The following is a 144,179-nucleotide window of genomic DNA, read 5'->3' as shown; positions in this document are numbered from 1 at the left end:
GTGTTATACTTTCATTATTTTGAAGACATCATTCCATTGCCTATGGCCTTCATGATTTCGCATAAGAAGTCAACTGTATTTGTGGCATTATGTTTCTGTACATAATATATGATTTTTTGTGGCTGCTTTTTATATTCTCTTTTTAACTCTGGACTCATGCATTTGATATGATGTTATACAGTACTGATTATATTTATTCTGCTTGGTGTTTACTGGGCTTCCTGCATCTATAAATTGAACTTTCTAAGTAATTTGGGAAATTTTTGATCATTATATTTTTCTCTGCTCCGTTCTCTCTTTGACTTACTTTTGGAGTTCCAATTATATGTATATTACATTGCTTGATATTGTCTCAAAGGTCACTAAAGCTTTGTTAATTTTGATTTAAAAATCTTCCTCTCTGTTCTTTAGTTTGGATAATTTCCATTCATCTTTCTTTGAGTTTACTGTTTCTTTCCTCTGACATTTTTATTTATTTATTAGTTTAACATTTTTATTGGAGTATAATTGCTTTAAAATGGTGTGTTAGTTTCTGCTTTATAACAAAGTGAATCAGTTATACATATACATATATCCCCTTATCTCTTCCCTCTTGCGTCTCCCTCCCTCTCACCCTCCCTATCCCACACTTCTAGCTGGTCACAAAGCACTGAGCTGATCTCCCTGTGCTATGCGACTGTTTCCAACTAGCTAGCTATTTTACATTTGGTAGTGTATATATGTCCATATATACACTACCATTCTCTCACTTTGTCCCAGCTTACCCTTCCCCCTCACCGTGTCCTCAAGTCCATTCTCCAGTAGGTCTGCGTCTTTATTCCCGTCTTACCCCTAGGTTCTTCATGACTTTTTTATTTTTAGATTCCATATATATGTGTTAGCATACGGTACTTGATTTTCTCTTTCTGACTTACTTCACTCTGTATGACGGACTCTAGGTCCATCCACCTCACCACAAATAACTCAATTTCATTTCTTTTTATGGCTGAGTAATATTCCATTGTATATATGTGCCACGTCTTCTTTATCCATTCATCTGTCGATGGACACTTAGGTTGCTTCCATGTCCTGGCTATTGTAAATAGAGCTTCATTGAACATTGTGGTACATGACTCTTTTTGAATTATGGTTTTCTCAGGGTATATGCCCAGTAGTGGGATTGCTGGGTCGTATGATATTTCTATTTTTAGTTTTGTAAGGAACCTCCATACTGTTCTTCATAGTGGCTGTCTCAATTTACATTCCTACCAACAGTGTATGAGGGTTCCCTTTTATCCACACCCTCTCCGGCATTTATTGTTTGTAGATTTTTTGATCATGGCCATTCTGACCGGTGTGAGATGATATCTCATTGTAGTTTTGATTTGCATTTCTCTAATGATTAGTAATGTTGAGCGTTCTTTCATGTGTTTGCTGACAATCTGTATATATTCTCCGGAGAAATGTCTATTTAGGTCTTCTGCCCAGTTTTGGATTGGGTTGTTTGTTTTTTTGTTATTGAGCTACATGAGCTGCTTGTATATTTTGGAGATTAATCCTTTGTCAGTTGCTTCATTGGCAAATATTTTTGCCCATTCTGAGGGTTGTCTTTTCGTCTTGTTTATGGTTTCCTTTGCTGTGCAAAAGCTTTTGAGTTTCATTAGGTCCCATTTGTTTATTTTTGTTTTTATATCCATTTCTCCAGGAGGTGGATCAAAAAGGTTCTTGCTGTGAATTATGTCATACATTGTTCTGCCTATGTTTTCCTCTAAGAGTTTTATACGGTCTGGCCTTACGTTGAGATCTTTAATCCATTTTGAGTTTATTTTTGTGTATGGTGTTAAGGAGTGTTCTAATTTCACTCTATTACATGTGGCTGTCCAGTTGTCCCAGCACCACTTATTGAAGAGGTTGTCTTTTCTCCATTGTATATTCTTGCCTCCTTTATCAAAAATAAGGTGACCATATGTGCGTGGGTTTATCTCTGGGCTTTCTATCCTATTCCGTTGATCTGTATTTCTGTTTTTTGTGACAGTACCATAGTGTCTTGATTACTGTAGCTTTGTTGTACAGCCTGAAGTCTGGAAGCCTGATTCCTCCAGCTCCGTTTTCCTTTGTCAAAATTCCTTTGGCTATTCAGGGTCTTTTGTGTTTCCATACAAATTGTGAAATTTTTTGTTCTAGTTCTGTGAGGATAGCCAGTGGTAGTTTGATAGGGATTGCATTGAATCTGTAGATTGCTTTGGATAATATAGTCATTTTCACAATGTTGATTCTTCCAATTCAAGAATATGGTATATCTCTCCATCTATTTGTATCATCTTTAATTTCTTTCATCAGTGTCTTATACTTTTCTGCATACAGGTCTTTTGTCTCTTTAGGTAGGTTTATTCCTAGGTATTTTATTCTTTTTGTTGTGGTGGTAAATGGGAGTGTTTTCTTAATTTCACTTTCAGTTTTTTCATCATTAGTGCATAAGAATGCCAGAGATTTCTGTGCATTAATTTTGTATCCTGCTACTTTACCAAATTCATTGATTAGCTCTAGTAGTTTTCTGGTGGCATCTTTAGGATTCTCTATGTATAGTATCATGTCATCTGCAAACAGTGACAGCTTTACCCTTCTTTTCTGATTTGGATTCCTTTTATTTCCTTTTCTTCTCTGATTGCTGTGGCTAAAATTTCCAAAACTATGTAGAATAATAGGGGTGAGAGTGGGCAACCTTGCCTTGTTCCTGATCTTAGTGGAAATGGTTTCAGTTTTTCACCATTGAGGATGATGTTGGCTGTGGGTTTGTCATATATGGCCTTTTTTTGTTGAGGTAAGTTCCCTCTATGCCTACTTTCTGGAGGGTTTTTATCATAAATGGGTGTTGAAAACTTTCTCTTCATTTACTGAGATGATCATATGGTTTTTCTCTTTTAATTTGTTAATATGGTGTATCACATTGATTGATTTTCGTATATTGAAGAATCCTTGCATTCCTGGGATAAACCCCACTTAATCATGGTGTATGATCCTTTTAATGTGCTGTTGGATTCTGTTTGCTAGTATTTTGTTGAGGATTTTTGCATCTATGTTCATCAGTGATATTAGCCTGTAGTTTTCTTTCTTTGTGGCATCTTTGTCTGGTTTGGTATCAGAGTGATGGTGGCCTCATAGAATGAGTTTGGGAGTGTTCCTCCGTCTGCTATATTTTGGAAGAGTTTGAGAAGGATAGGTGTTAGCTCTTCTCTAAATGTTTGATAGAATTTGCCTGTGAAGCCATATGGTCCTGAGCTTTTGTTTGTTGGAAGATTTTTAATCACAGTTTCAATTTCAGTGCTTGTGATTGGTCTGTTCATATTTTCTATTTCTTCCTGGATCAGTCTCAGACGGTTGTGCATTTCTAAGAATTTGTCCATTTCTTCCAGGTTGTCCATTTTATTGGCCTATAGTTGCTTGTAGTAATCTCTCATGATCCTTTGTATTTCTGCAGTGTCAGTTGTTACTTCCCCTTTTTCATTCCTATTTCTATTGATTTGAGTCTTCTCCCTTTTTTTCTTGATGCGTCTGGCTAATGGTTTATCAATTTTGTTTATCTTTTCAAAGAACCTGCTTTTAGTTTTATTGAGCTTTGCTATCATTTCCTTCATTTCTTTTTCATTTATTTTGGATCTGATCTTTTTGGTTTCTTTCCTTCAGCTAACTTTGTAGGTTCTTTTGTTCTTCTTTCTCTAATTGCTTTATGTGTAAGGTTAGGTTGTTTATTTGAGATGTTTCTGTTTCTTAAGATAGGATTGTATTGCTATAAACTTCCCTCTTAGAACTGCTTTTGCTGCATCCCATAGGTTTTGGGTCGTCGTGTTTTCATTGTCATTTGTTACTAGGTATTTTTTTATTTCCTCTTTGATTTCTTCAGTGATCTCTGAGTTATTAAGTAGTGTATTGTTTAGCCTTCATGTGTTTGTATTTTTTATAGATTTTTTCCTGTAATTGATATGTAGTCTCATATCTCATAGCGTTGTGGTCAGAAAAGATACTTGATATGATTGCAATTTTTAAAAATTTACCAAGACTTGACTTGTGACCCAAGATATGATCTATACTGGAGAATGTTCCATAAGCACTTGAGAAGAAAGTGTGTTCTGTTTTTTTATAGGTTGGAATGTCCTATAAATATCAATTAAGTCCATCTTGTTTAATGTATCATTTAAAGCTTGTGATCCCTTATTTATTTTCTTTTTGGATGGTCTGTCCATTGGTGAAAGTGGGGTGTTAAAGTCCCCTACTATGATTGTGTTACTGTCGATTTCCCCTTTTATGGCTGTTAGTATTTGCCATATGTATTGAGTTGCTCCTATGTTGGTTGCTTGAATACTTACAATTGTTATATCTTCTTCTTGGATTGATCCATTAGTCATTTTGTAGTGTCCTTCTTTGTCCCTAGTAATAGTCTGTGTTTTAAAGTCCATTTTGTCTTTTATGAGAATTGCTACTCCAGCTTTCTTTTGATTTCCATTTGCATGGAATATCTTTTTCCATCCCCTCACTTTCAGTCTGTATGTGTCCCTAGGTCTGAAGTGGGTGTCTTGTAGACATCATATTTATGGGTCTTGTTTTTGTATCCATTTAGCCAGTCTATGTCTTTTGGTTGGAGCATTTAATCCATTTACATTTAAGGTAATTATCGATATGTATGTTCCTATTACCATTTTCTTAATTGTTTTGGGTTTGTTATTGTAGGTCTTTTCCTTCTCTTGTGTTTCCTGCCTAGAGAAGTTCCTTTAGCATTTGTTGTAAAGCTGGCTTGGTTCTGCTTAATTCTGTTAGCTTTTGTTTGTAGAGATTTTAATTTCTCCATCAAATCTGAATGATATCCTTGCTGGATAGAGTAATCTTGGCTGTAGGTTTTTCCCTTTCATCACTTTAAATATGTCCTGCCACTCCCTTCTGGCTTGCAGACTTTCTGCTGAAAGATCAGCTGTTAACCTCATGGGGATTCCCTTGTATGTTATTTGTTATTTTTCCCTTGCTGCTTTTAATAGTTTTTCTTTGTATTTAATTTTTGATAGTTTGATTAATATGTGTCTTGGCGTGTTTCTCGTTGGATTTATTGTCTGTGGGACTCTCTGTGCTTCCTGAACTTGATTAACTATTTCCTTTCCCATATTAGGGAAGTTTTCAACTATAGTCTCTTCAAATATTTTCTCAGTCCCTTTCTTTTTCTCTTCTTCCTGGACCCCTATAATTCAAATGTTGGTACGTTTAAGTTTGTCCCCGTGGTCTCTGAGACTGTCCTCGATTCTTTCCATTCTTTTTTCTTTATTCTGCTCTGCAGTAGTTACTTCCACTATTTTATCTTCCAGGTCACTTATCTGTTCTTCTCTCTCAGTTATTCTGCTATTGATCCCTTCTAGAGAATATTTAATTTCATTTATTGTGTTGTTCATGACTTTTTGTTTGCTCTTTAGTTCTTATCAGTCCTTGTTAAATGTTCTTGTATTTTCTCCATTCTATTTCCAAGATTTTGGATCATCTTTACTATCATTATTCTGAATTCTTTTTCCAGTAGACTGCCTATATCCTCTTCATTTGTTAGCTCTGCTGGGTTTTTGCCTTGCTCCTTCATCTGCTGTGTGTTTCTCTGTCTTCTCATTTTGCTTAACTTACTGTGTTTGGGTCTCCTTTTCACAGCCTGCATGGTTTAGGTCCTGTTGTTTTTGGTGTCTTCCCACAGTGGCTTAGGTTGGTTCAGTGGTTTGTTTAGGCTTCCTGGTGGAGGGGACTAGTGCCTGTGTTCTGGTGGATGGATGAAGCTGGATCTTGTCTTTCTGGTGGGCAGGTCCACGTCTGGTTGTGTGTTTTGGGGTGCCTGTGGCCTTATTATGATTTTAGGCAGCCTCTCTTCTAATGGGTGGGGTTGTGTTCCTGTCTTGCTAGTTGTTTGGCATAGGGTGTCCAGCACTGTAGCTTGCTGGTCGTTGAGTGGAGCTGGGTCTTGGTGTTGAGGTTGAGATTGAGATCTCTGGGAGCTTTTTGCCATTTGATATTACATGGAGCTGGGAGGTCTCTGTTGGACCAATGTCCTGAACTTGGCTCTCCCACCTCAGAGGTACTGCCCTGATGCCTGGCTGGAGCACCAAAAGCCTGTCATCCACACGGCTCAGAATAAAGGGGAGAAAAGAAACAAAGAAAGAAAGAAAAAGATTTTTTTTTAAGTTATTAAAATAAAAATCATAAAATAATTATTAAAAATATTTTTAAGTAATTGAATAAAAAAGAAAAAGAGAACAACCAAACCCAAAAACAAATTCACCAATGATAATAAGCACTGAAAACTATACTAAAAAACCAAACAAACAAAAGAAAAAACCAACAGACAGAACCCTAGGACAAATAGTAAAAGCAAAGCTATACAGACAGAATCACACACAGAAGCATACACATACCCACTCACAATAGAGAAAAAGGGGGAAAACATATATATATATATATATATATCATTGCTCCCAAAGTCCGCCTCCTCAATTTGGGATGATTCATTGTCTATTCAGGTATCCCACAGATGCAGGGTACATCCAGTTGACTGTGGAGATTTAATCCACTGCTCCTGAGGCTGCTGGGAGAGATTTTCCTTTCTCTTCTTTGTTCGCACAGCTCCTGGGGTTCAGCTTTGGATTTGGCCCCGCCTCTGTGTGTAGGTCTCCTAAGGGCGTCTGTTCTTCGCTCAGACAGAATGGGGTTAAAGGAGCAGCTGATTAGGGGTCTCTGGCTCACTCAGGCTGCGAGGGGGCGGGGGTGAGGGAGGGGTACAGAGTGTGGGGCAAGCTTGCGTCAGGAGAGGCCAGCGTGATATTGCACCAGCCTGAGGCGCACCGTGCGTTCTCCCTGGGAAGTTGTCCCCGGATCATGGGACCCTGCCAGTGGCGGGCTGCACAGGCTCCCAGAGGGGAGGTCTGGATATGACCTGTGCTTGCACACAGGCTTCTGGGTGGCTGCAGCAGCAGCAGCCTTGGCATCTCATGCCTGTCTCTGGGGTCCACGCTGATAGCCGCGGCTCACGCCCGTCTCTGAAGCTCCTTTAAGCAGCGCTCTTAATCCCCTCTCCTCGCGCACCAGGAAACAAAGAAGCAAGAAAAAGTCTCTTGCCTCTTTGCATTTCCAGACCTTTTCCTGGACTCCCTCCTGGCTAGCCGTGGCGCACTAGCCCCTTTCAGGCCGTGTTCATGCAGCCAACCCCAGGTCTCTCCCTGGGATCTGACCTCCGAAGCCTGAGCCTCAGCTCCCAGCCCCACCCGTCCCGGTTGGAGAGCAGACAAGCCTCTCGGGCTGGTGAGTGCTGGTCGGCACAGATCCTCTGTGTGGGGATCTCTCCGCTTTGCCCTCTGCACCCCTGTTTCTGCGCTCTCCTCCATGGCTCCGAAGCTTCCCCCCTCTGCCCTGAGAAGGGGCTTCCTAGTGTGTGGAAACCTTTCCTCCTTCACGGCCCCCTCCCACTGGTGCAGGTGCTGTCCCTATTCTTTTGTCTCCATTTTTTCTTTTTTCTTTTGCCCGACCCAGGTGCATGGGGCATTTCTTGCCTTTGGGGAGGTCTTAGGTCTTCTGCCAGCGTTCAGTAGGTGTTCTGTAGGAGTTGTTCCACATATAGAGGTATTTCTGATGTATTTGTGGGAAGGAAGGTGATCTCTGTGTCTTACTCTTCCGCCATCTTGAAACTCCTGACATTTTTAATATTGTTTTGTGCTTTAAATTTGCTTTTTTAAAGCTCTAAAATTTGCTTTTTTAAAAATAGTTGCTATTATTTGCTGATATCCCTTGTTCTTAACTCACTGACATATTTTCTTAGAAGTTATTGAACATACTGCTTATCTGTGAAGTACAGGTTATAGATTCTTATTTCTTCGAATGTCTAGTAATTTTTTAATTATATGTGGACAGTTTGGAAGGTATATTGTAGAGACTGTGGATTTTGTTATCTTCTTTGGAAGAGTGTTTACATTTGTTTAATTAACTGGCTGAAATTAAACTCCAAACTGTGTCTTCTCTGGGGAGGAAATAATCAGTGCAGTTATTTCAGCTTTCAGGTTCTGTATTCTTCCTTCTTCAGCAGTCAACCAATACTTTTAGCAGAATCTATTTGCAGATTTTTGCTCTCACTGCCTCTGTTGCTGCCTCCTTTCCAGGATCTTTCCCCCACCCTAAACGTACATACACACACACACACACACACACACACACACACACACACACACTTTTCAGTAGTTTTGCCAGCTCAAAACTCCATTCTTTGACACCTCAAGATAGCAGGACTGTAGTTTTCTACCATTCTGAGTTACAGGAATTGGAATATGCCCTCAGGTAAAAAGCTGCTAATTCACAAATCTCACCAGTGCATTTCCTTTCTAGCAAAGATTGATCTCCCATTCAGTTTCTGCCACTTTGTGGTACTCTCCAATGCTCTTAAAAAATATTTTGTACACATTTTTTTATTGTTATCTGTAGAAGAGTTAGTCTGGCCAAGCTACTTTGCCATTACTGAAATCTGGAACTTCCTTAAATTCACTTTGCCTTTCAGAATTTTAACAGACTCTTTGAGAAGTCAGTTATAAATAACTATAATATATAACATTATATTGTGCTTCAGTTTATGAAGAATTTTGAAATATATTTTCTTTTTTAGACCTTGACTCAATCTAGTTAGAAAGATATTTTTACTATTCCCATTTTACAGATAAAAAAATGGAAGTTCAGAGACACTATCTTAAGCAAGGTCATGTATCTAATAAATGGAATTGAGTTTTGAACTCAGTTCTGCTGATTCTAAGCTCTGTGTTTTTCTCACAATAGCAAAGCTGTCTCCAAAGGGAATCTTTGCCTATAGCTGAGGCCTGGATAGCTTTGATGAACTGCTCATAGGATATTTGTGGCTGGATGTGACTGACTGGAGACTGGAGAGGGCAAGTCTTCTCTGAGGGCTGGGCATGCAACACTGAGCAGGTTCTGCCAATTCCCACCGATATTCAGCATATGGAATTCTCAGGATCTGCATATTTGTTCCCCTGCCATGAACTGCTCCCCTAAATGCTGATGGACCAATGCCAGATTAATGCAGTCTCCCCAGAACATCACTCTAAGGGTCTTATCTGCAGATTTAGACTCAGAGAAGGCATGAAAGTGGGGTGGGCCTGGCGTGAGATAAAGACCATTGAGGAAACTGTCCTGGCTACAGAGCTGGGCTCTGGAGGTACAGCCAAGCATGAAGGCACAGAGCCCAGAGAGTTTGGCAATCTCAACATGTACCAGGCCTGGCTGAGCACAAGGGTATGGGGCACGGGGGTGAAAGGCACTAGGAGTCCCATAGTCTTGGGAAAAGGAGCTTTAACCCAGGCGGGACCCCAGGAGGAGCAAGACCTTGCCATAAAGACCCCACTGACAACCTTGGGGGGGTTGGAATGCCTGGCAGAGTTAGGTATGGTGCTTCCATTCAACTCATTGCTCAATGCCAAGCACTATGCCAGGCGTATGTCGATACTTTTTTTTATTATTATTAAGCAGGAACACATCCCTAATAATGGAGCCAACTCAGGGAATGAGCCCAGCATAGAGGAGACACTTGCGGGTTTCCCCAGGGGCCCTGGGCAACCAAGTGGGGACTAATATTGGAGCTTAATCATAACACATGAAAAGCCTGCCAAAGTTCCTATCCTAGGCATTCAGTGACCATATGTAACTGAAGCCCAGATATATGTCCATTTGAATGATTCTCTTCTTCTCTGGCCTCTTTGCTTACGCATGTCCCAAGAGCTGATTTTTTGGCTCTTCTGGGTTATTGGCACCTGGAGAAAGCGTGGGCCACTCTTCTGCTTGACAGGCGCTGTCTGTGCGGAGCTGGATCAAAGCTCTCTCACAGACTGCCAGTGTGACTTAGAGGGGGCTTGATGAATTCACCATCCAGAGAGTGCCCCTAGCGAGCTTGTTCCTGGAGACTGGGGTTTGCTCCAGAGCAGCAATTCTGACAAATCGGCAGGGCAACGGGAGATCATTAGACTGCCAAGAGCCTCCGCAGGCAGACAGGAGGATACTAGACCCATTTACCACCTTTCCATAGAGGTCCTGGGTGTAACATTCATGTCCAAATGGACCCACTGGGACCCAGTTGCCACATTACTCTGCACAGATGGCCAGATCACTAAAATCTGGACACGGGAACTCCTGTGAGTGGCTCATCACTGAATGTCTATTTGTTCCCACATGCGCTCTGAATGGCTCAGAAAGCCTTATACCATGTATTTTGTGTGCTAAACTCACTCCTGATTTCATTTTTTTTCTCTATTACTATTAAAATTTCTCTTTGTCCCACTTTTCTCACCTACTTATTTTAAATTCAATTTTATCTACTTATATTGAATGTATTTAAGTAATCCACCTTAAATCCTTTATTGAAAAAAAGAAGGTATAAATAAATAAACAGACAAATAAGCAAACATAATCTCTGTGAGAGATAGACTTGAGATCCTTATGATGGTAAGAATTTTTCTCCATAGCTCTAGGTAGCAGAGAAAACTACAAGTAAAATTTAATCATGGATTAAAATTGGATTTTAATGGTTGGATTTTCTTGAGTTCCTACTGTGGTTCATTTTGAGGGATGATGGTTCATTTTGAGGGACAGAAATTCCAGTCATGTGTTTTGTCCCAGCTCATGAGAGAGAATTTTGTCAAATATAAGGGAATTTTGCCAGTTGGTTGGTTTCACTTGGGTAGTTTAAAATCAGCCATGGTAGAAAGATTTATCCAGAAATTGTCCAAAGTTATAAATTCAATTTTTTTTTTTTTTGAGAATTGGTTTACCAGCACACCCCTCGGGTGCTACCCTCCTTACTCTTCCAAAAATTTGGTCTTGAGGTCATAAAATTGTCTTTTGAGACGTAAAGCATAGATTATTAGATTATGGATCCCCAAAAGAGGATGGTAAAATTCTCCTGCTTCCAAGTGCCTCTTGGAGAGAGATGTAGAGAACATAATCCGTCCTCCGGAAGGCCAAGTTTTCCGATGCCAGCTTTAGCGAGTGCATGTATGTTGCTGCTCAACCGATGATATTGAATGGTTCATTTGCTGTTGAGGTGACCCTGCTGTTATTGCAGGGTGTGTGTGTGAGTGTGCTTGCGTGCGAGTGTTGCCTTGGCCTGTGGTCACCAGAAATCACATGACCCCTAAGTTCCTGATGGTTCCCAGAGGGGGAAGGACCTCATTTACTTACTGTTAAACTTAGAGGAGGATGCTTCGTTCCGTGTGTGGCCTGACTTTTCAGCAGGCCACGCTTTAGATTCACTTGTACGGTAACTTCCCTAGGAGCCCCGTCTCCCTCCGGAGGTCTGGGGAGGACCGGTTCTGGGATCTGCCTCACCTAAGTCCATGACCATTTCCTACTGGAGAATGATTGACACTTTTTCTCCAGGTAACAGAGATCCAAAGCAACAGTGTATTCATCGGAGCAGGGCATGGTCAGTCACGGAAGTGTAGGTAAAGGGGTCACAGAGGCGGATGTGGGCAGTGCCCGTCAGAGTTCTCCCCAGGGAACGGCCACTGGACTTGGAGACTTATTGTACGTTCCAGGAGGGTAGGAGCTGTCTATCCTGTTGATATGAATTTCCTGATAAATGACATGGGCAGATTGTCAAGGCCCTCTCTGTTGTGGCAGTGGATACTGTGGGCTCTCAGAGTCTGATGCTATTCAACATTTAAACACATAAGGTCTTCCGTCTCTAGTCCTTCCACATTTCCCTCTGATTCTATCAGGCTTCTGTATGAAGGACTGTGTGAGTCCTGCTGACAAGATTGTTCTGGTCCATGTGGCAGTTCCATTTCTCATCAGAATTTTTAAATGGACATTATGATTTATTTTTTTTAATCTTGCTAGTTTAGAATCAGTGAGTCTACTTCCTAGAGTTTAAATCAGCTCAGGACCACAGATAAGGATGAATTTCTGGACCAACTTGACCATAGACCAACCCTAGAGTGTGTTGCTGCCTCCAGGGTGCCGTTGCTCTGTGAGACCCCTCTGAACTCATCAACCCCGCCCTGGGTGCAGCCAACTCTCAATGTGGCTCCATCAGCTAGAGTCCACCCAGGAAGGAAAGCATTCTAGGCATTAAAAACAGAGGGAAATTAATGTAGCGAATTGCTTACATAGGTAAAAGAAAAGCTGCAAAGCCAAGCTGGGGACAGCAAATCAACCCACCTAACATCAAAGGAAATGTCTTCCATCTGTAGACGGAAGTGACAAAGGATGGAAGCCAGAGTTCAGGGTGTGGGGTCACCAGGTGGCAGGTGGAGCCATGGAAAGGACATCAATGATTTCAGAGATTCCTCCCTGAGCAGAGAGAGAAATGGGGAAGTACCGTGGTGTGTCCGTTCCTCCTCCTTCATTTCCTGCCAGGGCCTCCCACTGGCCCACTGCAGCTCACATTGGCGCTGGGGAAATGCAGGCTCCAGGGCCAGCCCCCCCACCACAGCCCTGCCTTAGGGAGCAGAGCAGGTAAGTCAAGGGGCAGATCCCGCTGGCCCACTTGGCCCCTCTCTCAGCAAGATTGCTGGGGATGTATACAGCCTAGATGAAATCAGTGTTACTTTGAACAGTCCCTGAGTTCCCCTTAGGGCTGTGGTTCTCAATCAGTGTTAAGGGAACTCCTGGTGAGCTAATAAGATGTCTGAGCAGGCGTCAAGGATTACAGAGCAAGAAAGTGCTCGCCCTCAATTCTTAGGTTGACTGTTGCAGAGATTGCGCATCTGAGACCTTCTGCTGCTTTAGGAGCAACTGTGGAGAACCTGGACTTTCCCCCCGAGCCAGTGTCTTTAATGTGCTGCTCCTCAATGGGATTACTGCAGTGTTCAACTTCTAATGGAATTCTTATGTTTAATTTTCTTTCTAAAGTAACAGGAACAGTATTTTCTTCCGTTTTAACACCCTTAAATGGTAAAGGGCCTCATGAACATTTCCTGCCTGTCTTTTCTCTAAATCTCACAATAACACTATGGCATAGATATGAATGTCCCCAATTTACAGATGATGTTCTGAGCCTCACAGGGGGGAAAATAATGAGTTCAAAGTCTTATGGTTATTACTATATATTTGTGTATTTGTACCCTGGCTTATTCTACACCACAACCAGTAAGAGATGGAATTGAAATTAAAACATGGGTCTGGGGCTTCCCTGGTGGCGCAGTGGTTGAGAGTCCACCTGCCGATGCAGGGGACATGGGTTCGTGCCCCGGTCCGGGAAGATCCCACATGCCGCGGAGCGGCTGGGCCTGTGAGCCATGGCCGCTGAGCCTGCGCGTCTGGAGCCTGTGCTCCGCAACGGGAGAGGCCACAACAGTGAGAGGCCCGCATACCGCAAAAAAAAGAAAAGAAAAGAAAAAACATGGGTCTGTGCTCTTATCCCTGCAATGGATGCTTTCCTGCTCTATAATATCAAAATATGAGGCCACATAAAATCCCAGACATTGAAGACCCCTGATTTCTCCTCCTTTGTCTGTGAGCCTATTTACTGAATATACTTGAGGCCTTTATTTCAGGTGTAGAACTGTGGGTCCTATAATCAAAAGGCCTTGAAGAGATCAGATGATCTTGGAAACTAAACAATCCTCCGTTCCTCCATTTGGAATCTGAGACCTAGAAAGGTTAAGGGACACATCCCAAACCACACCTGGTGCCATCATTGCTGTGGGATATTTTCTAGTTGTAAGTTGAACGGAATTCTTGGCTTGTCAAAAATTTGGGACCCAAATTATCTCTGTTGGTGTACCTCCAATCTGGTTTTGACCCATGAAGAAAGCATGGAAAGCAAGATGGAAATTTTTTTTATGCAAAGCACCCACTTCACAGTCAGGCTGGATTTGGATGATTGTGTGATGATGTGTATCCCAGCTCACATTTCCCGTGTTCTTCTGAGTGGGCTTCCTTCGGGTGGGCACATCTGATGGGATGAATTTTACAACTGAAGCCATAGGAGAAGACTGCCCATTATTCTCAGACTCCTGGCTCTCCATTTCAACAGCTTCCCAGCCCTATCAATTCTAAAAGCAGAATGCCTTCATCTTATTTGGTAGCCTGAGTTTTCACAGTGATCACCAAAGCTGCCCGTGACATGCTTGTACTCCACACCTCTGAACTCAGCTCCCACCACTCACACCTTTGTTCATTTCCTCCAGCCATTCCAGCCTCTGCACTTCACTGAGAATGCACTTCCCTTTCTGCTCTCTGCCAGGAAGGCGTCACCCCAAGATACATGCTTGATTCTTTTCCTCTCTTCTTTCAGATCTGTGCTCAAATACCTCCTTCTCAGAGAGACCTTCCCCAATGTCCCATTGAAATAGTCCTCTGTGCACATCCGTCACTCTCTAGGCATCTTTCCCCACTCCACTTTTTTCCAGAGATCTTATCACTCCTAACACATTATATACTTATTTCTTTATTGCCTCCCTATACCCATTAGACTATAAGTCCTGAAGGAGGGTTAGAATATCAGCCATGGGCTTGCCCATATCCCTGACACCTACAGCAGTGCCTGGTGCATAGCAGACACTCAAAAATAATTTCTTGAATGAACAAATGAATGAATGACTGCTCTTATCTCTTCTCATTACACTGCTCTCCCTGAGGCCTCATCACTTCTTGCCTAAACCATTCCAGCAGCTTCCTAACTGATTTTCCTGACCTGCTCCCTGTAATTTCTCCTTCACACAACTGCCACAATGGTCATTCTTACATGCAGATCTGATCCTGTAACTCTCTTCTCTAAAAACTTCAGTGGCGCCCTATTGCCCTTCATGGCTAGACTTTTGCCTGCCTGCCAAGCCTCATCTCCTACTTTCTCCTTTGTGGACGTTGTGTCATAAAAAATACAATCAAACTTCCACCCTTCTACCATGTGATTTCTCCCGTATTAGTTTTCCATTTGCTGCGGTGACAAAACACCACCAACTCAGTGGCTTCAGACAGCACACATTTATTATCCTTCAGTTCTAGAGGTCAGAAGTCCAATATAGGTCTCCCTGGGCTAATCAAAACATTGGCATGGCTGTGTTTCTTCCTGGAGGCTCTAGGAGAGAATCTAGTCCTTGCCTTTTATAGCTTTTAGAGGCTACCCTCATTCCTTGACTCATGACCATATCCCTTCCATCCTCAAAGCCATAAATATAGCATCTCTACAACTTTGCTTCTATTTTCACATCGCCTCTGATTCTCTCCTTCTGCCTCCCTCTTCCACCTTTAAGAAGGACCTTACTGGGCCCACCTAGATAACCCAGGATCATCTCCCTACTTTAAAGTCACTCTATTAGCAGCCTGAATTCCATCCTCAACCTTAATTCCGCTCTGCCGTGTAACCTAACATTGTCATAGGTTCTGGGGCATTAGAAGGCTGTGGACATCCTTGGGTGGGGGGCATTATTCTGCAGAGCACAGAACTTTTGGCAGGTTCCTTTCCCCTTTGTTTTATATGCCTATATCCTATCCATTCATTTCATCCATCCTTGAAGGCTCATCTTCAGTTAAAAGTAACCTGATCCTTCATTTTACCCCCACTACATATTTTTCCAAACTTCTCCTAAGACCAGTAATGCCTTTCATCTTGTATTATATATTCTTATGTACACGTCTTATTACACAAATCAGAGTGCTAGTTCATGGATGGCAATAGTTGACCACAATTCATCTCTGTAAGTAGACTGCTTCCACGTGTATGTGATGTTTAATAAGAATCTACTGTTGAAGAATGAATTAGAGGAAAAGTAAATAAGCAAAGAAAAAAGAACAGAGGAAATCAAGAAAGGAAATGGAAATGAGAGGAGAGGAAGGAAGAAAGGAAAGGAAGAATGGAGAATGTGTGCAGATAATGTACTTTCTCTGCAGACAGGCAAAAGAGAGGATGGCTAAACCTTCGGGCTACATTGTATCTATTCTATAGTTATTGCTTGGGCAGACAAGTCTGCTTTGATTTAATCACTTAGGTGCCATTTTGTATGCATCTCAGATGCTGTTGAGGTGATCTGGGTGAAGGCCTGGAATAACTAAGGCATATGTATGCCCACAAACTCCTGCCCCTTCTGCATTTACTGTCTCATAAATTGTACCACCACCCAGAAATCCAACAACTGGAGAACCTGAGTCCTCCGTACCCTAAAGATCCAAAGGCTTTACCCAGCAGCTCCCTAAAGTTTCTACGATCTGAATAGATTAACCATCCCTAAATTAAATTACGGGAAAACACAAGTTTGGCATCAGTTTCAAACCCAAGTCATCACATAGTAGCTCTATGACTCTGGGCAAGTTATTTGCTATTTCAGAATCTCAGATATCACTTTTCTAATAGGGAGCTGATATCATTGACCTCACAAGGGTGTTGTGGGGGTCAAAGGAAATTATACATATAAAGTGTCCGTAGTACCCATACAGTAGGTGTTCAGAACTGGTTTCTTCTTTGAGCTTCTGCCCACAAATAAGGAGATGTTACCATATATGGGACAGCTATTCAGACCTGACAGTGGAGTAAAATTGCATTTCAGAATCACGTATATTCCTGAGTGGCATTGACTCCATGCAATAATCAAAACCTCCAGATTAGGAAGGTATAAACACCCTCCAGTCACAAGGCATTACTGATGGATCAAAGGCAACACCTGATAGAGGAGGAACAGCTGTGGCTCAAAACTGCCGCTGCACCTGGCTAATGACAGTGGCCAAGGGCAGGACATGGAACTTTACCAGCTGAGTGAGTTACAAAGATCAGCACAGGGGTTTCCCTGGTGGCGCAGTGGTTGAGAGTCCGCCTGCCGATGCAGGGGACACGGGTTCGTGCCCCGGTCCGGGAAGATCCCACATGCCGCGGAGCGGCTGGGCCCATGAGCCATGGCCACTGAGCCTGCACGTCCAGAGCCTGTGCTCCCAGGAGAGGCCATAACAGTGAGAGGCCCACGTAGCGCAAAAAAAAAAAAAAAAAATCAGCACAATAACACAAGAGAAGTTCCTTTACCTGGACCCAGCTCCTGCATCTTCTCATAGATAAATCCCAGCCATCCAAAGGATGGTTGTCATTGTCATTTCTCTCTCAACTGTAAGTTAAGAAGAATCTAAACCCAAGCTAACAATGAATGTATTGACCAACAGATAACCACCCTCTACTTTGAAGTGTCAGGCACCATAGAAACATAGAGTTTTATTTTAACTGGTCTTACACCAGGTGTGCTCAGCCACCAAGAGTTATATTATCACGATGGAAGCCGGAGGTGGGGATGCAGTTAGGGAAAAGAGGACAGCCATCATTCCTTGAGGCCTTTTTAAAGGCTTGCCTCATTTACACTAACTGAAGCCAAGGCCAGGAATGGAGAAATTATTGAGCCCCTCACTTGAAAAAGTGAGGAACTGTGAGACATAGTGTCGGGCAACAGAGCATATTTGAAGAAAAGATTCTATAAAGGTTTATGATGAATTGTAGCAACTCAAATCTTCCCTTGATAAGGAAAAGTATTGCTCAGGGCTGGATATGAGTTATCTTGTGAGCAGTCACTCTCTCCTGGTTCTTTTACATCTTTGGGGCAGTAGCTTTTCAGTAGGAGACACATCCTCTCTGAGAGTATCACTTGTTTAGATTCTGGACATGGTAGCATATGCGTATATTCTGGCCAACAGTCATGGGCTTGCAGATCTAGAACAGTGACATGGTTCATAGGCACAAAAAGCCAACTGATCTATAAAAAGAAATAGCAGCTTTTGAGAACTAGGAATGAAACTACTCCTTGCTTTGCTCTTTTGGGCATGCCTGAGTGCACCTGCTCTGCTAAATCCTGCGTGGCTAAATCTCCCCTTTGCACAGGGTTTTCACTTGCAAAGTTGCTAGCTAATGAGCATTTGCAATAAGGCAGAGCCACTAGCTGAACTTTTGGACATGCCTTTGCTGATTTAAGTATGATGACTGGTGAGGGTTTTAAAGGCTAAGTAGGAATTAGTTATGAGTGTGAAGGTATGCTACGTAGATGTACTGTGTACCCTCCGTTCTCCACTCCTACATCTTTCAAAAAAAAAAAAGAAAAAAAACTTGCAGAGTAGCTGGAATTTAAGTTGCTTGGAAAGGGATTGGTGGAAGATGAAGAAGGAAAGGCTAAAAGTGCCTTGGTACCAAGTTAGGGATGTACTCCTCTTTCAGAGGGGAGACATGGATGCTTTTTGGACAGGTGACTTTCATTATCATATGTCTGTTTCAAAGAGTAAAGCCTGGTCACAGGGTTTTGGCTGGTGGGTGTTGCCTAGTGGTGGGGAAGGCAGGTTGCCAATGTTGCAATCCAGACTGGAGACCAGGGCCACGTCCAGTTGTAGTATTGTAGGCTGTTTACTAACCTGGGGACTCAAATACAGAGTTCAAAGCAGAAGCCCAAATATCTGCCCTCAGGCATGAAGCAACAGCAGATTAGCAGCCAGGATATCATATCTCAGGCTTGGAGTTGGTTGATCCTGTGGTCTTTTTATCCTTCATGACTATGGTGAAATATACAAGTGAATGACTCAGATCTGAAAAATTATAGTCTGGCTATAATTATGTTATTAAGTTATGGTGACTGCTTAAAAAGAAGGTCAGACAAAAACTCCAAGACCTATGGAAGGGAGTGAGCACATTGTACTTGGGTATTTGGGAAAGATTCATGGAAAAGAGGACCCTTGTTTATTTGAATTTGAAAGCTTAATGGAGGAGGGGAAAGGACAGGGAGGCCAAAGCCCAAAATAGGATTGGGAGGGGAATCCATGGCAAGGACCACATAGTCTAGTTAGGTCACTGTCAGAAGGAAAATTACAAAAGGAATAATCTTTTTGGTTTTTTTAAATTTATTTTTATACAATTTTTAAAGGTTAAAATAACTTTCCATTTACTGTTACAGTTATTACAAAATATTGGCTATATTCCTCATGCTGTACAATACGTCCTTGAGCCTATCTTACACCCAGTAGACAAAAGGAATAATCTTAGAATTCTTAGTGATTGTGACTTCTCGATTCATTGAGTCTTTAAATAATCTAGGAAGATCTTGTTTATTCAACATGTTTTAAGTATTGACTAAGATATAAACATTCTATTAGTTGCTGGGGATATAGATAATAACAATAATAGAAAACATTTGTATAGTGATTCCTATGTATTGGACATTGTTCTAAGATTTTTAACATAGTATTTCACATAATATCTGCAACAATTCTCTGAAACAGGTAGTTTATATTTTCCTCATTTGGTATATGAGGAAACTGAGGTGCTGAAAGGCTAAGGCACCTGCCCAAGTAGTTGACTGTGGAGCTGAGATTCAGATTCAGGCATTTGGCTTTAGAGTTTGGGTTCTGGATTGCTGTGCTCTGCTGTCCCTTCAGAATGAGTCATGGGTCTTGCCCTCATGGAGCATCACCTAGAGACATTAACTCATGAACCCAATTATACCACAATAAAGTTGATTTAAAAATAACCAGCCCGGGCTTCCCTGGTGGCGCAGTGGTTGAGAGTCCGCCTGCCAATGCAGGGGACACGGGTTCGTGCCCCGGTCCGGGAAGATCCCACATGCCGCGGAGCGGCTGGGCCCGTGAGCCATGGCCGCTGAGCCTGCATGTCCGGAGCCTGTGCTCTGCAACGCGAGAGGCCACAACAGTGAGAGCCCTGCGTACCACAAAAAAAAAAAATTAAAAAATAAAAATAACCAGCCCCACCAAATGAAAGTGAAATAAAGGCATTTTCAGATAGACAAAAGCTGAGAGAATGTGTTGCCAACAGACTCGTTCAATAAGAAATGCTAAAAAGACTTCTTCAGACTGAGGATAAATGACAACTCATGAAAATTCAGATTTATAGGAAGAAACGAGGAACATTAGAAATGCTGAATTTGTGGGCAAATATGAAGAATTTTCCCCCCTTCTGGATGGCGTGATTGTATGGCTCTGCAATATTCCTAAATGATAAAAATGAAACAGTGTGTCATAAATCCAAGTTTCTCTAGGGAAAGACAACCTGAATATGTCATGTGTCCATGTTTCACATACAATTTGCCAGTGGAGACTTTCCCTGTGAAAAACTGGGAAAGATTTGGTCCAGTTAAGTTTGTAAAGGTACTTGGGATTTTCTCTGATAGCATCCCAAAGCTCCAGTTATGACTAGAAAGTCTAAATGGGCAGCGTGCCAGTCCCACCTGCTCTGAACTTCCTTGTAAGATGGCAGAGTTGAGTGGTGAAAGGATTAGTATGCAGTCTGGGAATTCATCACAGTTGGAAGAGGACTCAGGACCTCTTCTCTCCAATCTCTCCTCTTCTCTCCAATCACACAGATGTGCTGGGACATGGTGTGTAATTTAATGACAGTACCTGATCATATCATTATGTTAAGGGCCAGTCAAGGATGCTCATGATTTTGGAAAGTGCCTCAAGCTTACACGAGCCACTTGAATATGGGGGAGATCCTACATGCATAGTCTTGAAAAATGACTGTAATAAGTTGCTTATGATCCAATGAATACTAGGTGCAATTATAGGATCAGAACATTTTGAATGACTCATAGATGCTATATCTTCATTTGGGACTCATCTTAGATCAGGTTCCCTAAGAGACAGAACCTAAGACAGAAATTTGCGTACCCAAGATTTATGTTCAGTATTTGCATATACATATTTTTTCATGTTTTTACTTTAAACATATCTGTGTCTTAGCACTGATAGCTTGTTTCTTGTAAACAGTATATTCTTATATCTTACATTTTTATCCAGTCTGACAAACTCTGCCTTTTAATTGAAATGTTTTATCCATTTATAGTTAATGAAATTACTGAAATGTTTATGTTTAGGCCTATCACTTGTGATTTTTTTTCTATTTGCTCACTGTTTTGTGGGTTTTGCTCTTGTTTTCCTGCCTTATTTTGGTTAATTGTATTTTTTCTAACATATCACTTTAATTCCTCTAATAAATTTTTAGCCATACTTCTTTGTATTATGTTTTTAGTGGTAACCCTAGGGTTTTCATATGTATCCTTAACTTATCACAGTGTACTTTAAGTTAATATTGTGCCACCCACATAAAATATAAGAACCATTTAAAATAATTCCATTTACGACTACAAATTGTGCTGTTTTGTCATCTATTTCAGTTATGTATGTTATAAACCTGACAATACAATGTTACATTGTTACTTTAAATAATCAGTTGTCTTTTAAGGAAATTAAGAAAAAATATAATATTTTATATTTAGTCACATATTTAGCATTTCTAATGCTCTCCATTCCTTCTTCTACATTTAAGTTTCATCTGATATCTTTTACCTTCAGTCTTCCTTCAGGAAATTCTTTTATTAATTCTTTTAGTGCAGATTTCTTGGTGACATAATCTCTTCATTTTTGCTTGTTTGAAACTACCTGTATTTCACCTTCATCTATTTAGTAGTGTTAGCTTTTTTAAAAAACAACTTACTGAAATACAATTTATTTACATTAAAATGCACCCATTTTAGGGAGTGAATAAGGACCACACCCTAACATCATCACATCAAACATGTTTACTGTGAAACATAGATCAGGGACAAGGCAAAGATGTCTACTGTCACTTCTATTCAACATTATACTGAAGGTCCTCGTCAATTCAGAAAGACCAGAGAAATAAAAGACATGCAGGCTTGAAAGGAAGACATAAAGCTGTCTTTATCTGCAAATGACATAATTGTGCACGTAGAAAATCATTTAAAAATCTCCAAACTCTAATAATGAATATGATCACAGAGAGCAGTAGTGAGGGACAGAGAGGATGAGACATGGAAGAAGGAAGACCCCATAGTAGGATGTGTTATTGTTTTGACCACCACTATGAGTAACTGATTTATCGATGCTGCAGATTTTTCTGATAAATCTTATTGAATCCCTCAAGAACCGTCTATGCAGGGGAAGAAAGGGAGGAACACTTGTCCATCATTCCCATCCCTATTGGTTGAGGACTGCTCATACTTGTGGTTTGTACATTCATGAGTGCCAAGTTGGTTCTCGTGAGTCTCAGAACACTGCAAGGCAGTAAGTAAGAGGGGCAAGGTGCTGTCAGGTTCCACCTGGGGGAAACTGGTTGATAAAGTAGTTGCTGGAAATAGAGGTGAGGCACAGAGAATCTGAAGTGCTGCGTCAGAGGGATCCAATATAGTACATTTGCTCACTGCATCTCCAAGCGTTTCTGAGGGCAGAAAGAGCAGCTGTTGACTAAGATTAAAGTTCCCCTAGTTAAAAAAAACCCATAAGTCAAACAGGCCATAAAAACTACAAGCAATGGGAACAACACCTAGATCAGAAATAGCTTCCCCCTCCCCTTCCTTACACAAGTACTGGATCAAGGACAACCAGTTCATCAACCCAGGACTACCTCCCTAAAATGAGAGCGGCAGAGTTAACATAAGTATCTAGGCATGTTACCTATACAAGTGATGGTAAATCAATACTTCCATCAGGTCAATGGAGAATTGCCAAAAGAGAAAATTAGACATTACAGATTGTGATCCTTTTTCTACTAGGCATTAAAAATACTTCGTTCTATTATAAAAATAACATATAATGTCACAGGCAATTTTAAATATGCAAAAAAGTGAAAAGAAAATATTGCAACCATAATTGATCAGCTGGAAACAATCATTTTAAAGATTTTGGTATTCAAAAAAGTTATATATATGTCAAAAATCATCTTTTTCAGTGGTTGCATACTATTCCATGCGGTTTATTTAAATAGTCTAACCAGGGCAGAGTCAAGATGCCATACTAGGAGAACGTGGAATTCGCATTTCCTCACAACTAGGGCACCTACCAGGCACTGGAGGGGGACCACAGACACCTAAGGAGATGGGAGGAACCCCCATAGACCGGGTAGGAAGGAGGAGGAGAAGTGGAGGCGGGATGGGACTGGTGCCCCTGAGGGGTGTTTGGGGGAGGGAAGGAGTTCTTACACCCAGCAGGACCACCTACGGTTAGGGGTCCAGCGGGGACTGAGGAGACCCTGGGGAGATGGTGGGGGAGGGGCACTAAGGAACGGAAGGGAACGGGGCCAGTGCTTTCCCTGAGCATTTAGGCACTGGGGAGCCTGTTGGGCTCCCGGGCCTAAACCTCTGCCCTCGGAGCCTCCCTCCTGCTGTGCAGAGCCCAAGCCCCACCCTTAACACCCCCACCCAGGGCCCCACCTCTACACTCAGAGACCACCTCTGAGACCCCCTCCAACTCGCTGGGCCTAAATCCCACCCACACACCCTCCCTCACTCAGGGCCCTACCTCCAGATTCTGGAACCCCACACACCAGAGGGCCCCCTTTCCATGTGTGGCATCTCCACTTCGGCACAGGTCCTAAGCAGAGGCCCGGCCCCACACTTGAACTCACCCTGCCTGGGCCCCACCCCATGCTCAAACATCACCCCCCTACCCCGCTAGGTCCTGCCCCCCCAAAACCCAACCCTGCCTAAGTTCCAGCCCCACCTAAACTCTACCCCCATAGTCAAGGCTTAATTTTTTTTTCTTTTTTCCTCTTTTATTTTTACGTTTTGTCTTTTTATTTTTTTAACATCTTTATTGGAGTATAATTGCTTTACAATGGTGTGTTAGTTTCTGCTTTACAACAAAGTGAATCAGTTATACATATACATATGTTCCCATGTCTCTTCCCTCTTCTGTCACCCTCCCTCCTACCCCTCTAGGTGGTCACAAACCACCTAGCTGATCTCCCTGTGCCATGCAGCTGCTTCCCACTAGCTATCTATTTTACATTTGGCAGTGTATATATGTCCATGCCACTCTCTCACTTCGTCACAGCTTACCCTTCCCCCTCCCCATATGCTCAAGTCCATGCTCTAGTAGGTCTGTGTCTTTATTCCCATCTTACCCTTAGGCACTTCATGACAGTTTTTTTCTTAGATTCCATACATATGTGTGAGCATACGTTATTTCTTTTTCTCCTTCTGACTTACTTCACTTTGTATGATAGACTCCAGGTCCATCCACCTCACTACAAATAACTCAATTTTGTTTATTTTTATGGCTGAGTAATATTCCATTGTATATATAATGTGCCACATCTTCTTTATCCATTAATCCGATGATGGACACTTAGGTTGTTTCCATATCTGGGCTATTGTAAATAGAGCTGCAATGAACATTTTGGTACATGACTCTTTTAGAATTATGGTTTTCTCAGAGTATATGCCCAGTAGTGGGATTGCTGGGTCGTATGCTAGTTCTGTTTGTAGTTTTTTAAGAAACCTCCGTACTGTTCTCCATAGTGGCTGTATCAATTTACATTCCCACCAACAGTGCAAAAGTGTTCCCTTTACTCCACACCCTCTCCAGCATTTATTCTTTCTAGATTTTTTGACGATGGCCATTCTGACCGGTGTGAGATGATATCTCATTGTAGTTTTGATTTGCATTTCTCTAATGATTAATGATGTTGAGCATTCTTTCATGTGTTTGTTGGCAATCTGTATATCTTCTTTGGAGAAATGTCTATTTAGGTCTTCTGCCCATTTTTGGATCGGGTTGTTTATTTTTTTGTTATTGAGCTGCATGAGCTGCTTATAAATTTTGGAGATTAATCCTTTGTCAGTTGCTTCATTTGAAAATATATTCTCCCATTCTGAGGGCTGTCTTTTGGTCTTGGTTATGGTTTCCTTTGCTGTGCAAAAGCTTTGAAGTTTCATTAGGTCCCATTTGTTTATTTTTGTTTCTATTTCCATTTCTCTAGGAGGTGGGTCAAAAAGGATCTTGCTGTGATTTATGTCATAGAGTATTCGGCCTGTGTTTTCCTTTAACAGTTTTATAGTGTCTGGCCTTACATTTAGGTCTTTAATCATTTTGAGTTTATTTCTGTGTATGGTGTTAGGGAGTGTTCTAATTTCATACTTTTACATGTACCTGTCAAGTTTTCCCAGCACCACTTATTGAAGAGGCTGTCTTTTCTCCACTGTATATTCTTGCCTCCTTTATCAGAGATAAGGTGACCATATGTGTGTGGGTTCCTCTCTGGGCTTTCTATCCTTTTCCATTGATCTGTATTTCTGTTTTTGTGCCAGTACCATACTGTCTTGATTACTGTAGCTTTGTAGTATAGTGAAGTCAGGGAACCTGATTCCTCTAGCTCCATTTTTCATTCTCAAGATTGCTTTGGCTATTCGGGGTCTTTTGTGTTTCCATACAAATTGTGAAATTTTTTGTTCTAGTTCTGTAAAAAATGCCAGTGGTAGTTTGATAGGGATTGCATTGAATCTGTAGATTGCTTTGTGTAGTAGAGTCATTTTCACAATGTTGATTCTTCCAATCCAAGAACATGGTATATCTCTCCATCTATTTGTGTCATCTTTAACTTCTTTCATCAGTGTCATAATTTTCTGCATAAAGGTCTTTTGTCTCCTTAGGTAGGTTTATTCCTAGATGTTTTATTCTTTTGGTTGCAATGGTAAATGGGAGTGTTTTCTTAATTTCTCCTTCAGATTTTTCATCATTAGTGTATAAGAGCGCCAGAGATTTCTGTGCATTAATTTTATATCCTGCTACTTTACCAAATTCATTGATAAGCTCTAGTAGTTTTCTGGTAGCATCTTTAGGATTCTCTATGTATAGTATCATGTCATCTGCAAACAGTGACAGCTTTACTTCTTCTTTTCTGGTTTGGATTCCTTTTATTACCTTTTCTTCGCTGATTGCTGTGGCTAGAACTTCCAAGACTATGTTGAATAAGAGTGGTGGGAATGGGAAATCTTGTCTTGTTCCTGATCTTAGTGGAAATGCTTTCAGTTTTTCACCATTGAGGACGATGTTGGCTGTGGGTTTGCCATATATGGCCTTTATTATGTTGCGGAAAGTTCCCTCTATGCCTACTTTCTGCAGGGTTTTTATCATAAATGGGTGTTGAATTTTGTCGAAAGCTTTCTCTGCAACTATTGAGATGATCATATGGTTTTTCTCCTTCAGTTTGTTAATATGGTGTATCACGTTGTTTGATTTGCGTATATTGAAGAATCCTTGCATTCCTGGAATAAACCCCACCTGATCGTGGTGTATGATCCTTTTAATGTGCCGTTGGATTCTGTTTGCTAGTATTATGTTGAGGATATTTGCATCTATGTTCATCAGTGATATGGCCTGTACTTTTCTTTCTTTGTGACATCTTTGTCTGGTTTTGGTATCAGAGTGATGGTGGCCTCATAGTTTGGGAGTGTTCCTCCCTCTGCTATATTTTGGAAGAGTTTGAGAAGTATAGGTGTTAGCTCTTCTCTAAGTGTTTGATAGAATTCGCCTGTGAAGCCATCTGTTCCTGGGCTTTTGTTTGTTGTAAGATTTTTAATCACAGTCTCAATTTCAGTGCTTGTGACTGGGCTGTTCATATTTTCTATTTCTTCCTGATTCAGTCTTGGCAGGTTGTGCCGTTCTAAGAATTTGACCATTTTTTCCAGGTTGTCCATTTTATTGGCATAGAGCTGCTTGTAGTAATCTCTCATGATCTTTTGTATTTCTGCAGTGTCAGTTGTTACTTCCCCTTTTTCATTTCTTATTCTGTTGATTTGAGTCTTCTCCCTTTTTTTCTTGATGAGTCTGGCTAATGGTTTATCAATTTTGTTTGTCTTCTCAAAGAACAGCTTTTAGTTTTATTGATCTTTGTTGTCGTTTCCTTCATTTCTTTTTCATTTATTTCTGCTGTGATCTTTATGATTTCTTTCCTACTGCTAAATTTGGGGGTTTTTTGTTCTTCTTTCTCTAATTGCTTTACGTGCAAGGTTAGGTTGTTTATTTGAGATGTTTCCTGTTTCTTAAGGTAGGGTTGTATTGCTATAAACTTCCCTCTTAGAACTGCTTTTGCTGCGTCCCATAGGTTTTCGGTCATCGTGTCTCCATTGTCATTTGTTTCTCGGTATATTTTGCTTTCTTCACTGATCACTTTGTATTCAGTAGTGTATTGTTTAGCCCCCATGTGTTTGTACTTTTTACAGATCTTTTCCTGTAATTGCTATCTAGTCTCATAGCGTTGTGGTCAGAAAAGATACTTGCTACGATTTCAATTTTCTTAAATTTATCAAGGCTAGATTTCTGACCCAAGATATGATCTCTATCCTGGAGAATGTTCCATAAGCACTTGAGAAAAATGTGTATTCTGTTTTTTTTTGGATGGAATGTCCTATAAATATCAATTAAGTCCCTCTTGTTTAATGTATCATTTAAATCTTGTGTTTCCTTATTTATTTTCCTTTTGGATGATCTGTCCATTGGTGAAAGTAGGGTGTTAAAGTACCCTTATATGACTGTGTTACTGTCGATTTCCACTTTTATGGCTGTTAGTATTTGCCATATGTATTGAGTTGCTCCTATGTTGGGTGCATAAATATTTACAATTGTTACATCTTCTTGGATTGATCCATTGATCATTTTGTAGTGTCCTTCTTTGTCTCTTGTCATAGGCTGTGTTTTAAAGTCTATTTTGTCTGATATGAGAATTGCTACTCCAGCTTTCTTCTGATTTCCATTTGCATGGAATATCTTTTTCTATCCCCTCACTTTCAGTCTGTATGTGTCCCTAGGTCTGAAGTCAGTCTCTTGTAGACAGCATACATATGGGTCTTGTTTTTGTATCCATTCAGCCTGTCTATGTCTTTTGGTGGGAGCATTTAATCATTTACATTTAACATAATTATCGATATGTATGTTCCTATTTCCATTTACTTAATTGTTTTGGGTTTGTTATTGTAGGTCTCTTCCTTCTCTTGTGTTTCTCGCCTAGAGAAATTCCTTTAGCATTTGTTGTAAAGCTGGTTTTGTGATGCTGAACTCCCTCAGCTTTTGCTTGTCTGTAAAGGTTTTTATTTCTCCATCAAATGTGAATGAGATCCTTGCTGGGTAGAGTACTCTTGGTTGTAGGTTTTCCTCCTTCATCACTTTAAATATGTCCTGCCACTCCCTTCTGGCTTGCAGAGTTTCTGCTGAAATATCAGCTGTTAATCTTATGTGGATTCCCTTGTGTGTTATTTGTTGTTTTTCCCTTGCTGCTTTTAATATGTTTTCTTTGTATTTAATTTTTTTTTTTTTTTTTTTTTTTTTTGCTGTGTTGGGTCTTCGTTTCTGTGTGAGGGCTTTCTCTAGTTGTGGCATGCGGGGACCACTCTTCATCATGGTGCATGGGCCTCTCACTATTGCGGCCTCTCTTGTTGTGGAGCACAGGCTCCAGACACGCAGGCTCAGTAGTTGTGGCTCACGGGTTTAGTTGCTCCGTGGCATGTGGGATCCTCCCAGACCAGGGCTCGAACCCGTGTCCCCTGCATTAGCAGGCAGATTCTCAATCACTACGCCACCAGGGAAGCCCCTGTGTTTAATTTTTGATAGTTTGTTTAATATGTTTCTTGGCGTGTTTCTTCTTGGATTTATCCTGTATGGGACTCTCTGTGCTTCCTGGACTTGATTAACCATTTCCTTTCCCATATTAAGGAAGTTTTCAACTATAACCTCTTCAGATATTTTCTCAGTCCCATTCTTTTTTGTTTTTTGGGGTTTTTTTGTGGTACGCGGGCCTCTCACTGTTTTGGCCTCTCCCTTTGCAGAGGAGAGGCTCCGAACGCGCAGGCTCAGTGGCCATGGCTCACGGGCCCAGCTGCTCTGCAGCATGTTGGATCTTCCTGGACCGGGGAACGAACCCATATCCCCTGCACTGGAAGGTGGACCCTCAACCACCACGCTACCAGGGAAGCCCTCTCAGTCCCTTTCTTTTTCTCTTCTCTTTCTGGGAACCCTATAATTTGAATGTTGGTGAATTTAATATTGTCCCAGAGGTCTCTGAGACTGTCCTCAGTTCTTTTCATTCTTTTTTCTTTATTCTGCTCTGCAGTAGTTATTTCCAGTATTTTATCTTCCAGGTCACTTATCCGTTCTTCTGCCTCAGTTATTCTGCTATTGATTACTTCTAGAGTATTTTTAATTTCATTTATTGTGTTGTGCATCATTGTTTGTTTCCTCTTTAGTTCTTCTATGTCCTTGTTAAATGTTTCTTGAATTTTTTTCTATTCTATTTCCAAGATTTTGGATCATCTTTACTATCATTATTTTGAATTCTTTTTCAGGTAGACTGCCTATTTCCTCTTCATTTGTTAGGTCTGGTGGGTTTTTACCTTGCTCCTTCATCTGCTGTGTGTTTTTCTGTCTTTTCATTTTGCTTATCTTACTGTGTTTGGGGTCTGCTTTTCGCAGGCTGCAGGTTCATAGTTCCTGTTCTTTTTAGTGTCTGTCCCCAGTGCTTAAGGTTGGTTCAGTGGGTTGTGTAGGTTTCCTGGTGGAGGGGACTAGTGCCTGTGTTCTGGTGGATGAGGCTGGATCTTGTCTTTCTGGTGGGCACATCCACATCTGGTGGTGTGTTTTGGGGTGCCTGTGGCCTTATTAAGATTTTAGGCAGCCTCTCTGCTAATGGGTGGGGCTGTGTTCTTGTCTTGCTAGTTGTTTGGCATAGGGTGTCCAGCACTGTAGCTTGCTCGTCGTTGAGTGAAGCTGGGTGTGGTGTTGAGATGGAGATCTCTGGGAGATTTTCGCCATTTGATATGATGTGGAGCTGGGAAGTCTCTTGTGGACCAGTGTCCTGAAGTTGGCTCTCCCACCTCAGAGGCACAGCACTGACTCCTGGCTGGAGCACCAAGAGCCTTTCCTCCACACGGCTCAGAATAAAAGGGAGAAAAAATAGAAGGAAAGAAAGAGGATAAAATGAAGTAGGATAAAATAAAAGTTATTAAAATAAAAAATAATTATTAAGAAAAAAAATTTTTAAGTAAAAGAAAAGAAGAAAAAAATGGACGGTCAGAACCCTATGACAAATGGTGAAAGCAAAGCTATACAGACAAAATCTCACACGGAAGCATACACATACACACTCAGAAAAACAGGGAAAGGGGAAAAAATTATATATCTTGCTCCCAAAGTCCACCTCCTCAATTTGGGATGATTCGTTGCCTGTTCAGGTATTCCTCAGATGCAGGTACATCACGTTGATTGTGGAGCTTTAATCTGCTCCTCCTGAGGCTGCTTGGAGAAATTTCCCTTTCTCTTCTTTGTTCCCACAGCTCCCGGAGTTCAGCTTTGGATTTGGACCCGCCTCTGTGTTAGGTCGCCTGAGGGCATCTGTTCTTCACTCAGATAGGACAGGGTTAAAGGAGCATCTGATTCGGGGGCTCTGGCTCTCAGGCCGGTGGGAGGGAGGGGTACAGATGCAGGGCGAGCCTGCGGTGGCAGAGGCTGGCATGAAGTTGCACCAGCCAGAGGCACGCCGTGTGTTCTCCCGGGGAAGTTGTCCCTGGATCCCGGGACTCCGGAAGTGGCAGGCTGCACAGGCTCCTGGGAGGGGAGGTGTGGATAGTGACCTGTGCTTGCACACAGGCTTCTTGGTGGCTGCAGCAGCAGCCTTCGTGTCTCATGCCCATCTCTGGGGTCCGCTCTGATAGCTGCGGCTCACGCCCATCTCTGGAGCTCCTTTAAGCAGCGCTCTTAATCCCCTCTCCTTGCGCACCAGGAAACAAAGAGGGAAGAAAAAGTCTCTTGCCTCTTCGGCAGCTCCAGACTTTTTCCCGGACTCCCTCCCAGCTAGCCGTGGTGCACTAACCCCCTGCAGGCTGTGATCAGGCAGCCAACCCCAGTCCTCTCCCTGTGCTCCGCCCAAAGCGAGCCTCAGCTCCCAGCCCCGCCCACCCCGGCGGGTTAGCAGACAAGCCTCTCGGGCTGGTGAGTGCGGGTCGGCACGGATCCTCTGTGCGGGACTCTCTCCACTTTGCCCTCCGCACCCCTGTTGCTGCGCTCTCCTCCGCGGCTCGGAAGCTTTCTTCCTCCGCCACCCGCGAAGGGTCTTCCTAGTGTGTGGAAACCTTTCCTCCTTCACAGCTCCGTCCTACTGGCGCAGGTCCCGTCCCTATTCTTTGTTCTGTTTTTTCTGTTTTTCTTTTGCCCTACCCAGGTACGTGGGGAGTTCCTTGCCTTTGGGGAGGTCTGAGGTCTTCTGCCAGCGATCAGTGGGTGTTATATAGGAGCGGTTCCACACGTAGATGTATTTCTGATGTATCTGTGTGGAGGAAGGTGAACTCCATGTCTTACTCTTCTGCCATCTTCTCCAGAAAGCCTTTTCCTCTTTTAGATTGGGTTTCTGTTTTACCTTGTTGATTCATTGTTGTTGATTCTTTTATATTTTTATTTTTCCTAAAAAATATTTCATTTTTCTAATTTTATTTTATTCCTTAGAATTTGGTATTGTTCTCTCCTTTTGGCTTGTCCCCCACCCCCCTTTTTTTTCTTTTTTTCTGTTCTGGTTTTATTTTACCTTGTTGCAGTTGTTTCAGTTATAGTTTTATTTTTGCTAATATAATTTTTATCTTTCTAATTCTATTTTGTTTTTTATTGTTTGATCTTGTACTGCTCCTTTTTTTCTCTTTCTTTCTTTTTTTTTTTTTTTTTGTGTCACAAAGCTTGTGGGATCTTGGTTCCCAGGCCGGAAGTTGGACCTGAACTCCTTTGGTGGGATCTCCAATTCCAAACTGCTGGTCTACGGATGAACCTCATACCCCAAGGAATATCAGTTGGAGTGAGGCCTCCTGTAGGCCCTCATCTCAGCACCAAGACCCAGCTCTATCCAACTGCTTGCAAACTCCAGTACTGGACTTCTCAGGCCAAACAACCAGTAAGACAGGAATACAGCACTACCCATCAAAAAAAAAAAATTAAAAAACAAAAAATATGTTACAGACAAAGGAGCAAGGTAAAAGCCTACAACACCAAATAAATGAAGATGAAATAGGCAACATACCTGAAAAAGAATTCCGATTAATGGTACTAAATATGATCCAAAATCTTGGAAATATAATGGAGAAAATGCAAGAAATATTTAACAAGGATCTATAAGAACTAAAGAGCAAACAAACAATGATGAACAACACAATAAATGAAATTTAAAATACTCTAGAAGGAATCAATAACAGAATAACTGAGGCAGAAGAACGGATAAGGGACCTGGAAGGTTAAATGGTGGGAAAAACTGCCAGGGAGAAGAATAAAGAAAAAAGAATGAAAAGAATTGAGGACAGTCTCAGAGACCTCTGGAACAACATTAAACACACCAACATTCGAATTATAGGGGTCCGAGAAAAGAAGAGAAAAAGAAAGAGTCTGAAAAAATATTTGAAGAGATTATAGTCAAAAACTTACCTAATATGGTAAAGGAAATAGTCAATCAATTCCAAGAACCACAGGGAGTACTATACAGGATAAACCCAAAGAGAAACATGCCAAGACACATATTAATCAAACTATCAAAATATAATACAAAGAAAAAATATTAAAAGCAGAAAGAGAAAAGAAACAAATAACATATAATGTAATCCCCATAAGGTTAACAGCTGATTTTTCAGCAGAAGCTCTGGAGGCCAGAAGGGAGTGGCAGGACATATTTAAAGTAATGAAAGGGAAAAACTTACAACCAAGATTACACTAGCCAGCAAGGATCACATTCAGATTCAATGGAGAAATTAAACACTTTACAGATAAGCAAAAGCTAAGAGAATTCAGCACCACCATACCAGCTTTACAGCAAATGCTAAAGGAACTGCTCTAGGCAGGAAACACAAGGGAAGGAAAAGACTTACAATAACAAAGCCAAGACACTTAAGAAAATGATAATAGGAACATACATATCAGTAATTACCTTAAGTGTAAACGGATTAAATGCTCCAACCAAAAGACATAGATTGGCTTAATGGATACAAAAACAAGACCTGTATATATACTGTCTACAAGGGACCCACTTCAGATCTAGGGACACATACAGACTGAAAGTGAGGGGATGGAAAAAGATATTCCATGCAAATGGAAATCAGAAGAAAGCTGGAGTAGCAATTCTCATACCAGACAAAATAGACTTTAAAATAAAGATTATTATAAGAGACAAAGAAGGGCACTACATAATGATCAAGGTATCAATCTAAGGAGAAGATATAACAATTGGAAGTATTTATGCACCCAGCATAGGAGCACCTCAATACATAAGGCAAATGCTAACAGCCAAAAAACGGGAAATCAACAGTAATGTAGTAATAGTAGGGGAGTTTAACACCCCACTTTCACTAACTGAGAGATCATCCAAAATGAAAATAAATAAGGAAACACAAGCTTTAAATGACACATTAAACAAGATGGTCTTGATTGATATTTATAGGGTATTCTATCCAAAAACAACAGAATACACTTTCTTCTCAAGTGCTCATGGAGCATTCTCCAGGATAGATCATACCTTGGGTCACAAATCTAGCCTTGGTAAACTTAAGGTAATTGAAATTATATCAAGTATCTTTTCCGACATCAATGCTATGAGACTAGATATCAGTTACAGGAAAAAAAAATTTTAAAACACAGAAACGTGGGGGCTAAACAATCCGCTACTAAATAAGAGGACACTGAAGAAATCAAAGAGGAAATAAAAAAAATACCTAGAAATAAATGACAATGAAAACTCGACCACCCAAAACCTATGGGATGCAGCAAAAGCATTTCTAAGAGGGAAGTTTATAGCAATACAATCCTACCTCAAGAAACAAGAAACATCTCAAATAAACAACCTAACCTTACACCTAAAGCAATTAGAGAAAGAACAAAAAACCCCAAAGTTAGCTGAAGGAAAGAAATCATAAAGATCAGATCAGAAATAAATGAAAACGTAATGAAGGAAACAGTAGCAAAGATCAATAAAACTAAAAGCTGGTTCTTTGAGAAGATAAAAAAATTGATAAACCATTAGCCACACTCATTCAAGAAGAAAAGGGAGAAGGCTCAAATCAACAGAATTACAAATGAAAAAGAGAAGAAACAATTGACACTGCAGAAATACAAAGGATCATGAGAGATTAGTACAAGCAACCATATGCCAATAAAATGGACAACCTGGAAGAAACAGACAAATTGTTAGAAAAGTACAACCCTCCAGGACTGAACCAGGAAGAAATAGAAGATATGAACAGCCCAGTCACAAGCACTGAAATTGAAATTGTGATTAAAAATCTTCAAACAAACAAAAGCCCAGGACCAGATGGCTTCACAGGCGAATTCTATCAAACATTTAGAGAAGAGCTAACACCTATGCTTCTCGAACCCTTCCAAAATATAGCAGAGGGAGGAACACACCCAAACTCATTCTACAAGGCCCCCATTACCCTGATATCAAAACCAGACAAAATGTCACAAAAAGAAAACTACAGGCCAATAACACTGATGAACATAGATGCAAAAATCCTCCACAAAATACTAGCAAACAGAATCCAACAACACATTAAAAGGATCATACACCATGATCAGGTGGCGTTTATCCCAGGAATGCAAGGATTCTTCAATATATGCAAATCAATCAGTGTGATATATACCATATTAACAAATTGAAGGAGTAAAAGCATATGATCATCTCAATAGATGCAGAAAAAGCTTTTGACAAATTCACCACCCATTTATGATAAAAACTCTACAGAAAGTAGGCATAGAGGGAACTTACCTCCACATAATAAAGGCCATATATGACAAACCCACAGCCAACATCCTTCTCAATGGTGAGCGAGTGAAAGCATTTCCTCTAAGATCAGGAACAAGACAGGCTTGCCCATTCTCACCACTCTTATTCAACGTAGTTTTAAAAGTTTTAGCCACAGCAATCAGAGAAGAAAAAGAAATAAAAGGAAACCAAATCATAAAAGAAGAAATAAAACTGTCACTGTTTGCAGATGACATGACAATATACACAGATAATCTTAAAGATGCTACCAGAACACTACTAGAGCTAATCAATGAATTTGGTAAAGTAGCAGGATAGAAAATTAATGCACAGAAATCTCTAGCATCCCTATACACTAATGATGAAAAATCTTAGAGAGAAATTGAGGAAACACTCCCATTTACCACTGCAACATAAAGAATAAAATTCCTAGGAATAAACCTACCTAAGGAGACAAAATACCTGTATGCAGAAAACTATAAGACACTGATGAAAGAAATTAAAGGTGATACAAACAGATGGAGAGATGTATTATGTTCTTGGATTGGAAGAATCAACATTGTGAAAATGACTATACTACCCAAAGCAATCTACAGATTCAATGAAATCCCTATCAAACTGCCAATGGCATTTTTCACAGAACTAGAGCAAAAAATTTCACAATTTGTATGGAAACACAAAAGACCCCGAATAGCCAAAGCAACCTTGAGAAAAAAAAATGGAGCTGGAGGAATCATGCTCCCTGACTTCAGACTATACTACAAAGCTACAGTAATCAAGACAGTATGGTACTGGCACAAAAACAGACATATAGATCAATGGAACAGTATAGAAACCCCAGAGATAAACCCATACACGTATTGTCACCTTATCTTTGATAAAGGAGGCCAGAAAATACAATGGAGAAAAGACAGCCTCTTCAATAAGTGGTGCCGGGACAACTGGAGAGCTATATGTAAAAGAATGAAATTAGAACACTCCCTAGCCCCATACACAAAAATAAAATGGATTAAAGACCTAAATGTAAGGAAGACACTATAAAACTCTTAGAGGAAAACAGGAAGAACACTGTGTGACATGAATCACAGCAAGATCCTTTTTGACCCACCTCCTAGTGAAATGGAAATAAAAACAAAAATAAACAAATGGGACCTAATGAAACTTCAAAGCTTACGCACAGCAAAGGAAACCATAAAAAAGACGAAAAGACAACCCTCAGAGAAAATATTTGCAAACAAAGCAACTGACAAAGGATTAATCTCCAAAATATACAAGTAGCTCATGCAACTCAATATCAGAAAAGCAAACAGCCCAATCCATAATGGGCAGAAGACCTAAATAGACATTTCTCCAAAGAACATACACACATTGCCAACAAACACATGAAAAGACGCTAAACATCACTAATCATTAGAGAAATGCAAATGAAAACTACAATGAGTTTATCATCTCACACCGGTCAGAATGGCCATCATCAAAACAATCTACAAACAATATATACTGGAGAGTGTGTGGAGAAAAGGAAACCTTCTTGTACTGTTGGTGGGAATGTAAACTGATACAGCCACTATGGAGAACAGTATGGAGTTTCCTTATGAAATGAAAAATATAGTTACCATCTGATCCTGCACTCCCACTCCTGAGCATATACGCTGAGAAATCCATAATTCAAAAAGAGTCATATACCACCGTGTTCATTGCAGCACTATTTACAATAGCCAGGACATGGAAGCAACCTAAGTGTCCATCTACAGATGAATGGATAAAGAAGATGTGGCACATATATACAATGGAATATTACTCAGCCACAAAAAGAAACGAAATTGAGTTATTTGTGGTGAGTTGGATGGACCTAGAGTCTGTCATACAGAGTGAAGTAAGTCAGAAGGAGAAAAAGAAATACTGTATGCTAACACATATATATGGAATCAAAAAAAAAAAAGGTTCTGATGAACCTAAGGGCAGGACAGTAATAAAGACACAGATGTAGAGAATGGACTTAAGGACACGGGGAGGGGGAATGTAAGGTGGGACGAAGTGAGAGAGTGGCATGGACATATATACACTACCAAATGTAAAATAGATAGCTAGTAGGAAGAAGCTGCATAGCACGGGGAGATCAGCTTGGTGCTTTGCAACCACCTAGAGGGGTGGGATAAGGTGGGTGGGAAGGAGACACAAGAGAGAGGGGATATGGTTATATACGTATGCATATAGCTGATTCACTTTGTTATACAGCAGAAACTAACACAACACTGTAAAGCAAGTATACTCCAATAAAGATGTTTAAAAAAAGTCTAACCAGTTGCTGGCACTTCTCTTTTGCTATTATAAATAATACTGCTATATTATTTAGCCACATGTCTTTTTCTATATTTAGATGGTCAATTATGCAACATTGAAAAGGGTTGAGTTTGTGGAAATACTTATATTTTATGTTTCAAGCAAAGAAATGAAATGGCTTAGGGACAAACCATTAATTAGAAGACCGTCATAAGTAAGTGGATTCCGATGAAAGCCAGGTGATGGAATTCCAGGGAGATATTGGGAGTGAATATATTTTAACATAGTTGAGAATAGTGGGGAAATATTCATACACAAGAGAACATTAAAGCTGAACATTGAAAGATATATTTATTTTACAAGGCAGAGAGGACAAGAAAGGACACTTTAAGAATAAAAAGGCATGGAGTTGTAAACGAGTTGGACTCATTAAGAAAATGGGCTATTTAATGGAATATATGGTGCATGGAGGGGTGAAAAAGGCAGATGTTGAATTAGGATAAAGATAGCTGCGATCGGATAGGTTAAGGCTTTGATTTCCTGCTGTGTCATTTGAACTTTATTGCATAAATTATGGGGAGTCATGGAAGCTCTTTGAGCAGGGGCCATTGATGTATACCCGTCCTATCCTATCCTTTAAGATGGAAACATAGTTTTTATTCAGTCCCCCGTGGGGGAATGAATCAAAGCCAGCCTCACCCAAGCACCCTTGTCTCAGATGCCCCTCCAGAACTGCTTGACTGTGCATTTGTCTTACTCACTGCTTCCTATCCTCAAATCCACGGTTTTCTGAACTCTCTGGAATGTGTTGTAGCCCTTTGATTCTTCAAACACATTTGGATACCCTTTCCTCACTCAGTGACTTCAGTTTCCTGCTTAGCTATCAGTTGCTAGATTTTAGTGTCATTTGCAGGTTGAAATAACAAATACTTCCTCTCCAAGCCTCATCACCATAGACTCCTCCCCATTTTGTTCATTCCTTTAGCAATCCCAGCCAGAAAGCAGCTGTCAAGAAGGGCCCTACACGGCAGAGTTGAATCATTGTGACAGACCATGTGACCCTCAAAGCCTAAAATATTTACTGTCTTGCCTCTTACAGAAAACATTTGCTGATGTCTGCCCTAGATCAAAGCAAATGAATGGTTATCAGGCCGTTAATGAAAAGCAACTAATCTGTAGGCACATTCTTGAAATGTTTTAAAATTTCAAGTAAAGAAAATAAATGCCACAAATATTTATGCAAAATAAAAGGTCATCCGAAAAGGAATAAATTCCAGGTTGTCTTAACACTTTGTGTCTTATAACAATAGAGGAACATCTATATAACTATGGAAGAAAAGTTTGTGGCCTAGCCAGTTTATGACACTGATGTGAAAGCTGTAGAAAGACATTATCAAATAGGCAAGGACATGAGATATATTTTTTCCATTTATCTTTCTTGAAAAATTACTTGGAGACCGATCCCTGATATCTCTGAGATGAATCAAAATAAAGAAGTTACTAAAAGAGAAGTCACAGAATGAATGAATGAACTGGTAGCTTAAATGAAAATAATTTAAACATAAAATTATATTAAATCACAGCTAGACATATGGTGGAAAGGAAAACTCTAAGGTAAATATCTTAAATGATTCTTGGAAAGGGTAAATACACAGAGTAAAAATAATAACATAATGATAGTAAGATAACAATAGTAGTCTAAGAGAAAACTTCTGTATACTACCTAAAAATAGGATTTGATAAGTAAGAAAATATCATGCTGATTTCTTCATCATTTACAGAGTACGTATGCCTGTGTATATGTGCGTAATCTGTATTTTATTCTTTTTTTTATTAAGGTATAGTTAATTTACAATGTTGTGTTACTTTCAAGTGTACAGCAAAGTGATCCAGTTATACATGAATATATATCTATTCTCTTTCAGATTCTTTTCCATTATAGATTATTACAAGATATTGAGTATAGTTTGCTCTGCTATACAGTAGGTCCTTATTGTTTATCTATTTTATGTATAGTAGTGTATATATGTTAATCCCAAACTCCTAATTTATCTCCCCCACCCACCACCGCTGTCCCCTTTGGTTTCTATGTCTGTGAGTTTATTTCTGTTTTGTAAATAAGTTCATTTGTATCTTTTTTTATCTTTTATCTTTTATCTTTTTTTCCCACAAACAAGTGATATCATATGATATTTGTCTTTCTCTGTCTGATTTACTTCACTTAATATGATAATCTCTGAGTCCATCCATGTTGCTACAGATGGCATTATCTCATTCTTTTTATGGTTGAGTAATATTCCATTGTATATATATATATATATATATATATACACACACCACATCTTTATCCATTCATCTGTCAATGGAAATTTAGGTTCCTTCCATGTCTTGGCTATTGTAAATAGAGCTTCAGTGAACATTGGGGTGCATGTATCTTTTCAAATTAAAGTTTTCTCTGGGTATATGCCCAGGAGTGGGATTGCAGGATCAGATGGTAACTCTATCTTTAGTTTTTTAAGGAACCTCCATACTGTTCCCCATAGTGGCTGCATCAATTTACCTTCCCACCAACAGTGTAGGAGAGTCCCCTTTTCTCACACTCTCTCCAGCATTTAGTATTTGTAGACTTTTTAATGATGGCCATTCTGACTGATATAATACCTCATTATAGTTTTGATTTGCCTTTCTCTAATAATTAGTGATGTTGAGCATCTTTTCATGTGCCTGTTGGCCATCTGTATGTATTCTTTGGAGAAATGTCTATTTAAGTCTTCTACCCATCTTTTTACCAGGTATTTTGTTTCCTTTTGTTTTGTTTTGTTTTGATATTGAACTGTATGAACTGTTTATGTATTTTGGAGTTTAATTCCTTGTCAGTAGCATGGTTTAAAAATATTTTCTCCCAGTCCATAAGTTGTCTTTTTTTATGGTTTCCTTTGCTGTGCAAAAGCTTTTAAGTTTAATTAGGTCCCATTTGTTTATTTTTGTTTTTATTTCCGTTACTCAGGAGATGGATTCAAAAAAATATTGCTGCGATTTAGGTCAAAAAGTGTTCTGCCTATGTTTTCGGTCTTATAGTGTCCGGTCTTACATTTAGGTCTTTAATCCATTTTGAGTTTATTTTCATATCTGGTGTTAGAGAATATTCTAATTTCATTCTTTTACGTGTAGCTGTCCAGTTTTCCCAGCACCATTATTGAAGAGACTGTCTTTTCTCCATTGTATCTTCTTGCCTCCTTTGTCATAGATTGACGTAAGTGCATGGATTTATTTCTTGGCTTTCTATCCTGTTCCATTGATCTATATGTCTGTTTTTGTGCCAGTACCATACTGTTTTTATTACTGTAGCTTTGTATTATAGTCTGAAGTCAAGGAGCGTGATTCCTCCAGCTTCGTTCTTCTTTCACAAGATTGCTTTGGCTATTCAGGGTCTTCTGTATTTTCCATACAAATTTTTTGTTCTAGTTCTGTGAAAAATGTCATTGGTTTTTTTTTTTTTTTTTTTTTTTTTGCGGTACGTCGGCCTCTCACTGTTGTGGCCTCTCCCGTTGCGGAGTACAGGCTCTGGACGCGCAGGCTCAGCGGCCATGGCTCACGGGCCGAGCCACTCCACGGCATGTGGGATCTTCCCGGGCCGGGGCACAAACCCATGTCCCCTGCATCGGCAGGCAGACTCTTAACCACTGTGCCACCAGGGAAGTCCTGTCATTGGTAATTTGATAGGGATTGCATTGAATCTGTAGATTGCCTTGAGTAGTATGGTAATTTTGATGATATTGAGTCTTCCAATCCAAGAATGCAGTATATCTTTCCATCTGTGTCATATTCAATTTCTTTCCTCAGCGTCTTATAGTTTTTGGAGTACAGGTCTTTTGCCTCCTTAGGTAGGTTTATTCCTAGATATTTTATTCTTTTTGATGCAGTGCAAAATGTATTTTATTCTTAATACTTAAAATTAGAGCAATAGCAGTAAAACATATTTTTATGAAAGTTAAAAATAACCACTGGTATAGCTTAAAATTCAATGTTCATCTTCCAAGTAATAGGAGAAAAAAAGAAAATAGAACAAAGTATATGGCAAAAAAACTTGTGAGAAAGGTTACTGTTTTTTTGTTGCTGTCTGACTGCCGTATTATAAGGGAAACTTTGAGAAACTAGGGGGTATGCTTTCAAGGAAAAGCAACCTGGGTCAGTATTTTATGGAGAAATGGCAAAATGTGATTGTTAAGAGCCATTGAATATTGTATTTATTCATTCATTAACAAGTACTTATTGAATATCTTACTATGTGCCAGGCACTATTCTAGGAACAAGGGATAAAGTGCTAAACAAGACAAGTAATATTCCTGCTCTTATTTAACGTACATCCTAGTTGGGAAGAGGGAAAGGAAAGTTAAAAAAACAAAGCAAAACTAAGTAAATGAATGAACAAGATCATTTGAAAGATTATTAACTTTTACGTAGGCAATTGAGAGTGATTGTGAGCACTTTCTGTAGAGTGTGTTGTATAGAGTTTCAGTGACCTCCCTGAAGAGACACTTGAACTAAGACTTGAATGATCTGAAGGATCCAGCAATGCAAATATCTGGGGACAGAGTATTTCAGGTAGAGAGAAGACCAACCAGTGCCAAGGCTGTGCTTGTTGTATTTGAGGAACAGAGAGAAGGTGTGTGTGCTATAGTGTAGTGAACCTGGGGGAGAGGAATTCCAGATGAGGTTGGAGAGAAAGACAGGAAGAGATTCTGTAGTGCCTCACTGACCTTTGTAATACATTTGGATTTAAAGTTTAATGGAAAGTCCTTGAGGTCGTTAACCATGGCAGTGATATGATCCAATCATTCATGGCAGGGAAAGGTCACCCACGCTATTGTGTAGAGAGAAGATGCAGGGGGCAAAATGAATGTATGGAGGTCCAGTTAGGAGGTTACTGCAGTTGTATAAGAGACAGTGGAGGGGGCTTCCCTGGTGGTGCAGTGGTTAAGAATCTGCCTGCCAATGCAGGGGACACGGGTTCGAGCCCTGGTCTGGAAAGATCCCACATGCTGTGGAACAACTGGGCCCGTGAGCTACACTACTGAGCCTGTACGTCTGGAGCCTCTGCTCTGCAACAAGAGAGGCCGCGATAGTGAGTGGCCCGCTCGCCGCAACTAGAGAAAGCCCTCGCACAGAAACGAAGACCCAACACAGCCAAAAATAAATAAATAAATTTATAAAAAAAAAAAAAGAGAGAGAGAGACAGCGGAAACTTCAGTCCCGATTGTAGCAGATTGAAGCTTCAGATCAAAAAAAACGCAAACAGATTTTGGGTATATTTTTGAGGTAAAGGAGAAGAGATTTGCTTATAGACTGGATGTGGTGTGGGGAGGCAAGTAAAGGGATATCTCTAGGATTTAGTCTTGAGGAATTGGGTAGAGAGGCATGTTTTGTGGAGGGAATCAAGAATGTTGTATAAGCCATGTTAATTTAAATTCAAGAAGTACATTCTAGACCAAAATGGACTTGGCAAGCAGGCAATTGAACATAAGTGTCTGGCACTCAGTGGCAAGGTATTGCTAGATGCTTAGGCTTGAGTTCTAGCTGGATTACTTAATGGCTGTGTGACCTTCAATAAGACTTACCTGTCTACACTTTGGCCTCCAAATCTGAAGAAAATGTGGACAATAATGGTACTACTTCATATGGATGTAAAATGCTGAAAATATATACTATAAATAACTATTTATTATGGTGGCTGCCACATGGTAAGTTTATGTGGTCTGCTACGTATGCTGTGAGTTAGATTACTTTTGTCTGCAAGTTACAAAACCTCAACTGCTTAAAAAAATAAACTAATAGATATAATAGGAAACCATTAAGTAAGATGGTTCTAAAATTGGTCAATTCAGTGGCTCAAGAAGTCCAGGACTCATTTTTTCGTTTTGTTTTGTTCGTTTGTTTTTAGCTGTTCTCTTCTCAATTTATCAGTATATCCTCCTGATTATGGCAACTAAGGAATAACATAGAGTGGAAGAAGTAGGACTGTTTGTTCTCATTCATCTCTCTTTTCTTTCATATAGTTTTTCTTTTGAAAATTTTCAAGCATATAGGAAAATTGAAAGAACAGTCCTTCTGGCCAAACCTTTTGAAATTAAGTTGCAGATATCATAACACTTCATTCTACATTCTTCAGCATGCATCTCCTAAGAATAAGGCTAATATCCTGTTTAAGAATAGTATAATCGTCAGACTTAAGGTTTACAAAACTTCCGTAATATTATTTCAAATCGAATGCATATTCAAATTCTCCATTGGCTCCCAAATATCCTTTATATCTGTTTCCACCCCCACCACCCCCAATCTAGGACCAATGATTATGTGCCCATTGCATTTGTTTATGAGTCTTTAGTCTTTCTTGATCTACAACAGTCCCCATACCTTTTAATTTTTTGTGACACTGATGTTTTGAAAAGTTCAGGTCTTGTAATAAGTACCACATTCTAGATTTTTGTGATTGTTTCCTAATGGTATCATTTAAGTTTTTCTCAGTTAACTGTACACACAGACATCAGGTCTAGAGCCTTGAGTAGATTTAGGTTACTTTAGGCAAGACAACTTCATGGATGATGCCATGTACAACACATTGCAGCATAACAGGCACAATGTCAGGATGTCCTACTATTGGTGATATTAAGTTTGATTACCTGGTTAAAGTGGTGACAGTCATATCTCTCCATAACAAAGGTATATATTCCCTGCAGAGTTCAGCAGTTAATCTGGGGTCAGGGGGTGATACTTTGCCATCTTGTCCTTTCTCAGCTAATGATTTCAGGATCCATTGAATTGCTTACTGCATCGCAGGTTATAAAATAGCAATATTCTATCATTCCTTTCACATTTATCAGTTTGTATTTTTTCTGTAGAGAAAAGCACCCCTTCTTTTACTTAAATTTGCTATGGAGTCATACATTTATTTTTAATGTTATAATCAGTTACAGTGATTACTATCTCTGATGCTTAAATTGTCCCAAATTTTGCCAGTTGGAACCCCTTCAAGTTGGCTCCTCTGTGCTTTTGACATTATCCCTTTAGTCTTCGAATGTTCCTTTGCTTTCTGGCACAACAAGGTATCTAATATTAACCTTGTACTTTTCTGTCCCAGACATAGATTAGCCATTTCTATAAGCTGTTGTTACCTTAGGTGGGGACTGGCATTTAGAAACCAGGATATGTTGTCGGGGTATTTATTGATGGTGGTTTATTATTCCTTCTGTCTTCTTGTAGTGGAAAGAGCTAGGAGAAACATATATATATATATATATATATATATATATATTCACACACATATATAATCTGTATAATCATAAGTTTATATTGATATCTGCAATTCAAATTTAACATTACACTGTCTTATTTTACTTTATGTTTGCCTTTTTTCCCCTTAAAGTGCATATCTTTATTTCTAATAACAGATTATATATCTATATCTATCTGTATAATATAACAGTTAATATATAATATATAAACATAATAGATTATATATAATTATTATATATATTACAATACAAATAAAATAACAGAATTATAACACTGACATCACTATGATAAAAAAAAAACCTACTGAGTAAATTTTAAGATTTCTTTGTAGTTCTTTTTGTTTTTAGAGCATATGCCACTAAGGATACATAGTCAGAGAAGTATATTCAAAGTTACATGATCTAATGATTGTGGTTATGCTATCATTTTGTTATAGAGTATCCAGTTGTGTTCAGTTGTTTCATCTGCCTTTTTTAGGAGCAAAGAAACCCTTCCTAGAAGCTCTGGGGGCCCCTTCCTGAGTCTCATTGGCAATGAAATGAGGTTTTCAAGATTGTCTTTGACTAATAAGTGTTTATTTCTGAGTGACATGGAGGAAAGATGGAAATGAGGACAAAATCTGGGCTTTTTACAAGGAAGAGAGGGAAGGGCTATTTGACTGGCACCATCACTGTCTGTTACACTTATTATTATAACAATTGTTACACATTTCTAGTGTAACATTACACTAAATACATGCACATGTGCCACTCTCTACCTTTTACATTAATGTTTAAAAAATGCAAATCCCTGGTGTTGGCATGGCTGTGGTGATGATGATATTTTCATATGTTACCGATGAACGTGTAAATGGGAACTATCATTGCGAAAATCAGTTTGACAAGATGTAAAGAACCATACTTATATAGTTTGGTTTAAAAATTTAACTCCTTTGAACTTGTCATGTGGAAATAACCCAAATAATTCAAACAACTTAAATGTCTGTGTAGTGAAATGGTTAATTAAGTCATAATGTAGTTGCTTAATGGAGGTGTGGCTTCATCATAAATGATAATTATGAAAACCATGTGGTAACTGTGTAGTAGGAAAAGTGTTTATAAAGCTGAATGGGGGAAAAACCCAGAATGCAAGAGTATGCCTATGCAGTAATTGTAATTTTAAAAATTATGTCTTTATATGAGCGAAGGCTAGAAAAGAACCTGGTAAAAGGAAGTCAGTTTGATAGGGATGAATGGATGGTGGACTGTAGATAAATTCTTAATTCTATTTAGAATTTTGTTAGTGTTTTTCAACTAAAACAAAAACAAAGGCAACTGAGGGGAAAAATCCCTTCCATGTTCTGAAGTCAACCAGAGATTTAGCTGAGCTCTTAAGCAGATTTAAATCTTTTAAAGAAAATTTTGATTGTATCTGCAAGCACTTTCATACCCTGCCTTGCCCCTTCAACTGGAAAAGTATGTCAGATTCCACAATTACCCTAACAGAATGTCAATTGTGCCAGTGGAATGTCTCATATCAAAAGCCGATGGAATTTGCTTCGTTCAGCCACACAGAGGAACTGCACCTTCAGTGCTGCCAGAAAGCTCAGTCTGGAATTGATTGCTTGAGTTCTCTCCCAGAGCACAGTTGAAGTGATTGCTTTCTGAGAAATTCTCGAAGGGATTTGCTGACCAGGTGCCTACTGGGCTGCCTGTGTCCCTGGCTAAAGCAGAACCTGAAGAAGGAAGATCCTGGGCTCATCAAGTGGAAGGGTGTTTGGGGGAGGAGATCCATTCTGAGAAATGCAGTGCCAAGAGTTGAAATGGTGAGCTTGGAAAATATGATAAAGAGAAGGAGCTGGAAGGAACCATGTGGACATCCAAACTAAAAGGCCAGGTAATGGAAACATAAAACCCAGCTGAAAATGAGATTCTCAAAGCATGTATGTGAGGACATTTCTTTTATATCATCTGGCCAGAGCAGGGTTAGCCTCTCCAAAGTTCTAACTGTCTGGACCAGTAAAGAAGCCCATTCCTCACTTTTTCTGGGCTCTGTTCTTATGTGAATGCTTGCAAATTACACTGGCTTTGCTGATTTTAGAATTGCCTTCACTGAGTAGCAATTTAGTATTTTCCCCTTTGCTTTAATAAAGAATCTCTACAAGAAATAGCTGTGGGAAGACTGTTGTTTTATCTTCTGTAAAGCCACTTTGAAGGCATCATCTGTTGTTTTACTCAACATCTAAGTGATGATTTCTTCTTACAGCTATGTGATAAATGCTTTTGAGAATTCTTTTTAGAATGCAGTGCCAGGAAAACATTTCTCTCTTCTCAGGAACTGGTTAGTTTCCTTTTATCCTATGGCAGGAGCTTTGAAACTGTAGTTTTACTTCTCTTTTTGCCTTGAGTGCCAGGAAGCTCACAGCTAAATGAAATACTTGAACATAAGTTAAAACTTCTCTTGCAGTTGTTGTCAGGCATAATTATCTTCCTTCCTTGAAAATATTCTGGTTTTGACTCATAGATACAGAGAACAAGCCGGAGGTTGTCAGAGGGGAGGCGGGTGGGAAGTTGGTTGAAACAGGTGAAAGGGACCAAGAGGTACAAACTTCCAGTTATAAATAAATAAGTCATGAGGATGTAATATAAAGCATAGGGAATATAGTCAATAACAGTGCAATAACTTTGTACGGTAACAGATGGTTATTAGACTTATTGTGCTGATCAGTTCGTGGTGTATATAAATGTCGAATCACTATGTTGTACACCTGAAACTAATACAATATTGTATGTCAACTATACTTCAATAAATTTTTTTTTAAAATATGCTGTTCTTGTCATCCTTTTGTTGAAATATATTTATTTTTCACTAACCAATTTACTTTAGTGTTCTCCTCTGCATCACTTAAAAATTTAGAAGGGGAAAGAGATTATCTGTAAATAAATGTCCAATGGGAAAGTGAAAGCAGCAATTTGTGATACAAAGAATAGGGGTTTGGGTAGCACGCAGGACTGAGTTCAAATTCTTGCTTCTCTGCTTGTGAGCCTTATAAGCTTGGGCTTTGCTGACCTTGATTAACACTCAGTGTCTTCATTTACAAAGTGGATAGAATAGGCCAGATAAAAATATACAGTAAATTTACTGTGTGGATGCTAGCCTGGAAAAGAAAAGACCGAAGGGAGATACAAAGGTTGTCAGAAAATATAGGAAGAGCTTCCTACCTCAGGTAGTGAGCAGACTCTAGTTGAACAGATTTGAGGTTCCTGATGGAACCAACCCTGGATGGAACATTGTCCTAAGTGCCATAGAAAGTTCTGCGCAGCTCTTATTGATCTTATTATACCACCCTTACCCTCTGTAAGCTTGTTCTTACCAGCCAAACTGATCATATCACACCACAGTCTGACCAGGCATCCCCCCCCACAACCCTTAGAAAGTAAGTTCATGACTATTTTTCATTTTTCAGTGTTGCCTTTATCTGATATCCTGCAGGCACTGTGGAACCCATGAAGACCCTAACCAGATACAGTCAGCTCTCCGTGTCAGAGAGTTCCACATCGTGGATTCAACCAACTGTGGATAGAAAATATTCAGAAAAAAAATTCCAGCAAGTTCTAAAAAGCAAAACTTGAATTTGCTGCAAGCCAGCACCTACTTAAATAGCATTTACATTGTATTAGGTGTTATAAGTAATCTAGAGATTAAAGTAGGCAGGAGTTTGTGCGTAGGTTATATGCAAATACTATGCCATTTTATATAAGGGACTTGAGCATCCTCTTTGGTATCTATGGGGGTCCTGCAACCAATCCCCTGCGGAAACCAAGGGATGATATACAGTCGACACTTGAACAACCGGGGTTCCACTTATGTGCGTATTTTTTTCACTGAGTATATCACAGTACCACACCATCTGCGGTTGGTTGAATCTGTGGATGTGGAACCGCAGATATTGAGGGCCGACTGTAAAGTTATTTATGGATTTTTGCGTGGAGAGTCTGTGTCCCTAACCCCTGCATGGTTCAAGGGTCAGCTATATAAGGAACCCAGAGTTAGAGATAAGAGTTTCTCACTAAACTAACTTAGTAGGTCTATAAATAAATTGCTTTCTGATTAAAAGCATACCCAATTCACACTTTAGTATTCCTCCCAAACATTCTGTTTCAAAATTTGAGGGTAAATTTTGACCCCTCGTTTACTGAGGTCTACCGTGTCAAATCAGTAACCAAAGACCTACCTAGTCCTCTTTGAAATGCTTTTACAGCCACCTCTTCTTTTCCATCTTAGTTCAGTGGAAAAAGGGAGACATTGGGACAACACACTTCTTGATTCAAACCTCAATTCTAATCCTTTCTAGCTAGATGACTGGGCAAGCTATTTAACCTCCATGAGCCTCTTCTGATTCATCTGTAAAATGGGCTTGCTAATAGGGTTGTTGTAAGGAATAAATAAAATAATGTATACAATTCACATAGCATCGGGCTAGATGCATAATAGTTGCTCAATAAATCTTGGTTCTCTTTCTTCTCCCTTACCTTCTCTAAGGGTTTCTCTGATGACATTAGTTAGAATGCTAATATCTGTCATCTGGCAATCAATTACAGATTGTCCTGAAGTATTCCATAGAAGCATTTTATTATTTTTAGCTTCTGGTAACTCTTCTCTCCAACTAAACTTTAAGCCCTATTCATTTAGTCATTTACCTAATACCCACTTATTTAAAAGTGACTAAGAACCAATCACTGACTGACACTTTAAATGGATATGGGAATTCTGTTCTTAAGGGGTGTACTTCCTGGTACCTGGCACATATGCTTATACATATTGAATGAATGACTGAATGAATACTTCAAGCATCACAATTTAATCCCGTGGCTCAAGGTAAAATGGATAGAAAGAGAGAAAGACTGGAAAGAAAGGAGGTCGATTCGGTGATTATCACAATAGGCTGTGTGAGATAAAACCAGTATTTGGGTAGGGAAGTGACAATAGAAAGGAAAATCCTGGGAGACAATTTAGGTAGGGGGTAAAGATTTTGGATAGAAGAGTGATTCTGGAGGTAAACTCATCAGGAATGATTTAATGACTGGCTATCAAGGAGTTAGAAGGGAAACAAAATCAGTGTTTTGAGTGTTAGTGTCCTTATGGTCTGTAGGTCCCATTAATTGGCATCAGGGATTACAAAGTGGAGGATGTCTAAAGGGAAAGATGAGTTAAGCCCTAAATGTGTTTGGTTTGAGGTGTTGGTGCGATTTTCAAGGAGAGATATAGAAGTATTAGTGAGAAATTTGGGACAATATCCCAAGAGATAGGAACGTAGGCAGAATTTTTCCTAGAAAGACAGTGTGGAGAAGAGAATTTTAGGTCGAGGTGGCAAATGTGCAAAAGCCTAGAGGTGAAAAGGGTCAGCACCCTTAAGCCTGTTACAAGTAGTGTGATAAGAGGAATGGGCGGTGAAGGGGGGAAAAACAGGAGCCACGATGGATCTGTAAGGCAGGGTCAGGTCATAAAGGACCATGTATGAAAGATAAAGGATTCTAGACTATGTCTTGTAGGTGATGGGAAGCCATTCAACATGTACGTGGCCGGATTATTAGATCAGGAAATACAGAATGGAAGAAACCTACAAGTTGTCCTTAAAGTAGATGACACAGGCCCCAAGACTGGAGTCAAAATGGTCCTTTTCCGGTGAGCCTAATCCTTGAAACTCTACCACCAAGACAAGTTTTTCCCTCTTATTAGGCTCAGTTAAGCTTTCTGCTCTGGATAAAAGGTAGCTTTTCTTCTTCTTCCTCTCCTCTTCTTCCTTCATCTGCTAACAGAGGAAGAGAAAGAAGATGAACTTCCTTGCTCTCCAACTTCTGCAAATTCCTACTGTGGATTCTGAAGGAGGTGAATCATTTTCAAAGTCATTTAGGGGAGAATCTATGGATTGTGTTGCCAGCAGAGTCAAGCCCTACATTGTTTTTGAGCATCTCTGGGGGATGTAGTGGAGGGTTTCTGCAGGAAGAGGCAGTCATTGATTTCTCTTCAGGCAAGAATTCTCTGGCACAAATTCTGGAGTTCCCATTTCCTAGGGCCACCCCCTCTTTGACTGTGGTCACACCTGATCTAATGATTCTGTAATGAGAAGCAGCATGACATTACCATCTTACATCTCTGACCTGACTGTGAATGTGCTACCAACAGAAAGGAAACTCGGGAAATCAAAACAGGAAGGCTTCTATTATCAGGCCAACGTGCCCACTATTGCTGTGCTACGAACACCTTATTGGCATTCCTATTCATGTCCAACCCCAGCGTAATTAATCACTGGTGCATTTGCTATCCCAGGCTACACAGATATGTCTTGAAGCCTTTTCAAGTTTCTTCCAAGCTTCTTGCCTTGGCATTTTCCCAAGCTGCTTCTTGAAGAACAGCAAGCTGGTATTTGGAGCATATGGCCATGGTCTGTTTGTGTGTTCATTAAATCAAGATACCAATGAAAAGAAAGCAGAAAGCTTTCTGTCCTTTAAATGAAATTGTCAACCCAGATATCTGCTGCCTTTCCCAGACCCTGGCCTGAAATGCCTGGCAAGCGGGGCTGTGTTATAATGACAAATTAATTCATAGCGGACTTTGATCGTGGCCTGAAAACTTTTTTGACATCAGTTTTTAGGAGTTGCACTTAGAAAATCAGAATTCACTTTAGCGTCTCCAGTTCTTAACAACAGCAGGGACATCTTGCCATATCTGGAGTGTCAACCTCGGAGATGAGGATGGGAGGGGAAACTTCAGGGCTGTCACAGCTGTGTGTAAAAGGAAGGCAAGGCTGGGAGCTCTTCAGCTGCATGGTCAAAACCCACCGGAAGGGGGCTGTCTTGCCGACTCGAGGCCTGTGCACAAACAGTGCTGTAAGCTGCCTCTCTCTCCCTCATTTTCCGTTGCTCTCTCCTCCTGCCGTGTAACGTGTCAAAAGCAAATGAAAATTGAGAGGACTCGGCTGAAAATAGAATTGAATTCTGTTAGTCAGCCTAATAGGGGGGTTGCATTTGGAAATGCAGTGCAGTATAGCTAATGTTTACCACTGGACTACTCATGCCCCAGGCTCAAAATGCATAGCGATGCAAATTAAAACCCAGCAAATGGAGGAGCTGGAATCTCAAAGATAACCGTACCTAACGTGGGGCATGACACAACATCTGCTCTTTAATTAATCTTACGTAAAGACGGAAGCACTGCACTAAGATGCATGGTGTTTATTGCAACTGATTTTTTTTGTGGTTAACATGCTCCTGGACGCCCTCATGTAATTGTTGCTGCTTTGTAACTCACACAAAGCCCAGCTGAACAACCCCCATCAGCCAGAAAGGAAAATATGGGCAGGAAGGGGACTGAGAAGAAAATATGATGATTTCAGAATATAAATCAGGCCAGGCACCAGTCACAACTTGCATTCGTTACTTATGGGGTTGGCCTGGGTGGTAGAAACTTAACCAGAATATTTCCTTTCAAAGTTGAGAAATCAACTTTGTGTGTGTGTGTGTGTGTGTGTGTGTGTGTGTCTGGATACACACACACATATGTACATATTAATGTGAGTCATATTTTATAAAGAGCTTTTACATATAGTACAATGGTTAAAATTAGAGGCTTCAGGGCCAGACTGTCTGTTTGAATTGTTTCACTGTTTCCTAATCTGTACTATTGGGTAAGTCCCTTAATATCTCTGTGCCTCAGTTTCCTCATCTGTGTAAAAGGCCTAATATCAATTCCATCTTTAGAAGGTTCTGAGGATGACATTATCATCACGGTAATCACTATTTATAGTGCATTAACTGTGTACCAGGCAGAAGTATATTACTTCATTTACATGAAATAGCTCATTAAATCTTCCCAATAACCCTATCTCATAGTTAATAAGCTAGTATGTGTAAGACTCTGAAAACAGTGATACATTTTAAAGTATGCAATAAATGTTAGTTGTGATAATTACCATGATTTTTTATGTCATCTATAATATATGTTATTACTGAGTCCTCACCACTACCCTGTGAGAATGGGTCCATTGCTTTCCCCACTTTATAGATGTCAGTTGAAGCCGAAGTTCACTCAGGTACCCAAAGCTAAACATTTGGAGAGTGACAAAACAAGGATTCTAGCCCCAAATCACCTGACTTAAAATTCTGTGCTTTAATACCCTTCTTATTCTAAAACTGGGGTGATGGGAGATTGTCAAAATTGAAGGGGTGAAAAACAGAGGTGAGCAGTTCAAAACGCGTTGTAATAACGTGTTTGTTCAAATCCGTGTTACCAAATCAAGCATGCTCAGCTCTCTGAAGGAAAATGGAGGTTATCTCAGATGTCAAAACACTTCCCCATGAATATTACTATTTTGGACACTGGCCATTTTATAAATTTCAATATTCATTTTTGCTCCACCACTGTTTGGTATTCCTGTGGTATTTATTCACCAAGCACAAGGGTAATATTATGGAAATGAGGAGGCATCAAGATCTTAATTTTGCTCTGACATGGAATCTATTCCTATTTCATATACAGGTTGGCTGTTATTTTCTAGCAGATGCTTTAAGGTTGATCCATATAAAATTCACACACTGTTGAGAATTAGGCGGGGGGTGGGGGGCAGTGATGGTGGGTAAGGGGAAAAACAAGAGAAAAGGATGAAGGGGGAAGTGAGATGCTTATGTTTTGTTGACACTGAAATGGAATCTTTAAGTGTAAGTATTTCAGAGCTCTGGCAACGAAGTCTCCTGATTGCTGGGTGAGCTTCATTTAATGGTGTTATTTCCCCATGGATATTAAGAGTCTTCCTGAGATAAGCTAATCACAAACAAAGACAGCAATGCTTATTCCCGACCACCTTGTTCCCTCCATTGGAGGGGGCTCTCTCAAGCCCTTCTCTTAGGATGTGAAAACAGACCAGATGGGTGTGCTATCTCCATCTTTTGGCCTTTAGCAGAATCTTTGGAACAAAGCAGGGCAGCAGGGCTTCTTGAAGACTTGCTTGGAGGTAGAGAGAGAGAGAGAGAGGCTGGATGGAATCTCGAATAAAAATTATAGGTTCTGCTTTAAGCTGAATAAAAATAAGCTATCTGAAGAACATATAGAAGCGGCATGCATGCTGCCTCTGGATAGAATTCATTTTTATTTGTCTATCTACGGATAAAGGAGGAAGATAGATAAATGGAAAGGAAAGTGCCATTTCTGTAATGCTCACCCTGGCAGAGAGTGTGAAACAATATAAAACATAGCGGCTCTTCCAAAACGACGGCTTCAATTGAAGTTCATCCACCTCTCTCCCCATTCCTCGCCACCACCACCACAAAAAAAATATTCAGACCTAGCCTAGTCACTGTGGGGAAAAGGCAGCGATCTTTTGTACGTTGTTATAATTAACCAGGCCCGTTTCATCATCAGATTATAGAATGGGATGCAGTGTTAAAAAAAAGAACTAAAGGAAGAAACCAAGAGAAATGACCATTTTAATTGCATGTTTATTCTCTCTTCGCTTTCCCAAATTGGTTTCGTTTCCTCTGAGTGGGGTAAGTGCCAGGGTATTCATAGGAGCAGGGGGCCAGGGTGGATTCCACCATCTACCAGCATTTGAATTACCTCCGGACGGATTGGCGGCCTCTAAATTTATACCCTTGAAGGCACAGCAACAAGCCTTCATCTCCTATGGAAGAGACTTGAAAGCATGCCAGAACAGGACCTCCGTCCTGCCTTCTTAGAGTCCTGGCACGTAGAATCACACAAGAAAACAAAAGGCATTTGTGAGGAGCCGTCCAGGAAGAAAGATTAACAATATAAACTGAGGGGGGGAAAGAGAGAAAAGAAAAAGCCCTTTAAGATGGTTTTGTGCTTATTTTAATAGAACTTGCACAGTCCCTGAATATCCTCTAATCAAAACCAAATGCTTGTTGCCGTACAGCGCTCTTCCTTTGTTCGCTGGTAATGCCCACTCTGCTCTGATGGGGCTGGGGCCAGGGCCGCTGGCTTATCTCTCCCCCAGGAATAAACATCATCCTCAAGGTTAGAGCATGCGACCTGACTTGAAAAACCCCAGGAAAAACACCCGTTGGCAGCTGGACCTTGTGGTCCCGTCACCCCCAATGCCTGATGAAAAACTTGAAGATGTTTTCTTACGCCTTTTGATCCTGAAATATGTAAGGAACAGGAATAGCAAAAGGAACTCCCTGTTTTCCCCTCCATCTCTGTCTCTCGTTCACTCTGTCAGTCCATCTGTTCACCTCGATGGGGGGCTTTTCTCCTCCTTTCTTCCCTCTTCCCCCCTCATCCTTCCTCCATCCACCTCTGCTTCTCTGTCAGTCTCTGACTTACTTGCGAAAAGAAAAAATCAGTCAGCTTTCAGCTTGATTGGTTCATGTTGTCTGACCTTGACTTTATGTGGGCTGGAAGGATTTCAGTCTTGGTTTTATCAGAATTAGCTTTTATCTGCACAGAAGTACCAGAGGAAGTCACTCATCTCCTCGTCTTTCACCTTAGGCTGGCTGCTTTCTCCTCTAATTTCTATAACAACACGAAGAAAAGAAACAGGATGATTGTGATGGTTATGGAGATAGGACTTTTACTACAGGGCAGAGGGGATGAAGCCGTAATCGAGTCCTGGGCTCAGGATCAAGGTCTTTGGGTGACGCTGGGTGAGGTTATTAAGGGAATCAGGCAGCCTGTTTTGTTTTACCGCCAGACACTTCTTTTCAAAGGCTTGTGGGGTGTCCTGCAGGAGGGGAATGGGAAGGAAGAAGAGGACCCTGGAAACCCAGATACACAGGATCTGCACCTTTTCATGTCGCCCCAGCTCCGTGCACGCAAATTGACTTTGTAATATTGGCTGTGAAAATGAATACGCAGGACATCGCTCTGTGTTACTTTCCTGTGAAATTACTTTTCTGAATGAAAATATTGAATTCCTTTGAAAGCAAGTAGTATAATATCTCTGGAAATGAAAATCCTGTGGAAATCACAAAGGAAAGAAGACTGAAGGATATGAAAGCTTTATATCTCTAAATGTTAGTCAGTCCTGGATTTTTTTTTCCTTGACAACAATCATAACTGCTCTTTCTGATGTTGATACACTGGGAGTTGGAATCGCCTAGATGCTTCTATTACAGATTGAGGTTTTTATCTACAATAAACAGCTAATATCATTATCTTAATTTACTACAGCATTTGTATGCACTCGGCGCTTTTTGTAGTCTACTTGCCTAGTGAGTCTGACCTGTGGAATTTTCCTTGTCTCGAGGGGAACATATTGACTTACCGCCAGGCTTCTGGCTGTCACAGACAGAGCTTCTGCTGAACTGACAGATGAACAGGGCAGATCCCTGGGAGGAGGTAGAGGCGTGGACGACAGGCCTTCTCACAGTGTATCAGCTACCTGGTTGCTCACCATTATTACTCAAATCGTCTTGAGAGGGACGGCCTCCAGCCTTCTTGTTATACTGACAGGCTCACCATCTATAGAGGGAATTTCCCACAAATAAAAGCACTCCCTCTAGAAACATGTGCCCCTTTCCATCTTCTCACTCATATCAGTTCTTTTAGGCTCGATTAGTTGAAGCACCTTTGATTTTTAGGTCCATTATGTTTGGTCACATGTATTCTTTTGTTTTTGTTTTTAAAGAGCAAGGTGTCAATTGTAAACCGAATAAGTTATAAAATGCCTCTCCTAAGTCCTCCCCAGATCAGTAGTCCAAAAAGTCAGGAAAGAGAGGAACAAACATTAAGGGGAGGATCTGGAAGACCAATCAAGATAAAGTGATTCCAAAGGAGTATTACCTTTCTGTAAAGGAAGTGGAGCCCTCTGCCCAGATGGAATTGCAGGCCTGCCTGATGCTGAGCTGGGCACACACGCAGATGAGCTTGTTGAGATGCTGTCAGCCATGTTTGCAGTACGAGGGGAGCCAAGAGGTACTAGGTGACTGAGCCAATATCTTGATTTCCAAAAGCTTTAGAAAACTTGAAGATGCTTCTGATTTTTAAATAGATTAAGTGAAAAATTTTGAGCAACTACAAAAGACCTAGAGGTTCCTGGGACTTAGCAGTAACCCCTAAGGATAAATTATTCCCTCACATCTTCATTTTGTGGATCAAATCTTGCCCATTTATAAAATCCTGTAGTCACAAGAGCAGGATATTTGAGCTGGGTGCTTTATAAAACCTTAAAGTGAAGATGAAAACCAGAGCTTGATGGTTTTCAATTTGGTGGATATGTAGTTGGTAGAGTGTCGCAGTGGCTGTCAGAAGGGAGGTCCCTGGAGAAACGGAGAAACTTCAGGTCATTGATCTGGCCCAGGCCAACGTCTTTTTATTGAGATAGGTGAAGACTTATTTGTTGAAGTGGCAGATGATATGGAGCCGGAAGGAATCATAAAGAACATGTCTTATATCAAAATTAGATGTCAAAAAACAAACTAGAGGGATGACATTTAACATAGAGAATGGAAAGTTTCCTACTTCAACATAAGTGTGGCTTCATGTGAAAATTAAACCTTTGCAAAGAAGACATGATTTGGGTAAATGCAGTCAATGTGAAAGCCTCCTGATTCTTCCGGCCCCACCCAAAATATTCCTGCAAGATGCTGAGGCAAGTCAATCTCTTCAAAGAGGTGGTCAAGCATTCCTTTGGCTCTCCCATACCTTCTAAGTCATGCTAAAAGAGCTCATAATTATACCCTATATTTATATATACTACTACATGATTTTATATATGCACATGTTCCAGCATATAATGGGTGCTCAACATATATTCATGGATTGAGGTTCTGAATCGTTTAAATTCTGTTGCTCCCTTGCGTGCTCCATGCTACCTTCATCATCTGCACTTCTGCCCGGGGACATACCTCATCTGTATCTCCTTTTGCAGAAACCTTTCAGTGTCTTAGTGAAATGCTAGTGAGAATTAATATCTTGAGTCAAACTTCTGATATTAATTTTCTTATACCAGTCTTCTTTAAGTCATTTGGCAAGGTGAGGCTCGTCATCGATTAATGTTTCTCAAACATACAAATATAATTCCAATGTCCCAAGTATTGGAGATCAAAAACTCAGGTGTACAGACACCCCTTGACATGACCAGTGGCTAAATTCCTTACAAAGGATGCCAGGCAAAACTGATATGCCCAAAGCAATTTTCCAGTAGAGTAACGGCACAGAAGAGATTTAGGATATTTCAGCCACTCTAGGGGGATACCACTATTTCTCTTTAATCCATAGTTACTTAAGCTGGACTCATTTAATAAGTATACAGGGTGAGAGGTGGTGTAAACAGAGAAAGAGTTGGAGGTGATAAATCAGCTTCCTTGTACTGCCACAGGTTTGATGGCGATGGGTCATATCATGTCTTAGGGTTTTTCCTTCTATGCTTAAATAAATTAAAAATTGTGAACAGTGAAGCGTGTGCCACGTTGCTCTGTGTAGCTGTGGAATCACAAGCAGTTAATGTGAGAAAGAAACCCACAGTGCAGAGAAGCACAAACACGGCACAAATGCATCTCACTTGACAGGCAATGGAGAATTGAACAGGGTAAAGGATGGATACTAGAACGTTGGCATTCACCAGAAATTACGGTCTCAGGTACTGCGGTGCCCGCCTACCATGGTATTTGCCACACGTTACATTGCATCACTATTATTTCACTAAAAGGCCTAAATAAAATTATGTATATATCAAATATGTAAAACACAAATGTATCTAGACCAAGAAGTGCCTGTGTAAGCTTTTATAAAAATAGTCGTAGATCCAAGAAATGTTTATTTTCATTTGTCCAGGTTTGAGATGTAACGTGAGCAGAGTATATGAGCATCATAGATTTTCAGTCTCAAATTAGAACATTCTTTTCTGGTGTCATCACAAACCAGCAGTGTGCATGGAATCCTAGTATTGACACCCAAGCTATTTCTCTTCAAGTTACTCTTAACTAAGTAGCAGCCAAGACATCCTTTGCCAGATCATGTGTCTTGAGTTAGTTTGGAAAACATGTACATTGAACATTTCCTTCCTCCCTCCCATCTTTGATAACTTCCTTCTTTCTTCCCCAGTGTGATAGGTGCTGTGAACCTGGTGGGAAAGAAGAGACATGTAGAGCAATTATCACAACACAGTATGGTCTGTGCCGTCATCTTAAAGGTATGTATGGAATTTCAAGGGCACAAAGGTTTGGGGAGTGGGGTTTGTTCCCCGAGGGTTTCCTGAAACAGCTAGCCGTTAGGTGGAGTCTTGAGGCTAGTTTGTTATTTCCAAGATTCAAGTGAAACATCAAGCTCTGGAAGGATTTTTTCAAATTTTCTAGTCTTTCTTTAAGATACAAGCAAAGAGCTAAAATTTACTTTTGTGGCTAAGTTGGCTCATTCTCTCTTGCTCTCTGTCAACTCTGCTTTTCATTAGAAATAAATTTGAAAAATCCAAAAGCGTGTTAATCTGGTTGCTAAGCTCAATTATTGAAAAAGAACAAGTCAAGATCTTCTCGTAAGGAGTATTGAGCAAATAAATGGAAACAAAACTTCTTAATGGTGTGGTAGTGGTGGGTGGAGGGAATTCCTTTTTTTTTTTTTTTTTTTGTCCTGCAGAGAAGTAAGCAGGGGTGGAAGATGCCACAGTTGAGTATTTGGAAGGCCTTGCCTACAGCTGTGCAGCTAAGTCACGGTTGACAGTGTGAAGGAGTTGTAAGGAGGTAGATTGCACTCAGCTGGGGGAGGAATAGCAGATGAGTCATTAATATCATCTGTGTATTACAATAGGCCAGCTCAAGATCTGGATTTGAAGCACTAAATGCGTCACCCTCACCTTCCTTTGGTACAGTAATGGAAAAGCCGGATAGAGCTGAGTAGAGAAATGTGGTAGGAAAATAATGGGACATTAGTCCGATTCTTGATTCATCAGTTATTAATAACATGACCTTTCACTGCCTATTAAACCTTTAGGACTCATACTCCTTGTCAGTGCAGTGTTGGAGGGTGAGGAAAGGGTTTATAATAAATTATCTCTAATAGCGAATCTAATTTAAAACTTTTCACCAAATTACCAAAGGAGAGTTCAATTTAATTCCTGTACGTTCACTGCATGTACTGTTCTCCTATGAAATCTTCATATGCAGATGTAAACATACATATCTGGAAATGATGTAGAAGGCTTATTATACCCCAGAGCTAATAAGGGTTCACTAATTGTCTTGCCTCTGTGTACCTCAAACATATAATTTCAAACCTTTTGTCCCAAACCATTTCCAGTTACTCACCTTCAGGCATTTCCCATCTCAGGCAATTCTCACAATTGTCTGAAAATATCAGGCATATTTTCACCTCTGTCTCTTGACTTGTTTTCTTAGAAAGTTCTGTAGCACAGTGACGCCCATATTCAAATCCAGCCCATCCTTCAAGGTCCATCATATCGGAACTATTTCCACGAGCCAAACCTGACTACCTCCTCTCTGAAGCTGAGAGGGGTCTCAGCTCTCCTGCAGGCCACCCAGCTCTCTTAACAGCACTTGCCTATTTGCTGCCTTGCATTAGATTCATCTGTCTAAATATCTTTCCTTATTAAAGAGGGACTGGATCTTATTTATGTGTACATTCCCGGAGCTTATCAGAGTGCTTGGAACACGATGGACAACCAGCATGCTGGTGGAATAGAATCAGGGAAAGGTTGTCTTTTTAAGTAGACACTCGTTTAGAGTGAAAGTGTGAGCCCTCTCACCGGCACGAGCCTGTCCATGATCTCTCCCGCCTTGTGCTCCAGCCATACTGGCCACCTTGCTTTCTGCTGCCGAAGCTGGTCCAAGCCTTTTCCTGCCTTAGGGCATTTGCTTCAGTTTTTTTCCCCTGCCTCCAAGCTCTTCCCCAGATAACAGCAAATCCCTCTTCTCTCTTCCATCAGCTCATTGCTCCGGGAGGCCTTCTCTGACCACCCTATATAATTTATAGAACTCTCCATTGCTTATCTCTTTCATTTGTCTCCATAGCACTCATGACTGTTTTTCATAATATGTATTTATTTGTTTGCTAGCTATTTGTTCCATCAGAATGGAAGGTCAGGAGGGCAGGATTTGTGTTCACTGCTTTCCCCGCCCCCCCAGTGCCTAAAACTATGCCTGGTGCATATTAAACCCTGTGGGTCCTTCCTCCAGAATCTGCTTATTCTCATCAGCGTGTCTGAGGTTTCTCTAGACTCAAATGCTTGCTTGAAGTCAATGCTGCTTTCTTGTTTCTGGGCCCTCACCTCTACTTCCACAGTCTCTCTTCTATACCGTAGACCTCAAGTTAAGAACCGCTGATCTAGTGGAACAGGAAGGTATGAACTACAGCGGTAGCCATAAGATTCATAGTATATATTAAAAGAATGGGGAGAGATAAATAACTGAAGGAAAAATAAGTCAAGGTATATGGTTTTTATAGAGAAGCCTATAATCAGAAATAGAGTGTAATGAAGCCTATTCGTTATTGATAATACATTTTAGTTTAAAAGAGGGCTAATAGCTGATGTTTAGTTTGGGTACAGTGACTCAAGTGAGATTCAAGGATACACAGAAGCTTTAGTAAGTAGTTTCCATGTTCAAAACATACTAGTGACTTCAGAGGGGCTTTATGGATTCTGCTCTTAAGAAGTTTATGTTAGGGCTTCCCTGGTGGCGCAGTGGTTGAGAGTCCGCCTGCCGATGCAGGGGACGTGGGTTCGTGCCCCGGTCCGGGAAGATCCCACATGCCGCGGAGCGGCTGGGCCCGTGAGCCATGGCCGCTGAGCCTGCGCGTCCGGAGCCTGTGCTCCGCAACGGGAGAGGCCACGACAGTGAGAGGCCCGCGTACCGCAAAAAAGCAACAACAACAACAAAAAGATGTTTATGTTAATGATATGGTACATACTTATTTTTTAGTAAGAAATCTTTTGGAATGATCCATTAAACTTTACCTTGATCTTAAAAGTAATTTAATATGTAAGATTAAAATTGTTCATAGATTCAGTGACAGTTACACCGGGTCCACTTCTTTTAGAATGACCCTAATCTGCACTCAGACCCATAATTACTTGGAACCACTGGCCTCTTAGTTTCTATTTCTGGCTGATTTTATATGTTTTTGTTTTTTCCATAAAAATCTGAAACAGGTTGCATCCTGATCAGATGGGCCATATTTGGTTGTTGGGTACTCATATTGTAAAACACAAGTGATAAAGGCTTTGAAGAGATAAGATGCAGCATGGGTGAAGGAGAGAGAAAAGGAGAAGACGACTTTTAAATCTATTTATTGAACAAGCTATTGAGCATCTTCTGTGTACCAGCACTGCCTGGGTACTAAGCATATAAAGATAATTAAGGCATATTTCCTGTCCCTGTCTAGATTTTGAGCCTATGTGATGGGGAAACAAAGAAGAAAGCAAAGGACACCGAGCAGAGAAAAGATTACAGGTTAAGACTTGTGCTTGTTGAATTTGAGATGAAAGCAATACATCCAAATAGTCTTTACCGTGCTTTTGATATGAGTCAAAAAGTCTAAGTTCTGTGGGGAAAATGCAGTGAATTAAAAGATAGAGCAGCATGACATGGATGTGAAAAGTCTGTTCTCTATTGGGAAGTATACATTTGATACTCTATGGATGAGAGAAGGGTTTTTTTTCTTTTTTCCTTTTTCCTAATTTAAGTTAGGACTTCTTGCCAAGTTTCTGCTTAGGAATTCTGAACTGAACTTCAAATGTTTAGGGGCTTCTGTTTTAAACACATTTGGAGTTGTGGCTTCTTGTTCAAGGAAGAAACCCCTTCAAGTACATCAAAGAGCTGTGAAAAAAAGATACAGTGTGTTGACAATTTTTGCAAGGGCATCAAAACCAGAAAAATTTCTCTGCTGTACACACATATTTCAAAGTTAGGGGGGACGGTTTCTGGTGAGAGTCTTCTGTTGCTGTATTAAACCCCAAATACTTGGGAAATAACACATTCATTGTACTTAAAATATGACTTGGCTCACCTAGCAATTTCAAGCCAAGGTCTAGAAGATGTTTTCTCTGGTGGGTAACCGTTAAATAAATTGTGAGGCTTCTCATTGCTCGGCCCAAGTCAGAAGAGTCAGGAAACAGAATCAGGGGGAGGAATCTTCCCAAAATATCACAAGCCATTTGACCCAGAGCCTTGGAAAAACTGCTTACAAATTCAATTTAAATCATAGTGGGCAGGATCTTGTGAGGGGATGATGGAAGAAGATTGCCTGTGTTGATTCAAGACCCATTTTACTCCTTCATCCTTGATGACCTGGTCAAAGCAGGTACAGAATAAAATCCACACGTGCAAGGGATAAACCACTATTAAATTCTTGGTAGAGGAGCCTGGGCATCATGTTCACAAAGATGGGGTCTGGAGCCCCAGCTCCATCACTTGGTATCTGGGAAGGCTCTGTTTTCTCATTTGGAAAATGGAAGCAATAATGCCAACATTTCCAGGTTGTTGCTTGAATGAATGAATGTTGGATGTAAATTGCCAGCAGATTACTTGATGCTTAGAAAGAGCTCAATAAATGCCACCCCACTCCCACCTCCCTTTGTTCTTTCCCTTGAGGGCATAAAATTAGGCCTAGTTTAGGTTAAAATGAGGATGTCAAATTAAGAAATCAAGGAGACAATGATTTTGTAATGCCTGTTCCAGCTCTGCGACCTAGAGATGTGACCTGAGGCAAGTCACTTACCCTCTCTCACCTCCGTTTTCTCCCCTACAAATGAAGTTAACAGATGCTTGTAAATTAGAATAAAAGATCAGGTTAAACTCCTAGGCAGGAAAGCAAATGGTTGAGAAAGTTGGCTCTAGAGTTAGGCTTCCTAAAGTCCAGCCTGGGCTCCAAAACTTACTTGCTCTATGACTTCGGCCTAGTTACCAAAGATCATTGTGTCTCAGTTTCCTTATCTGCTAAGTAGGGATAATAACAATAGTTTATGCCCCATAGATATGAAGAGTAAATCAGAGAATGCATGTAAAACACTTAGCATATAACTGGCACATAGTAAGTGCTCAATATGTATCTTTATTATCTCAAGAGAACTCTGGTGGAAAGCTTGTGGCTTGTGACCAAAGAATAAAGATAGAATTAGTAGGGAAAGCTTAAAGTGTGATTTCGAACGACTCCAGCCTAGAAAGCCTGAATAGACCTTTCAGATTTCGGTTCTCTAGTGGAGTATAGCCTACTGGGTCATGCAAGTGTTTGGAAACCATTTGGGGAACAGCAACGACTTATATTGTTAACAGAACAGCTCATTCCTCTCAGCCTCGCTCTAAGGAGCTGACCTTCTTGAAGCAGATGGGCCTCCAATCAGGATCCCTTGGAAGAGTGTTGGGATTGCTCCAGTTTGGAGTCGTTTATCTACAGCTTAAGAAACCTGCCCTACAATAATCACCAAGACTTTCAAGCCCTGACGGTATAGAGGATCTCAATTTAATACTGTTGTTGAGTAACCGAAGTATGAAATACTCTGGTTCCAGTTCTGTTGCCCAAATAAACTTACATGGAGTTCAAACCTGAACAGTTAAGCAATAAGAGTTGCTAGCCATGTCCCCTTGTGTAGCCTTACTAAGGGCGGTGGTGATGTCCTCGGCATTGCTGTGAATGGTGAATCCAATTCATTGCAGTTTCCTTCTTGCTGCTGTCTAGACTCTCTCTATAAAGGAGTTCCAAGGAAGGAAGTGGCTATGGCCACCTGCAGTGCGACCAGAGAAAAGAGGGCATAATCAGGGCCAGACCGAGTCCTTTAGAAGACTTCTGTGCTAAAAATAGGTGTCCCACCTCCACCGCCACCACTATTCCCCACATTATATGCAATGGAAAACAAAGGTAAATTATAAAATAAGTGTATCCAAATCCAACAAAGTTGATTTTTCCATGATGATTTTAAAATGTGTCTACACGTACTTTTTAAAAACTCCCTGCTTTTTTGGTGCTCAGAGCACATGTTAGTTTGCCATTCATCCTCAAGCCCTAGCTGATTATCCTGGTGAGCCTGGTCTTGGGATCACCATCCAGAGAGTGTGTGACGTATCTGGGAAGCGATTATCCCTCTGATAAAAGACTATAATTAACTAAGTGGGTGGATCATTTGTTAAGTGTGTGCTTTTCCCAGAGGAAGGGCAGAGATGGTATGAAATAGGGGTGACATCTCCCTATGAGTACAAGTCCTTGGCAGAAACACAAGACTTTGGAGTGAGCACACGTTAGTTCAGGACTCTGGACTTTGGAATTAACCTCTTAACTGGTTTCCTTTACACTAGTCTTTCTTATTTCCAATAGACTACATTGTTGCCGGAGTGATCTCTTTAAAAAAATGTGACCACGATAGTCCTCTGTTTAGAACACTTTATGTGAAGTTTCACCATTGCCTACAGAATAAAGATAAACTCCTTTGTACCTCAAGGCTCTTTACAACACACTTCTTCCTACCTATGGAGTTCCATCTCTCCCTATGGCCCCAACTGACTCTGTGCTGTAGCCGCGCACAGACATCCTTCCTAATCTCTACGTTGTTTCCACTGTTTGCTCCTCTGTTCCACCTCATCCAACTGGTACACGACCAGTCATCTCTCAGAACCCAGCCCCTATGTCCCTTCCTGTGGCCTGGGTTCCCTGATTCTCCAGACAGACTCACTGTCTCACTTCTTTGCGCCCCACACACTTGGTTCAATCTCTGTGGTCGCACCTCTGCTATAACCTTTCAGACATGGTGAGTTACGTGTCTGCAAGCTCGTTTTGCAACTGTGAGCTCCTTGAGGGCTGGGACCAGGCTTGGTTCGTTTGGGTATCTTCATTGACTTTACAATGCCCAGCACACAGTAGAGGCAAAATAATATTTGGTGAATAAATAAAATAACTGGTCATAAACTGGCACTAATACAGTAATACCAACCTCCATGAAGGCAGAAACCATGTAGCTGGCACTCGGTTGAATGAATGAGTGAGGGAATGAAAAGCTCATAGAGCTGTTGTGAAAATCAAAATGAACACTGTGGAAGCTTTGTGAACCATGTATGGCTGGGCCTGGGCAAGAGGCTGCTACCGTGATTGCAAAGAGCACAGTCCCCTGGCTTTCATAGCAGTGTGGCCAAGTACAAAGGGCCATAGGAGCCAGCACTTAGCTGCCTGACCATCACCCCAGGTAAGGATTGGGGTTTGGAGGGAGGGGCACAGGCACATAGTAAGTGGGACCCCTTAGGCGCTCCCACCCCGTTTGGGGAAAGAAGGGGTACACTCGTGAGGCAGGGAGAGGGCTGGGAATGGGTGGCTGGCTATTCTCCCCTATGGGATTCTCTTTTTAACTTGACCCAGATTGTCTAGGGCTCCCCTCACTGTCAACGGTCTGCCCCCCTCAGCCAGGCTGTGTGGCGCTTCCCACCCTCAGGCACAGGGTGCAGACTGGCCGGAGTGCGGTATCCTGCTGCCATGGTCAAGGCCAAAAGGCAGCGTTCCATTGACTGGACGTGTGATGGGGTAAAAGTGAACCTGCTGCTATTTCTTTCACAGCTTGTGAAGGCTGTAATGAAAAGATCTGAGAAACTCTTTTGCCCTAGTCCTGGAAGAAGGGTGTCATAAATGTCCGATTTGCCACTGATTGCCACATTGGCACAGGGACTCCACAGCAACAAGTCACTGAAACATAGCTAACCAGAGGCACACCTGTTGAAAGAGCAACTTAGCCTCTCTTATTTCTCTAATTGAGTAGCAAATTAGAATAACAAAAGCCACCATGAATGGCACATCTTCTCTGTCATACATGGTGCAAGAATCTCATTTGATGTCCACCCAAACATAAAAGGGAGTGTATTGTCATCATTTTAGGGAAAATAGAGCTCAGTCAGGTTAAGAGCTTTTCCCAAAATCACTCTGTGTGTCAGTCAGCTTTCACTATATTATACTGAAGTAACAAACACCCCCAATGTCTCAATGTCTTGGAACAACAAGCCTTTAATTCTCAATCATATTACATTCCTAGTGCAGTGTCCGAGGGCAACTCTGGCTCTGCCCTATGGGTCTTCTTTATTCCAGAACCCAGACTAAAAAACAATCCTGATTTGGGGTACATTATTACCATGACAGAGAGAAAAGAGCAATGGCTCCCCTCCCAAAGGCTCTTAAAGTTCCTTTGAATTGTGGCATACATTACTTCAACTCACATTCCATTGGCCAAAGCAAGTCATATGGCCAAGCTTGAAGTCCAGGTGATAGGAGTGAGGGCTTCTCCCATAGATAGACATCCCAAGTCCCATGGCAATGGACAGGAAGGAATCATTGGGAAGGAATCATTAGGGTCAATAAGAAAACCATCTAGTAAGTGACAGAGCTGGGTTTAAAGCTAAAGTTCTCCCTTATCCACATTCCAAGTTCTTTCCGCCATACCAAGTGATCTCTAACGGGAACCCCAGTGCAGATTTATTGACCTTGATGACAGGAGCCCCGAGTAAAACTCCAAGGCTTGATTCCTGCAAGTGCAGGAGAAGGAAGAACTAAGGACCCCATCTTGTCACTTAACGGAACAGGATTGCAAGTGTGTGTCAGGGAAGTCTTGCACTGTTGTCTGTCAGTGTAATTGGGATGAAAAACCTACTCTCTCTCTGCAGCCCTTATTGCTCCAGTAAATCTCCCACTGTACCTCCCATTACCCCTCGCTTAAAGCACCGATTATTCCTTTATTAGAGCTCAGCCACAAGTAGGCCATGAATTTTTATGGCTTTTCCGGATCTCATAAGGCAATGAGACTCATCCATTTAAACACAGTCACTAAACTCTACCGCAGGTTTATGACCTGACGTAGCATTTCACCGCTGTTTAAAAAGCAGCCGCACCCACTCATCCCTTCTTGGAACTTTTCATTTCCTCCTTGGAAGAAAGAAAATTTCAGTTTCCCACTTTCACCCCCCCCAATGGTTCCCTTGAGATGTGGCCAGGGTGAAATGCCACCATTGACTAAAATCTGAATGTACCCACTTTGGGCATCACTTCTACCTGGGGGCGGGGGGGAACCCAAACTTCTTCCAGCCTCCTCCAGTTCCATTGGAATGTTTATTCTGTTTGATTAACATGTACCTACCTTCCGCAGTTTATTCACGAAGCATTAACTGCATAACTACTGTATGTCAGATAACGTGCCAGGCATGGTCGTATCGCCGTGGGCCGCCCCTCTGTGAGGAAACGAGGAAAGAGAGAAGACACTGCTGTTTCTTGAGGGACTTCAAAGCAATTTCATGTACACTGTCTCATTTGACTATGTCTGTTGCCTTCACCATTGTCCAGGGTTATCTCACCTTGGACATGGCACAGCTGAAAAGTCCTTGAGTTTTGTTTACAGCCTCAAGAATATGGTTGAGCACTGCTGGTTGTGTGGCTCTGAACCCAGAGCTGGGCTCACGGAGAAAGAAACACAATCCTCCAAGCAGTTCAATTTCTGAAAATAACCACTGTATTTGCTATTAGCAGACTTCTTCTAAGAACCTCCTGCCATCAAGTAACTACTCTTAGCTTCCACATCATGAGATTGTTTTCCCGAGTTTTTCCCCCCATAAATTAGAGATGTTCATTTCCATAGTTACCGGGCTTTCCCTTCTGGATTTTCACAGGTAGTTTTCAACTCAACATGTCTCAAAGCAAATTCACGATCTCCCACATCAGCTTACTCTTAAATTTGCTCATCTTCTTTTCTCTCTCTCGGTCAGTGTGCAAATCATTTACTCATTCACCTGCATTTGTAAGCTGGGAGACAGCCTTGATTTCTTATTCCCCTTTATCTGCCGCAACCAATCAATTACCGAGTCCTGCCTTTCTTGCCTTCTTAGCATCTTTCATATAAGTAATGTCCACTCCATCACTGCTGCGTCTGTCTCTCCTTACCAGGATTCCTGCAACACTCCCTCCAGCTGCGGCCTTCGTGCCTCCTGTCTCACTCTGCTCCTGTCCGTCTTAATCAGCATTTCCGGAGTGACCTTTCTACACCCAAATCTATTCATGTCACTCTCCTTTATAAAGCCTCCATTGGTCCTTCAGTGTGTTCAACAGAAAGGCCTTCCCTTTCAGCACAAAGCAACAAAAGCCTAATTAGAGGCTCCCTACCTCCTACTTCTGTAATTCCTATCCCTCAAAATGCACCTTATGAACCAGTCATGTTAACTGACATGGCTATATCCGGAAATAAGCATCCATTTTTTTCCCCTCACCTGTGCTATACTGCCTCCCTTTGTCCTCCTAGAAGACTTCCACCCACCCCTAAAGATTCAGTTCGAATCTTCTTTGTGAAGAAAAGTGCCTTACGATCTCTAGGCCAGATAGATCCCTTCCACATTTGGGCTTTCGCAATAACTTGAATTTCACTTACTTTTCCAATTTATCATCATCTCCTCTCCTAAACTTCCAGCTCAGTAGAACACATGCCATGTCTTATAATACACCCCTTGTTTTTACTGCTTACTTAGACCTTTCATGTCCTTTGTCTGATTGATCCTCCAACCCTGTCAGATAGGCCCCTATTATCCCAATTTACAGATGACGATCAGGTTCAGCTAACGTTTCAAGGTTGTGCAGTTAGTAAATGGAAGGCCCAGAGGTCCGAGCCAAGTGTCCCCACTGCCATACACTCTTTGCTAATTCACTTCTTTACAACAGCAGTGGCAGCTTTTCCCATGTAGACGGAAGGGGTTTAGCAGAGGGCACCTGGTTGGAAAAGAAGTCTAACCGACTTGCCTTCAAGCTGCATTTGCAAGGCAAGGACAGAGGTTGTGTTTGGACTGTGTTCTACATCACTGTAAATATTGGAATGTTTTCTGAAGCTATTTTTATCTCATACATCATATATGATTGAGAAAATCCAAGTTGCCTATATTGAAAAATTCTATCATCATTGTACTCCTCTTTTTTTTTTGGAGGGAGGTTTCAGCCACCAGATGAGAATGTGGGGTGGGGGTGGGGGTGGGTTTGGCCTCTTTGTTGAGGCCGCTCTTAGCCTCAGTGGGTTGCCAGGCATAGATTAGAAGCCCAGCCTGAACCTCATCAGTATAGCCAGGGCTGAAACGCTTTTACCAGGGAAATGCCTAGGGTTCTGGCCTGAGGTTGATCGCAGGTGAGTGTGAGATACGTCCACATGAACATTTCTGCATCTGAGGAATAAAATTGCTGTTAGCTTTACTTGTTCCGCTGATCAGTAAGCCCTGGATAAAGACACACATGTGGCAAATTCCTTCTGGAGTTTAAAACTAAGAAATTGTTTCTTCTGAAGATATGCTAATCTTCCTTTTATCACAACAAGAGTTATGGAAACCAATAGGGCCCAAACCTGGGCTGTGAATCAGAATTACCTGGGAACATAATAAATACATTGATTCCTCTACCCCGTCGTCCCTGGAAATTCTGATTGAGAGACGTGGAGAGGGGCTGAGGAATCCATTTTCTGTAGATCAGCTGGATTCCCAAGCCCTCTATGCTGATAAAGCCACTGTTCCCAGCAGTAGCCTCTCACATTTTTTTTTAAAACTTTGCATAGAATTTTATTTCATTTTTTTATCTTTTCTTCTTTTTAAGTTTTTATTTTATAGTGAAGTATAGTTGATTCACAATGTCGTGTCAGTTTCAGGTGTACAGCAGAGTGATTCAGTTATATATATATACATGTATCTATTCTTTCTCAAATTCTTTTCCCATTTCGGTTATTCCAGAATATTGAGCAGAGGGAGGAATGTATCGGGAGTTTGGGGTTGACATGTACACACTGCTTTATTTAAAATAGATAACCAACAAGGACCTACTCTGTAGCACAGGGAACTCTACTCTAGCCTCTCACATTTTAACCTGAAGTGTGGCTGCTTCCACAGGTGGGATGTCACCCTGACTGCAAAAGAGCCCAGCTTGGTGCAGAAGACAATATACACCTCTAAGTCTTGGCGTCTTTCTCCCTCTGGTCTGACGGGGCTCAGTCCTGGCGAAAGGTGAGTACCGAAGCTGAAGGAACTCAGGTACCCGAACACTCCACCCAGTTGCTTCTGTGTCTGGGGGCTTGGAAAGGGGGAGACTCTAGACCCATAGAGAACAGCATCATCTCAGCTTCCAGGCAGGCATTTATGGGGCAGCAGAGCACTGACTGTGAATTTGAAGTTCTCAGATGTGGATTTGCTGAGAGTTAGTGGCAGAACCCAGATAGGAATTCTGCGGCTGCCTTGGGCACTGGAAGGGTGTCCCTGCCCCAGCCTGCAGGAAGGGACACAAAACATGGGATTAGAGTGACTGCTGCATATTCAAAAATCAGCCCTTTGTCTGTCTTTGAACAGATCCAGTCCTCATGCTCCCATCATTAGGACAGGAACTTCCCAGGAGACAGGCAAGAGGAGAATGAGGATTCGAGGAAGCTGTACATGGGGGACAATTTTTGTTTTCTTTTTCAATTTCAAGTTAATATGAAACTACTTATTTCTCCTCTGCATCCTTAGTGACTACCAAACACAACTGATTTATGGCATTTTCTCGAACTGGCATTTTAATGGGTCCACAAGAGGAAAATAAAGTATTTAATAAAATAAAACGTGACAAATGAACTCCTTGAGTGAAACAAGCCATATTAGTGAGAGCTGCAGATACAGCAGAAGGAGGAAGGAGGTTCCGGGAGCTGGAAAGAGGCCCAAGTGAAAATTGTGATGGGTTTTGGAATTTTTAAAAAAATTTTAAATTGGAAGGATCTGACCATATTATACATAATCTGATGTATACATGTATACATTTCATCTTCACTCGCCATTCTTTTGTCGCTCCTCATTTGCTGCAGTCGGAGCAGGGTTCCCTATTATGTAAATAAGGGAATGAGACAGATGGTGCCACAAAGCAATGAATTCATCTGGGGGGAGGGCTTTAATTATGGATGGGTGGGCCCGGCTGTGTTTTGGGTTCAGCAAACGTCCCAAACGTTATGGGATTGGCAAAACCCCAGATGCAGTTTTCCAGGCACATTTTAAAATCCTGTCATATTTGCAGGGGAATTGAAGTTGGGATTTGTTTCTTGTTCTTTATTAAATTCCTCAAGTTGCTGGCCCTGATTTTTAGCCTCTGAAACTGTGGAGGAATTTGAGCAGTGTTTTAAAGAGCTGGTCTACAATTCTTGTAAGACTAAGGTACTTCATAGGTACTACGGAGCTGTTGAATAGTCTTTTTTAGGGACTGTAAAGAAATTGAAGATCTGAGGTACTATAAATGGACAATTTAAATTATTCACATACCCAGATATGATTACTATTTGTTGGTATATTGAGATTTAGTATTTTTAGGATACTTTTTTTACACCATTGAAATTTCACTATACTTGTCATTTTGTGTCTTGTTTTGTCACTTAACACTACATCACAATCATTTCCCTATATCACTATTTATTCATAATTTCCGTGAATATATAGTAGTTCATTGAATTTGTGACTCACTTGAAAAAATTCAAAATGTTTATTTTAGTGAGCATTTGTTTCACCCAGAGTAATATAACCTGGGTCCTTAGACAATCTAGGTTTTTCTTTATATCTTCTGTCAGATAAAATCTGTTTGGTAGAAACAGATGAACAGAATAATCAGAAGTGGCTATGGGGACTTTTGGGGTGCTAAATAAGGTCAGTGTCAACGATGAATAGACTAAAGTATGTGGCAAGTTCACAGTCAAAGGCAGAAGCTCAAAGAGAGACCCAGAGCAGACTGAGTATACACAAAGGACTTAGGACTTTGGATATTATTACATAAAAAGCAAAACACAAGTTAGGTGAAAACTTACGGGAACAGAGGAGACCATTAGCATTTGTGAATTTGGTATCCATGAATTCAGCTATTCACAAGGGACCTCGCAGGGCCAGGATATGGCGTGATTTATCATTTTGCTGCAACAAGCACGTTAAATCACGTGGGTTTTCAAAGCTCGCGTTTCGACCGCGCCACTCTGTCTCCGAACCTAGCCAACCGTCCAGCTTTTGTGTCTTAATCAGTTTTGTGGTTTCACACTCCTTGACGAGGATTTAGCAATTCTCATAATGTGATAAATTGTATTTCTTTGTGAAAAAACTAAACAAGAGAAGAACATCAATTGCAAGAGCTGGTGCTGAAAGGGAATAGAAAATAAGAAGCCTAAGAAAGTGATAGTCCCTTGCCAGAAAGCTGAACCCTTGGATTCATTAAGGAATGGAATGTCACATTTGGCAGTGCTCGGGTTCCATGACATAAACGAGTCCCCCATACGCTCTGTACAGCATCGAGAAAAAGATATTTCTGATTCCACTTCAGGCAGTACTCTACCCCGGGCAAATACTGCTCATTAAGTAAATCATCAAGGCACAACTTAACTGTTTCAGTATTTCTTTTTCTGGGAGAAATTATATTAGAGCGATATTCGTGAATGTGCTGATTCATTAAGATCTTGAATGCATCGAGGATTTATTTGAACGAAATCTCTTCGAGTGAGAAGTTGCAGTGAGTCAATTTCAACTCTGGCAAATTCTGAGTTTCCTATAAATTCCAGAGAAGTGAGGTAGGATGAGAATAACCTGTTGAGGATAGAGCAATGAATTTACTAAGCAAACTGTAACTGGCGTGGACAAGTGATTCACGTCTCAGAGGAGCCAAAGGAAAGCTGACTGCGTTTGAGTCCTGAATGTACCTGTGACTGGTGGGGTGACAGAAGGAGATCATTTTAAGACAACCACGTAAACCTGCTTTGATCCCAGATTAGAGATTCCACAAAGAGGCTGGGCCTAAAGGAAATCACGTTGAGGTCAATTTTAAAAAACAATAAAAATGAAAACTGTTGCCCACAGAATGAGTATACATAGCCCTGACTGGTCACAGGTAAATCATGGAGGAGACAAAGTTGGCTTCTAAAGTCTCACCACAGGATGGGGTCCAATAGACAAAAGTTGAAATCCTGTGTGTTGATTACAGCGTAAACTACCTTGTTGACTTCTCCTCTCTGTGTCTTAGTTTCCTCATCTGCAAATTAGGGCCAGTACAGTTGACTTTGCAAGATACGTGATAAGCCAGTGCTTCACATTTTCCATCCATGTACCCTTCAGTATCAGGGGAGAAGGTCCTCTGGAAGGACCAGAAAATTAACTGCAAAGCAGCGTGAAGCAAGTGTTCACCTTTGTTGTTTTGTACACCTAACATACGCACAAGATTGGCCCTGTCTGGCCCCAGCAGTATCTCTAGCCTGGTCCACCACCCTCCCCCTTATCCTATGAGCTTCAGTCTCACTGGCCGCCTTTTCCATTTCTTCAGTGTGTCCTAATCCCCATACATTTCAAGGCCATCTGTACCCACCTCCCTGCTACCGTCACCCGCCGCCTTTCACCATCTTTGCTGCTCTCATCCTTCGGATTATCCTTCACTTGCCTCTGTTCTTGGCTTTTTAAGAATTGTGATGTCTTCCTGTCTGCTCTGCTTAGAATCCCTTGTTTCCTAAAAGAGTCTTCAGAGGTAATGATCCAGGCAAACTTGAGATTCAAGTCCAAGTCTGACCATTCTAGGACAGATAATAAAAGTAGAATTTGTGGTGCAAGAGTTGGAAACTCCTAGGAACAGAAAAGGTGAAACCCCTTTCTCACTTACTTATCTAACTTTATTCAGTCATTGATACCTTATTCAGTCCCTTCCGAAGAGCTACTGCTGAGAAAAGAAGGTGATAATCTTGCTTTTATATAATGCTGCAGGAAATACCTGAGGATTGACATTTTTCTTCTTTACACAAATATTTTTTCCTAATTTATTAAAGGAAAATCTTACCTTGTTTTAAGGTTTTGAAAAGTTTGATATCATCTTGGCTGGATAATATGCATGTGCTAAAACGATCATTATGAAGACATAGCAAAATGAAATTTATATCTTAATGATTCATTCAAAAACCACTTGTGGAGCTCCCATTCTATGTCAGGTCCTGGGCTAGATCCTGTGGCTATAGACATGAAATGCAGCCCCTGGTAAAAGCAGTTCACATAGAATGGGGGAGACAGGCAATTAGACAGTCAAATAATGTAACTTAATAAATGCTATCATAGAAATGAGTATGGGGGTGGGAAGACTCAGAGAATATGTTCCTGAGGACAGTGAGGGTTGAGATCTTTTTGTGGGCAGAGTACGGTTTGCCAAGCCAACGTATAGAAAAAGTCAGTTTGCAAGAAGGCATGAAACATGGATAACAGCATTGCGTTTGAGAACATATAAATCGTTGGGCAACAGGGAGAAAGATGAGGATGGAGAGTTGGGCAGACAAAGTCATAAAGGGAAGGATGCCGTGCTAAGGAATTAGAGTTTTCTAGTGAGGGTCATAAGAAGCCACTGAAGGGTTTTCATTAAGGAAACAATAAGGACTGACTTAGAGTTTTGAAGTCAAGGAGGGAGGGAGAAGAGGAAAGGACTGAGAGTGGAGTTATGGAATCCATAAGGTAATTGATGCAATCCTGGCAAGAAGGAGCAAAGGCCTCAGCTATCGTACATAATACAGTGTTTTCTTCTCTTCCCTAACGCAAAAGAAGTAGCCCATTTTTGATAAATTTATTCTTCAGCTACATTATTGCCCTTCTATCCACTCTGCAAAGGAAAGAGGGGAGGAAATTATTTAAAGAGTATTTCTTAGAAATTAAGCACCATGTCAATTGCTTTCACATATTGAGAGGTTATGCTTTCACATGACATTAAGAGGTAGGCATTATTTCTAACCATTTCCAGCTGAGGAATCTCTGAATTACACTTGTTGTGAATATACTACTTCCTCCTCTGTAAAGATTTTCTGAAAGTGGAAACTGCATTGACTTCAGAACTTTAAACTGACTAGAACAGTGATAATTCTGCCCCATACTCTTCTTATTTCCTGCCCTCCATCCCTCATTTGTGCTATTCATCATATATACGAGTTCTCCCCTGTTTGGGGCAAACAGTAGAATTGCACTTCCTGGCTCCTTTGGCTTGGGTGGGACCATGTGATTAGATTCAGAACTGCACTTCCTGGCTGCTTTGGCTTGGGTGGGACCGTGTGATTAGATTCAGAATTGCACTTCCTGGCTCCTATGGCTTGGGTGGGGCCGTGTGATTGGTTCCGGCCAATGAGTTTGAGCAGCAGTGATGCATGGCATTTCAGAGCTGGATGATCTAATTGCCACTGTGAGAAACACCAAAGCTCTCTCTTCTCTCAGCCGTGTTATTCTGTTAGCCTGAATCCTGGACCGAGAATGAGGATGATCCCAGAGCAGAGTTCTAAGTTCCTCCGTGGTGGACCTGTTGTAGGAGTGAGCAATGACCCTTTGTTATTTTAATCTGGAGTTTCTCTGACTCAGTGCTAGTGACATTGTGGCTGAGGAATTCTTTCTTGGGGGTGGAGAGGAGAGCTCTCAGGTGCACTAAAGGGTGTTGAGCGCTATCCCTGATCTCTACTTACCCGCTATCAGTTTCACCCCTCCCCAAGTTGTGACAACCAAAACCGTGGCCAGACATCATTAGATGTCCCCTCTGGAGAAACTTGCTCCTGGTTGAGAGCTGTTGTCTTAAACCACTGAGATTTGTATTCTTTACTGCTTTATAAGCTAGCTAGGACTTGTATACCCCAGTCCCTTGTTTTCATCTGTTACTCCTTCCCTTGTAAGGTTAATTCTCCAGGTATACTTTTGATCTGTGAAACATTGTGTTTCATATCCTAACAGTTTTCAAGCTTTTTAATGTATTTACAGCTATCATCCAGTTCATGTGCTATTAAACCTTGTCCTTCTGTGGTCCCCTTTCAACCTAGTCAAAATGATTTCTAATAATATCTGTGTCCCTTGGCAGCAGCTGTCATTAAAACAGGTAGGAAAGTTTTTATTGTATTCCAGTTTAGTTTATAATTCCCAGGTTGCTACCATAAACTGGTTCATTTTGGTTTAACTGAGGACATATATAATGTAAGCAAAACACTGAGAAGGAAGGCTCTTGTTCTCAAAGAGTTTGCATACCAGCTGGGCAAGTAATATGTATTCATAAGAAAATATAAATCATATTACACTGTGCATTTTTTAACCATATGTGTAAAGTGCTTATAAGTGTCTGGCACATAGTAAGTACTCAATAAATGTTAGCCGTTATTGTTATAAGCATCATTATTTTTGTACCATTTAAAAGAGTTCCCTATGCCCTGTACTGCACAGTGAACTCTTCACAAGCAAGGACCATCTCTTACTCAACTTTGAATTCCCAATGCTTGGCACTTTGGTATAAGAAAGACGCTCAAAGCACAGTGGATGAATGAACATGAATTAAAGTCAAAGAGGGTGTACAATACATTGGTTTTAGAAGAAGAGACAGAACTTCAGATTAAAGTATTCTAGGGAGATTTCATGGTGTTCCTTTTTTTAAGCCAAGGGTGAAGAATTTAGGAGAAACTTTTTGTACGTAATAATATTTTCCATGGTGCGTTTTTTTTGTTCTTTTTGGGAAGGAGTAGCACAAGTAATACAGTGTGAGGTAAATAAAGTGAGACTGTGGGTCTGAAGACCCGCATTGGGGTCTTAACCCCACCACATACAATCTGTCCAGGCAAACAATCTTCTAGAACCTTGGTTCCTACATCTTTAGAATGATAATTATTAAGAATATCTCTCTTCTGCATACATCATGGAAGTGTCATAAGGATCTTCATGAAGTATATAAAATATTTAATAACAGCTCATCCGCACGATGCGTGTTATTGCTACCAGTTTACAAATACTAATGAGAAATCCTAGCAGACTAGGCCCGTGTCTTGCTGAATATCTGAAACCAGGTCCGCAGAGACTTATGGAAATGACTGATATTTTATTCATTGAATGAGTGACTGAGTAACGAACAGTGAGATGAAAAAATAAGAATAGATGCACCGGCTTAAATGTAACAGGAAACCATGGTCTACTTATAAGTAGCAGCTAGTTAGAAGTACCTGGAGCTAGACAACAGAATTGTGGTTCACTGCAGAATCTAACCATAGCCTTCCCATCATCATCGAGAGGCATGGAAGTTGAGAGGTTCTACTGTCCCCTTATAATTTTCTTCCTGCCTGAGGCCATCCTGACTGTGTGTATATTCCATGCCGTTCTGTCACCCTGTTTGAGGAAAAGGTAAAATGGTTTGGGAACCTCTCAAATGGCTTATTAGAAAGGAAGGAAGAAATTATACAGTGAGAAAATGAGGAAGGAGAAGGGATTGGAGATGAATACCAAAAGGCTGACAAAAAGACACTTGAGCCTGAGAGGGGAAAAAATGAGATGGAATCATAATCCCTGTAGCTATGCAATATGTAAGAGGTTTTTTCCCACATAAAGCATGTCTTTTACCAAAGTGCTACTTAATATGCTATAGAAAATGAGAGGAGTCCAAAAGTATGACTAAGATCAAGAGAATTTCAAGAGAAGGGACAGATTTGGGTGGTCTAGTGACATCCTGTGGCTTCTTTGGATCTGATGTGGCCAATCAAGATACAGACTGTGGTTAAAGAGGGTTTGCCCAACCCTGTCTGAGATGCTCCTCAAAGCCACTGACCACCCTTCCCTCAAGCTCCCTTGTGTGCTGACAAATAACATGCTCCAAAGATGAAAGGCCTGACCTCTTTCTCTAAATATTTGACAGCCTCACACTGAAGATGCAAGAGGCTGGTTTTGATGGCTCCAGAGGAGAGAATGTGACCCAAGGAGAGGTAGAATTTAATGCAATCTAAAGAGCTTTCTAAAGATGAAGGTGCCCTGAAACTCAAATGGCTAGAAATGCTTGAGCAGAAGCAGATAAATATCCACTTGCTGTGGTAAGCACTGGAATATAAACCCTTTCCAATTCAACATTCCTATCGCTTTAGTCCTGTCTTCCACCCAACACAGGCATTTCCTCTATAGCATCCTTGGAAAGTGGAGTCCTCTAGCCAATTTTTTTTCAAGCACTGATTTGTTAACTGTGCAAACTACTAGCTGCAGTTTGATCTTATAGAGGCGCCAGTTCATTGACGGATAGAGCAAATTTCCTGGAAAGGGTAGAGGGAATGATTTCAAGAATGCAGGTGGAGAGACCTCATTTAACCAACACATTAATAGGAGGAATATCCTTCCGTTTGAGAACTTAGTGGGAAAACTTCAAGCTCTAGCACTTAATGTTTGTTTTGTCTTTAATCGAAGATACCTAAATTAGCTCTTCTCTATTGAAGATGTTAATCAACATTCATTGAGCACTTTTTAATTTGAAAAGTCTTTTCACATCTAGAAATTTCATTTAGACTTCAGGAAAACTGCATTATTATCCCATTTCACAGGGGAGGACACTTAGAAGATAATAAATACTGGAACTTGAATTTGTGTCTATGTGCTGGGACTGTGCTGAAGCCTTTACGTGAATTACTGCTAAATCACATAATACCTGTACAAAGTGGGACCAGAGGCTGAGGGTAGTAACATAGCCCGAAAGATGAAGGAAGAAGTCTTAATAAATTGGGCTACCACTAGCAGAACAAACGTCAAATATTCAGATCAAGGAGTATAAGAAACGAGAGTTCAGGGTTTGTTCAACACTCAACAAACGTTGAGTCTGACACTCTTCCCCGTCTCAAGGAGCCCACAGTCTAGGAGGATCTGGGCCACGTGTCTGTTTTCTGTGCTGCGGGCCTCAGCAACAGGCCTGGAATTTCACCTAATGTTATCTAATGTAATTGCCACAGTAACCTCAGCAGAAAGGTATGGCGATATTAAAGACTTGCCAAAACCACACATTTGCTATGTAGCAAATCTTGAGTTTGCAGCAATTCTACTGGAATTCAAAACTTCATGTTCTTCCAAAGTCTCCAAACTTAGTCAAAACTGCAGCTCAATAAATTTTATTAATCTCATACTCTCTGCTACAAAGACTTTTTCCACCTTTTCCGATGCCACTCAAAACCCACATTTTCAACAGAAAAACTAACCACCACTTAAGAAATCTTTCTGGCCATTGTCCACCTTCCAGATCAGAATTTCTGGACTCCTGTCTCTTTCCCCCGCTTGCAGAGGAAGAAGCCATATGCGTCTTCATCCGAAGGAACTTTCCCACTGGGTTCACTGCAGACTAGTCTGATGGAGAGAACTCTATAACTAGGACAACTAACTTGTCCAGGCTTAACTATTGACTTATGGGTGATACTGGATCACTTTCCCATGCAGGGCATGTTTCATTTTGTTTTCTTTTTTAAGAGAATTCGCTGCATTGAGTGTAACCATAATAAGAACCCTTGGGGTCAATACTATTATTACCTTCATCAGACAAACGATGAAACTAAAACTTGGTGAGCAAGTAAGAAATATAGCCAGTGGCACACAGAAGATAAGTGATGGAGTCAGGATTTAAGCCCAAATCTGTCAGAACCTAGAGACCATGATCTGAAGTATGGTGCTCATTGCTTCCTTGGTTGTAATCTCTTTTCTGTAAAATGGAGTTGAAGAAATCAGCTCTGCTTCATTTCTAGCAGTATTTCTTTTCAACAAAATGACATGAAGAACCCAAATGTATAATAAGAGAAAAAGCAATATTTAGTATAATTTTCTTAGTTTCAGTATGTATTCACTTATATATATTTATATATACACATATTTATTTAATGCATGCTTATTATTTATTGTAAAGGCAACTGAAATATTTCAGAATTATGTGTCATTAAGCATAATTTTGAAATCAGGAGTTATGGATAATAACTAGTGTCAGAATCCAGTTATTCCAGTGATTTGTTTTGGTCTTATGGGACAAAAATGCTGATTCACTTAGAGAAATTTTTACAAAAGAGAACAGGTTTTCAATGGTTAAGCTTATTCTTCCGTTAACCATCAGAGAAGACTGAAAGAGAAGCAATAGGATATTTTTATTTCAAGGCTGAATCACTAACATTATCTCATAGCCGCTCGCTTAGGTTACTTGGTAAGTGTTTCATTTGGGGAGGGTAGGTAAACTCACTCCTATCTAGCTGGTTGAAATGTCTCTGGCAGGAAATATTTTTCAAATATATCTGATAACAATGTAAGATTTCTCAGTGATTTCATTTTTAAAAAATCTCACATGTCTTAGCACACCTCTGTCATTTTTCAAGGCTATAAAAATCTACTTTGTTTTCCGTTCAGTAGAAATTTGAAGTTTCATTTCCCTTTCTGACACCTCATTTGCAATTATAAGCATGAAAATACTGGATTTCTGAAAAGCTGTTGTATTTTTGTTAGCTACTTAATAAATGGAATTCCTTCACTGACAAGCACAATTTTTTTCCTCCCTTAGAATCTTTGAAATATTTGTACTAGCTCCTTGCCTTCAGTTCATCATGTAAGTCTCCTGTAAAGAAAAGGCTATTCTGTAATATACTGCCAATATAATTACCAATAACTCTGGAAAATTGCAGTTTTAAGGCTGTATCTTAATGTAATTCATTATTTATATGGCTTGATCCAACGATATTTAGAAAGATGCTTGCATGTTTGTAAGAAGTTAACACCTAATGTTTGACTCTACAGTTCTGTTAAAGAGTCTTTAGATTGCTTGAACACATTGTGCTGAACTTTAAGAGAATCGTTACATCTGTGTTCTTCTCAGATATTACTTTCACATCATCTGTGTAGATGTTAACTACACATTGGCCAATGTAAGGTACATTTTTTTTGGTTTTCATCTGCATGAACCCAACATAGAAAAATAAGAAATATGCGGAAATCCACAGTATTATTAGTAAAATTCATGATAGAGTTCATAAAACTGACAGCCTGCACTAATCCATCATGTATTTTGGGTGTTAAAAATTTCAATCCTTTATCCATAAAGATGTGGTACATGTATACAATGGGATATTACTCAGCCATAAAAAAGAAAAAATAATGCCACCCGCAGCAACATGATGGACCTAGAGATTGTCATACTGAGCGAAGTAAGTCAGACAGAGAAAGACAAATATATGATATCACTTATATGTGAAATCTAAAAAAAATGGTACGAATGAACCTATTTACAAAACAGAAATAGAGTCACAGATGTAGAAAATAAACTTATGATTACCAAGGGGGGAAAGGGAGGGGAAGGGATGAATTGGGAGATTGGGATTGACGTATACATGCTACTATATATAAAATAGATAACTAATAAGGACCCACTGTATAGCACAGGGAACTCTACTCGGTACTCTGTAATGATGTATATGGGAATAGAATGTAAAAAATGAGTGGATATATGTATAACTGATTCACTTTGCTGTTCAGCAGAAACTAATACAACATTGTAAATCAACTATACTCCAATAAAAATCAATTAAAAAAAATTTCACTCCTGGGCTTCTCTGGTGGCGCAGTGGTTGAGAGTCCGCCTGCCGATGCAGGGGACGCGGGTTCGTGCCCCAGTCTGGGAAGATCCCACATGCTGCAGAGCGGCTGGGCCCGTGAGCCAGGGCCGCTGAGCCTGCGCGTCCGGAGCCTGTGCTCCGCAACTGGAGAGGCCACAACAGTGAGAGGCCCGCGTACCACAAAAAAAAAAAAAAAAAAAAAATTCACTCCTCTCTAGACATATCATCAGAAAATGGAAACAGTTGTGTATATATTTATAATAGTTTCATTCTCTTACATTTGAGTAGGATTGTTTAAGAGTACTGGGTTTTAAAACTTTCCCTTCATCGAATCTGATTCTCTGCCATGGGAGAGAGTGCATGTTCACTAACAAGCAATTTGCATCAAATTTGATAGCATTCAAACTGTTCAATTAACATTGAAAAAAGCAAGTAGAAAGACTTAACTTTATTGCTCATTGTCTGATGTTTAGATAGGACTAACCTGTCAGGGACCATAACACTATTTTGAAGTAGTTGGTTGCCTAAAACCTGCTGCAGATGGGGACGATGTTATGATCATAAACATAGCTTCCTCCAGTTTTTCCTTCCATCATGTAGTTTCTTGATCTTGTGTGAATTTTAAGCGCGTTTGTGTGAGAGTTGCCAGCACTTGCCTTCATTCCTTACATGATTCTCAATGGGTTAACATGAGTGGATACACCAATACATGCTAATATGACACATCTGACTTCCCCTTTTAATATTCTCTTTCTCACCACGTAACTCTTTCTTGCTTCAAGAGTATCTTTTACATCTCGTGAAAAAAAGAGAACGTTTGTAAATACAAAAATGAAATAATAGCTCAATATTTGCAGAAAGTTTATCAATAAAAAGTCAAACCAGAAGCCTCTAAGATTTAAAACGAGCTTTAAAGCTATCTATATAACATACTATTCTGACCGTATATATTGACATTTCCTTCGTATTGCACTATTGACTCTTCATTGAAGATGGGAGCATGTGTCCAGCAGATGTAGCAGAGACCTGCCTTGCATGGGTATTGTGTGCCTGAGCTAAGGTAGCATGCTTGCTTTTGGTCACAGTTATAAGTGTTGACATATTGTCTTGAATTGTTTAAAAAACCTTCCACATAGAGCTATAACCTTCCTACCCAATGACATACTTTCCATAAGTTTGTCCTCTCTCTCTCTCTCTCTCTAACACACACACACACACACACACACACACACACACACACACCCCAGAAAACTTTTCAGGTCTGCCCCAAAACAAAATGGTAAAACAAGTTAAAATTCCAATGGCCTATGATGTGCTGAAATTTGAGTCTATGTTTTTATTTACAACCTTAAATTACATTGAAACATATCTTAAAATGTATAGATCTGTGCATCTGTACGGAATTCCTGGACTTCACAAAATAGAATTTGAAAACTATGGGATCAGATCATCTCCAAGTTTCCTTTCAGTACTAGCTGTCTATGTTTATGGCTATTTTTCTGTAATCCTACTACTTTCTCCATCTTCCCTTTAGTTTCTAATGATCACTTTATTCTCTTTTATCTTCAGTCTCTACTGTCTCCTTTCTATCAGAGAACATACACATTTGAAATGTGGCTAGTGCCACTGAGGAATTAAATATTTAACTTTAATTTTAATTAATTTACATTCAAATAGCCACGTGGCTAGTCTCTACCATATTGGACACTGCAGATGTAAACTATATATGTGCCTATAAATTAATAATATAAACGAATAGAAGAAATTCTAAAGGTCAGTAAACATATGAAAAGATGCTGAAGCAACCAAAAGTCAGGTACCAGTTTTCATTCTTCACATTGACAAGAAACATAAATATTGGCAGTGTATGTTTTAGTGTGGGTGGAAGAAAATGAGTGCTCTCTTATACTTTTGGTGGGAGAATAATGGTAGGGTCTTTCTGGAATCACTCTGGCAGTGTCTATCACCATTTAAATCATCCATACTCTTTTCTTTACAATTCCAATTTTGGGTATCTGGCTTGTGGGGATCCTGGCACAGACCTGGAGAAGAAAGTCTATTCCAACACCATTTGTATTATTGAAAAAAGTGGAAATACTTAAATGCGGGACCACTTGGGCAATGCACTGCACATGTCCAGTAGATGCCTTTCACTTTGTATTTTCTATGAATGGTGTTCTCTGGGTGATGCTCTTTGGAAACCCTAATACAATGTCAGAGTAGTTAAATTAGTTATGGTACATCTCATCCACACTATGAAATATCATATCGGTAAAAAGAATGAAGTAGAGATATATGTCCTAGTGAGGACATATGCCAGGTAGACTGTTAAGGAAAAATATCATTTGTAGATATTGCTACACGTGCAATAAAATCCACCTTATGCTCAACAAAAACAACCTTAAAAACAATCAAGAAAATTAAAATTAGATGTGAGGAAATTTAGTATAAATTTGAAGAGTATAGGCGTTGAAGCCAGACGGCCTAAGATTGAGTCGTGTCTCCAACACTTGCTAGCTCTCTGTCCTTGGAAAATTTACTAAGCCCATCTGTGCATCAGTTTCCTCATCTGTAAAATGGGGATAACGGTAGTGTTTATCTCATAGGGTTGTTATGAGGATTAAATCAATTAATATACGAAAAGCCATTAGAACAGTACACAACATAGTAAGCAATATTGCTTACAATATTATTGTTAGCATAATATTACTACATACTTACAGGGACCCACCTGAATATCCATATAAATATAGAGAGAAATATCCAGAAGAATACATACCAAATTGTTAACATTTCCCTCACCACAGAAAATTCTACTAGGCAGCACTGTTCTAGATCTTAATCTTTGGTTTTATACTCTGCATATACTTTTCCAAGACTGTTACTTGCCTTTTATGACTATTTTGTGATATAAATATTTAAAATTTTATGTAGTCTAACATGTTAATTTTTTCCTTATTTGTGCTTTGCTAAGAAAAGCTGTCTTACACCATGATCATAAAAATATTATTTTAAGTTTAGTTTATCTCTTTAAACCATCTGAAATTTAGCTTTGTGAAAAGTATAAAGTAGGGATCCGACAATATAATTTTTTTGTAAATATATAGATCTACATTTTTTTTATAAAAGAGAATTTTTCTTTAAAAAATTGAGATGATGAGGTTACACTGGGAGTTTAATTCTGCACGTTAGCCTTTGGCTGTAGCTCAAAGGCAAATGCCCCATTTAATGGGGGCCCATGGCCACTAGTTCTCATGGTCCCTTTTGCTCCCTGTCACCTCAGCGTGCCAGAGGGTGATTTAACTATGAGTGCCCATTTGTTTCTCTTATAGGAGAGAACTGCTTCTTAGTCTCATATTTCTATTAAAACTGAGAATACCAAAATAGACCAAAAAAATATGCATGCCTGGTCCTTCTTAAACCAAGCCTACTTTTCTCATTTAGATTGCTACATGGCTCTTGAAAGCATCTAAATTTGTGATCCACTGATTTGTGTATCTGTGATCTGTGTTCATGTGCCTAGATTACATCCTTAAATTAACACAATGTTATACTATATTTTCTATACTCTGGAATAATTGATGTAATTTCTCTGTAAATATAATCTATTAAAATTTTTTTCAACCCACTTAAATATCACATGCTTGAAGTCCCATTTAAAGAATAATATCAGTGTTCATTGATAGCTTAGTACCTACCCGATCCTCACGATAATCTAGTGAGTAGCTGTAAATTAAGAAGCTGAATCACAGAGAGGTGGAATAATTTGGCACAGCTAGTAGGGTGGAGTCAGGATTTGAATCCTGGTACTGATACCCCAGAGCATAGCCCAAACTCCAGAGTGATTATTTCATTTTTAAGGAAGGCAAATAAAGAAAAGAAAAAATTTTGAGTAAGGATAAATAGCTTTCCTGGGTTTAATAATGACTGTTTTCCTAGATTTTCATCAGTTTTCTATATTTTCCTTTTTTTTTTTTTTTTTTTTGCAGTACGCGGGCTTCTCACTGTTATGGCCTCTCCCGTTGCGGAGCACAGGCTCTGGACGCGCAGGCTCAGTGGCCATGGCTCACGGGCCCAGCCGCTCTGCGGCATGTGAGATCTTCCCGGACCGGGGCACGAACCCGCGTCCCCTGCACCGGCAGGAGGACTCTCAACCACTGTGCCACCAGGGAAGCCCATATATTTTCCAATTTTTTGGTTGAAATTGTTTTGTATGTTCTCTTAAGATGTTTGCTAGCTCCTCAGCATCTATATTTATGTCTCCTATATTGTTTATAACATTGTTCATAGTAATCCATTCTTTATTCTCTATAATCCTACTGGCCCAAAATCTTTCTACTTTATCAATCTTTACAAAGAACACATTTTAAATGTTTACTAATATGATGTACTTTTTTTTTTTTTTTTTTTTTTTTTTTGGTACGCGGGCCTCTCACTGTTGCGGCCTCTCCCGTTGCGGAGCACAGGCTCCGGACGCGCAGGCCCAGCGGCCATGGGTCACGGGCCCAGCCGCTCCGCGGCATGTGGGATCCTCCTGGACCGGGGCACGAACCCGCGTCCCCTGCATCGGCAGGCGGACTCTCAACCACTGCGCCACCAGGGAAGCCCTAATATGATGTACTTTTAAAATATTTTTTACTTCATCATTTAAAAAACCTTCAGTAATTCCTCATCACATCTCTTTTGTGTTATTGTGCTGTTTCTTTAAGATTTCTTTTAACTGAGATATAATTGACATATTATTGAATAGTTTCAGGTGTACAACATAATGATTCAATATTTGTATATACTGTGAAATGATCACCACAGCAGTCTACTTCATAGTTAACATTGGTCCCCATAGATAGTCATAAGTGTTTTTTTCTTTTGATGAGGACTTTAAAGATCTCTTCCCATAGCAGCTTTCAACTATGCAACACGGTATTATTAACCATAGTCACCACGCTGTACATTACGTCCTCATGACTCGTTTATTTTGTAACTGGAAGTTTGTACTTTTTGACCCCCTTCACCCACTTTGCCTACCCCCACCCCCTACCTCTGGCAACCCCCAGTCTGTTCACTGTATCTATGAGCTTGGTTTTGTTTGTTTTTTTGTTTTAGATTTCACATATAAATGAGATCATGTGATATTTGTCTTTCTCTGTATGACTTATTTCACTTAATATGCCCTCATGGTCCATCCATGTAGTCGTAAATGGAAAGATTTCATTTTTTATGACTGAATAGTATTCCACTGTGTGTAGGTATATGTGTGTGTGTATATATATATATATATATATATATATACCACATCACTTCTTCATTCATTCATTCATCAGTGGACACTTAGGTTGTTTCCATATCTTGGCTGTTGTAAATAATGCTGCAGTGAATACAGGGATGCATATATATTTTCAAATTAGTGTTTTTGTTTTCTTCACGTAAATACCCAGACGTGAAATCACTGGATCATATAGTAGTTCTATTTTTAATTTCTTGAGGAACCCCCATACTGCTTTCCATAGTGGCTGTGCCAATTTACATTCCCACCAATGGTGCACAAGTGTTCCCTTTTTCCACATCCTCGCCAACGCTTGTTATTTCTTGTCTTTAAGACTCTTGCGTGAAAGTATGGGTCATTTATTTTCAGTCTACCTTTCCTCTTATAAGGAGTTTCATGGCTTTGCGTTTCCTTATGAACACCACTTCAGCTTATATGTTTTATCTTGAAAGTTTCTGACTCATTTGTACATTTAATTTTGTGTACTTCTTTAAAATAGCATTATATCAAGGGGTATTCTAAGTTTCCAAATGGATAGATTATTTTTTATTCTTCTTTGTTTTTGGCCTCTGTGATAGAAAAAATGCCACAGATTCACCCAACCCTATTTCATCTCTCCTCTTTCCTGAGTGAATGGGAGCCTGTGCTCCCTGGGACCACATGACTAATTCTGGCCGAAGAAATGTGAGCAGAAGCGACATGTGACACATCCGGGCTGATGCAATGAAAAGCCCTGTTTCACTGCATAGTTCTTGGTCTTCTTGTCCTCTTGAGTGGTAAAGGTGGAGGCCTTTGTTGAGATGGCAGAATCACAGGATGAAAGAATCTTCATCAGTGAGAAGGAGCAACGACCTAGAATGAATTTTGTGTAAGAAATAAACTTTTGTTGTTTAGGGCCACTGAGATTTTGGGATTTCTACCTCACCATAGACCTGGCCTAACCTGATGAGTACAAACTATTATTATTGTTTCTGTCAACAGCCTCATAATCGTTAGTATTTCCTCCTACTCGTTAACTTGCATGTGGTAGCAACACAGTCAAACAAAATATTCAGTATTGGGGAAACCCAACAGGAACTTCTCAGTACCATCAATTTACTGAAGTGGCTGTATTTGTGTCTTAGCCCTCTATGTGCGAATATGGTATCCCCCATTCATTCATTCATTCACATTTCCCAAGCCTCCTATTAGTATAACATTTTGTGCTGAGGTCTCTCGATAGCTTCCATGAATAAGAATGTACAATGGAAGGAAATGACAAGTGTTCCTGAAAGTTTTAAATAAGAACAACTAGGGATGGCTCCAGGCAGATGCTCTTTCCAATATCTAGGGCCTTTGGCTCCCAAAACTGCTTCATCACTCGTCTCCCTCCCTTCCCCCATGATCATGGCTCATTATTGAATTTTCCTTATTTTGATCATTTCCATAATTAGCTCGTGTTTTGTGGGTTTCATTTTTAGATAGCAGCCCGACTGCCGCTTCTGATTTGTGCAGTTTTCACACATGCTATTGTTTGCAGATACATTGTGGCCAGGACCTCATCTGATGAGCCATTTGTTAGTTCTGATTGAGTAGGTCACTTGTGGGCTCAATTAACCACTTGCCCTTCATCTGATGGTGCAAGTGGCCAATTGCACCTACAATTAGCTAATTAAGGGTTCGGTCATTTCCATAGGCAATTTTGCCTTTATCTAATTGTGGGGCTGCACCAGATTCCTTTCATCATTTGAGCATAGACCAGCCAGTGTAGGCAGAAGACGATGACTCTTGATGAAGGTAAAGTAGCAACAAAGGAAATTAAAATTTTTTTTGTTTTGTTTTTGTCCTATGGGTTTTAAAAAATTTTTATCATGGTAAAATACACATAACATAAAATTTATCACCTGAACTATTTTTAAGTGTACAATTCAGTTGTAATAAATATATTCATAGTGTTGTGCAAACATCACCACCATCTAGCTCCATAAAACTTCGTCTTGTAAAACTGAAACTTTCCCCCATTAAACAATAGCTCACTAGTTTCCATTCCCCTTTCCGCCAGCCCCTGGCAACCACCATTCTACTTTCCGTCCCTATGATTCTGACCCTTCTAAGTATCTCATATAAGTGGAATCATACAGTATTTATCTTTTTGTGACTGGCTTAGGCAATTTTGAAATTTTATTCTTTAATGTGGTTGTCCAAGGTAGGCAAAATGCACAGATTAGAAGCCTAGAATTTTTTCTGTTCAGACTAGAAAGATCTTTATGTGAATGTTTTCAAAATATTTTGCTTAGTGGGTATTTATTAGTCTGAATCAACGTGTTTAACAACACAAGCTTCGCCAATTCCTGGGTTGTCTGTGTGTGCACATTCACATGGTGAGGGTTTATGTACATGAACTCATTCCAAGAATTTGGAGTCCTGACCTGAAAGAGCTGAAGGTACAGCAGAACCTCGATCAGGCTCTCTACAGAGAAATTGTAGGGAAAAAGAGAGCTCTGAACTCAAGAAGAGAAGGGGGAATTTATCACTTCTATCTTTTTGATAAATGCTTTACAAATGACTTTTAGCGGGTTGCATTGTTCATGCAAGAACCAGGAAGCAGAACTGGGAGGTACTTTTTTCTTCTTCTTTTTTATTTAATGCCAGGACAAAAGAACTGCAGGCATCTCAGAACCCCTCCTCTCTCTGTAATACAAATTGAAAACAGTTGAGTTCTTCCCTTCTAGAAAATGACCAGGACATAGGCAACAATCACAGAAAGCACTTATTGCCCAGATTTCTCATCGTATATAATCTGTTGGAATCATAGCCACCCAGTCAATTTCTATGGTCCATCTGTCAGGACATTGAGATTGCTTTATTATACAGAACCTGCTCACAGATTCTGTGGATTCAGTGAGAAATATTTACCGAGTGTCAACTGAGCTCTCAGAGGTTCCATAAAACACTTAATTAACATACAAAATCCACTTCAGCTAAGCCTGTACCTACTTCCTGAATATCAGTTACTGATTTGATTACTCCTGAGGCTCAGGTTGGTAAGGGGAGAAATCGTGGAAGCTACTAGAGAGCAAGCGAGAGGCAAAGCAAGGTGGGCAGCCTCTGACGGCTGCTGTTTCCTCCCGGGGGTGTTAGAGCTGGTGATATGTTCCACCAAAGAATCACAGAAAAAAGGTCTGTGACACTTCTTTTGTTTCTTCATCTTTTTGCTTTGTTAGTAATAAGCAGGAACTCTGCCTTGCCTTGATGGTTGTTTGTGTCATCATATCTGACTTGCCTTCTCTCTACCACTTAAAAGCTGTGTTACCTTCAGCAAGTTACTTAACCTCTCTGGGCCCTCCTTGTAAATTTTTAAAAATTTTTATTTATTTTTTTGGCTATGTTAGGTCTTTGTTGCTGCACGCGGGCTTTCTCTAGTTGCAGCGAGCGGGGGCTGCTCTTCGTTGCGGTGCGCGGGATTCTCATCGCAGTGGCTTCTCTTGTTAAAGAGCGTGGGCTCTAGATGCATGGGCTTCAGTAGTTGTGGCACTTGGGCTCAGTAGTTGTGGCTCGCGGGCTCTAGAGCTCAGGTCCAGTAGTTGTGGCACACGGGCTTAGTTGCTCCATGGCATGTGGAATCTTCCTGAATCAGGACTCAAACCCATGTCCCCTACACTGGCAGGCAGATTCTTAACCACTGCTCCACCAGGGAAACCAGGCCCTTGTTGATAAAGATGATAAAATCTCCCTCATGGAGTCACTGTGATGATTAAATGAGATAATGTGTGATTAGATGGAGTTTCTTCCAGCATTGTCAGGCCATGGAGGGCTAGAGACTAGCCCCTTAAGATCAAGGATTATTGCTCAGCATGTAACAAAGTAATTTGCATAGAGTAGGTGCTGGAAACATAATTGTTGATTGATATTAATGGGGTTATATCAGCAATAGTAATTATGGTTCTATAGCTTTGGGCCTTTTCAGTGCACATGACCTCATCTCTGTGTAATTACTTTTCAAGGGTTTATGGCAATTTCCACATGTATCTCCTCCCTGGTGCCATATTTGCTGCCCTGCCTCCAGCAGGGCATTTGCTCCGTGCCACTAGCAATAAGCCAAGGACTCCTAACACTGAATAGGTCCTGGAGCCTGTGAGATATTTTAGGACAAGGTAGAGAAGAAGACCCCTGTCCCTGCTCTGTGTCACATTCCATTCCGGGGGTCCCCGTGCAGGGCTGCATGAGACGTGATGTTTCACAGACTTTTATGAAGGCAATTCATTAGGTGTTTCCTTCAGTCTCTTTGTGCCATGGGACTCAGATATGATGAACCCTGTTCTTGGAAATGACTCCAGAAGCCATCACACCAGTCTCAGAATGATGGTACCCGTCGGGCAGCTCCTCCTTTCCTGAGTTGTCTCGCTCAGACCCTGGTGCAAAAAGGCATGTAGCTGGCCGGCCTCATACTCATCAGACACATCCGGACATGTCTGAATCCACATTTAGGCTCAGGCTGAGACCCTGTTATCTGTCATCTATCTGTCTGTCTGTCTGTCTGTCTGTCTATCTGTCTAAAGCTCCCACAGTGTTCGGTGCACAGTGGAGACGTTAAAATGTAGATCTTTCCTTGTCCTGGAAACTACATCATACGCTGAGATCATGGATTGTTTTTCAGATTTTCAAATCATTTCTTTCTCTCAGATACAGGAGAATCCTCAAACTAAAGTGTTTTGGATCGTGATGAAGGAGTCAGTTTTTCATGCTCCATTACTCTAATTCCCAGTTCTGTGAAGGCCTAGGATGAGTTCGGACTTAAGAGTGTATTGTTTAAAAACATTTCTTCCTGAAGACACGATCGGTCCTCAGTAGTTTCCCTGTCGTCATTTGATGTCTCAAAAAGGATGACCATAGTCACAGTTTCACGCAGTTTAGGCTAAGTTTGGCTGAAGTAATGCTTGAAGCCTTGGCGGTTGACAACAGAAAAGGCTGTTTCTTGTAGGCTTGTCCATCGTGGGTTGGCTTTGACTTCACGTCCTCCTCATGCCCAGATGCAGGATGATGGAGTAGGGCCCACCAAGTGTAGAGATCCGTCCTGTCATTGATCAAAAGCCATCCAGTTTTTTTAAGCAGGAGAGTAACATTGTGAAGCCCTGAGCTTGAAGTGATCACTCTCATGCCAGGATGGAAAGAATATGAACGGAAGAGGAAGAAACTGGTTGCAGTGGAACCAATCACAAGGCATGTACCAAGGGTGACGGACAGGATATGTAAGAAAAGTACCTACTGAAAGTTGTTTCCAGCGTGATGGAGCCGCTGGGCTCAGAGAGGAGAGAACTTGCACCCTTACTTCCAGACAGTCTATTAAAAAGAGAGAAAAGGCCGGCCAGATCAGTGACCAGTTGCCGTAGTGACGGGCTGGCTCCTGGAATGCACAGTGAATGCAGGGCACAACACAGAAACCCAACAAAGCCTTCTGGCTTGTGGAAAATGACCCGCCATCCCAGAAATACCTTCGGGTTCTTGGAGAGAGCGCATTGTTGCCAGCCTGGGGCCTGTAGCAGGGCTTTAGAATCTTAGCAAATTAATGTTTGTCTCCTTGCACCTGTCAGTGGCCCAATAATGTCCTGCTAATCTCCCAGGCTCATTTGTCCCAGGGCTTGCTCTCCATCGGATGAACAACTGGTAGCTTGGGCAATTATGGTGGAGAGGCACCCTCTTCGAAATATGTACAAGGGCCTTATTTTCAGGAAGCTGTCGGGGTCATCGCCTGAGGGGATATTTTTGGCCAGCCATCTCCCTGAGGTCACTGTTTGTAGATACATCCATTGAAATTGTAAGAGCAAGGCCATGACTTAGGAGGGGGGAGCTGAGGGGACTTCGGTATTTAAATGGGCTCTTTGTAATCTCTCTCTCTCTTTCTCTCTCTCTCTCTCTCTCTCTCTCTCTCTCTCTCTGTGGTTCACTGAGCAAACTAGGCCTGTCACACTGCCTTGAACATTCTCCTCACAGCCCCGTGGAGAAGAATGAGTGAGCTGTGAGAGATTTATCTCCAGGCTGGACTCTCCTCCAGCTGTGAGTGACATAGTCAAAGAAAGGCTGTCAGTGCAGCCCCTGAGGTGGGGCAAGGGAGATGTACCCTCTATCAGGCAGTGCTAGAGGGGAGAGATCCCTCTTGGTTGCCAAAACCTCTCCCCACAAAGAAAAAGAAGGTGGCCTGACATAGAAGGGGACCTTGAGAGGGGCAGAGCAGAGAGAAAGCATCATCTAAATAATTTACTGTGGGTCTTCCCATTCCGGGAGGCAGGCTGCAGCCACATCTGTGAGCTTTCAGCTCAGCTCAACTTGTCTCTGGTGAGAAGACTTCTCAGATTTCAGGAGCCCTGCAAGGCTTTGGAATGCTTGCCCGTGAGGAATTTGAACATCAAAAGGTTCAAAGGTGGTTGGAAAATCCAATCCTCAAATTGTCGGAAGCAAAACATGTCTTTTCTGTCCTATTTTTATGACTTTAATAGCGACGACCTGTGGTTCTAAGAATCCGGGGGAGTCTCAGCATTTACCTAGCAAGTCTTTTCTTCTAAGGATGTCAGTCCTCTGCAGCATTATATTAATTTTTACGAGCTGGGGAAGAAGGGCAAGTGGTTATTTTATTTGGAGACACAGAGCAGTTTTAAGTGATATTCATAATGGAACATTGTAAATCTGGGGAGTCAAGGTTCAAATATGGGTCTCTTTGCATTTGACATATTTTTATTTTGGGTCCAGATGAAGTATATTTTTAATAGGCAGGACAACACTTCCTGCCTTCAATCAGAGATAATACCAGAGACAGCAAGGTACATTTCAACTTCAGATAAATATGCCCTCAGTAAAATTTCACCCATTCTGGCTTTAAATCATGTTATGGCCAAGGTCAATTAATTTTCCTTGCAACTTTAAGCCAATCAGGAGGATAAGCTAACATCAAGGATTTTTTCAAAATGAAAATTTATCCTTAATCAGTGTTTTTTTCTATGCTGTTTCTCAAAAAATAGTACATGCATTATTCAAAAATTAGAAAGAAAAGAAAGAATGGATTAGCAGTGGGACATGACAGTGCACCAAGACATTTGAAATAAGTTATTCCTAAACAGATATGTACCAACCGAAGATGCTTTCCACAGCATCTGTGACCTTGAAATTTAATCTGAGATTCTGCTTCTGAGAAAAATGTCTGAATGAGCAGGTCTTAAACGAATGTATTTCACTCAATAGTTATTTTCTGAGGACACTTTGGGAAGGCATATAAGAAAAATAAGATACAGATCCTGGCCTCAAGAAGATTATAGCCCAGGGGTGCTTTGAGCCTAAAGTGGATGACTGTGTATAGTTTTATAAGCTTTGTCAGAGACTCAGTTTGATTATTTATAAAATTAAAATGAAAACATCTTTTTTGTCTTCCTCACTGACTACTTTGAGAACTGAGAGAGAGAGGAAGGGGGAGCGTTGGTTAGGAAGAATTTTGAATAATGGTAAATCATCAAAAGTCTCTCTACAGTCACTCATAGTTGTATCCTACTTTTAAAACCTGACGAGTCTTTCTGTGAAGTAGCCAGTGTAGCACCCTTATGAGAAATGCCTTTATATTATTCTTTTTCTGTGGTTGCTTAGAAACGATAATAATCTTATTTTCCTTGCCGTCACTCTTTTCTCTTCTCCTCTGTCTGTCGAGGGTCTGATTCAGAACTGCTGTATCTCATGATGTGTCTGTGGTCCGCTCATGTGGCACTTTGGGTGTGACACATTCCCTGTGCAGACTTTGAGCTAGATATTATCATATTCATCATCTCATTTAGTTCTCACAGATACCCTATGAGGTTCACTGCTATTCTTTCATGTACAGGGAAACTGAGTCTCAGAGAAGTTAAGGCATGGTCCCGAGATTACAAGGCTAGTAAAAAGCAGAACTAGGTCTCAAATGGTCCACTTTGGCTTTGATTTTCTTGGGGGTAAGTAGACATAAAAGCATGTTCCAGTCCTGGGTTCTCCCTGTGACTCTCTGAGCTTCTGACCTGTTTTTATCCCTTGACTATTTTAGCAATCCATGTCTGATGCCCAGACTCTGACCAAGCTCTGTTCACAAATCTGGGATACCTTGGGATGGTGCAAAGTCAGGTGACCTGAGTTTGAGTCACAACTCCATTGCTTACTAAGCTGGGCTCTAATTTCCTTATTTGCAAAATGGTGATAATAACACAGATCTCTTGTGAGAATTCAGTAAGACTGTGTATGTTAGAATGCAGTCAGGGCACCTGGCCTATGGTAGTAGGCGCCCAGAAATCTGAATGTGAATTCTGATTCTAGTCTCTTTTGGGACCTGCCCAGAGCCACTGTGTCCTGTGAACTGAAGGTACTCTAGGGATGTTTTATGATATATTTGGCAGCACATAATCCCAGTTTAATCCCAGTTTCCCCAGGACTTCTTATGTAGACAAGCTCCCAGAAGATAACATAGATTCAAACCAAAGACTTCACTGGAAAATACCTTAGAGTCCATCTAGTTCAGTGGGTTTCTAAATTGTTTTTATTAGTGGATGCCAATTTTCAAAACACATTTGAGGAAGAACAATGTTACGCAAAGCTGACATAAAAAAGCTTTTCTGGGCTTCCCTGGTGGCGCAGTGGTTGAGAGTCCGCCTGCCGATGCAGGGGACACAGGTTCGTGCCCCGGTCCGGGAAGATCCCGCATGCCGCAGAGCGGCTGAGCCCGTGAGCCATGGCCGCTGAGCCTGCGTGTCCGGAGCCTGTGCTCCGCAACGGGAGAGGCCACAGCAGTGAGAGGCCCGCATACCGCAAAAAAAAAAAAAAAAAAAAAAAAAAAGCTTTTCTGCATGAAGAGATACTGGGGGGCCCAAAGCAGGCCAGCTCAGAGTTGCATCGCAAACCTTCCCCTCCAAAACCCTGAGGTTTTTCAGAGCAGGGTTTGAAAACCACTGATACTTCTAACAATCTTATTTTGTAAATGAAGAAACGGAGGTCCAGGAAGAGTTACTTACTAGAAAGAATCCATCCATTTTAACATATGAAAGCATCACCTGCAACAACTTGCCTTGGTCTTTCTTATATTCAACTGTATAGCAAGAAAAAAATGGGTGTGTTCTATTTCTCTTTTAAGAGGGATTTAAAATTTTATTTCTCTCTTTATCTTTCTTGGAGATTATATAACAGTGGCTCTGTTCACCTTGGCTACAGAGGAGGAAAGAGTGGAATATCTGGAAGAGCTTCCATAATGCTTTTTCAAGACAAAAAGTTACTCAGTATGCATCACGAACCTGAAACGTTTTCATGCCCTTTGACGTAGTAACTTCTCCTCTGGAAGTGTATGTAAACTAATTTTAAATACAAAAAATGCGTGCACAAATCACCAATCACCATATTAATTGTATTACAATAAACACTGTAAACAACCTATTCAGTAAAAAACTAGGTAGAATGGCTGAGCTCAGTGGACCATCATATAGCAATTAAAATGGATTTTATACATGAAATACTTAAGGATAAAACTGACAGAGTATGTCCAAGATCTACATACTGAGACCTACAAAACATTTCTGAGATAAGACAAATAAAGGAGTGTTATACTATAGTATATATACACTTCTCAGTATCAGAAGATTAAATATTATTATTATGTAAATTCCTCCAAGTTGATCAGTAGATTCAATGAAATCCCAGTCAAAATCCTAGGAGACTTTTTAAAAAGTAGATTAGTAAGATGATTTTAAATTTACATGGAAATGGGTAAAACAGAATAGCCAAAGCAATTCTGAACCTTGATCCCTACATTATATCACATACCAAATTAACTGCAAGTGGATCTAAAATCTGTACCTTAAAATGAAAACTGTATAACTTCCAGAAGAAAACATAGGAGAAAAATCTGTACAGTTTTGAAGCAAAGATGACATAGGATGCAAAATGTACTAACTATAAAAGACAAAAATGATAAATAGGACTTTATCAAGATGGAAAAGTTCTGCTCTTTGAAACTCATTATTAAGATTATGAAAAGGCAAGCCACAGATTCAACGAAAACATTCACAATGCATATATGTGACAAAGAACTTATGATATATGAAAAGCTCCTACAAATCATAGGAAGATAAACAACCCAATTTTTTTTTTTTTTTTTTTTTGTGGTACACGGGCCTCTCACTGTTGTGGCCTCTCCCGTTGCGGAGCACAGGCTCCGGACGCGCAGGCTCAGTGGCCATGGCTCACGGGCCCAGCCGCTCTGCGGCACGTGGGATCTTCCCGGACCGGGACGCGAACCCGTGTCCCCTGCATCGGCAGGCGGACTCTCAACCACTGCACCACGAGGGAGGCCCCAATTTTTTATTTAAAAAAAAAAGTAAAATATTTGATCACACGCACACACAAGATATATAAATGTCCACAAAGCATGCAAAAATATGCTTAACATCACGAGTCATCAAGGAATGTAAATAAAACCACAATAGCATATCACTACACATCCCCCAGAAAGACTAAAATTAAAGGACTGACAATACCAAATGTTGGCTAGAATATGAAGCAGTTAAACTGTCATATGTTGCTGAAGGGAATGCAAAATAGTACTGTCACTTTAAAAAAACAATTTGAGAGTTTCGAAAACGTTAAATATTCGCTTATCTTACCACCCAGCAATTCCACTCCTAGTTATTTACCCAAGAAAAATGAAAACGTATGTCCACAAAATAATGTGTACAAGAAGGTTCATAACAGCTTTATTAATGATAGCTACAGACTGGATACAACCCAAATGATTATCAATAGGTGAATGAATAAATGAATGGTTGAATAATTATACAATGGAATACTACCTAGCAGTAAAAAGTAGCAAACCTGTGATACACACAATGATAAGGAGAAATCTTAAAACCCATATGCTGAGTGAAAGAGGCCAAACACCAAAGTCAGCCGTGTGCATACTGTATGATTCCATTCATGTGAAACTCTAGAAAAGGCAAAAATATATACTTATAAAGAAAGCATAGTAGTGGTTATTTGAGGCTGGGAACAGAAAAGATTGCCTATAAAGAAACAAAGGATAATTTTGAGGGTCAATGAAATGTTGAATATCTTGACTTGAATGATGGTTGTGTGAGTGTATAAATAGTGATGAGTCATTGAGTATAAGTTATGCTTAGTATAAAGACTTAGTAAAATACTTCCTTATGATTTTAATGTGAAAAGATTTTAATCATTTTAAGCAATAGAATCAAGATACAAAAGTTGTGGGCACAGTCTGATTACAGCTTTTAAAATATGCATAGAATAACGAAAATACAACAAAAATCTATTGAGTGTGGTGATTATATGACTTTTTTTATACCCAAATATTTTTCACTGAGCTTTCATTTGAAATGTTCACCATTTCACTGATGTCACACAAGGAAAAAAAGTATCTGCTGAATACACATCAAAGACATGAATCTGCAAATATTCAGAACCATTTTTGGTGAAAATAATACCACAATAGTAGCTGCAAAATTAAAGGAAAGAGGAAATAGATTTTTATTCAGCAAAATTGGATTCTGAAAGGCAATTTTTCAAAAAGTATTACTGAGGAAAGGGTCTTGGAGTCCTGTATATAAACCAGATGCTAATGAATTGTCATTATAAATGTGTGCTCTCGACTCAGTTTGAGAGCTTATGTATTCCAGTCTTGTCTTTGGAAACCCAAATAGCCTAGGGACATCCAAAAGTTAAGGAAAAAGAGCTACCAGTTATAAAATAAGTCACAGGGATGTCATGTACAGCACAGGAAATATAGTCAATAATACTGTAATAACTTTGTATGGTGCATAATCTATGAAAATATCAAATCACTATGTTGTACACCCCAAACTATTATAATAGTGTAAGTCAATATACTTAAATTTTTAAAAAATGAAAAAAAAATCCCTCTGTATTGCACAGGTAGGATTAAATGAGGAAATTTGTTTTCCCATGAACTTTATATTTCATATTATATCTCATCTCAGGGCAATTTATTCAAATCCTCCCAATCCAAGGACTGTTACTTAATGTCTCCTAGGAACAAGCACTTCAAAGTTTTACAGAAGAGCAATATGAAAACGTTATTATAAAGGGATATATGTGTGTGTGTGTATATATATATATTTCCAGTAAAGAATGTAATTTTAAGTAGCCCATTTTAAGTTTTAAAGTTTTTGGTATGTAAAAATCTCAGCTGCATAGCAAAGTGTAATCTTTGGGCTATGTAACTTCCTTCGATTCACTCTATTTATATAACTACCTAGGGTTAACATCAAGCATATTTTTTGAAAACGTCTTCTAATTCCAGGTTTGCAATTCAACTGAAAAAAAAAAAAAAATCAAAGACAACTAAGACCATTTCAGACTTAGAAAGTTTTCTTTTCTTGAAATAAAAACTACTGCTGAAGATCTCTCCTCCCCTGTCTTATCAGCTCAGCTAACTAGTGTGATTTGAATCACCCAAACCTTACTTTTTAAAAAAACTGGGGGAGAGAGAGAGAGAGAAGAAAAACCTTTGGTAAAGTGGGTTCCTTTGATCCTTTTCTGCTACTTATGAAAACTCACACTATATGTTTAACACATTCCCAACAAAGCAGGATAATGAAGCACATGGGACATCAAGACTTAATTCCATGTCTGTTTCTTTCTTTAAAAAAAAAAACACGTGTGCTATGGGCCGAGGGGAGAATAGAGTAAACCAGCTAGGAGTGAGCAGTAAGAAGCAGCTGTGATTGCCGAGTTGGGAGATATCATTAAAAAGCAAACTGGGGAGCACCCGTTTAGGATCTGAGGAGATTATTGATTCAAATCCGTTAAGGCATTCTTCAAAGGACTTCCTAAAAAGTTGTATTGTCTGAGGAGTTTGGGGCGAGTGTGTGTGTGTGTGTGTATGTGTGTGTGTTGCACAAGGGGGGAGATGACTGCTTGGGAGGACTGTGTCTATGTGCGGTACAGGGTGATGAGTTGTGTGCGTGGATTGTGATTGCTCTGAGAGTCGGCCTGAGTAAATACAGGTTTTCTGGGTACTGACTGAGGTTTCTGGCTCCCTGGTAATTCAGCCTCATGGCTATAACCAAGGTCCTCCATGAGTTGGCCTTTCCTCTCCTTCTTTACCGACTCCTTCCACTCCCGGGCCTGCAGTGATGAGCATTTGCTGTCAAATCAGACTGTCTGGGCTCAAATACATGCTCACTTACCAGCCAAGTGACACTGGGTACCTTAGTTAACCTCATCAAGCCTCAGTTTCCTTCCTCATCAATAAAACAGGAATAATAATATCTACATCAGAGAGTTGTGGATTAAATTAGATCAGTGCTCAGTATAGGTCAGCTGTGTTAACTCTCAGACATTTTAATTCGGTAAATATTTTTTGAAAGCTTTCTGTACACTAGGTATATACTGTTCTCCTTCCAAACTGAACAGGAGGCATATGTATTAGTTTAGTAGGGCTGCTGTAACAAAATACCATAGACTGGGTAGTTTAAACAACAGAAATTTATTTTCTCACAGTTCTAGAGGCTGGAAATCCAAGATCAAGGTGCCAGCAGGGTTGGCTGGTTGCTTTCTCCTGAGGCCTCTCTCCTTGACTTTCAGACGGCCGCCTTGTCACCATGCCTTCACATGGCCTTTTCCCTGTGCCAAGTTTCCCTGGCATCTCTTTCTCTTCTATAAGGACACAAGTCACATATAACTAGGCCCCTACCTATGGTCTAATTTTAACTTAATTACTTATTTAAAGATCTTATTTCCAGATACAGTTACATTCTGAGGTACTGGGAGGTTAGGACTTTCACACAGGAATTTGAGGAGACAGAATTCAGCTCAGGTACTAAGTCAAACTCTGCTTTTTCAAACAAAGAGTAGTAGAACCTGGGATACCTTCTTCTTCTAGTTTTCCACTTGGTGATCTCTCATATTCAGCCCAGTTTAAATATCTTTTCCTCTGCAGAACTGTTGAATGCATCTACACAGCTCGTCACAATTCCTTAGATATAATCTGTTATAACAAGTAGTATACTATATCCACCCCCTCTAATACATACACATATATACAAACACATACAATATGTGTATATATATATGTGTGTGTGTCCATATATACATGTATATTTGGATACATGTATACATATATACATGAGAAAGCAAGAGAGCGAGAAATGGGTTTTTAATGGTCCATGTCCCATGTCACAGTGGAAGCTCCATGGGGAAAAGGGCTATTTTGATCACCACTGCATCCCCAGAGCCTAGAATGGTGCCTTGACGTGATAAGTGCTGACTGTCTTATTCTTATCAGATCAAAGGTCTGAAAATTCCCTCCTAATACCAGCTCCTAAGAGCAGGGAGTATGTCTGCTTTCTCTTCCTACTCTCCATAACTTTCTCGGTAAATTTGTTGAACAAAATAATGAAGGATTTCACAGGCTGACATTCAATTTTTTGAAATTATTTGTGTGGACTCTAATCGGAGAAGTAAGCATGCTTGTTTTGACCCAGAGGAGGGACATACATATATCCTTTTGATTATAAAGACATAATTAAAGGGAAGAAAGGCTTCTAAGTAAAAACAGTGAACAGAGTTTGGGACCAATTGCTAACAGTGTATTCTCTCTTTGAGATTTTCTTTCTGCACGCAAACTTGGTTTGATGGTTTTGACTGACTTGACCATGCCTTGAGGCAAAGAAATATGATAACTATGTACCTAGGGGTGGATTAAGACAAAATAAAGGGCCATCACAGGGCTCTATCCAATTCTGGCTCTCCACAACTCCCTCTGGGTAAATCCTATCGCTTACACCTGTCCAAGGCAGCAGAAACCTAGACTGTCACATCTGTCAATGGCTGCCCTAATAATTAAAGCCATCTGTGCCCAGCGTCCCAACACTGCTCTGATTCAATACACAGCTCCACAATTTTGCCAATGAGAAATAACTCCATAATCATTACACTTAAATAATTTTTTTTTCAATGAAAGAAAAAGAAACCAAAAAGGTAAATTCTCTTTGATCCCACTTGACCCCATCAACAAAAGGTCCCATTAAGTACAGTAGCTGAGATGTTAGGGAAGTCTTCAAGATGGAGATGGTAAATCTTCAAATCAAGTGAGAGGTCAGCGCCTGTATTGGCCTGAATTGTTGTGTTCAGCACAGGGAATCCAACCTACCTGCTCTCTTTGTGCATCTAGTGATGAACGTGTTGACTGACTGGAATGCAGCCAAATGCTATTTCATGTTGAGTCTTCTCCTCGGGGTATTATGAGGCCTCGAAGGGCAGTGCGAGACAGAACAATGCACGACGGTTAAGAGCTCAGGCTCCCAAGCCAAACACAGCCAAGTGGGAGTCCAAGTCTTGTCACTCGCTTGACCTTGGGCAAATTACTTGGCCTCGCTACATCTGTTTCTTCATCTGAAACGAAGAAATGATAACAATAATATCGACTTTGTTAGTTATGGGAAAGATTGCCTGAGAAAATGTATGTTAAGCACTTAGCAGACTACTTGGTACGTGGTCGGCCTGCAGTAAATGTTAGTTACTGCAGTTTTTGTTATTGTGGTTGTTGTGACTCCCGGGTCACACAGTCCCCTGGCTTTCCGTAGACTTACAAAGGACAACTTGAAATGGGCTTGCAATCCTATTTCATATTTGATAGGAATGCTATATTCTTCAGTTGGACTTGCTGACTGATAGAGTCTCTGGGATGAGGTGATTGATACAAGTAGTTCAGAACTACCTCTGCCTTTGATTAATCGATTACGAAACAAACTTTATAAGATACTTTGTATCTGCCAGATGCTGTGGTAGGCATTTTCTCTCTAGCTATTGTTTACGCTTCAAGAGAACCCTATGAGGTCTCCCCTCTTTCCACAGGTTAGCCCACTGGCTTTCCAGTGGTCACATAAACGTAATACTGTCGAAGCTGCGACTGAATTGTGGTCATATGTTCTCCGTCTGACCAGAATCCCTTTGGTTAACCTTTCTTGACCTATTTTGTAATAATCCAGTTCAATCCCTTTGGTGTGAGTGGGGTTGAATCCATTTTTCTGGGCCTAAAGAGATGGTAATAAAGACCCAGGGCTGACCAATCCCACTAGCTGCAGAGATTATTATGGTATGAAAGATTTATTCCTTGGGGACCCACACTGAGGGAAAGAGAATCTCTTTTCTTCTTGAGGTTGCAAGAAAGTATATCCATGGAAACTTGGAGAACTTGAAAGTTATATATATGACCACTTGCCTAGAGTATACTGAAATATAAAGACAACACAGGGAAGAGGAGAGAGAGGGAGAGAGCAAGAGAGGAGGATGAGCAAGAGGTGGGGGAAGGGAGAGAGAGAGAGAGAGAGAGAGAGATCTAATAACATCTTTTGAACCCCTGGATGCAAATATGCCTGCAACTAGTTCTGTAAGGCAATAAATTCTCATCGTCTTAGGCTTGTTTGAGTTGGGATCCTGCTAATACGGTTCTAGCTAACAATTGATTCTGTGGAACTCCATGCTGCTGTATCGCACTGAGTAAGAATATTACGTCTGAACAAAGGATTTTTCCTTTCTGTGCAAATGGCTTTTCTACACACCAGCCTTATTTGGGACCAGTAATATTGTTCTCTTAAATAGGTTGTTTTAACTCCTATATTTAAATGCGTATATGTCCATAAAATGTCTGTATATTTTTAAAGCTTGTTTATCACTTTCTTAGATTTCAAATTTATTTAGCAGTGAAGCAGCTTTATCATTTGTTTAAAAAAAATGGTAGCTTTATAGTTTGTTTTTAAAAAAAAAGTAGCATATAACATTGGCATTGAGATAGCTCTCATATGGTGGGAAAAGTATTAACTTTGGTATCCAAAGACATATATTGAGCTATCAGCTCTGTGACCCTGTAGTTGTGTGAACTTGGACAAATTGCCTAGTTTCTTGGAAACTCAATTTCCTTATCGATCAACAGAGATAATAATATCTATTTCATAGGGTTAATTTAAGAATTAAATGAGATAATGCTTGCGAAACTGGGCAAGAACATTTTTTTCTGAACATGTTTAGCTTGGTATCTTGTGCTATAACCTGAGGTTTTATGAGTATCACTGAATAACGATGATCATTTTTCTCTTTGGAAAACTTTTTTTTTTAATTATAGGGATGTATAAAGGAGAAAAAATAATCAACCATACTCCTTCCTCATTCCCCCCAAAATAAATCACTGTCAACATTTTCAGAATATTTGCACCATATCTTTCTTCAATATTTGTATTTTGTATACAAACATTGTATACAATATTTGTATCTTTCTTCATATTTATTTTTAAATTTACACAAGCAATAAATATACCAGTTATAACTTAAGTTACAGATTAAACCATAGTCTCTTGATAACTCACATCTCCATACTGATGTCCTCCCATCAATACTAAGAGCATAGTGTATGATGAATTTGTCTGATGAAATAATTTCTCTTTGTATTTTTCATACATATCTATATATTGGGAGAAATATGAAATATTGGGTTCTGGGTTTTGTTTGTGAGTGTTCCTTGTTGATATGTGTAATCTACTTTATTCTTTGAACATTTTATAGGAATTCTTTGTGTTTATGGAATTGTATTCATCCTTTCCTCTGTGGTTAAATATTTAAACATTTTTTTCATATTATATACAATACTGCATCAGATATTTTATGTATGTGTGTATGTCTTTATCCAGGACAGATATGTAGAAAGAAATTGCTGGGGCCTAGGGTGAGTAATTTAATATATACATCATTTTGCCCTTCAGATTGATTGTACTAATTCCAAGGTCCTGAGCAGCTGTGTTTAATTTAACTCTCCATTCCCCCACATCCATCCCTTGCTTGTCTATACTTGATACTATCAAACTTTTAAATCTTTGTCAAACTGGTAGCAGAATAGTAGTTCATTGTTACTTTAATTTACATTTTCTGATTAATAATGAGCCAGAGCCATTTTTCATAGGGCAGTTCTGATTTCATCTTCTGTGATTGCCTGTTCACATCCTTTAAGTCATCTTTTCATTGACTTCTGACTTTTTTAATAGATATCTAAGAATTATTTGAAAGCTTCAGGTACTTATCTCTGGTCTGTTCTGTATCTCAGTATTTTACAACTGTGACTATTTTCTCTCAGGTTATCTCTTCTCTTTTTCCTTAGTTAGTGTTCAGATTTCTATATTTCCCCCCCTTTCTATTTTTGCTACATAACTAATTTTAAGAAAGTCTTCCCAACTCTAGGGTCTTATTATTGTCCTTTATTAACTTGGCACAAAATTAGTTTTATTTTCCCAAATCTGGGTCTTTAACTCAACTTGAACTTATTTCTGCCTATGAATAAGACAATTTTGGGGAATTCTCAATCTATACCATTGATCTATATGCCTATTCTTGAAAGAATACCACACTGTTTTAAGTACTGTGGCTCTGTTGTATGCCTCGATTTCTAGAATGACAGAATGATAAAAATGCCTCATATCATATTTGTAATTTTTTTATGAGGCCTAAAGAAAAGAGACTTCTAATTAATGAGCTCAGCTCTGTGCTAAGCAGGGGGGCTTTTCATATTTGATCTCATTTTATCCTCATGTCAGCCATGTGAAGGAAGTGGTACTGGCTGACTCTTACTGATGGGAAAACAAGCTCAGTGGAGATACCTCACTCTCGGGGTCACATAGCTTGTAAGCAGTGGAGCGAATATTTGAGTTCATGTCTGTTTGACTCTAAAGTTCAGTTCTTTCCCTGACATCTCCCACATTCCCAGGTCCAGACCATCCTTGAAGAAAACAGTAATATCTGCTGATTCCTTTCATTTTTTAAAGTTGTATTATTCTGCAGATAAGATCCTTAATATTGCAGGAAGCTGAAAGCTGAGGCTGTACTTTAATCAGCTATGTTTAAGTTACGTGGAGGACAAGAAAGATAAGGAGAAGCAGAGCCCTTGGTGATGTTGATCAGCTATTTCTTATTTTAAGGAATAATGCAACCCCGATCCCACTCCCACCTCTTAGCCTCAAGTTTCCTTATTCCTGCTAATTAGTTCCAAATGTTCTTCAGTTTTCTGCTATCTTCTCCTCCTCTAGACAGAAACCTAATGCCAGCAATGGGCACCAAGCCTTCCCTTTGGCCTTTGCTCTTTATGGCGAGGTCACTGCCTTCAGCAATTTGTAAATCATGGACAATTTCAGCTGTCACACACTCTTGGATTTGACTGTGACCCCTCTCCGGAATCTGAAGTCTCTTGCACCAATATGCCATTTTCCCACATGGGCCCCCTTCCTGGTGTTGCAGTGGAGAGGAATTCAAAAAAGACTCTGGACTGGTGCTACAGAGGCTCCTGGCTACAGGTTGCCCACTTGGACTTTGAAATAGTTCATTTTTACCTGAGAAGCAGGTAGTTAAATGTATCTGGTTGTTCACTTTGCCATGGAATAGGAGAAGTCTAGACTTCCCCCCGTCTCTTTGAAAGAAGAATGAAGACCTGTCTCTGTTGATTTATGATCTTGGAAAGAGGAGAAGGGCACAAGATAAAAAGAGAGATGAGGAATGCTATGATAAAGTGGGTAACACCTGAGGAATCTCTCTCACCCTGGGGACAAGAGAGATCTTACAGACTACTGAAGACAGGCAGGGTTTTGTTGTGTGTGTGTGTGTGTGTGTGTGTGTGTGTGTGTGTGTGTGTGTGTGTGTGTGTGTTTTCCCCAACTCTTATAATGTGAAGCTACATCTACTCTTACTTTTCCACGCTGAGGACTTTGATGTCCCACCAGATTTGCCTGAGCTGGTAGCTAGGTCTTAAGGAGGGATTTCTGAACATGGAGAAGCTTTTTCTTCAAACTGAATGGCTCGTTTCCATGTTCCTGTAGCGTAAGTGAGGAAGGCTGATGAGTAAGGACATGTTCTTGTGTTGTTAGGTAACGAGTGAATAATTGAAATTATTACATATGAAGAACCAAACACTTCACGGGAAAAGAAGTTTATCATTCAGACTTGACCTAACTTTGGCCTGGCCAGTTCTTTTTGCTATTTGACTTATATCTTGAGTCGTCCTTTTGCAACTGAATTCTATGGAACGTGCATGGAGGGAGAGCACGGGGCCACAGAGCTAATAACGGGAAGGAGGGAGGTGGGGAAGTGAGAAGAGCAGAATTACAAGAGAGACGACATGCCCTTACTTGTCTACCTGATTTTCGAGAACAACCAACCATTAAATGCAGTGGTCACACTGTCATATTGCTGAATTCAAGAGATTGTGGTCACATCACTGAGCAGACTATTTTCTTCCTCTCAGAACACTTTTGAGTCTAACCTTAAGAAAGGTGAGGGACACGCCATATAGCAGTGTCTCTGAAACACTGATTGTGTAGCTGAGAGTTGCAAGAATGAGAGTTGGCTCAGCTGCATTCTAATTGCAGCTCTGCCCCTTCCTATGTCATCTTGGGTGGGTCTTTCCTATTTTGGACAGTGCGTTTCTGATAATTAAAATGACGGGTTAAAATAGGTAAATTCTAACGTCCTTTTAAGATGAAAAGGAACATAGGGATCTTAACAAATACCTCGTAGCTGCAAAGTATCGTATCTCCTTGTGCCAGGGAGTCATAGATGAGTGATTGTTGCTAAGCATGAGGTAATGCAAACACAGAAGCCATCCAGGGCTCATATTAGATTAGTCCTCCTAGTCATTGATCCTTGTTCAAATTCAAGAAGAGAGTGTGGGACCAGCATCAAATTCACTGTGGTCAGAGCCTCTGTTTATGGTCTCCATTAGCCAGTTGAAGAAAATCCCTTCCTTACCCCTGCCTTAATTGGTTTCTGGGCACTATAGTCCCCCAGTGCCATTGTTATCTTGTTCAGTATGAGCTCAGGTGCAGTTTTCTGTGTATGCTTGGAGCTAACTAGACAGCTCTAGTTACCAGGAGCAACTTTTGTAGGCAACATTCCCCAAATATGTTCAAAGAAAAGGACTGGAATTCTGAGAAACTTATCTTCCTTGAGGTGTGCTTGGGAATTACATCTTTAAAAAAAAAAAAAAAAAAACTTTGTGGAAGTGAAAATTAATTATCTATAATCCCAGGGGTTTTCTCCCCAGTAGTAATCAAATAAGTTCACATCAAACTAGCTCTTCTGCAGATAACAACTGTAAACTTCAAAATAAAATATAAAAAATAAAAATATAAAGGCTTAAGAGTGAGCAGGCACAGGCACATTTTGAAGGAAAGTCCGTATTTGGAAAAAGGGAATAGCACTTGGTGATTTTTCTCCCATGTGTGTTTGTGTGTGTGTGTGTCTATTTGTATGTGTGATTTTTTAGAATACATTTTTATTTTTTGCATTTAATTTATTTTTTTAAACAGCACATTCTTATTAGTTATCCATTTTATACATATTAGTGTATATATGTGAATCCCAATCTCCCAATTCATCACACCACCACCTGTGTGTGTGACTTTTAGCCAGAAGGCAGGCCCTAGACTGTACCATTCAGGTTCGCTAAAACACAGATGCAAAATCTGGAATTGATCTTTCCTAGAGAAGCAGTAAACAGAGTTCAGGGCAACCATGGGTGCTAGAAAGTGAGGGATAGGGTGGGTATTGGAAAGGAGAGAACCAGAGAGGGAAGCCCTATATTATGTGCATAACTCTATCCAGATATCTGGTTGACCCTCGAAACATGCATACACAAAACAGATTAGAAGCAGAATAGTTAAAGCTTAATAACTGAATTGAGATTTGAGTTACTATCCAAGAGACAGAGTTTGCATTTTGAGGCCAAGTTAATTGCCTACTTAAGGAAGTCAATAGTCTTTAAAGGAATATAAAAGAATCCAAAGTCTCTACAATATAACATCAGATTATCCATGATATAATGCAAAATTCCTTAGCATGAGAAGAAACAGTAGAGAAAATAGAGATGACAGCAAAAGTATAAAAAGTTCATCTCCACTGGCATGAAAAATAAGACTAAATGAATAATTAATTAATTTTAGCTCATCAAATTAGCAAATATTTAAAAAATATTCTATGTTAGCAAGGGATAGAATATTTGGACCCTCATCTGAGGCTGTTTGAAGTATTAATAAATTTCTTAAAAATCAATCAGGCTTGATATATATGCCTAAAACAGTTTATATACCCTTTGACCCAATAATGTCACTTGTAAAAATGTATTCCAAAGAAGTACCAGCTGTGCAAAGAATTTTATACAGGGATATTCCTAAAATATTTATAATAGAATGAAAAAAATAATCTAAATATCTAAGAATAAAGGGATGGTTATAACAAATATAATGGAATAATTTACAAGCATTAAATCATGGGAGTTTTTTTTGGGTTTTTTTTACATCTTTACTGGAGTATAATTGCTTTACAATGGTGTGTTAGTTTCTGCTTTATAACAAAGTAAATCAGTTATACATATGTTCCCATATCTTTTCCCCATTGTGTCTCCCTCCCTCCCACCCTCCCTATCCCACTCATCTAGGTGGTCGCAGAGCACCGAGCTGATCTCCCTGTGCTATGCAGCTGCTTCCAACTAACTATCTGTTTTACGTTTGGTAGTGTATATATGTCCATGCCACTCTCTCACTTTGTCACAGCTTACCCTTACCCCTCCCCATATCCTCAAGTCCATTCTCTAGTAGGTCTGTGTCTTTATTCCTTTCTTATCCCTAGGTTCTTCATGACATTTTTTTTTCTTAAATTCCATATATATATGTGTTAGATTATGGTATTTGTCTTTCTCTTTCTGACTTACTTCACTCTATATGACAGACTCTAGGTCCATACACCTCACTACAAATAACTCAATTTTGTTGCTCTTAATGGCTAAGTAATATCCCATTGTATAAATGTGCCACCTCTTCTATATCCATTCATCCGATGATGGACATTTATGTTGTTGCCATCTCCTGGCTATTGTAAATAGAACTGCAATGAACATTTTGTTGCATGATTCTTTTTGAATTATGGTTTTCTCAGGGTATATGCCCAGTAGTGGGACTGCTGGGTCATATGGTAGTTCTATTTGTACTTTTTCAAGGAACCTCCATACCGTTCTCCATAGTGGCTGTACCAGTTCACATTCCCACCAGCACTGCAAGAGTGTTCCCTTTTCTCCACACCCTCTCCAGCATTTATTGTTTCTAGATTTTTTGATGATGGCCATTCTGACTGGTGTGAGTTGATATCTCATTGTAGTTTTGATTAGCATTTCTCTAATGATTAATGATGTTGAGCATTCTTTCATGTGTTTGTTGGCAATCTGTATATCTTCTTTGGAGAAATGTCTGTTTAGGTCTTCTGCCCATTTTTGGATTGGGTTGTTTGTTTTTTTGTTGTTATTGAGCTGCATGAGCTGCTTGTATATTTTGGAGATTAATCCTTTGTCAGTTGCTTCATTTGCAAATATTCTCTCCCATTCTGAGAGTTGTCTTTTGGTCTTGTTTATGGTTTCCTTTGCTGTGCAAAAGCTTTTAAGTTTCATTAGGTCTGATTTGTTTATTTTGGTTTTTATTTCCATTTCTCTAGGAGGTGGGTCAAAAAGGATCTTGCTGTGATTTATGTCATAGAGTGTTCTGCCTATGTTTTCCTCTAAGAGTTTGATAGTGTCCAGTCTTACATTTAGGTCTTTAATCCATTTTGAGCTTATTTTTGTGTATGGTGTTAGGGAGTGTTCTAATCTCATACTTTTACATGTACCTGTCCAGTTTTCCCAGCACCACTTATTGAAGACGGTGTCATTTCTCCACTGTACATTCCTGACTCCTTTATCAAACACAAGGTGACCATATGTGCGTGGGTTTATCTCTGGGCTTTCTATCCTGTTCCATTGATCTGTATTTCTGTTTTTGTGCCAGCACCATACTGTCTTGATTACTGTAGTTCGTAGTATAGTCTGAAGTCAGAGAGCCTGATTCCTCCAGCTCCGTTTTTCGTTCTCAAGATTGCTTTGGCTATTCGGGGTCTTTTGTGTTTCCATACAAATTGTGAAATTTTTTGTTCTAGCTCTGTGAAAAATGCCAGTGATAGTTTGATAGGGATTGCATTGAATCTGTCGATTGCTTTGGGTAGTAGAGTCATTTTCACAATGTTGATTCTTCCAATCCAAAAACATGGTATATCTCTCCATCTATTTGTATCATCTTTAATTTCTTTCATCAGTGTCTTATAGTTTTCTGCATACAGGTCTTTTGTCTCCTTAGGTAGGTTTATTCCTAGATATTTTATTCTTTTTGTTGCCATGGTAAATAGGAGTGTTTTCTTGATTTCACTTTCAGATTTTTCATCATTAGTGTATAGGAATGCCAGAGATTTCTGTGCATTAATTTTGTATCCTGCTACTTTACCAAATTCATTGATTAGCTCTAGTAGTTTTCTGGTGGCATCTTTAGCACTCTCTATGTATAGTATCATGTCATCTGCAAACAGTGACAGCTTTACTTCTTCTTTTCCGATTTGGATTCCTTTTATTTCCTTTTCTTCTCTGCTTGCTGTGGCTAAAACTTCCAAAACTATGTTGAATAAGACTGGTGAGAGTGGACAGCCTTGTCTTGTTCCTGATCTTAGTGGAAAAGCTTTCAGTTTTTCACCACTGAGGACGATGTAGGCTGTAGGTTTGTCATATATGGCCTTTATTTTGTTGAGGAAAGTTCGCTCCGTGCCTACTTTCTGCAGGGTTTTTATCATAAATGGGTGTTGAATTTTGGCGAAAGCTTTCTCTGCATCTATTGAGATGACCATATGGTTTTTCTCCTTCCATTTGTTATTATGGTGTATCACATGGATTGATTTGCGTATATTGAAGAATCTTTGCATTCCTGGAATAAACCCCACTTGATCATGGTGTATGACCTTTTAATGTGCTATTGGATTCTGTTTGCTAGTATTTGGTTGAGGATTTTTGCATCTATGTTCATCAGTGATATTGGCCTGTAGTTTTCTTTCTTTGTGACATCCTTGTCTGGTTTTGGTATTAGGGTAATGGGGGACTTGTAGAATTAGTTTGGGTGTGTTCCTCCCGCTGCTAGATTTTGGAAGACTTTGAGAAGGATATGTGTTAGGTCTTCTCTAAATGTTTGATAGAATTCACCTGTGCAGCCTTCTGGTCCTGGGCTTTTGTTTGTTGGAAGATTTTTAATCACAGTTTCAATTTCCGTGCTTGTGATTGGTCTGTTCATATTTTCTGTTTCTTCCCGATTCAGTCTTGGCAGGTTGTGCATTTCTAACAATTTGTCCATTTCTTCCAGGTTGTCCATTTTATTGGCATAGAGTTGCTTGTAGTAAGCTCTCATTATCTTTTGTATTTCTGCAGTGTCAGTTATTAATTCTCCTTTTTCATTTCTAATTCTATTGATTTGAGTCTTCTCCCTTTTTTTCTTGATGAGTCAGGCTAATGGTTTATCAATTTTGTTTATCTTCTCAAAGAGAACCAGCTTTTAGTTTTATTGTTCTTTGCTATTGTTTCCTTCATTTCTTTTTCACTTATTTCTGATCTGATCTTTATGATTTCTTTCGTTCTGCTAACTTTGGGGTTTTTTTGTTCTTCTTTCTCTAATTGCTTTAGGTGCAAGATTAGGTTGTTTATTCGAGATGTTTCCTGTTTCTTAAGGTAGGATTGTATTGCTATAAACTTCCCTCTTAGAACTGCTTTTGCTGCATCCCATAGGTTTTGGGTCATCGTGTCTCCATTGTCATTTGTTTCTAGGTATGTTTTGATTTCGTCTTTGATTTCGTCACTGATCACTTCGTTATTAAGTAGTGTATTGTTTAGCCTCCATGTGTTTGTATTTTTTACAGATCTTTTCCTGTAATTGATATCGAGTCTCATAGCGTTGGGGTTGGAAAAGATACTTGATACAATTTCAATTCTCTAAAATTTATCAGGGCTTGATTTGTGACCCAAGATATGATCTATCCTTGAGAATGTTCCATGAGCACTTGAGAAAAATGTGTATTCTGTGGTTTTTGGATGGAATGTCCTATAAATATCAATTAAGTCCATCTTGTTTAATGTATCATTTAAAGCCTGTGTTTCCTTTTTTATTTTCATTTATGATGATCTGTCTACTGGTGAAAGTGGAGTGTTAAAGTCCCCTACTATGAATGTGTGACTGTTCATTTCCCCTTTTATGGCTGTTAGTATTTGCCTTATATATTGAGGTGCTCCTATATTAGGTGCATAAATATTTACAATTGTTATATCATCTTCTCGGATCGATCCCTTGATCATTATGTTTTGTCCTTCTTTGTCTCTTGTAATAATCTTTAGTTTAAAGTCTGTTTTGTCTGATATGAGAATTGCTACTCCAGCTTTCTTTTGGTTTCCATTTGCATGGACTATCTTTTTCCATCCCCTTACTTTCAGTCTGTATGTGTCTCTAGGTCTGAAGTGGGTCTATTGTAGACAGCATATATATGGGTCTTGTTTTTGTATCCATTCAGCCAGTCTGTATCTTTCGGTGAGAGCCTTTAATCCATTTACATTTAACGTAATTATCAATATGTATGTTCCTATTCCCATTTTCTTAATTGTTTTGGGTTTGTTATTGTAGGTCTTTTCCTTCTCTTGTGTTTCGTGCCTAGAGAAGATCCTTTAGCATTCGCTGTAAAGCTGGTTTGGTGGTGCTGAACTCTCTCAGCTTTTGCTTGTTTGCAAAGGTTTTAATTTCTCCATCAAATCTGAATGAGATCCTTGCTGGGTAGGGTAATCTTGATTGTAGGTTTTTTTCCTTCATCACTTTAAATATGTCCTGCCAGTCCCTTCTGGCTTGCAGAGTTTCTGCTGAAAGATCAGCTGTTAACCTTCTGGGGATTCCCTTGTGTGTTATTTGTTGTTTTTCCCTTGCTGCTTTTAATATGTTTTCTTTGTATTTAATTTTTGACAGTTTGATTAATATGTGTCTTGGCGTGTTTCTCCTTGGATTTATCCTGTATGGGACTCTCTGTGCTTCCTGGACTTGATTAACTATTTCCTTTCCCATATTAGGAAAGTTTTCAGCTGTAATCTCTTCAAATATTTTCTCAGTCCCTTTCATTTTCTCTGCTTCTGGGACCCCTATACTTCGAATGTTGGTGCGTTTAATGTTGTCCCAGAAGTCTCTGACACTGTCCTCCGTTCTTTTCATTCTTTTTTCTTTATTCTGCTCTGCAGTAGTTATTTCCACTATTTTATCTTCCAGGTCACTTATCCGTTTTTCTGCCTCAGTTATTCTGCCATTGATCCCTTCTAGAATATTTTTAACTTCATTTATTGTGTTGTTCATCGTTGCTTGTTTCAGCTTTAGTTCTTCTAGGTCCTTGTTAAATATTTCTTGCATTTTCTCTATTCTAATTTCCAAGATTTTGGATCATCTTTACTATCATTATTCTGAATTCTCTTTCAGGTAGACTGCCTATTTCCTCTTCATTTGTTAGGTCTGGTGGGTTTTTATCTTGCTCCTTCCTCTGCTGTGTGTTTTTCTGTCTTCTCATTTTGCTTATCTTACTGTGTTTGGGGTTCTCCTTTTGCAGGCTGCAGGTTCGTAGTTCCCGTTGTTTTTTGGTGTCTGTCCCCAGTGGCTAAAGTTGGTTCAGTAGGTTTTGTAGGCTTCCTGGTGGAGGGGACTAGTGCCTGTGTTCTGCTGGATGAGGCTGCATCTTGTCTTTCTGGTGGGCAGTTCCACGTCTGGTGGTGTGTTTTGGGGTGTCTGTGGACTTATTATGATTTTAGGCAGCATCTCTGCTAATGGGTGTGGTTGTGTTCCTGTCTTGCTAGTTGTTTGGCCTAGGGTGTCCAGCAGTGTAGCTTGCTGGTCGTTGAGTGAAGTTGGGTGTTGGTGTTGAGATGGAAATATCTGGGAGATTTTCGCCGTTTGATATTACATGGAGCTGGGAGTTCTCTTGTGGACCAGTGTCCTGAAGTTGGCTCTCCCACCTCAGAGGCTCAGCAGTGACTTCTGGCTGCAGCACCAAGAGCCTTTCATCCACACAGCTCAGAATAAAAGGGAGAAAAAGTTGAAAGAAAGAAAGAAGGAACGATGGAAGGAAGGGAGGGAGGGAGGGAGGGCTGGAGGGAAGAAAGAAAGAAAGAAAGAAAGAAAGAAAGAAAGGAAGGGAGGAAGAAAATAAAATAAAGTAAGATAAAATAAAGTTATTAAAATAAAAAATTATTATTAAGAAAAAAAAATTTTTTAAAAAGAAGAAAAGACAAAACGGAAGGATAGAACCTTAGGACACATGGTGAAAGCAAAGCTATACAGACAAAATCTCACACAGAAGCATACACATACACACTCACAAGAAGAGGAAAAGGGGAAAAAATAATAAATCTTGCTCTCAGAGTCCACCTCCTCAATTTGGGATGATTCGTTGTCTATTCAGGTATTCTACAGATGCAGGTACATCAAGTTGATTGTGGAAACTTAATACGCTGCTCCTGAGGCTGCTGGGAGGGCTTTGTTCGCACAGCTCCTGGGATTCAGCTTTGGATTTGGCCCCGCCTCTGCGTGTAGGTCGCCGGAGGGCGTCTGTTCTTCGCTCAAACAGGAGGGGGTGAAAGGAACCGCTGATTCAGGGGCTCTGGCTCACTCAGGCCGGGGGGCAGGGAGGGGCACGATGTGGGGCGGGCCTGCGGTGGCAGATGCCGGCGGGACGTTGCACCAGCCTGAGGCGCGCCGTGCGTTCTCCCAGTGAAGTTGTCCATGGACCCCTGGACCCTGGCAGTGGCGGGCTGCACAGGCTACCCGGAAGGGAGGTGTGGAGAGTGACCTGTGCTCGCACACAGGCTTCTTGGTGGCGGCAGCAGCAGCCTTAGCACCCATGCCTATCTCTGGGGTCCGCTCTGTTAGCCGCGGCTCGCAGCCGTCTCTGGAGCTCCTTTAAGCAGAGCTCTTAATCCCCTCTCCTCGCGCACCAGGAAAGAAAGAGGGAAGAAAAAGTCTCCTGTCTCTTCAGCAGCTCCAGACATTTTCCCGGACTCCCTCCCGGCTAGCCGTGGTGCACTAGCCCCCTTCAGGCTGTGTTCATGCCGCCAACCCCAGTCCTCTCCCTGCGATCTGACGGAAGCCCGAGCCTCAGCTCCCAGCCCCGCCCACCTCGGCGGGTGAGCAGACAAGCCTCTCGGGCTGGTGAGTGCTGGTCGGCCCTGATCCTCTGTGCGGGAATCTCCCCACTTTGCCCTCCGCACCCCTATTGCTGTGCTCTCCTCCGCGGCTTCGAAGCTTCCCCCCTCCGCCACCCTCAGTCTCTGCCCGCAAAGGGGCTTCCTAGTGTGTGGAAACCTTTCCTCCTTCACAGCTCCCTCCCACTGGTGCAGGTCCCGTCCCTATCCTTTTGTCTCTGTTTATTCTTTTTTCTTTTGCCCCACCCAGGTACGTGGGGAGTTTCTTGCCTTTTGGGAAGTCTGAGGTCTTCTGCCAGCATTCAGTAGGTGTTCTGTAGGAGTTGTTCCACGTGTAAATGTATTTCTTATGTATCTGTGGGGAGGAAGGTGATCTCCACGTCTTACTCTTCCACCATCTTCCCCCTCTCCTCCTAAATCATGTTTTAAGTGACTATTAAAGACATAGGGAAATTCTCAGGGTATAATATTGAGAGAAAATGGGAGAGTATAAAGGGGACATACAGGTAATTTTAATTTTCTTTTTTATATTTTCTTATATTTCCCAAATTATCTACACAGAATATGAATGCCTTTTATATTATGAAAGAAATAAGATTTTTTTAAAAACCATGTATATCTGCTATAGGTATAACAAAGCGAATTTTCAAAGTTGCTCATCTGGCTGACCTGTTGGTACTTTGCTTTAGCTTCCTCTCCTGCTCCTCTCCCAACCCCACACTCTTTATGTTCACTTACTGTCACCCTTTTCCCTCACAGAGGATATCTATTCCTGTTCAAGACTGGCCATTCTGTCTGGGCTTCAGCTCCTTCCTGGCTTGCATTCATGGGGACTTCAGTTCCTTAGTTATCTGTTTTGTTTGTTTGTTTTATGGCCATGCCACTCGGCATGCAGGATCTTAGTTCCCCAACCAAGGATCTAACCCTAACCCTAACCCTAACCCACAACCCCTGCAGTAGAAGAAATGGAGTCTTAACCACTGAACCACCAGGGAAGTCCCAATTCCTTGGTTATCTGGATCTCTTCTGCTATCTTCAGCCTCTCCCTCTGTTCATTGCAAAATTGTCAATGGAATCAAGATGGTCTGAGTCACTGGTCTTGCGAAAACAGTTTTAAAAATACCCATTGTGTTTTGTTTTATTTTGTAAAGTGGAAATAATTTTTTGAGAGGATTCCAAACATGATATTTTTTTCACTGTAAAAAGAAAAATTAAGACAATGCCGAAGTTAGAAAACAGAAAGCAAAAATATCTCTACTTTATCTCTACTCAGGCATCATCCCACACTCTTTATCTACTTTTAGAATGGGGATAGGTTGGTACAACCTATCTATATTAGCATGGATGGATGGATGGATTGCTGGATAAATGGACAGCTAGTTTGGGGTTGGATGGGCTCGCACATTACAGCTTGGGACCATGACAAAAATAATTCTAACGTTATTCTTTTGAATAAACAGAATAGTTAGGAAAAACTCTTAAAAGAACATATAATGGAGGAGGAAGGTGCCTTCCAGAAACTAAAATGAACTATAATAAATTTTAATATTGAGGTTTTGCTTACCCACATTTTTCATATAATTTCTTATATTACCAACATCTTTCCATGATCATGTGAATCTACATCATTTTAATTGTGCATGGTTTCTTTTTTATTAATATTCTACTTAGTTTAAAAAATGTTCTATAAAATGAATATTTAGCTTGTTTCAGGTATTTTAATAAGTATGCTTTAATAAATGTCTTTCTGTACATATTTTTGAGAAGTTTTCTCATGATTTCCTTAGAAGTAGATTTGTTGGATCAGAGTCATATTTCAAATTTTGATGTGAATTGCCATTTTTCTCTTCAGGAGAAGTGAGCTAATTTATATATTTCAACTAGCATTTTGTGAGAGTCCTCATTTTTCTGCCTCTTTATGAACTCTTGATATTATAAATTTTGTAAATTGTTGCCAATTTAATAGGTGAAAAATATCTTTTTGTTTAAATTTGAATCCTTGATTCTTTATTGAAGTTTTGCATCTTTTCAGATGCTTATTATTAATCTTTCAAATTTATTTTGATTTTTCCAGTTCATATCTTTTGACTCTTTTTTATCAATATTTTTTTATTGAAGTATAGTTGATTTATCATGTGTTAATTTCTGCTGTACAGCAAAGTGATTCAGTTATAAATATATATACATTCTTTTTTAATATTCTTTTCTATTATGGATTATAACAGGATAATGAATATAATTCCCTGTGCTGTACAGTAGGACCTTGTTGTTTATCCTTTCTCTATATAATAGCTTACATCTGCTCACCCCAGCCTCCCACTCCATCCCTCCCCCAATCCTCTCTACCTTGGCAACCACCAGTCTGTTCTCTATGTCCATGATTCTGTTTCTGTTTCATAGATAGGTTCAGTAGTGTCATATTTTAGATTCCACATATAAGTGATATCATATGGTATTGGTCTTTCTATTTCTGACTTACTTCACTTACTATGATAATCTCTAGTTGCATTCATGTTGCTTGCAAATGGCATTATTTCGTTTTTTCTTTTTAACATCTCTATTGGAGTATAATTGCTTTACAATGGTGTGTTAGTTTCTGCTTTATAACAAAGTGAATCAGTTATACATATACATATGTCCCTATATCTCTTCCCTCTTGCATCTCCCTCCCTCTCACCCTCCCAATCCCAGCCCTCTACGTGGTCACAAAGCACCAAGCTGATCTCCCTGTGCTATGTGGCTGCTTCCCACTAGCTATCTATTTTACGTTTGGTAGTGTATATATGTCCATGTCAATCTCTCACTTTGTCCCAGCTTACCCTTCCCACTCCCTGTATCCTCAAGTCCATTCTCTAGTAGGTCTGCATCTTTATTCCTGTTTTGCCCCTAGGTTCTTCATGACCTTTTTTTTTTAAGATTCCAATATATATGTGTTAGCATATGGTATTTGTTTTTCTCTTTCTGACTTACTTCACTCTGAATGACGGTCTCTAGGTCCATCCACCTTACTACAAATAACTAAGTTTTGTTCCTTTTTATAGCTGAGTAATATTCCATTGTATATATGTGCCACATCTTCTTTACCCATTCACCTGTTGATGGACATTTAGGTAGTTTTCATGTCTTAGCTATTGTGAATAGTGCTGCTGTGAACATAGGGGTACATGTATCTTTTTGGATTATAGTTTTGTCTGGATATCTGCCCAGGAGTGGGACTGCTGGATCATGTGGTAATTCTATTTTTAGTTTTCTGAGGAACCTCCATACTGTTTTCCACAGTGGCTGCACTAACATATTCCTAGCAACAGGGTAGGAGGGTACCCTTTTCTCCATGCATTCTCCAGCATTTGTTATTTGTAGACTTTTAATGATGGCCATTCTGACCAGTGTGAGGTGGTACCTCACTGTAATTCTGATTTACATTTTTCTAATATTTAGCAATGGTGAGCATCTTTTCATGTGCCTATTGGCCATCTGTATTTCTTCATCATATCTTTTGACTCTTTATTTTACTTTTTAGCAAAATAATACATATGCATAGTTTAAAAGTTCCACTAGAACAGAAGGATTACTAGCAAAAATTAGCATTTGTCTGTTCCATATTTCTTACCCTCCCAATTCTGCTACCCAAAGGTAACCATGCTCAACTCTTGTAATGGTTTCTTCTGATATTTAATTTCATGTTTCTAAATTATTTGCTTCTGTGTTCCTTTTTTATTTTTAAATTTCAGATATTAATTGTTGATTTCCTACTAGGTAAAAGGAAGATTTAGCTTTCTTTCAATGTTCTCCCCATCCCACCCTGTCCATACAGACATATTCAGTTCTCTTTGACCATCCTTTCAATACAGGTACATCACAATTTGGGGCTAAATTTATAATTCACTATTTACATCATTATTACATGAATATAATTCATAGCTCAGTAAGTATAGTACATAGTTTAGGTTTTCTTTCTGGTTCAGCTTTTTGTTTTGCCTGGAGTTAATAATTATCTCATTTGGGGGCTTGCACTTTATCTTCCATGTACACAAATCTCTATCACCAAAATTTCTGTGAGAGTGCTAAAACTCTTAATAAGTTAAACATTATAGGTGATCTATAATTTCCTTTTAAAAAATGTGTCCATCATTGTGTTCCAATCTCAGTTAGGTGATATTTGGGCCCATTGCAAAAATATGCTCCTAGGACCTCCTCTCCCCATTATTGCAATCCCCTTACAGCAGCCTTGTGTTTCAGCTTCTGTTCTCCTGGACCTCATTTCCTCCTTTTCCCTAATTTTGTTATAGGATGTAACTGCAGTATAATACTGAGAAAGGGTACATGGAACCATTTTATTTTTGAAAACTTACATGTCTAAAAGTATGTTTTTCTACCCTCACACTTGATTTGATAATTTGCTTGTATATGTAACTCTAGGTTGGACACTACTTTTTCCCTCAGAATTTTAAAGGCATTTTTCTCCACTGTTTGCAGCATCCATGGTGTTGTTAACAAGCCCAATGCTGTTTTGATTCTTGATCTCTTGTGTTTTTGTCTTTCTTTCTGGACGTTTTCAGAATCTTTTCTCTATTCTTTTTTTTGGCTGCTTAGGTCTTGGTTGCTGCGTGCGGGCTTTTCTCTAGTTGTGATGAGCAGGGGCTACTCTTCATTGCAGTGCATGGGCTTCTCATTGTGGTGGCTTCTCTTATTGTAGAGCACGGGCTCCAGGCACGCAGGCTTCAGAAGTTGTGGCTTACGGGCTCTAGAGAACAGGCTCAGTAGTTGTGGCACACAGGCTTAGTTGCTCTGTGGCATGTGGGATCTTCCTGGACCAGGGGTCGAACCCATGTGCCCTGCATTGGCAGGCATATTCTTAGCCACTGTGCCACCAGGGAAGCCCTCTTTTCTCTATTCTTAAAGCACTAAAATTTCATGATGTACTTGCAGGTTCTTTTTTATTACTTGGGCTGATTGGTAGGAGACGACTTTAGGTAAATTTGTGTCTGTTTGTTTTAGGAAATTTTTGTATTATTTCTTTGATAATTTCTCCATGTTTTCTGTCTTTCAGACATACACATGTACTCATTCTTTCTGGAACTCCTATTGGTTAGACCTTTTGAATTAATTCTCTAATTTCTCATATTTTAGCTCCCATTTTCTCTCATTGGCTGATTGTTCTGTTTTCTAGAAAAATTTCTAGACTTTCTAGACTCTAAGACCTTCCAGTTTCTACTGGATATTTTATGTTAGCAATCATATTGTCGTGTTGTGGTGGTTTTTTTTATTCTCTGCATGCTCTCTTTTTATAATGTCTTGTTCTTTTTTCTTCATGAATTCCATGTCTTCTCTTATTGTTATGAAGGTATTATATTTTTAACCTTTCTTCTCCTTGTATTATAGCTTTACTTCTCTGTTAATTTTGGTTTCTGTCTTTCATACTGGAGTCTTTCTACATAAATCTTGTGACCCTTGTCAATCTATATTTTGGAATCAGACATTGGAATGCTAATTAAAAGCTATGAGTAGAGGCACAGGGTTGGTATGCTTATGGAGCAGAATGCCATTACCAAAGCATCAGAGTCACTCACCTTTCTGTTCTCTGTACTAAGATTTTTTAAAATGTTATTGACATCTCCCATTTGTGTTGTCTCTTCTGTTGTATTTTTTGTCTTCAGGTCCATACTTTGTCATTCCTTTATTGTCATTATACTGGATTTCTTGGAGGGAACCAAGATAAGTGTATGTGTTCAAGCTGTGATGCTTAACTGGAAATCTATGCCCACTTTTTTTCCATTGAGATGTTTGTCTGTGTCCTGTCATTTTAATAATTCTATATATAGTAACAGTATTTATTTAAATATGTTTTATTTCATTTTTCATTTGCTCCCAATTATTTGACATTCTGTACAAAAAATTTTAATCCTTATATAGTCACATTTCTCAAGTGTATCATCATGTCTAGAAAAAATTCCTCATACTAAAATTTTCTGCCATATGTTTTTCTATTTTTTAAAAAAAAAGCTGGGCTTTTAATTTTTTTTTTTTTTGCGGTACACGGGACTCTCACTGCTGTGGCCTCTCCCGTTGCGGAGCACAGGCTCCGAACGTGCCGGCTCAGCGGCCATGGCTCACAGGCCCAGCCGCTCCGCGGCATGTGGGAAGCCGCGGCATGTGGGATCCTCCCAAACCGGGACACGAACCCGCGCCCCCTGCATTGGCAGGCGGACTCTCAACCACTGCGCCACCAGGGAAGCCCTGGGCTTTTAATTTTTAAAAAAATTTTATTTATTTACTTTTGGCTGTGTTGGGTCTTCGTTGTTGCACATGGGCTTTCTCTAGTTCTGGTGAGTGGAGGCTACTCTTCGTTTTGGTGTGTGGGCTTCTCATTGTGATGGCTTGTCTTTGTTGCAGAGCACGGGCTCTAGGTGCACGGGATTTAGTAGCTAAGGCATGCAGGCTCAGTAGTTGTGGATCACGGGCTTAGTTGCTCTGCGGCATGTGGGATCTTCCCAGACCAGGGCTCTAACCCATGTCCCCAGCATTGGCAGGCAGATTCTTAACCACTGTGCCACCAGGGAAGTCCCTCTGTTTATTTTATAATTTTCCTAATTAAATTTTTTACTTTGAATGTAATTTTGTCTATGTTGTGTATGGATATCAGTTTATTTTGTAATAACTGGAAATTAAAGCAACATCTGACAATTTGTTCTCACCATTCTAATAATATATCTATATTATATTTTATATTCTCATAAATCTTGGATCCATTTCTAGGTTTTCTATTTTATATCTCTAATAGCCACACCCACTGCCGGATCTGTATTACAGTTTAAAAATACTCGTTTTGTAGTGCATTTTGATATCTTTAATGACAAATGTCCCCACTCCTTGTTCTTCTCTATTGTGTATTCTTCTTATGGCTCCCAACTATATTTTTTGAAATGAAATTTGGGTCAGTTTACCACTTTGAAAAATCTTCATTGTAATTTTTAATAGTCTGTATAAAATTTTAGATTAATTTAAGAGAGAATTCACACTCTTACTTGTTTGAGTCTTATCTAGAAACATGAGTGTCTCAGGGATATTCAAGTCTTCTTTCACAGTTTTCTTTATAGAGGTTCTGTACATATTTTCCGTAAGATGTAATTTTATTCCAGCTATTATTTCTATACATGAATACCATAGATTTTGAAATTTGCTTACCTTTTCAAATTCTGTCATTCTATTATCTTTGAACAATTTTAGTTAAATTTTCAATATTTTTATTTATTATTCAATAAATATTTCAACTCCTACTAAGTTCCAGAAAGTATTAGCCATTCAGGACAGAGTGTTAAATAAGAAGAGACGTGGTGGAGGGACCTTCAGGATGGCAGAGGATTAAGACGTGGAGATCACCGTCCTCCCCACAAATACATGAGAAATAAATCTACGTGTGGAACAACTCCTACAGAACACCTACTGAACACGGGCAGAAGACTTCAGACTTGCCAGAAGGCAAGAAACTCCACACATACCTGGGTAGGGAAAAGGAAAAAGAAAAAACACAGACAAAAGAATAGGGGCAGGACCTGCACCTCTGGGAGGGAGCTGTGATGGAGGAAAAGTTCCACACACTAGGAAGACCCTTCACTGGTGGAGACGGGGGGTGGGCTGGGAGGAAGCTTTGGAGCCGTGGAGGAGAGCGCAGCAACAGGGGTACAGAGGGCAAAGCGGAGAGATTCCCGCACAGAGGATGGGTGCCGGTCAACACTCAACAGCCTGAGAAGCTTGTCTGCTAACCCACTGGGGTGGGTGGGGGCTGGGAGCCGAGGCTCCAGGTTTGGAGGTGAGACCCCAGGGAGAGGACTGGGGTTGGCTGTGTGAACACAGCCTGAAGGGGGCTAATGTGCCACAGCTAGCTGTGAGGGAGTCCAGGGAAAAATCTGGAACTGCCTAAGAAACAAGAGACCATTGTTTCACGGTGCACAAGGAGAGGGGATTCAGAACACCACCTAAAGGGTCTCCAGAGACAGGTGTGAGCCACGGATATCAGTGCAGACACCAGAGACAGGCATGAAACACAGAGGTTGCTGCTGCAGCCACCAAGAATCCTGTGTGCAAGCACAAGTCACTATACAAACATCCCCTCCCAGGAGCCTGTGCAGCCCACCACGGCCAGGGTTCCGAGATCCAGGGACAAGTTTCCGGGAGATCACGTGGCACACCTCAGGATGTTACAGCATCATGCTGGCCTCTGTGGCCGCAGGCTCACCCCACATTCTGTACCCCTCCCTCCCCTCGGCCTGAGTGAGCCAGAGGCCCCTAATCAGCTGCTAATTTAACCCCATCCTGTCTGGGCAGGGAACGGATGCCCTAAGACAACCTACACTCAGAGGTGGGTCCAAATCCAAAGCTGAACCCCGGGAGCTGTGCAAACAAAGAAGAGAAAGGGAAATTTCTCCCAGCAGCCTCAGGAGCAGCGGATTAAATCTCCACAATCAACTTGATGTACCCTGCATCTGTGGAATACCTGAACAGACAAGGAATCATCCCACAATTGAGGCGGTGGACTTTCGAAGCAATTGTAGACTTGGGATTTGCTTTCTGCATCTAATTTGTTTCTGCTTTTATGTTTATCTTAGTTTAGTTTTTAGAGCTTATTATCATTGGTAGATTTGTTTATTGATTTGGTTACTCTTCCTTTTTTTAAATATATACATTTTTTTTCCTTTTCTCTTTTTGTGAGAGTGTATGTGTATGCTTCTTTGTGTGATTTTGTCTGTATAGCTTAGTTTTATCATTTCTCCTAGGGTTCTGTCTGTCTGGGTTTTTCTGTTTTTTTTTTTATTACTATAGTTTTTAGTGCTTGTTATCATTGGTGGATTTGTTATTTGATTTGGTTGCTCACTTCTTTCTTTTTCTTTTACTTTTTACTTTTATTATTTTTAATAATATTTTCTTATTTTTTAGTTTAATAACTTTATTTTATTTTACTTATTTATTTTTCTTTCTCACTTTTCTTCTGAGCCGTGTGGCTGACAGGGTCTTGGTGCTCCGGCCGGGTGTCAGGCCTGAGCCTCTGAGGTGGGAGAGCTGAGTTCAGGACAATGGTCCACCAGAGACCTCCCAGCCCCATGTAATATCACATGGTGAAAGGTCTCCCAGAGATCGCCATCTCAATGCTAAGACCCAGCTCCACTCAGAGACCAGCAAGCTACAGTGCTGGACACCCCATGCCAAACAACATGGCATAAAATCATAATAAGTTCACAGACACCCCAAAACACACCACCAGGGGCAGTCCTGCCCATCAGAAAGACAATATCTAGCCTCATCCACCAGAGCACAAGCACCAGTCCCCTCCACCAGGAAGCCTCCACAACCCACTGAACCAAAGTTAGCCACTGGGCACAGACACCATAAACAATGGGAACTATGAAATTGCAGCCTGTGAAAAGGAGACCCCAAACACAGTAAGTTAAGCAAAATGAGAAGACAGAAAAACACACAGCAGATGAAGTAGCAAAATAAAAACCCACCACATGAAACAAATGAAGAGGAAATAGGCAGTCTACCTGGAAAAGAATTCAGAGTAATGATAGTAAGGATGATCCAAAATCTTGGAAATAGAATGGAGAAAATACAAGAAACGTTTAACAAGGACCTACAAGAACTAAAGAGCAAACAAACAGTGATGAACAACACAATAAATGAAATTAAAAATACTCTAGAAGGAATCAATAACAGAATAACTGAGGCAGAAGAAGGGATAAGTGAGCTGGAAGATAAAATGGTGGAAATAACTTCCAGGGAGCAGAATAAAGAAAAAGGAATGAAAAGAATTGAGGACAGTCTCAGAGACTTCTGGAACAACATTAAACACACCAACATTTGAATTATAGGGATCCTAGAGAAGAAGAGCAAAAGAAAGGGTCTGAGAAAATATTTGAAGAGATTATAGTCGTAAAGTTCCCTAACATGGGAAAGGAAATAGTCAATCAAGTCCAGGAAGCACAGAGAGTACTATACAGGATAAACCCAAAGAGAAACATGCCAAGACACATATTAATCAAACTATCAAAATACAATACAAAGAAAAAATATTAAAAGCAGAAAGAGAAAAGCAACAAATAACATACAAGGGCATCCCCATACGGTTAACAGCTGATTTTTGAGCAGAAGCTCTGGAAGCCAGAAGGGAGTGACAGGACATATTTAAAGTGATGAAAGGGAAAAACCTACAACCAAGATTACACTAGCCAGCAAGGATCTCATTCAGATTCAATGGAGAAATTAAACACTTTACAGATAAGCAAAAGCTAAGAGAATTCAGCACCACCAAACCAGCTTTACAACAAATGCTAAAGGAACTTCTCTAGGCAGGAAACACAAGGGAAGGAAAAGACCTACAATAACAAACCCAAAACAATTAAGAAAATGGGAATAAGAACATACATATCGATAATTGACCTTAAATGTAAATGGATTAAATGCTCCAACCAGAAGACATAGACTGGCTGAATGGATACAAAAACAAGACCCATATATATGCTGTCTACAAGGGACCCACTTCAGACCTAGGGACACATACAGACTGAAAGTGAGGGGATGGAAAAAGATATTCCATGCAAATGGAAATCAAAAGAAAGCTAGAGTAGCAATTCTCATATCAGACAAAATAGACTTTAAAATAAAGACTATTACAAGAGACAGAGAAGGACAAAACATAATGATCAAGGGATCAATTCAAGAAGAAGATATAACAATTTCAAATATTTATGCACCCAACATAGGAGCACCTCAATATATAAGGCAAACGCTAACAGCCATTAAAGGGGAAATTGACCATAACACAATAATAGTAGGGGACTATAAAACCCCACTGTGGCCAATGGACAGATCATCCAAAATGAAAATAAATAAGTGTGGAATTTCCGTATGTATGAAATTAAAATCGATTTTCTCCTTTAAAAAAAAGAAAATAAAAAAGGAAACAAAGGTTTAAATGATACATTAAACAAGATGGACTTAACTGTTATTTATAGGACATTCCATCCAAAAACAACAGAATACACTTTCTTCTCAAGTGCTCATGGAACATTCTCCAGCATAGATCATATCTTGGGTCACAAATCAAGCCTTGGTAAATTTAAGAAAATTGAAATTGTATCAGGTATCTTTTCTGACCACAATGCTATGAGACTAGATATCAATTAAAGGAAAAAAATCTGTAAAAAATACTAACACATGGAGGCTATTCAATACACTACTAAATAACCAAGAGGTCACTGAAGAAATCAAAGAGGAAATCAAAAAATACCTAGCAACAAATGACAGTGAAAACATGACAACCCAAAACCTATGGGATGCAGCAATAGCAGTTCTAAGAGGGAAGTTTATAGCAATACAATCCTATCTTAAGAAACAGAAACATCTCAAATAAACAACCTAACCTTACACATAAAGCAATTAGAGAAAGAAGAACAAAAGAACCTACAAAGTTAGCTGAAGGAAAGAAATCAAAAAGATCAGATCCAAAATAAATGAAAAAGAAATGAAGGAAATGATAGCAAAGCTCAATAAAACTAAAAGCAGGTCCTTTGAAAAGATAAATAAAATTGATAAACCATTAGCCAGACGCATCAAGAAAAAAAGGGAGAAGACTCAAATCAATAGAAATAGAAATGAAAAAGAGTAAGTAACAACTGACACTACAGAAATACAAAGGATCATGAGAGATTACTACAAGCAACTATATGCCAATAAAATGGACAACCTGGAAGAAATGGACAAATTCTTAGAAAAGCACAATCTTCCAAGACTGAACCAGGAAGAAATAGAAAATATAAATAGACCAATCACAAGCACTGAAATTGAAACTGTGATTAAAATTTTCCAACTAACAAAAGCCTAGGACCAGATTGCTTCACAGGCAAATTCTTTCAAACATTTAGAGAAGAGTTAACACCTATCCTTCTCAAACTCTTCCAAAACATAGCAGAGGGAGGAACACTCCCAAACTCATTCTACGACACCCCCATCACCCTGATACCAAAACCAGACAAAGATGTCACAAAGAAAGAAAACTACAGGCCAATATCACTGATGAATATAGGTGCAAAAATCCTCAACAAAATACTAGCAAACAGAATCCAGCAGCACATTAGAAGGATCATACACCATGATCAAGTGGGGTTATCCCAGGAATGCAAGGATTTTCCATATACACAAATCAATCAGTGTGACACACTATATTGACACACTGAAGGAGAAAAACCATATGATCTTCTCAATGGATGCATAAAAAACTTTTGACAAAATTCAACACCTATTTATGATAAAAACCCTACAGAAAGTAGGCATAGAGAGAACTTACATCAACATAATAAAGGCCGTATATGACAGACCCACAGGCAGCATCTTTCTCAATGGTGAAAAACTGAAACCATTTACACTAAGATCAGCAACAAGACAAGGTTGCCCATTCTCACCATTATTATTCAACGTAATTTTGGAAGTTTTAGCCACAGCCATCAGAGAAGAAAAAGAAAGAAAAGGAATCCAAATCGGAAAAGAAGTAAAGCTGTCACTGTTTGCAGATGACATGATACTATACATAAAGAATTCTAAAGATGCTACCAGAAAACAACTAGAGCTAATCAATGAATTTGGTAAAGTAGCAGGATACAAAATGAATGCACAGAAATCTCTTGCATTCCCATAGACTAATGATGAAAAATCTGACGGAGAAATTCAGGAAACACTCCCATTTACTATTGCAACAACAAAAAAAAATAAAATCTCTAGGACTAAACCTACCTAAGGAGACAACAGACCTGTATGCAGAAAACTATAAGACACTGATGAAAGAAATTAAAGATGATACAAACTGATGGAGAGATATACCATGTTCTTGGATCAGAAGAATCAACATTGTGAAAATGAGTATACTATCCAAAGCAATCTACAGATTCAGATCTTTCCCTATCAAACTACCAATGACATTTTTCACAGAAGTAGAACAAAACATTGTACAATTTTTATGGAAACACAAAAGACCCCGAATAGCCAAAGCAATCTTGCAAAAGAAAACAGAGCTGGAGGAATCAGGCTCCGTGACTTCAGACTATACTACAAAGGTACAGTAATCAAAACAGTATGGTACTGGCACAAAAACAGAAATATGGATCAATGGAACAGATAGAAGTCCCAGAGATGAACCCATACACATATGGTCACCTTATCTTTGACAAAGGAGGCAAGAATATGCAATCGAGAAAAGACATCCTCTTCAATAAGTGAGAGAGTGGCATGGACAGATATACACTACCAAATGTAAAATAGATAGGTAGTGGGAAACAGCCTCATAGCACAGGGAGATCACCTCAGTGTTTAGTGTCCACCTAGAGGGGTGGGATAGGGAGGGTGGGAGGGAGGTGCAGGAGGGAGAGCATATGGGGATATATGTATATATATAGCTGATTCACTTTGTTATACAGCAGAAAGTAACACAATATTGTAATGCAGTTATACTACAATAGAGATGTTAAAAATAAAAAGAAGAGACATGGTTCTTGCCCTTGGATAGATAATTATATCGTTTTGAAATGATTACATTTTCCTTTCCAATTATTTTTCTTATTTTTATTATTCTATCGATTGACTTAGATCTCCAATCCAATATAGAAAAACAAAGGATAAGCTTCATCTTTCTTTTATTTATAACATTTGAACAAATATGTCTAATATTTCTCATTAGGTGTGATGTTTGCTGCTAGAGTCTGATTTTTGAAAACTCTATTATGTTAAGGAATTTTCCTTCTGCATTCTGTTTATAAAAGGTTTATAATCACAAATGTTGAATTTCATTAAAGCCCACTTAATTGTTAATGTAATTAACATGTTAAACCATCCTTGAATTCCTGGAATAAACCCCACTTGGTAATTTCAGAGTGTTCTATTTTTATCCTGCTTGACAGAATCTAATAATGTTTTATTTAGGATTCTTGTATCTTTAGGAATAAAAAGATTGATCTATAGTTTTCTTTTACTGTGATCTTTTTTAGGTTTGATATTAAAATTATGCTAACCTCAAAGTGAATGGGAAAGTTTCCCAGAGCTCTGTTTTTAAAGACATATTTATTTAATAAATATTTTCAAAAGCAGAGTAATTTTCTTGCCTTTGAAAGTTTGAAAGAGTTCACAGACATAATTAGCCATATTTATTCTTTAATGATGTCCCTTTGATACCTATTCAATTTTATCTTTGGTTATTGATCTGCTCATTACTTGTTTTCTTAAGAACCAACTTGGGAACATACTTTTTCCCTTGAAAATCATCCATCTATTTTATTAAATGTATTGGAATAAAGCAGCATTTATTATTCATTTGTGAGTTTTAAAATGTCTTCCGGACCTGTGATTTTCATCACCCTCTCAATCCTCGTTTATTTGTGTTTTCACTCCTTGAACCTTTGTTAAATTTCTCAGAAGGCTATTTATTGGGGTTATGCTTTTCAGTGGTATAAATACATTTTTCACTGTCTATAATTCTTTGATCGTTGATATTTATTGTAGAGAAGAAGAAGACACCTGGGTTTAATTTTTTACCTTAAAAGTAAAAGCTAAGATGTAACTATTTGAACAGACAACAGAGTAAACAGGAACGGAATAGGGAGCTGTAAAGGTGTATCTGAGGGAGTTGATCAGAAATAACTAATTTGGGGGCCAAATGTAGACCCACTGTATCTGTGCAGAGAGGATAGGATTTACCAGAGCCCATGTCTGGTAAATTATGTGGATAGTTTCTATGTAAGACCATAGACACTCATAGCATGCAGGAATTGGCTAGAAAATTACTCCCATTTCCTCATTATCTAGATGCAGAAACTAAGCTACAAAGAGTTGAAGTGACTTACTCTAAGTTACACAGCATGCTAATTAGATGATTGAGGACTACTTAATACAATAGAGTTATTTGCACTATACAACACTTTTTTTGTTTTAAAAGAAAATATATATTTAGGTTAATAGGAAGAAATGCAGGGACACTTCTGTAAATGTTTTATAAATATTGTTTAGATACGATGCCAGACTTCGTCTTCATTTCCTAGGTGAAGAACTAGAGACATAGAGGATTGAGGAAGAGCAAGTCATGACCCAACTCAAGTCTGAAACCTCTTTCTGTTGATTGCCTTACCTGTCAGTAACTCAATAAGCAACATTGCCTCTTTCAACAATCAATGAACGGAAATGCTATGAGGAAACAAATTGAGAGAAATCTTCATTCTTGTAAGTATTCACAGAAAAGACTTTAATTGTTGCTATTCTTTTACTTATTGAAATAGGGGAAATTAAAAGAATGATAATACTCAGTGCTTGCAAGAATCCAGGGAAATTGAGGCCCATATATTATTGTAAAATAACAATCTTTGGAAAGACAAACTAGCCAACTAAGGAAAAATGCTATATGAATGAAGGTACTTGTTGTGGCAGTGTCTAATGACGAAAGACTTGAAGCAACAGAATTACTCAGAGGGGAAGGTCTAAGTAAATTGTGGTACACATGAGAATATTGTATAGCTAATGAAAATATCCTTGTCATCAGGAATACAAGCATGAAACAATGCCCATACCTCCGTGTACTCACTTCTCTACACTTGGCTCAGTCAGCTCCATGCACACTGAAATGAAGGTAAAGGCCAGCTAGACTCCTTTTTTATTTTTATTTTTTCAATTGAGGTATCATTGATGTACAATATTGTGTAAGTTTCAAGTGTAGAACATAGTTGTTCATGATTTTTAAAGGGTTTATTCCATTTGTATTTATTATGAAATATTGGCTATATTCCCTGTGTTGTATAACCAGCTAGACTCTTATCCCGGGACTTTGGGAAGAATCTGCTTCCAGGCTCATTCATGTTGTTGGTAGAATTCAGTATTTTGCATTTGCAGGACTGAGATTTTCATCTTCTTTCTGGCTGTTTGCTGGGGGGTTCACTGTCATCTCTAGAGGCTTCTCCGAGGTCCTTCCATGTGGCCCCCTCCATCTGAGCATTAGAGAACCTCCCTTATGTTGTTCCTCACTTTCTCTTTTGCTACCAACTGGAGAAAACTCTGCTTTTATTGGGCTCATGTGATTAGGTTAGGCCCATATGCGTAATCTTTCTGTCTTAGGGTCAATGTCTGCAAAATTCCTCTTGCCACATAACATAACATAATCATGGAAATCAAACCAAGGAGCAAAGGGTACCATGGGGTCATATTAAAATTCTACCTGCCATGCCACAGATTGGGCTCGTTCTCTCACTTCCTTTAGGTCTTTTCTCAGTTGTTAACTTTTCAGCAAAGTGTCTCCTGGAATCTATCTAAAATTTCAACTGCTCCCCTTATCCCCACCCAAACTTCTACCCCCTTTGCCTGTTTGTCTTTTTTTTTAATTTCTTCTTTAGCACTTATCATCTAATGTACAATATGTCTTACTTATTTATATTGTTTGTTATCTGTCTTCTCCAGCACATGTAATCTCAAAGAGATCAGGGACTTTGCTGTTCTCTGCCATATGTAGTTCTCACTGGTAGAATGGTGCCTGGAACATAACAAATACTCAGTAAATATGCGTTTAATGAGTGAATAAATGATACAAAATTATATAGAGTATGATTACAATTATTTAAAAATATGAATGCATGTAAACACAATTAAAATAGTATTGTTAAGATGGTAAGATTTTAATAGCTTAAAATCTATTTCCCAAGCTTTGCACTATTTTTATATTGACATAACAAAGAAAAGACCCCATAGAAGGGGCTGTTCTCTGGATAGTGGGAATTAGCCAAGTATGACATACCTTGTGAGCAGGTACTTTTGAGGTAATGCTAAGGACTCAGCAGCTCACCATAGGCAGAAAAACATGTCAGAGGCGATGTGGAAGAGGAGAAAGAGCATGGGAGATGGAATTGCAAAGACCTGGATTTGAGTCTCTCTTCAAGTATTTATGAGTTGGGTGACTTGAAGAGTCACGTAACCCCTCTGAGCCTATTTTCTCACTATATAAATGAGAACACGTAACTACTTTCATCATTGGGTTGCCATAAGGATCATGTAAGATGCTCAGTATTACTTTGATTCATGTCATCCAGCCTATTCACCCTTGTGATGGCCAAGGGAAAGGCTTCTCATGCTTTACCAACTTCTCTTCTTCATCTAACTTGTGTGCAGTTGCAGAAAAGGACTTTCTTATTAGGGTAGGTTGATTTTCCCATGAAAGGAATATCACCGATTTTTTTTAAAAGCAATATTGGTTTCCAATAATTGTAACTAGCTTAAAATAACAGAAACAGAAATTCCTATGTGGATAACAAAATTTCCCTTTGAGTTCCAAAGGATCTCCTGGCACTCTCAAATTATTGTACCTTGAAATTGTTTCAATAACTGCATTCTTTACGACAGGAGTTTGAATATCAAATATTGGTCACTGCAAGAATATTAAATTTTTAATCAGAAATAGGGAAAAATGACTTTAAGTTCTGATACTATCAGTTTCTCATTATTTGACCTTGAACCATTCACCTTACTTCTCTTTGCCTTCTGGTACATTTTGAGAATCCTTGCATGCATAAACAAATGACTCTTTGTGGAAAGATAATTCCCATAGCAATAAAAGTGATTACATTTTAAGCATCTAGGATATTCCACGCGCAGTGCTGTATTCTTTACATGCATTATCTTAAAAGCTCAAAACAAGTCAACCAGCTGATATCATTGTCTCCATTTTATCCACAAGAAAGCTGAGGCTTAGAGAGATCAAATAAATTCTTGAGAGTAGCACAACAAAATGCTAGAATTGATCTCCTGCTATAATCTCTTAACATCATTTTGCATTTGGATTATTCTTTTCAATGCATTTACTCTCTGGCCCAATTTTGTGTCAAAGAGGATTTGGTTCAACATTCTATGCCTTTATCTAAGTCTTCAATTAAAAAAGAAATTAACACAAGTTTGTTTATTCCTTGCTACACCCCAGGTACCTAGCACACCTATTAGGTAGTAGGTGTTCAATAAATGACTTTTGAATGAATGAATGAATAATGTGGTGCAAAGACAAAGCTCTGTGCCATGTCTCCCTTGACATACAGTAGTATTGGCCCTTTCAGTTACAAATCTATTAGATTTTGTTGTTAAGATATCCTCATTTTTGTACTTTTATCTGTAATTACTAGAGGGAGACATTGTGAAATGTTTTGGTGTGGTCGGGTACACTATGTCTTTAGTTTCCCCCAAATTATACTATATCTATAGTTTCCCCAAAATCTACCATTCCGATAATCTTATTTTACAAAAAGGAAAGCTTAGGATGTATCTCGTTTTTCATGAACATATTATTTTTCTCATCTTTCTTCTCTTAGAGTTCACAAATATTCAACTTTATCATTTGACCCAGAAAGCTACTTGGGATAGATATTAAGCACAATATATATTTTTGCAGCATGTTCCTTTTGGTGAGGCAAGATAGTATTTTCTATCTTAATTCTTATAAGATTTTTGGCAGAATTTTGAGGCTACATTTGGGAAGTTCTCTTAACAACAAAAACAGCAATAACCGTATATTCCAAAAGTTGTGTTTTATAAACGCTGCATAGACACCTGACTTACATTATCTAATTTAATTTCCCCCAAATCTATGAAGTAGGCATGAATATCTGAAATTTACAGATCAGGAATCCAAGACCCAAAGAGCTAACTATTTGCCCAAAGTCACCCATATGGTAAGTAGTAATCAGGATTCAAAGCCAGGTCTCAAACTCCAAAGACTGTGTTTTTAATGAGTATATATGTTGCCCTTTATAACTTTTCAAGGCCAGGAAACATATTAAAAACATCCTAATTTTTTCTTGTGATCACTTCACCTGTGTTTGGCTTCAATTTTCTTGTTTTATTTGGATTAGGCTAGGTTATGCTGCAGTGACAAATAGCATCAATTATATTTTACTGTTGCATTTATGTATCAAAATGGGTTTACACGATTGCAATGACTGGAAGATCATGCTGGAAAGACATGCACAGGCAATTAACTATTTTAAACTCAAAATGATACATATCACTTCTAGTGACATATCATTGGCCAAAGCAAATCGCATAGCCAAGCCAAACTTCTAGCGGTAGGGAATCACAACCCTCCATTGTATCAGGAAGGAGAGAACAAGCTATCAGTGAACACTGGTAGTGTCTCCACATATCCACGTATTTTCTGCCCTTTTCAGAGTTGAAAATATTCTCTCTTCTTTTAACATTTTTCTTGGGGTGTAGTCGGTTTACAATGTTGTGTTAGTTTCAGGTGTAGAGCAAAGTGAATCTGCTATAAATATACGTATACCCACTCTTTTTTAGACTCTTTTCCCATATAGGCCATTACAGAGTATTGAGTAGAATTCCCTGTGCTATACAGTAAGTCCTTATTAGTTATCTATTTTATATATAGTAGTGTGTATTTGTCAATCCCAATCTTCCAGTTTATCCCTCCCCCACCTTAACCCCTGGTAACCATAAGCTTGTTTTCTACATCTGTAACTCTATTTCTGTTTTGTAGATAAGTTCATTTGTAGTCTTTTTTTTTTTTTTTTTGACTCCACATATAAGTGATATCATATGATATTTGTCTTTCTCTGTCTGACTTACTTCACTCAGTATGACAATCTCTAGGTCCATCCATGTTGCTGCAAATGGCATTATTTCATCCTTTTTTATGGCTGAGTAATAGACATTTCTCCAAAGAAGACATACAGATGGTTAAAAAGCACATCAAAAGATGCTCAACATCACTAACTACCAGAGAAATGCAAATCAAAACTTCACTGAGGTATCACCTCACACCAATCAGAATGGCCATTGTCAAAAAATCTACAAAAAGTAAATGCTGGAGAGGGTGTGGAGAAAAGGGAAGCCTCCAACACTGTTGGTGGGAATGTAAACTGGCAGAACCACTAGGCAGAACAGTATGGAGGTTCCTTAGAAAACTAAAAATAGAGCTACCATATGACCCAGTAATCCCACTCTTGGGCATATATCCGGAGAAAACCATAATTTAAAAAGATACATTCACCCCCAATGTTCACTGCAACACTGTTTACAATAGCCAGGACATGGAAGCAACCTAAATGTCCATCGACAGAGGAATGGATAAAGAAGATGTGGTACATACATAGAAAATATTCTCTTTTTTAAGAGAATCGGTAATGAAGTTCAGTTTTCATTAAAAATTACACATGATCTATTTTCTTATAATTATACCATTATATATTTTCACATAAAAATTATGCCATTAGTTCCAATACTTCCTTCTTGAATCTTACACAACTAAGTAAGCCCTTTTGGTTGTCCCTCACACTTATTGTAAGAATCATGTAAATCTAATTATTATTTTCTGACCAGTTGGGCACCTTCATTATTTCCCCACTCTGTACATATCCTTTAAAACTCTGCACTCACTAGAGCTCCCTGTACAGTTATACTGACCTCACGAAACCATCCCCACTCTTCTTCAGCATTATGAAAACTTGATGTTGCAAAGTCATAATTTCAATTTTGTGTGCCTGATGTCCCCAGAGATCTTTTGGAGATTCAAGATGCTTTGAAAAGAAGGACTTAGAATGTTTATTCCTCCCCCACCTTTATTAACAAGCTGTTAGAGATGTGCAAAATAAAGGAGTTTTTTGTTTGTTTGTTTTTTTAAGAAAAAAGCATTCAGGAAAGAGAAACCCAACAAAGGGTGAAAGTGGTGAAGTGAAGTTATAAGATGACAGCTTTTTTCTAGAGAAAAGCCAGTTCAGACTGCAGGAGGAGGATGGAAGATAGAAACTTCTGGGAGAGAAGCCCTCCTGGCAGTCTGTTAACATTTGAAAAGTGAACACACAATTGATCTGATGGAAAAAAAACTAAGGATAGGTACACTGAAGACCACTCACGTCAAAAGCAAACATAAAAACAAAATAATCATTAACTCTAGGAAAAGTAAATATGTTGTGCCAGATGGAACTATACCTGTAGACTCTGTCTCTGCCTTGTTCAATATTTAAACAATAACTTAAATACTGCTATTAATTAGAGTTAGATATAGCTGTGGTAACTTATTTCCAAATATCTCCTATCCTGTATGCCTTATGCAATGAGGCTTTGTCACTCTTCCCATCAAGTTGTGGAGTTGATTTCTCCTCCCTCAGAGTTTAGGCTTGCCCTGTCCCTTACATGGACCCATACACTGCGGTAGAAGCGAATGCTGAAGCCTTGTGAAGCTGGACTTTAAGAGACCTTGTAGTTTCTGTTTTCAAGCTTTAGGAATGCTTCCTCTTGGAATGCTGCCTTGAGACTGCCATGTTCTGAGGAAGCCCAAGTGAGGCATGTGGAAGGAGGACTAAGGAGCCCTGAATGAAAGCTCAGCTGAGTCCAGCTCCTGGCCAGTCCACCAGCTGAATGCAGTTACATCAGTGAAGCCACATAAGTTACATAAGAACACCCAACTGATGCAGAGCATCACAAGAAATAATAAATTGTTATTTCCTTAAGCCACTTATTTTGGGGTGATTTGTTATCCCCAAATAGACAACTGAAACAATGTCTATATTGGATGGAAAGGAGAGGTGAGGTGATATAAGAGAGCTAAATCATCAACTAAAATGCCAGGAAATTAACAAATAATATCTTCAAAAGAAAAAGAGCACTAGGAATGTATTATGAGAGATGCGGCGATAGATGCCAGAGGAAACAATTCAGGTGTTTTAAGTTGTTGCCTGGGGCCAGACCGTGGCGTGGGCCAGGAGAATGCAGTTTTTCATTATAGACCTCTTAGTTGTATTTGATTTTTAAAATGTGAACATGAATTGCTTTGATAAAAGTAAAATTTATTTATTTTTTAATTATCCCTGGGATATGCAGTCATGTGAAGCTAGGGCATGCGGAGGCCTCAGGGCCTGGCAAATGAACGAGGAGACAGCTCTAATTTGGTAAGCTGCTTTCTGTGGACATCCTGCCCCTAAAGGCTTGTCTTCCCTCTTAGGCCTCCCTTTTCAGTTTCAGTTCTTAGCAACCAGTTAAAAATGAGGATGTATTTTAATGTACAGGCAAAGGCTTACAAGTAACTTAGAAGAAGAAAAGAAAAACAAAAACAAACAAATAAAACAAAAGGCAGCAATGAACTGTCCCTTTGTCTCCAGCTAATTTCTGTCCTGGCCCCCTTTCTTCTTAGAAGAAAAGGTAGAGAAAAAAAGCCCAGAAGCCCTTGAATTACTAACACCTAAAGTAAAAGAATAATATCTTTAAATCACTGGCTCTGAGAACCTCTCAATAGCCCCAACTCTGTGCAATCTGATTTCTGGAAAAATACTCGTAATTGTGTTATCTTTGGGGTCCCTCCTTGTTTGTGACTATGCGTGTCATCTTTACGTAAACCTTGAAGAATTTGGTGTTCCTCCACTAATACACTGTAGGCAGAAATAGCTTTGGTAAATCTGCTCATTTGTATTTCCTCCATCTTTCCCTTTAGAGTTCTTAATGCCATTCTTTGGCCTATTAAACATGCCTGCTCAAGCCATCCTTTATTTCTTAGAGCAACGTAGTCTGTGGCTTTGGCTACATAGTTCTGACAGCTGGACAACTTGGTTGGTTCATGCTTTAAAAAAAAAAAAATCAAAGCAGCTGTTTGGCAAAGTATATTGAATGATTTTCTCATTTTTCAGCAAGCTGTTAGGGAATTACACCACTTCAACTCAATGGTCTCTCATTCCCCCAGATATCTCTACTCTTTAACTGGCTTTCCTTTTTCTGTCCTATCCTTGCCTCAGCCCCCAGCTTACCTTACCTTCAAAGGAAGTACCACAGGATTGTGTTTTCTGGTTGGGTGATGCCAGTAATGAAGGTGGAGCTATTCTTGGAGAATGGATCACAGAGTATGTGTGTGGTCAGTTTGTATGCAAACAAATGTTAAGATGGGAGGGCTGAGCAGAGCCCCTGCCTCTGCCTTCTCCATCCTTGCCAGCGTTAGTTACTGGGTCCAACCTTGGCCAGTCCAGCATCATCCCAGGTTGTGCCAGGCCCACCATCCCTAGGACTTGGAATTGAATCTTATGCTCACAGGCTGCTCTCTAACCTGCCAAGTATAAGAATAACAAGAACAAGAATAAATGCCCATTGCTGAGCATCTGCTGTGGGTCCAAATTAGACTGGCTACTTACTGCTAATCCTTCCACCAGTCCCAAATGTTAGGTATGCTTATTCCCATTTTACAGAAAAGTTTACATCCCAGCCCAGGGTCACATAACTAGCCACATGTGGAGGCAGGATTTTGATATGTATTTTTCTGACCACAAAACCTCAGTCTACTCTGGACATTACTGGCCTCCTGGGCCCCGCAAATACATACTATTGTGTTGACTTGAAATAAATAGGTCCAAAATAGCTTAGTTCTATCTTACATTGAGTCTCCCTTTCTGAAGAAGCGAGTCTCTCACCACCTCTCTCTTTCTAATGAATTAGGCCCCCTTGATAGTGACATTTGTCTGAACTTGGCCAATGCATTTAACTCTGTTCCTTGAACCCCTGGCAGCTTTGGCAGAGGCTGATATAGAGAATGGCCAGTTCCTTCATCCCTGGTCTTGCCTGCCTCCCCTCCCTGCTGCCCAAGAACTCTACCCTTAAAATACAAACATCTAAGAAAACTAATGAATGTTATATTCATTACTTATGCGTGTCATTGTGTCCTAAGCACTGTGCTATAGTTTGTGGGGGACAAAACAAATCAAGCACAGATCCTGGCCACCAGGAGCTACTGTCTGTTAGAGGCGGTTGAGTAGTATAGACTTAAACCACTTGTAATAGTAATTGTAATGGTAAGCACCTATATAGCTCTTCCCAGGGGAAGGGCACTTTAAGAAAGTCATTTCACTTCGTCCTCACAATAGCCCAGTGAAGTAGATTCTGTTATCCTATTTTACAAATAGTGAAACGGGAACAGATAGGTTAAGATTATGAACCCAGGCAGTCTGGCTCCAGATCTGAGCTCTTAAACACTACTGGGTTTAAAGATGTCGCATGGGTTGCAGGAGAAACACAGGTCACGGGAACTGAGAGGAGAGAGAAATGTCACTTGGCTGCATAAAGCCAGGAAGGCTTCCTGCAGGAGGTAGCACTTGAGCTAAACCGTGAAGGATGGGTAATATCGGGCCATAAGGGATGAGTACGCAGGAAGGGAATTTCAGAGGGAGAGAACAGCAATCAGCTGGTTGTTCGAAGGCTCTTGTTGCTGAGGCCTCAACTGCCTCCTGTCTGAGTTGTGACATGAGTCATCAGCCCAGCCCTGCATGCCTGCAGTGTGCAAGGCTGGGTGATCCTTTTGTCCATCAGTCTAAATATGTCTTTGGAAAAATACCTTTATCCCCCTTTTGCACGACTCCTGGTTTCTCTCCTGGTTTATATCTATCTCTGGGATGTACAGTCCTTTAAGAATGTCAGTGTAAAAGAACCTTGAGTGAGGATTTGACCCAGGCAGGAGAGCAGCTATTCACCACGTCAGATGAGTGAATTCACTGCCCAGCCTAGGGAAATACTTTTGGTGTTTCTCCACCCCAAGGGGGACAGATGGCAGCAGGCTATTTAACCTCTGTGCATTTCCTGAATGTGACATGTCTGCTCATCTTGTTGTTGGCTGAACTGAGAGGGACACCACACTGAGAAGGTTGGGAAGAAACCTGAGCGTGGAATCCTCATTCCCGACACCCTTCACCATGCCCCGTCTGTGCCAAGAAAATGGTCATGGTAATGATGAATTTGTACCCTGTGCCTCCCACTGAGGGTGCAACTCGGAGAGAAACTTGGGGGTGAGCCTACTCCCCACCACACTGAGCAATGCCTCTGACCACAGCACAAACTGCTACGGCGGTTCCTAGGTTTTCTTAATCCTCTAACTTTAAATCCTTCCTTTTCAAATACAAACTCATTGACCATTCAGCATCATCCTGACTGAACTTTTTTTTTTTTTTTTTTTTGCGGAACGCGGGCCTCTCACTGCTGTGGCCTCTCCCGTTGCGGAGCACAGGCTCCGGACGCGCAGGCTCAGAGGCCATGGCTCACGGGCCCAGCCACTCCGCGGCATGTGGGATCTTCCCGGACCGGGGCACAAACCCGTGTCCCCTGCATCGGCAGGCGGACTCTCAACCACTGCGCCACCAGGGAAGCCCCTGACTGAACTTTTTATTCACATCATCTGACTTCTCCTCTCCAGATGTGTCATCATGGGTAGCCTCTGCTAATTGTAGCCATTATGGTTTCTCGTTGTTTTTGGTTTTTGCTGAGTTACTTGCCTGCTCCTGACATTAGACATGTACCGATCTCCTCTCTTTCCTAAGTCTGAACTCCAGCTTTACTGTTTATATTCATTGTGTTCCAAAATAATTCGTCACTTGCCTTGGCGGATGAGTTTTGAATGTGACTTTTCTAAAGAGATACTTCCAGAATCCTCAAAACAGGAAGACTCAAAGTCCTTTAATGTCATCAGTGGATTTTTACTCCTGTTGGGGGGTGGGGCAGGGCGTGCACGTGTTTTACCTTCTGTATGCCATTTCTTTTGTATCTCCCAGTGGTTAAGGAAAGACCTGGTACATGAGTAGCCTCCCCCTGAAAGCTCTGGGCATCCATCGCAGGCACACAGACAGAAGATGTTCTCAGGGTTCTGAGGTGAACAGTGCCCTTGCTTCTGTGGAGTCGTGATGAATGGAGCAGATGTTCTCAATAAGTCCTGATGTGAACAGAAAGAGAAAACTGACTGGATGAAAAAAGAGGGGGTGAGAGATATCCTGTAACACATTATTCCCCTAGGAGAATACCACATGCAAAACTTCTCCAATAGTTTTGAAGAGTCAACTTACTGAAGAGCTCAATAAGGTGGTATGAAATCATCATTACTTACCCTGGACGATTTATGTTCCCATAACTTGTGTTAGTTCAGGTGTGTTTTTCCCTCCAGTAAGATCTTCACCTTTCACTTGCCTTGTTATATTTATAGGGTTGCTCTTATGTATCTTGTTCCTAAAGCCTCCTAAGCCATTTTCCCCCAATGCACTGGACTCTAGGCAAAGAGCATCTTTGAACTCCTGGTAGTGTCACCGGATATCTGTCTGTGCGCTCGTTGAATTCCTGTGCAGCTTTGAATTCTCTTTCCAGAGAAGTAAGGCTTTATGGCTCTTGCAGATTCGCTTAATCTTTTGCAGCGCATGAATGATCCCTTCATTCTAAAGGCCCCATGGTTGATTTGGTAATTTCTATAGATCTGTCTCTCATGGGTTTGCTTTTGTCTGCTCCTTCCTTTTCTGTTACTTCATTATTTCCTGAGGTTTTACTCCACCTTATTTACCATCCCCAATTCAGGCCACTCCTTATTCTTCTCCTTAACTTTAGAGCTTTTTTACAGCTCAGCCTCCAAGAGCCCAGGGTTTCATCTCTACATTCTGCCCATCATTCCCCCTCCTGTTAACTGAAGCGTAGACTAGGAATTACGTGCTTCCATACTCCATTGGTCATTTGTACCTTTGGCTTTATGGAAGACCTCATTCCATGAGATCTGTGGTGTCCTAAAAGATGGAGAGCAGAGTTGCCGGTCCCTGGCTGGAGTGAGAACTTGTCTGCTTTAAGTTCTTCACGTTCATTAGTTTGGTTGGAAAAATGTGTCTTTTAGAATTCTGTGCAGGGAGACATTTTGTGTATGTGTGTGTTTTTTTAAATTATATGAACAACTCTGTATTTTGATAATAGCGTACTGGTTTTTTTTTTAATATTTCAGGGTGGTTTTATCTTAAAGGCTGTGAGTTTTAATCATATTTAGATATTTTTATTTAACCTATATTTTTTGTTTAAATACTGCAGCTTTAGGGAGGAGATATGGGGATATATGTTTATGTATAGCTGATTCACTTTGTTATACAGCAGAAACTCACATACCATTGTAAAGCGATTATACTCCAATAAAGATGTTAAAAAATAAAAAAATAGAAAAGTAAAGGACCAGATGGTAAAGAAAAAAAACCATACTGCAGCTTTTAAATCCACAATTTTGATTCAGATTTAAATATAATCAGTTAAGCTAATACGTTTTGCCAGCTCAGGGCTTATAAAACACTCAGGAAAGAGAACAATTCAAGATATCTTTTGAGCCCCTATGTTCAAAACAGTTTGCTGACTGAGTGTTGGAAACTTTAACCAGAGTATCAAAATTAAAGAGAAAAGAAACAACTGTATGAGAAGTTCTAAAAATCTCAAACCTCCATATTTCCAGTCTTTTCACCTCCCAGTTCATCTTTTTTTTATTGCTGCTATAATGGTCTTTCTGAAATATAATCCGAATCAAGTAGCTTCCCTGATCAGAAGTCATATCAGTACGTTCATTTAATTTCATAAATGAAGTCCAAATTCCAAGAATTGACAATGCAAAATCTCTACAGTGTGGTTTCAGCTTCCCTTATCGTCATATTTTTACCATTTCCTTCCTCCCTCTCTTCCTCTCCCCATCCCTGCCTTCCCATCTCTTCCCTTTCTCCCTTCCTTCCAGGATATTAAACATCCCCAATATACCAAGGTCTTGAGACACAAAGGGGAATGAGTCATCCCTCAAAGACCCCCAGTCTCCATTCTTCTACAGAGGTTCACAGTACCTTCTACATACTCTGTACCTATTGTCTTTGCTCCACCATGTTCCCACCACTCACTCCATCCCACCTTTCCGTCACCTCAAATGCCGTCTCCACTACCATCTCTCCCCATCTAGACTCTCAATCCAAACTCCGCTCCTTCCTTAATGCTTCACAACCTGGGGTGTCCACTTTCTATGTGCTTCCTGTGGTATATTTTTCCTTCATTAAATTTTTTTCTGATCATGAAAGCAATACATGCTCGTTCTATAAGACTTTGAGAATGGAGGTAAGTTTAAAAGGAAAACACGATACATGGTCTAGTGTACAAGGCGTTCACTGAGGATCTGGATGTCCAGATTCTAGTCCTATCTCTGCCCTTTAGGAGGTGAGGGACATTGAGCATGGCGTTTATCCACTTTAGGCCTTATATTTTTCTCCTCTAAAAGATGGGAACTGAGCTCCTGATCTGTAAGGACTATTCTGGTCGCAGAACTCAATGCCTAATTTACTTGTCTATAAGTGTATACTGTGCATCTTGGCTCCTCTGTGGGGAAGTGATGTGCTCTTCATTGCCACACCTTACTTGGCCCAGAGTGCATCTTCCCGCCATCTTGGAAGAACAAAGGCATGCTTTGAGAGTCTCATAATTTTATCCACAAAAGACTCAACTTTTCATAATTTTCAGCCATTATATCAGATGTACCTAGCTTACTTAACGGTGAAACATGCTGGACTTGAATTTTATTATTAGGTTCAGGGTTTATTATCCTGTGTCTTTCTGTACTTTCTTGCTTTCCTTTTATTCC

General features: G+C 39.9%; 1 long non-coding RNA gene across 1 annotated transcript; it reads left to right on the top strand.

The window, feature by feature from the left end:
• The first annotated feature begins 58,156 nt into the window (after positions 1–58,156).
• Positions 58,157–131,399, top strand: LOC116755868. The gene is made up of 4 exons (XR_004350487.1): positions 58,157–58,232; positions 69,919–70,032; positions 130,816–130,993; positions 131,310–131,399. It is a non-coding gene; the product is annotated as an uncharacterized LOC116755868 (long non-coding RNA).
• Positions 131,400–144,179: the final 12,780 nt, after the last annotated feature.

This window comes from Phocoena sinus, chromosome 6 (assembly GCF_008692025.1).
Source record: "Phocoena sinus isolate mPhoSin1 chromosome 6, mPhoSin1.pri, whole genome shotgun sequence".
NCBI lineage: Eukaryota > Metazoa > Chordata > Mammalia > Artiodactyla > Phocoenidae > Phocoena > Phocoena sinus.
This window is presented reverse-complemented; position numbering and strand designations above follow the sequence as displayed.